The sequence below is a fragment of the Hypanus sabinus genome, chromosome 18, assembly GCF_030144855.1.
Source record: "Hypanus sabinus isolate sHypSab1 chromosome 18, sHypSab1.hap1, whole genome shotgun sequence".
NCBI classification, from domain to species: Eukaryota; Metazoa; Chordata; class Chondrichthyes; order Myliobatiformes; family Dasyatidae; genus Hypanus; species Hypanus sabinus.
The window spans coordinates 23396481-23540659 of NC_082723.1; the positions used below are offsets into that span (position 1 = coordinate 23396481).

General features: G+C 42.8%; 1 protein-coding gene and 2 long non-coding RNA genes across 6 annotated transcripts; 2 read left to right on the forward strand and 1 right to left on the reverse strand.

The window, feature by feature from the left end:
- Window positions 1–4232: 4232 nt before the first annotated feature.
- Window positions 4233–23636, reverse strand: zbtb43 (zinc finger and BTB domain containing 43). Of its 2 annotated transcripts, XM_059993869.1 has the most exons (3): window positions 19438–23636; window positions 18810–18878; window positions 4233–11758 (listed from the first exon to the last, which is right to left on the reverse strand). In XM_059993869.1, exon 3 carries the CDS (start codon window positions 11738–11740, stop codon window positions 10319–10321), a length of 1422 nt encoding a protein of 473 aa, XP_059849852.1. In that variant the 5' UTR covers window positions 11741–11758; window positions 18810–18878; window positions 19438–23636; the 3' UTR covers window positions 4233–10318. The 2 variants fall into 2 exon arrangements, with proteins under 2 accessions (XP_059849852.1, XP_059849850.1); XM_059993867.1 differs by lacking the exon at window positions 18810–18878 and having other exon boundaries at window positions 19438–23634.
- Window positions 20515–114439, forward strand: LOC132407416 (uncharacterized). 2 transcript variants are annotated; one of them, XR_009516474.1, is made up of 3 exons: window positions 20515–20649; window positions 27920–28108; window positions 114314–114439. It is a non-coding gene; the product is annotated as an uncharacterized LOC132407416 (long non-coding RNA). The 2 variants fall into 2 exon arrangements; XR_009516473.1 differs by lacking the exon at window positions 114314–114439 and adding an exon at window positions 29985–30740.
- On the forward strand, window positions 67965–82883 carry LOC132407415 (uncharacterized). Of its 2 annotated transcripts, XR_009516472.1 has the most exons (4): window positions 67965–68095; window positions 71270–71530; window positions 75071–75256; window positions 82383–82883. It is a non-coding gene; the product is annotated as an uncharacterized LOC132407415 (long non-coding RNA). The 2 variants fall into 2 exon arrangements; XR_009516471.1 differs by lacking the exon at window positions 67965–68095 and having other exon boundaries at window positions 70802–71530.
- Window positions 114440–144179: the final 29740 nt, after the last annotated feature.

Sequence of the window (144179 nt, forward strand, 5' to 3'; positions counted from 1 at the left end):
ACTGAGTCACTTGTCGATCTAAATGAAACTTAACTGATACCAGCCTGTCAATTACCACCATGATTTTCAGCAAGATTACACCCAATACAACATAACCTGACATTTAATCCCTCAAACCTATTCCGGCACTGAAGAAATCATGGTGGATCTTCAAACTATTTCCATAAACCTGCTTTTACCCTAAGTCCCTATCCATTGAAACAGTTCTACCTCATAGAGTTATAGAGCACCACAACACAGAACTGGACCCTTCTGGCCATCTACTCTTTGCTGTCTTGTTTTCCTGCCTAGTCCCAATGACCTGGACCATAGCCCTCCACATCCATTCCCATCCCTATACCCTTTCAAACAACCTTAAATGTTGTAATTGAGCCTGCATTTATCACTTCTCCTGGCAGCACATTCCACTCTCTCAGCACTGAGTGAAAAAGTTCCTCCTCAGGTTCCCTTTAAATATTTCACACTAAACCTACGAAATCTAGTTCCAGTCTTACCCAACCTCAGTGGAAATAGCCTGCATGTATCTACCCAATCTACACCACTCATAATTTTGTATACCTTTATCAAATCTACCCTGCAGGGAATAAAGTGCTAACCATTTATGCAGAACAGTAGTGACTAATTCATGGGAAGAGGATTGAGCCTGGTTTCTGCTCACTATTTACCAGAAGGTGGCATGGTAGCATAGCGTTAGGTATCTATTCAAGTAGGACTTTCTGCATTTACATATGGTTTGATGGAAAGTTCACTATACACTTGCAACTTGACAAGGTTTATGGACTCTTTCTGCCCTTACAGTAGGCATGGATTGATTAAGCTACCTCGATTAACTTGCAATCAAGATTCACCCCTGGCCCGTTGTGTTTGCCATGTTTAATAAACGATGCATTTTGGCAATATCACCTCACCTGCAAATTCCACCCTCAGAATGTCAAGGGCGTCAGGTATCTGGGAATGTCATCACCTCAAAATTTCGTGTGTTCTGTCTATCTGCATCATTGTGTGGTACAGAAATTGCAAAGCATCTGACCATGTGGCCCTACAGAGGATAGTGAAAACTGCCGAGAAGATCACCGAGGTCTCCCTCCCCCCCCCCCCATATGTGAAATTTACCAGGAGCGTTGTATACGAAGGGCCCAAAGCATTATTGAGGATCCCTACCGCCCATCCTACAATCTCAATGACCCACTATCATCAGGAAGGAGGTACAGGAGCATCAGGACAAGGATTGCCATTCTGGGTAACAGCTTCTTCCCTCAGGCTGTGAGACTAATGCATACGCTGCCACCACCAAGGTGCTGTCATTAGGGCAGCAAGCTGTTTACTGTTTCCCTGTGCTGTACACTACATACATTTGGAATGATAATTTATTAACTTATTTGTGGTAATATTTTGTTTAATAGTTCGTGTGATACATGTTTTGTGAGGAAATTATGTTCTGGAGGAATGTTGTTTCATTTGTATATATGTACTGTCAGATGACAATAAACTTGAACTTGAAATTTCCCAATATATTGTGTAGATTTGCAGATTAATCTCTGTTCTGTTACAGCTGAAATAAAATTCTTCATATTCCTTTATCAAAGGTTTTGTGGCAGTGACCCTCTTCCTCTATCCCTCACTCTGACCTTTTACTTTTCACCTATTACTTCCCCCAGGTCCCCTCCTCCTATCAGATTCTTTTCTCTCCAGCCTTTGACCTTTCCCACTCATCTGGCTTCACATACCACCTTCCAGCTAGCCTCTTTCCCTTCTCCCTACCTTTTTATTCTAGCATCTTCCCCCTTCCTTCTCATTCCTTAAGAAGCGTCTTGGCCCAAGACATTGACTGTTTATTCTTTTCCACAGAGTTCCTCCAGCATTTTGTGCATGCTGCTTTTGTGGCAATACTTTTATGAAATGTAATAAAATGGTTTAAGACTCTCATCACCACCTTCATGTGTAACCTGGAATGGACGGTAAAAGCTAGACCTATTAGTAACATTAGAGGAACTCAGTGGGTTGAGCAGTATCTGTGGGGTAGGTTAAGGAATTGTCAATATTCCAGGTCCCCCTGGCTGTGCCCTACTCCAGGAATTAATTTTTTAAATAGCACTAGTACTAAACCATAACTTCAGACTGTCTGAGGCAAGCATGGCTCAACACCCAGTCATATCCGGGCAGGATCTTGCAAAAAGACTCGAGTCCCCCATAAGTTTCCTTGCAATATATATCAGAAAACATTACAAAATAATTTACTGGAAGCCTAATTTGCATCATGTACGATTTACCTACATTTCACATACATGAAGTCTGCTGAGTGATGAAAGGAATCAAATCAATGTTATGTTAACCGAGATAAATTGACTTGGAATGGAGGCTACTTATTTGCACCTGTAAACTTTGCATTACCTCCCTTAAGCAGTAAGACTGATCAACACCTCCAGCCACTAACCCACCCCAACACATTATCATTTCTTGTCAGTCACCTTATGTACAGACACACCTGTGCCTAGTGCCACTTTATGGACATACAATCAATTTATGTATATAAACTACCTTATGTATTTATACATAGTGTTTTTTTATTGTTGTGTTCTTTTTTATGCTGCATCAGACTCAGAGTAACAATTTTTAATTTTCCTTTACACTTGGGTACCGGAATTAACATTAAATAATCTTGAATTAATGGCAATAATTTACTTTCTGTGTTTTCCTTGTGGCTGAAGGTTCCTTTTGAACAGAAATTGTTATGTATTATTACACTTGGCTAACGGTAATTTCACGATTTACTTTATTGCACACCACACCATAGATACACAAGTGAAGTTTACAGCATAACAGAGGGCAACATGTCACTTCACATAAAGATATTAATGAAAACAGTGTAACAGTTTGGAAATAACTTTTAGGACACCTCATTAGGGCACCATGTTAGCACAGTGGTTAGCACAACACTACTACAGCTCGAGGTACTGGAGTTCAGAGTACAATTCCGGCCTCCTCTAAGAAATTTTGCATGTTCTCCCCGTGACCATGTGGGTTTACTCCAGGTGCTATGGTTTGCTCCCATGGTCCAAAGATGTACTGGTCAGTAGGTTAATTGGTCATTGTAAATTGTCCTGGATTAGGCTAAGGAAAATAGGTGGTTTGCTGGGTGGTGCAGTTTGTTGGGCCTGTTCTGTGCTGCATCTCTAAATCGATTTAAATACAGTTGAATACAGTTTGATGCACCCATTTTGTATAGTAAGTATACGCCAATGCACAGCATCAGTTAAAGGTGCAGAGGGTTGCAGACTCAGCCAGTCACATCATCACTAGTCTTCTTACCACTGAGTACATCTTCAAAACAGCGATGCCTCAAAAAGGAGGCATCCACCATAAAGGAAACCCTCCATACAGGACATGCCCCCCTTCTTAATACTATCATCACGGAGGTACAGGAGCCTGAAGATACACACTCAACATTTTAGTAACGGCTTACTCCCCTCCACCATCAGGTTTCTGAATGGACAATGAACCAACCCATGAATACTACCTCACTATTTTTGCTCTCTTTTTGGCACTACTTATTTAATTTTAAAATATTGCAATTTATAGAGTATTTATGTATTGCACTGTACTGTTGCCACAATAAACATATTTCACATTATATGTCAGTGATATATGATGTGCCAGGGCACCGCAGTAGCTTAAGGTGTCAGAGTTCGCAGTTCAATTCTGGCACCGTCTGTAAGGAGGCTCTGTGGAATGTGCGTGTGTTTCCCAGGTGCACTAGTTTCCTTCCACAGTCCAAAGATGTACCAGGTAAGCTAACCAGCTGTTGTAAATTGTCCTCTGACTAAGTAAGGTTATATTGGGGTTGTCAGGGGTTGCTGGGGCAGCGTGGCTTGAAGGGCCACAAGGGCCTACTCCATGCTGTACAGTATTGCTAAATAAAATTTAAAAATAATAAACCTGACTCTGATTAAATTCAGGCATTTCATTTCAATAAGCATTACTTAGCATTTGTGCTTTCTATCAATGTTAGCACTCTTAATATTAGCATTACAGCCACCTGAGGACCCACCAATGGACAACCACTTTGGAGAACTTCATACTCAACTTGAGCGACTGCATCATTACTACTACATTAGCACTAATCAATATAACTTTACTTTTGACAAATAGATAAGTTGGGTTGCTTCCATGCTGTAAGACTCTTATGACAAGACGTACTGATCTGGGCAAAACAGACCAAAGAAGCAAACAAATGATTTGAGCCAGCTGACATTTATTTTACGATATGGTACTCATACAGTCACAATTTTCTTCTATGAGAAGAAATTAATTTTCACAGCATTGGCAACTGCAAGTAGCAAGCCAGCCACTGTATGTTCAATAGAATGGGAAACATAGTTTAAACAACAAAAAAAAATCACAAATTCTGACATAACTGGTTAGTTTCAGTGTAAATTCAGTTTGAAAACACTTTTTAAATAACATTGGACAAAACATGAAACACTTGATTTAACAGTTAGTAAACAACTTTGACAACAATTGTTCAGAAAAATGGTAATTATTTAAAATCAACAACCTAAACACATAGGTTAAAGTAACATAGAAAATCAGGTGGACCCACTCGATTTTTGAAATAAGAACACAGTATCAATTTGATATGTCTCTGAAAGTTTTCTGATACACACTGGAAGTAGAGAACTGCAACATTTGAGAAAAATGCAATCTCTGTTCCGCTTGCTACAAAAAAAATCAAATGATAAGACATCCCTGTGTCAAAACTTTCTAAATACATCTTATATACATTTTCACAATTAGCTTAAAATTATATAACTGGAAACTGTTACACATGCCTGGAAGTTTTGTTTCCTAAAGTTCATTAGCTGAACATGTTCTGTACCTCATTTAGTTTAAAGCTGGAAGTAAGAGGGTTAAAGTACTACCTTGACCTTTTTATATACTTATAAATCTCAGTAGCATTATTATTCATTTACAGGCTTTAGAAAATGAACAAGGGAGAAAAAATACATTACTAATTTGACATCACAGAAAGCAAAAAATAAGCTTCTCACTTGAATGTTCCTAATGATAAAATATACAATCCTTCTACTTGACCTCAAACATCAATTATTAATCCATTTAAACGGACTCTATATGCATTTATATTTTGTAACAGCTAAATAATTCACTAGATTAAGAAGGTGCAAAAGTGAACCAAATGCCTAATTTGCCATCTTATATTCATTTTTTACTGCTTGTGATGCAGCTTCACACGATATATAGCACCCAGGCAACAAACGGATAACACAGCATGTTCTGAGCTTACTTCTTAATCAGACATCCTTATACAAAACCAACATACAGCACCTGGCACTGTCGGTGGATATCTGAAATGAACAACATTTAAACTTACTGTGATGACACGGAAATATTGATATTTTAACACAAGGGGAAACCCAAGAAAATAGTTTCTGTGCAACAGAGAAAGTCTGTGAATTTGGCCTAAGGAAAATCGTACAGCAAAAGCCATTTTGCAAAACCTAACACTTTAGCCTTTTATATCTGATATTTGGTAGCAGTATAATTTTAAATGCACCATTGCATAAAGTAGCCTTAAACATCATTATCTGTTGGAAACACTCTGCATTGAGTTACACTGATCACAGAGAAGGTCATATTTCTCTCACAGAAATATTACATGGATATCTAAACAAGATGAGTATGTTAATTATTGCAATGACCACTATAAATTCCTCAAAGCTTATTGTATACATCTTCCCAGTATAAATAAATTCATCTGTCAATGTCCAGTTAGCTTTGACCCTAAAGACAATGCACTGATTTAAATAACATATATACATATATAAAGTCTAATATGAATTTATATTATTCTATGATATATTATCTATTGGATATGAAAATCTGATAAATGTTGTAATTGAATTACAAAGTAATCAGTGCACACTTACTGCTTCTAAAACATTGTATCAATTATTTCAAATAAAGATGAAAACAGATAATGGGTAATGGGACCAGCTATGGATTTAAATAACTGGTTTTAAAGTTTAATTTGAATTATACTTCCATGCCACTTATGGAACTTTCAAAACAGCTTCTTCCACTACTAGTTCATTTTATACCCGAATATTGCTCTATTAATATTTATTTGGCATAAATGCAATGTTTGTTCATAACTGTAGTATTCTGTGACTAGTGACAGAAATGGACATTTCATAAAGAGGGGAAAACGTAGGGGGAGCTCACTCCAGTCCAAAACATTCAAAGTCTAGTGGAAGGTATAAATCCGATGGGGCCTTTCCCTTATGCCTGATAAAATTAGCTTGGTGCAGGCACTTGCTGTATACCTAAACAAAGAGCAAGGTGTTCATTTCAAAACAGACAGTCCAGTTGAACATAATACATGCAAACAGAAGCAATGAAGTTTCATTAGTTCAAGAAGGTCATCTGCGTCATTACAGATATTGGAGCCATTTTAATCTTATGCCCCAGTTGCCCCTTGCCACCAAATAGAGAAGGGTATGGAGCGAAGTGCTGATAAATGGGAACAGCATAAATGGGCACTTCTTAACCAACATAGACATGGAGTGATGAAGGTTCTGTTTCTGTGCTTTGTAACTCGAATGACTCTAAATCTGTTGGGGCTCTGGAGAGAGCTTATTCTAAATTGGAAATACTCTGGACTCCCAAGTAAAATACAAAATGCACAGAATATCATGCCCATATATTCCACCAAATCCAAGTAAAGAAAGTCTCCTGGAAATTAATAGTGAACAAATATTTACTAAAATAGATTTTAATTGGTCAACTGAAAATGCTTAATATAGGGGAAGGGATTCAGTCAAACTATTTTAAACATCATTTAACTCTACGTAATTTTAAGGACTGAATATCTGAATATATTTTTAAACAGTCATCTTTTCAAACACTGTGAGAATAATTTACTATTCACAAATGAATTAAGATATATAAATTAACTGTATTTTACAACAGCAAAGCTTTGCTCTGTAACTTGCTTTCTGATTGTTTGTCTTAAAATAGTGCAATGATTTTTTGGGATTTTTTTCCTCTGGGCTTTTTCTTACATCATACAGGTCGGTTTGATTCTTACAATGGACTACAGCAGTGAGGGTTATTAAGTAAGTAAAGGCGGCAGGACTGCAGCTAACTATGCTGTACACTGCTGTATTCTAGAGTTAGCCAGGAAAGGACGGGCAATGATCAAACAACATTCCAGTTCCTCGTCCACTTTCAAGGCATAAACTGATCACGATTCCCTTCCTTCTTCCAGCTCCCACCAAAAAGGAAACAGCACACTTCATTTTAATAATGTGCTCATTTTCAATAATACTGATGGTATTGGAAATAAGGTTGGCCATTTAAAGTTGTTCAGTAATCCCTTACCTGGTGCTAATGCATTTAATTAACAGAAATCAAGGTACTGAAAAGGTTGTAAGAGACTGTAGCCTTTAAACTGAGCACTACAGAGTAGACATTCATTTGAAGCATATTCATAACAGCACCTGAGGCCAGGTACTGTACTATGATGTCTCGTTCTACAGCACTCCAGTCAGTCCCATTCTTTTGCTGTTTCCCTGTAGCATCAGGTATTACTTTCTATTACATGTCTGTCCACCAAAAGTCCGGATTTTAAATTTACTATACTGGTATTGGAATTCAAAAAGCCTTTCAGAGGAATTATCCCATTGAACTCAGTGGATATGGAGAATTAATGCTGAGTATGATGAGCACCTACTGTATTCCACAACAGTCTATGTACCTTTTAATTATATTAAAATGCTTAGGACGTTAAATTAAACTTAACAAGGATTATACTTTAAAAATCAAAATCAGCTCTTTAATTTGGCATAGGCAGTGTTCAATTGGAAGCTGCTTTCCTCTATAGGAATATACCATTTACCCAAGGTCAGACAGCTAATGATGCAGTAGAGACCTTTAATGAGCACTTAAATGGCCTTGTTTTCCATGCTAACCTCACCCCTGTGCTTCGTTTTCCATATCCTATCAGTACACGAGGCTGTCCGGTACATCATCAACAGTATTTCGAAGTACTTCCGATCTTCCAATTAATGCTATCACATTATCAAATAATTTCAAATTCCTACAGACAGGGGTGTCAGTTTTAGGTAAAGTGATCTCAGCAACTTCACCCTGCAAGATTCAAACCCATTGCACATGTAACATGTTTTTACAGATAGGATTTGCAAACAAGTTTTTTCGATTTGAGTGCTTTATAGTAGTCTTCAGGTCCTATAAGTTGTATTTATCGAATAACTTTGGAGATGTAACTATGTTTAAATTAAAATATCACTAGTTCTGTAAAACATCAACTGCCTATAGATATACTTAAAAAGAGTTGTAGCTTAAAAAGTTTAATTCTCAGGCTCCTTTAGTCCTATTTCTGAAATAGGACTAAAATGCAAAACAGAAATTGAAGTGTCATTTGCTTTCAGTGGAAAATGACTGAACATTTTCAAGAAAGCAATTAACAGTACATAATTTTGAAATCGTCAACTATTTATTGAAGAAGCCAATAAGTTATTCTATCAAATGCTGCACTTTCATCTTTGGAGCTTATTAATTTCCTCTTCTCTCTTTCCACCTTATATCCTTTGATAATTTCATTGTGGTTTCATTGATGTCCATCTGCTGTGAATAATACCTTATCAAATAGAAACTTTTCTCAGTAAATCTTGAACACAAGAGATTCTGCAGATGCTGATGAACACCCAGAGGAACAAACATAAAATGCTGGAGCTTTCATCAGGTCCTGGTAAGAGTCACAGCCCAAAATGTTGACTGTTTGTTCCTTTTCATAGATGCTGCCTGACGTGCTGAGTTCCGTCAGTAAATCTGACTGGTAATTTACTCCTCAGCTGTCATGCATGCTCAACATTTAGTGTCTAGGACACAATACTTCAAATATACACATACACAGAGTATGCAAGTAATACCATTTTGGGAAACGAGCATCAGTCTACTATAGTTGTTATTTTCAGCCTGTCTCACACCTAGTTATTTAAAGCCACTATCAATGCAGACAATTTTTTTTAGAATGCATTGCAAAACTACAACATATCAAATATTCAAAGTTACAGAAAGATTTCTTAAGTTATTCATCAGCCAACATGCCAAATGAAAGGTTTGGTTGAAAGACATCAAACGTCTGAAAGAGTATTTCAATCTGTAAGCCTTTTACAAAATGATCGGCAACCCATTGTTCACAAACAGCGTTGGGCACCGTTCGAACATCGGGCTCGGTACTAATCCTCAAAGTCCAAATATAATTCTGAGGATCAGGCTCCAGAATACAACACTTTAATAGGAATTTCCATTAACATGGCATCTGTAGCCTTGGAATTTAAGATGATTGTAAACTGCTCCAACTTCTGGTTTTGTGCACGTAGTATGTAAACTCCTATCACAATCCTCTCCATTACATAAAACTGCCTTTGTGAAAGGCAGAAAAGGGAAAGAATGAGACTTGGATTAATATAGTCCATTTAACAATCTCAGGACATTCAGAAGTGTTTTACAGCTAAAATAGATCATTTTCTAAAGTATAAACACTGTGGTAATGTAGGATAAGCAGCTGCTAGTTTATGCACAGCAAGATTAAATAATGTTTACTTTACTGCAACTGATGTTGATCGAGAATAAAAGTTATCCAGGACTTTAGGCTACCTCCCCTATTCTTCCTTTGAAATAGTGCCAAGGGATCTTTAACATGTACCTAAGGGCATTAGCAGCTGCGATTTAATATCTCATTGGAAAGATGGTACTCCAATGTATTTCCTCAGTGATGCATGTAAGTGACAGCCTATTCCCCCAGTCGCTTGTGGGGGACTCGAGCCCAAGAAGCTTCAGACTCAGAGGCGAGATGTTCATTTGCGAGCTGACAGCATTTCTACACACAACACTCTCAGTATGGACTTGACATAAAATACACATGTGCAAATGGGGCTAATAACACATTAGCAAAATACAGTTCTACATTTATTCTTAGATTTGCTTTCACTTCTTTCCACATTAAATGTACACAAGGCTCGTCAATTCAGTTGTCTAGCAGTCATGTAATTGTGCAAGATTTAAAGTGTAAAAACTATAGGAGAATGGTTTTGGTTAAATAAATGTCATTGTGGCACCTACAGATTTCTCACAATCCCCTGGCTGTCAGCAAAGAAACCTCTGGTTTTCTACTGTGACTGAACCCACCACTGAATGAGTCGAAAGCACTTAAAACATCTTCACTACATCATGTACCGTATATAATTTAAATGGGCCTCTTGGCCCATAAGTCCTGTCAGCGGACATCAGGGACCTGATACAGTTTTGTGCACGATGTCACATGCCGATGAAAACTATCTCGCCACATGAATTTCTTACCACAGATGTGGCACTCATATGGTTTAATGCCAGTATGGATCTTCATATGGCCAACAAGATGGTGCTTCATTTTAAATTTCTTACCACAAACACCACAGCCATATGGCCGGAGGCCAAGATGCATGCTCATGTGTCGATCTCGCTGACTCTTGTGAGTGAAGTTTTTGCCACACTGACATGGATAAAGTTTGTAAACAACAGCAGTGAAGCCAGAGTGAGAGGTCTTTTCATTAACTGGTGGCCCTAGTTCACCTTCAACCCCATAACCAGGTAGTCGATTCACCTGCATTTCTGCTGCCATCAACGGATCCTGACGGTGTGCACTGATGCTGGCATCTCCCCTGTCAGCTGAAAACTCATCCAGTGATGACCCATAGTAATCGACCTGCTCATCATAAGAACGATTCTCAGGTCCTTCCTCAAACATCTCTGGATTTTTGGCAGTGACGATATTAAAGCTGTCATCAATGCTAGAGGATTGTATTACTGGTTCTGCCTGAGTAAGGTTCTCTGACTCGGAGACTTGGTGATCTTCAACAGCAGGAAGAGAGACTCCATCACCATAATCCTGTTCAAACTTTTCTTGTTTTACATACACCCACCGTTTGTGAGGCATTATGCTAGGCTGACTATACAGCGGTCTGGCAAAAGCATACTCCGCACTGTCACTTGCTCCTTCCTCGCCATCCTGGCTATTCATTTCTGCACTTAGGTGATCCTGCTCTCCCGAGGAATTGCTGGGAAGGTTGTCGTGATCTACAGATTGGGGTGGTGACACGTTACCCTCTTTGGGGCTCTCTTCACCATTTTCATCAACCTTTGAATCTTCAGTTGTACCCTTATTGAGTTCATGTTGTCCTGGCGCACTAAGTTCTGAATGTTCCCCTAAGCCATTAAAATTACTGCTACTGGGTGATTGATGGTCAATCAAATGATTTGCCTTCTGATATGGAACAGTTGGGCACATCTTTAGAAGTTCTGTACACTTATCCACCACATGCCACATCTGAAGGAAGCTCGCTACTGTTAAGTAGCTGACAATGTCAGTGGCTGGTAATACAAGCTTCCCCGTGTAGCAAGATAACAAAACATTTTCAAATGCCTTTGGGTTCATCACGTCTGGCAGAAGAATCCGATTGCTATTCTTCAGTAGTACCTGATCACAAAAATAAGGTGAACTGGCAGCTAATACAGCCCTATGGGCCCTGAATAAATGACCCTGAACTTGAATAGTGATGTCACATAGCTGTCCATCTTGACGCTGCTGGTTTAACCTCTGCAGTAAAGTACTTGTGAAATTTGGGAACTCCACTCGGAAAAAATTGGTTGCTAGTTCCATCGTAGATGAAATCAAATACTGTTTAAAAATACAAGACAATGGATTTGTTAAATGTGATCTGAGAAAATGCTAAATTTGTGTACTGTTGAGACTCAAAGTAGCATTCTTAAAAATTTCTATTAGTTTTAAATACTGAGGTACAATGCTTGTTTACAGCAAAGCAAATGTAATGTTTTTCAAATTACAGTTTAAACTTGGGCATTGAAATGGTTATATTATTTAAATTTGTATTCAAATCTCACAATGGCAGCAAGGTAATTTCATAATCGGTTGTGGTTATTAATAAACTGATGCACTAATATATAAACTTTCATGATTTGCTAATTCCTTTTAGAAAACAACTTCCTGCTTTTACCTGAACTGACCTCTGCGTTACTTCAGACATATAGCAATGTTGTTGAGCATTTTAATGGCTGCATCACTACATGGTATGGGGAGGGGGCAACTGCACAGGATCAAAATAAGCTGCAGAAATTTGTAAACTCAGTCAGCTCCATCATGGGCACTATCCCCCATAATATCCAGGACATCTTCAAGGAGGAATGCCTCAAAAAGGTGGCATCCACCATTAAGGACTCCCATCGCCCAGGTCATGCCTTGTTCTCATAGTTACTATTAGGAAGGAGGTACAGAAGCCTGAAGGCACACATGCAATGATTCATGAACAGTTTCTTCCCCTCTACCATCCAAGTTCTGAACTGATATTGAACACTACCTTTCTACTTTTGTATTTCTATTTTAGCACTACTAATTTAAATATGGCCAGCTGGTGGCGCAGTGACATCAGCGCCGGACTCTGGAGCAAGGGTTCCCGAGTTCAAACCCAGTCAGGCCGCTCCCAGGCATGCTTTCCATCTGTGCCGGGTTGAGTGTTGAGCTCGCAACGCAGCCGAGTTGCGAACACTACTAAAAAAACACTACTGCGGTGTGAAAAGGACGTGGGGGACCAGTCACAGAATCTTTCCTCCAAGACACCCACTTGAAAAAAAAGTGGTCGCCGAAGCTCTGGCAGAGTATGGCACAAAAAAAATTAAATATTATAATATACCTATGTAGTTCACATATTTTCTATTATTATGTATTGCATTCTACAACTGTCACAAAAACAACAAATTTCACAACATATACCAGTGATATTAAATCTGACACCGATTACTGACTCCATGAAATAGCTCGGAAAACTACTCTATTAAAGCAAAATTCTTAAGAATTTGCAAACACTTTCAGCTAAGGGGTTTTGTGGATAGCTCATCTTGGCCTTCTTCTGAGGACCCAACATCACCACGAACTGGACATTTAACTCAAACATTTATTTATTTAGAGATATTGCACAGTAAAAGGCCCTTCAGGCCCTACGAGCCCACACCACCCAACCAGCACCCAAGTGCCCAATTAACCAACTAACCCTTAAGTGTTTGGGATGTAGGAGGAAACTGGAGTACCAGGAGGAAATCCACACAATCACAGGGAGAACGTACAAACTTCTTGTAGACAGTGGTGGGAATTGAACCCCAATCCCTTGTGCTGTAAATTGTTACGCTAATCACTATGCTACCAAGCTGTCCCAAGAGCACGTAACATGTAATGATTGTGAGGAGCTATTGAAAGATTAGCTATCTGAGTGACACCTTCTCCTATCCCGAAGCCATTCCACAAGGCATTGCCAAGTGCCGAGTGGGATTTATTTACCCCCAATATAAGGAGTTTGATATTCTCCAGGGTACCTCAATTTCTCGCTTAAAAACTTCTTCCATCCATGTTCTGTCTATCATGGCTGCTGTGTTTGACATTTTTAACATGCAATGTCAGAACTCAGCAAGGCTTCCTTAAAAACATCTCCCAAACCTGTTATTTCTGACAGCTCGCTGAACAAGGACAGCGGAAACAGAAGACTATTACCATTGTCATTGCTAGGTCATACTGTCGCACACTTTATACAACATGCCATTGCTTCTACATTGCTGGATACAACTTCAGGAACTTCCTGCTTATCAGCTCTGTGACATAGCTCAACCATACAGTACATACTGTAATAGAGCTAGAGGGAGCTCATCATAACCTTTCATTGGACTAATAAGAATGGGAAATAAATACCATTTATCCTGTGAATGAAATAAAATAAAAATCCTGGAGTAGTTCAATTCTTTTCTTTGAATTCTGAGACTCATTTGTGCTGAATCCCTCAGCAAAAACACTTTGTTTTGATGGAAATGATAAAATAGAAACATATTTAAAATGCAATGTTTAACATTCAAAAGGTGATGCCTCAAAAAGGCAGCATCCATCATTAAGGACCCCCATCACCCAAGTCATGCCCTCTTCACATTGCTACCATCTAGGAGAATGTACAGGAGCCTGAAGACACAATACTCAGTGTTTCAGGAACAGCTTCTTCCCCTCTGCCATCAGATTCCTGAATGGACAATGAACCCATGGAAACTATCTCAGTTTCTCCCCCTCTCTTTTTGCAGTATTTATTTTATTAAATTTTCTTTTTTTATATATGCTTATTGAAAATTATAGTATTTTAATGTATTGCACTGTACTGCTGCCACAAAACAAATTTCATGACATATGCTGAAGCAAACTGAAAGTCCGGCTTTCCTGAGCACCATCTAATATCTCTCACCCTATCTTGTTACTGTGACTACACTTACACTAAATCTCAAATTCAGAGTTAAAAATGATAGAAAATAAAACTCTACTTCAAGATTTTCAAAGCAAGAGTTTCTTTTGTATTTATTATGAGTATCCTGTTATAGTTACTATTCTATAGATTTACTGAATATGCCCACAGGAAAATGAACCTCAAGGTTGTATATGGTGACTTTAATAAAAAAAAATTATTTTGAACTTTGATTAAACATGGTTAAATTTTATTTCTTCATACTTAAAAATTAAGTAACATGGAAATTCTGCTGAAGAAATAAACATCAAAAGCAAGTCAGGTAGCATCTATGGAGGAGCAAACAGTTAATATTTTAAATTGATAAGCTATCATCAGAACTAATTCTGATAGACAGTCATCCATCTGTATCATTGGCTCTGTTTCTTTCTCCAAAATGCTGAGCATTTCTTGTTTCTATTCTCAACAGCTGCGGTTTTTGCTCTTCAATGCAAAGCAGCTGAGCTTTTGTTACTTTAATGTGTATTTATTTATTACAGCTCGGGGCATTGGACATTGGAATTCAATTCTGGCATCTTCCGTAAGAAAGTTTGTATGACCTTCCCATGTGCACATGGGTTTCCTCCCGTGCACGTGGGATGCTCCGGTTTCCTCCCACCTTCCAAAGACATACCAGTTAGCACTTTAATTGGTCATTGTAAATTGTCCTGAGATTAGATTAGGGCTACATCAGTGGATTTCTGAGTGGCACAGTTCTGAGGGCCGGAAGCGTCTGTCTGCACTGTATCTCTAATTAAGTAAATAAGTTTAATGTTGCATGATAACATATCAGTCACCAATATAGTGAATCATAATTAAAATATTGTTTGCGTACCTCATTAATCTTTTAGTAAGGATCATACTTTTATCCTCCCGTTTATGTCATAAGAACTATGTTTTTCCATTTCAAGTAAAATCTAAGCACTGACCAGAAACACTGAATTATTATCATACCTTACTGACGTGCCATTTGGCTAACTCTGGTAATATTAGCTCTAAAACAATTTTCAGTGTCTGTGATGAAAGAGGCTGTCTGAATTATTCCAAACATGTTCTTTTTTATGTGAGATTCAAACTTATTTTTAATACAATGGCCAACCACTGATCTTTAAAGAAATGTAATTAAGATACTCCCCTAATCACTGCTGCTGTCCCAAAAAAACCCAGGAAACTCTGGTAGTCCTGCAAGAAAACTAATGCTAAAACCTTTATGGAATCATGGGATTGTTTCCACAATGAAGGCCATTAGGCCCATTGAGTCTATTCAAACTCATAATTAGCTAGCTGGTGGCACAGTGGCATCAGCACTGGATTTCGGAGCGAAGGCTCCTGAGTTCGAATTCAAGTCAGGCCACACCCATCACCCCCCCACCATGGGCACACTTCCCCCCCCCATGCTGGGTTGAGCGACAAGCTAGCTACTTGGCCTCATAAAAAAAAACAAGGGTTGAGTCAGGAACGTTCATACCGTGACCCGGTGAATCCAAAAGGAGACCAATCCTGACACCATGCATCAGACAAGAATGGCTGACTGTCTGGTTGTGACAAGCTATGAATGAATGAACTCCTAATTAATGCTAAATGGCACAGAGCTCTTACGTTTCTTTGTTTCACTCAAGTTTCAAATGAACTGTCCAATGTTCTCTTTTATTCTTATGTGTTTTCTACCTTGTATCCATGTTGTATTTGTTACAAGAATCATTTCAGAGTACTATTTGTACAGTACTGTGTTCAAATATTCCTGTAAAGGGTCTTACAAAGCTGGATGGTGGTATAGTGGCATCAGCGCTGGACTTTGGGGCGAGAGGTCCCTAGTTCAAATTGTAAAACCACTGCTGTAACTTGCCTAGTACGCGATTTCCCAATACGTCAGAGTGACGTGGAAGGAAATCGTCCGCTACCTAGAAATAATTCTGGATGCGACATACCTACCTAAGGGTCTTATATTAGTGCACTACTTCCAATTCTATTCACAGGTTTCAACCTTAGTACTGCACAACATTCTTGGTCTTTAACGCACATAAGATGCTGGAGGAACACAGCAGGTCAGGCAGCATCTATGGTAAGGAATGAACAGTCAAACATTTTGGGTTGTGACCCTTCATTGGGGCTAGTTCTGTCGAAGGATCTCAGCTGGAAACATTGACTCTTTATTCCTGTTCACAGATGCTGCCTGATCTGCTGAGTTCCTCCAGCATTTTGTGTGTGCTGCTTTGGATTTCCAGCATCTGTAGAATCTCTTTGTGTTTAACTTTGACTTTGCCCGTTTTAAAGAAGTTCCAATCAGATTAAAGTTATCAAAATCATAAATAAGCATAGTTTTACATTTTATCTGATCAATTTTCACATTCTAACATTACATTCTGATTTGCTACTCCATGAAGAAATGGATTAGTACATTATATGCAAGTGGTGAATGTTCAGTATAGACCCCCATCAAACTTGAGACAAACAGCTGCAAATATTGCAATGTGCTGCTAAAAGCAAACAGCTGGAAGGACTCATTCAATTGATGAAGTTTGGCATGAGTCCCCAAATCCTAAGGACTTTCTACAGGGGCACATCCTGACATGGCTGTATCACTACGTACAAAAAGCTGGATGAACTGAGCAGGTCGAGCAGCATCCGTTGAAAGAAGCAGTCAACGTTTTGGGCTGAGACCCTTCGTCAGGACTAAAGAAGGAGGGGGCAGGGGCCCTATAAAGAAGGTGGGGGGAGGGTGGAAAACCAATCAGAGGAAAGATCAAGGAGTTGGGGAGGGGAAGCAGGAAGGGGATAGGCAGGAGAGGTGAAGAAGGAATCTAAGGGGAAAGCACTATGGGTAGTAGAAGAAGGCAGAGTCATGAGAGGTGATGGGCAGCTAGAAGAGGAGACAGAGTGAAGGTAGGATGGGGGAAGGGAGAGGGAGGGAATTACCAGGAGTTGGAGAATTCGATGTTCATACCAAGGGGCTAGAGACTACCCTTATATGAGATATATATGAGATGTTGTTCCTTCAACTGGAGTTTGGCCTCATCATGGCAGTAGAGGAGGCCATGTCCCCCATCCCACCTTCACTCTGTCTCCTCTTCTAGCTGCCCATCACCTCTCATGACTCTGCCTTCTTCTACTACCCATAGTGCATTCCCCTTAGATTCCTTCTTCACCTCTCCTGCCTATCCCCTCCCTGCTTCCCCTCCCCATCCTTTGATCTTTCCTCTGATTGGTTTTCCACCCTCTCCCCACCTTCTTTATAGGGCCCCTGCCCCCTCCTTCTTTAGTCCTGACGAAGGATCTCGACCCGAAATGTTGACTGCTTCTTTCAATGGATGCTGCCTGACCTGTTGAGTTCATCCAGCTTTTTTGTACGTCTTGATTTGACCATAGCATCTGCAGTGTACTTTGTGTTGGCTGTATCACTGCCTGGTATGGGAACTATACTTCCCTCAATTGCAGGACTCTGCAGAGGGCGACGTGGACAGCCCAGCACACTTGTAGATGTGAACTTCCCACTATTCAAGACATTTACAGAGACAGGTGCGTAAAAAGGGTCCGAAGGATCATTGGGGACCTGAGTCACCCCAATCACAAACTGTTCCAGCTGCTACCATCTGGGAAATGGTACCACAGCATAAAAGCCAGGACCAACATGTTCCAGGACAGCTCCTTCCACCAGGCCAACAGATTGATTAATTCACGCTGATACAATTGTATTTCTATGCTCTATTGACAGTCCTGTTGTACATACTATTTATTACAAATTACTGTAAATTGCACATTTAAACAGAGATGTAATGTAAATATGTTTACTCCTCATGTAAAAAAATAGGATGTAAGAAATAAAGGCAATTCAATCGAGTTCCTGTCCCAATTAAACATAATTACTTTAGAAGCGAAACTACAGATGCTGGAAATCTGAACTGACAGTGAAAAATACAGGAAGCACTCAGCAGTTTAAGAAAGTGTCAATGAGGAGAGAAACAGATTAAGGAACAGGAACGAGCTATCTTGTTTTATATCATTTCAAGCTTTTTCAATGCAATTTGTACTGCATTCACCAAGGCAAGTTGGGGAATACTGCCAAATCTGGTAAGTTTTATTTATAGTAGAAAGTCAGCTAACTCATGTTGCAGATCCCTTTATTATCCTACTCATTGCAAATATGTTAAACCTTAAGGCTTTGCTGACTTTCATGACAGTAATATCACTGAATATAAAGTAGATGTGGTTAGATTATTGATGGAGATGATTACCGCCTGGCACCTAAAGGCAGCAAGTGATATTCCTAACACACATTAGTTTGAGACCGAGTATTGCCCAAAACTGGCTGTAAGGCAGGGGTTCAGACTGCTTCATGTTCTAACTGAAGAACCTACTTTAGATTTAAAACATGAGATACAAACTGATAAAAAAAAATAAGCCTACCAAATTCAATAAATATCGTAGGTTAGCAAATCTGCGCGTGGAAATGCATTTGTGGGCTCAGGTTTTCATCTGTAATAAACAAGTTATCAGGAGTCAAATAGAAATAATATAAGGGTAATTTATTGTGTATCTTTTATTTAATAAACTTGGACTAATATGAAAATTTAACACTTTTTGAATGGTGCTTTATTAAATAAAACATCTTATTTACCTACAGTGCAAAGCAAGATAGCTACTTTTTTTGCATACGCCCTTGTAGCTCTTCTCAAGCCTACGCTACGAGACCCCGCCCATTTGTCTATCCTAACCTTAAGATGATTAGCCAGCCGCCTGCCAAACATAAAGCCCTGCCCATGATTGGGGGAGAAGCCGTAGATGATAGGGCAGAATTCCTGTCAATCTGCAGGACCGCCAATGACATCATCACACCAGTCCACCCCGCCTGAGACGTCAACAAGTCCTCTCTCGGTGAGGCCTTCGAAACCTCACGTCGAGCGACCGTGGATGAGAACGGACAAAAACGGCGGCTGGGGAAGAAGGATGCCCAGCCCAGCGCGACCTCGTCTCGGCTTGAGTCCGCAAGTGTCAGTGAAGGTCACCGGGCGCTGCCGCCACCATCACCACGTACCTGTGAGACTCCCTTTCACCTGAGAGGCCGCATCGGCAGCTCCCCGACAACCACGCTGACGTCACCGCCAGCTCACGTGACCGCAGAGGCACGCCTGCCGTGTAAACAAACAGGCCGAAGCAGCGCGCAGGCGCTGTCCACTCTCTCTCAACTCTGCTGGAATGCGTCGTCCGTGATAATGTAACAGCCTTTTGCTTTTGTCGCACCTTTTACAACTTTGCAGTCAATGCAGAGTTAATCTTGCTTTTATGTTCAACTCTTAAGCCCCTTATTAACTAACTGCACTGCACTTCTGTAATTGTTGCGCTATAATAGTCATTGAGTCCTACAGCACGGAAAGTGTATCTGCAACTCAACTGGCTCATCCTGTCAGTTTCTTTCAACCCTTTGAAACTGCACTCAGCATTCTGTTATTGCTGAAGACACACACTTAATAATTCAGGAACAACTCCTTCAAAGGATTCAAAGTACAATGCAGTATTCAACCCAGATATTCGTCTTCTACAGACAGACACAGAACAGAAAACCAACATCAACTTCCCCCCCTCCCCCACAAACACAAAACCAAATCGTGCAAACAGCAACAAGAAAGAACAAGTGAAAACACAGAATATGAAACAAGAGTCCATATTCAGTTCAGCTCAGTGTTCACTATCTGCAGGCTGGCCCAATTCAAAGTCAATAGCAACCCAAAATAGCAACAGAAAAAGTAGTGACCAGGAGCTCCAGTCCAGTCCACAACTGCAGACACTATCCTCCGCCAGCATCAAGGGAGAGAGACCATTCGAACACAGGAACCTTCACCTGGGGGCAGTGTGTGGGAGGGAAAGAGACACGTTCCTCCGGCAGCAGTGAGTGAAAAGCTGGTAAAAGCCACCTTCCACTCTTGCCTCTATGCTTTCAATCTTGCTCGATGCTTTAATCGGTGAAATATGGAGTTGATCGTGGGCTCGTTCCCCATCTCTAAGCTTCTTGGCCACAAGCCTCATGGAACCTTCTCTCAGGCAGCAAAGCACTAGATCACTGAATCGGCCCCAAAACACCTAATCAAATTGTAGATCACAGGCTCCAACAGTACCAGTGCCACATGTCAAAGATGAAGATGTAAAAGAACCAGTTTTGTTGACCAGCTGGAGGATGTGGCCTGTGGTAGCACTGTACACCAGTGCCATCTTCCCCTAATTATCGTGAGATTTCCATGAACCCATAAAGGTTATTCTTTTTCTTGCATTATTTATTTGCATTGTAATGTACAGTAATTTTGATGTCTTTGCACTCTATTTGCTGCCACAAAACAACAAATTTCATGTCATGAAGAAGTTGGCACGGTCGTATGAGTATTATAGCGCCAGTGATCCGGGTTCGATTCCCGCTGTTGTCAGGAGTTTGTATATCCTCCCTGTAACCAAATGGGTTTCCCTTGGGTGCTCTGGGTTCCTCTCACATTCGAAAGACTCATGGCACAGTAGGTCAATGCGTGTAATTGGGTGGCATGGGTTTGTTGGGCTGGAAGCACCTGTTACCGTGCTGTATCTCAAAATAATAAAAAGTGAATGCATGCAAGTCAATGAGCAATGGCCCACCGAAGATCAGAAGCATGGGAAGACGTTGCTCACTCAGGTATGCGGATTGAGTAGAAAAGGCATTGACTCACAGCAGTTTGGTGTATTGAGCAGCAGTCAATCAGAGATCAGAAGCATGGGAAGACATAATTCACTCAGGTTCACCAATTAAGTAGAAAAGACAGCCACTCGTGGCAGTTTGGTTTTTTGAACATTCCCCTATCAGCATTCAGGATTGATTTGCAAGAACAAATTAAAATAAGGCAGCAGCGAGCGGAGTGGCTATTGTTGGAGTGGACAGAATTAGACTGCAGATTTTGGGGCTTTAGCTGTTCTGAAGCTTTAGTCAAAGAAAATGGAAAGCTGAAGGTAGATTCACCCCCCCCCCCCACACACACACGCACACAGTTTATTTATTGATTTTCCTTCTTTATATTTGCTCTGTTAGATCAGCAGTGATGCCAGGCAGGGTAGTTGAATGCTAGTTGAGTGCGTCCAACTGCAGCTTCTAATACTGCGCGTTAAGAAATTGGAGCTGGAGCTGTCTGAACTCCAGATCGTTCTGGAGGCTGAGGGGTGATAGGACATTTAGCGAGGTAGTTACACCTAGGGTGCAGGACACAGGAAACTGGGTGACAGTCAGAAAGGAGAAAGAGTGTAGGGTACCCCTGTGGCCATCCTCCCTCAACAATAGGTATACCATTTTGGATACTGTTGGGGGGGATTGACCTAGCAGAGGAAAGTCACAGTGGTAGATCTCTGGCATAATGTCTGGCTCTGTGACTCAGAAAGGAAGGAAGGAGAAGAGGCGAGCAGTGATGATAGGAGATTTTTTAGTTTGGGGAACAGAAAGGAGGTTCTGTGGATGAGAATGAGATTCCTGGATGATATATTGGCTCCTGGGTGCCAGGGTCTGGGACATCTTGGATCGAGTCCTCAGCATTCTTAAAGGGGAGCATGAACAGCTTGAGGTCGCAGTCCATGTAGCTACCAATGACATGGGTAGGGAGAGTTCAGGGAGTTAGGTGCTAAGTTAAAGAGCAGGATCTCCAGGGTTGTGATCTCAGGGTTGTTACCCATGTCCTGTACTATTGAAGCCAGAACTAGGAAGATTATACAGTTTAATATGTGATTAAGGATGTAGGAGGGAGGGTACTAGGTTTTTGGATCATTAGGCTCTCTTCCAGGGAAGGTGGGACTTGTTCAGAAGGGATGGTTTATTCCTGAACTAGAAGGGGATTCATATCCGAGTGGGAAGTTTTGCTAGTGCTGCATGGTGGAGTTTGGGGTGGGGGAAGGTGGATTAAACTGGAGTTAAAGGGAGATGGGAACCAGAGTGCTAGAACAGATAGTGGAGAGGCTGTGGAGACAGATGCTGTTAAGACCTCAGACAAAGTCAGGAATCAAAAGGTTGAGAATGGTGTGACTAGTGTCCTGAGCTGTGTGTATTTCAATGCAAGAAATATTGGAAAGGCAGATGAGTTGAGGGCACGGTGATTTTAACTTTCCACATATTGACCGGGACTAGATGGGATAGAGTTTGTCAAATGTTTTCAGTAAAGTTTCCTTAATCAGTACATAGAAGTACTGATAGAGTGTGCGATACTTGATCTGTTATTAGGGAATGAGGCAGGACAGGTAGCAGAAATTTGTGTAGGGGAACACTTTGCATCTAGTGATCATTATGGGCTACCTGACTGGCAGAGCACAATTTGTGTCAGATCTGGCTATATGCAGCACAGGCTCTCTTCTTGTTTACTCCGGTATACCTCGGGCTTTAGATACAATACTGAATTGTTGTCTGCAGGAATTCTCTGATGACTCAGCAATGGGTGAGTGTATAAAGGGAGGACGGGAGGATGAATACAGGACCCTGGTGGAGGACTTCGTCAAATGGTGCAAGCTGAATCATCTGCAGCTCAACATCAGTAAGACAAAAGAGATGGTGATGGACTTTAGGAAGACTAAGCCTGCACTGCTCCCAGTTACTATTGATGGTGAGGACATACAAGTAGGTCCAGGTCCAGGGAGTGCACCTGGATGACAGGCTTGAGTGGAGCGTGACATGGAAGCTGTGTACAACAAAGGCCAGAGTCGTCGTCTACTTCCTGAGGAAACTGAGGTTCTTTGGATTATGCAGGCCTCTCCTTCTACCAGTCTGTTGTCACCAGTACAATTTTCTGTGCGGTGGTGTGCTGGGGCAATGGCATTAACACGGATGATGCCAACGTGCTCAATAAACTGATTAGAAATGCTGGCCCTGTTATAGGAGTCAAACTGGACACACTGGAGGCTGTGGTAGAACAAAGGACCCTGCAGAAAATCCTAGCAATTTTGGACAATGTTTCTTACCCTCTGCATGCCACCTTGTCTGAACAAAGGAGCAGTTTTAATAATAGACTAAGACAACTGCTGAATATTAGATGATTCTTTTCCATGGCCATTAAATGCATTAAATGAGTAAACCTATAGCCGGCGGTCTTGACCCCCACCCCCAACGTTAGACTGTTTGAGGGAACTTGTTTTTTATTCTTTCTTACTTCTCTTCTAATATTTGTATATCTGCACACTATGACATTGTAATTTCCCTTGGGATCAAAAAAGTGTCTATCTAATGTCATTGTTTCAAAGTAAATATGGAGGAAGATAGGTCTGGTCCGTGGGTTGAGATTCTAAGCCGGAGAAAGGCCAATGCTGATGGTATCAGAAAGGATCTGGCAATTTTGGATTTTGACGGGCTGCTTTCCGGCAAAGGTGTACTTGGTAAGTGGGAGGCCTTCAAAAGTGAAACTTTGAGAGCACAAAGCTTGTATGTACCTGTCAGAATAAAAGAGAAGGACAACAAGTTTAGGGAACCTTAGTTTTCAAGAGATATTGAGGCTCTGGTTAAGAAAAGAAAAGGGGATGCATAGCAGGTATAAGCAGGTAAGAACAAATGAGATGCTGAAGGAGTGTAAGAGATTCAAGGGAACACTTGAGAAAGAAATCAAGAGGGCTAAAAGAAGGCATGAAGTTGCTCTAGCAGACAAGGTAAGGGATTCTACAGATATACTAAAAGGAAAAGGATTGCAAGGGACAAAATTGGTCCTCTGGAAGATCAGAATGGTAATCCATGTGTGAAGCCAAAACAGATGAAGGAGATGTTAAATTATTTTTTTGCATTTGTATTTACTCAGGAGATGAACACAGTGTCTATAGAAGTAAGGCAGAGTGAGTCATGGACCCAATGGAAATTCCAAAGGAGGAGATGTTTCTGTCTTGAGGCAAGCTGGGGTAGATATATCCCCAGGGCCTGACAAGGTGTACCTTCAGACCCTGTGGGAGGCAAGTGCAGGAATTGCCATGACCCTAGCAGAGTACTTAAATCAACCTTAGCGAAAGGTGAGATACTGGAGGATTGGAGGATAGCTAAATTTGTTCCACTGTTTAAGAAAGGCTCTAAAATAAACCAGGAAATTAGAGACTAGTAAGCCTGACATCAGTAGTGAGAAAGTTATTCAAAGGTATTCTGAGGGACTAGATATATCAGTACTTGGATAGACAGGGACTGATTAAGGATAGTCAACATGACTTTGTGCATGGTAAGTTGTGTCTAATGAATCCTATAGAGTTTTTTGAGAAAGCTGATGAAGGCAAGGCAGTTGATATTGTCTACATGGACTTTAGCAAGGCATTTGACAAGGTTCCACATGGGAGTTTGGTCAAGAAGGTTTAGTTGCTCAGCATTCAAGGTGAGGTAGTAGATTAGACATTGGCTTTGTGAGAGAAGCCAGAGAGTGGTCGTAGATGGGTACCTCTCATACTGGAGGCCCTGACTAGTGGAGTGTCATAGGGATCAGTGATGGGTTCATTATTGCTTGTCATCTATATCAATGATCTGAATGATAATGTGGGTAACTGAATCAGCAGATTTGCAGATGACACCAAGATTGATTGTGCAGTGGACAGTAGGGAAGACTTTAATGGCTTGCACAGGATCTGGATCAGCTGGAAAACTGGGCTAAAACGTGGCAAATGGAATTTAATGCAGACTAGGGTGAGGTGTTGCACTTTGGTATGTCTTGCACAGTGAACGCTAGGACACTGAGGTGTGCTGTAGAACAAAGGGATCTGGGAATACAGGTCTGTAATTCATTGGAAGTGATGTCAGAGGTAGATAGGGTCATAAAGATAGGGCCATAAATCGAAGTATTGAATACTGGAGATGGGATGTTATGTTGAAGTTGTATAAGAAGTTGGTGTGGCCTAATTTGGAGTATTGTGTGTGATTTTGGTCACCTACTTATAGGAAAGATGTAAATAAGGTTGAAAGAGTACAGAGAAAATTTACAAGGATGTTGCCAGGTCTGAAGGACCTGACTTATAAGGAAAGATTGAATAGATCAGGCCTTTATTCCTTAGATTGTAGAAGATTGAGAGGAGATTTGATAGAGGTGTTCAAAATTATGAGGGATATAGATAGGGCAAATACAAGCAGGCTTTTTTCAATGAAGTTGTATGAGACTACAACCAAAAATCACAGACTAAGGGTGAAAGCTGAAAAGGTTAAAGGGAAACTTCTTCACTCAGAGGGTCGTGAGAATGTGGAATGAGCTGCCAGCTCAAGTGGTGTATTTGAGCTTGATTTCAATGTTTAAGAGAAGTTTGGATAGGTGCATGGATGGCTGTGGTCCCGGTGCAGGTCAATGGGAGCAGGCAGTTAAAGTGGTTTGGCATGGACTAGATGGGCTGAAGAGCCTGATCTGTGCTGTACTTTTCTATGACTCTAATAATAATAAACCTGATTTTGAATCAAAATCAGAATTTTGATTCTTAGACTACTTCAGGGTACTTAGATGTTGTAATTGTCGCTGTGGATGCCTTGAAAAACTGCATTTTTTCATGGTGTCTTGGTATGTATGATAATTATAATACCAATTAAGAAGATAATGATCATTGTGGAAAGTGGCATCTTTCACAACCTCTGGCTGTTCCACTTTCACTTAGTGGCCACTTTATTTGGTACACCTGTACATTTTGTCAATGTAAGCATTTAAACAGCCAATCATGTAGCAGCAATTCAATGCATAAAAGCATGCAGGCATGGTTAGGAGATTCAGTTGATTTTCTGACCAAACATAAGAATGGGGAAGAAATATAATCGAAATGACTTTGACCATTGAATGATTGTTGGTGTCAGGCAGGGTGGTTGGAGTATCTCAGAAACTACTGATCTCCTGGGGTTTTCATGCACACTAGTCTCTAGAGTTTACAGAGAATGGTGGGGGGGGGGGGGGGAGTAAACAAAAATACATCCAATCAGTGACAGTTCTGTGGTAGAAAATGCCTTGTTAATGAGAGAACATGGGTTACAACAATGGTGTGCAGAACAGCATCTCAGAATGCACATGTCGGACCTTGAAGTGGATGGGCTATAGCAGCAGAAGACCAGAAACATATATTAGGTACTTTCTGTAATACACTGAGTGTATGTTGGCAGCCAATGAAGCACTTTCTGAAGTGTAATATCTCTTGCAGAAAACATTAATTTGTGCATAGCAAGCTCACAAAAACAACAAAGTTATGCCAATCGTGTTATGCAGAATGTTGATAGAATTATGAAGGACATAAATTAGGTGAATGCACACAGTTTTTACCCTATGGTTGAGGAGACAAGTTCTGAAGGACAAAGTTGAAAAAATCTGCAGATGCTGGAAATGCAAAGCAACACACGTAAAATGCTGGAGGGACTCAGCAGGTCAGGCTGCATCGGTGGAAAAGAGTAAACAGTTGATGCTTTGGGTTGAGACCTTTTATCAACACTGGGAAAATGTTGAGAAGTTAGAGAAAGAAGGTGGGTAGGGAGGAAGAACTACAAGGTGGTAGGGAATAGGTGAAACTGGGACAGGGGAGGGGTGAAGTAAAGAGCTGAGATGCTGATAGGTGAAAGAAATAAAGGGCTGGAGAAGGGAGAATCTAACAGAAAAGGGTAGAAGACCATGGAAGATAGAGAGGGGGGGAGGAACACCAGAGACAGGTGATGGGTAGGTAAGGAGATGAGACAAGAGAGAGGAATGGGAATGGTGAAGGGGGGGAGAGGTGCAGTTACCAGAAGTTTGAGAAATTGATGTTCATGCCAGATGGAATATAAGGAGTTGCTCCTCCTACCTGATGTGGTAGTAAAGGAGGCCATAAACTTGACACGTTGGAATGGGAATGGGAAGTAGAATTTAAGTGGCTGGCCACTGGGAGATCCTGCTTTTTCTGGTGGATGGAACATAGGTGCTCAGCGTAGCAGTCTCCCAATCTATGTTGGGTCTCACCGATATACAGTAGGCCACACTGGGATCACTGGATACAGTAGATGACCCCAACAGGCTCACAGGTGAAGTGTTGCCTAAAGGACATACTCTATTGTTGGTTTAGAGTTCAGAGTTCAAAGTGCAAAGTAAATTTATTATCAAGGTACATATATGTCACCATATATGAACATGAGATTTATTTTCTTGTGGGCATTCACAGAAAATACAAAGAAATACAAGAGAATCAATGAAAAACTGCACACAAACAAAGACGGACAAACATTCAATGTGCAAAAGACAACAAATCGTGCAAATACAAAACAGAAAAAATAGTGCAATAAATAAATAGATAATATTGTGAAATCTGTTCATTGTTGGGGTGAATGAATTTGTCCAAGAGCCTGATGGTTGAGGGGTAGTAACTGTTCCTGAACCTGGTGACATGGGACCTAAGGCTCTTGCATCTCCTTCCCGATGGCAGCAGTGAGAAGAGAACATGGCTTGGGTGTTGGGGGTCCTTGATGATGGATTCTGCTTTCCTGTGGCAGCGCTCTTTGGAATGAGCTCAGTGGTGGGGAGTGTTTTATCTGTGATGGCCTAAGCTGTATCCACTACTTATGGTAGATATTTCTGTTCCAGGGCATTGGTGTTTCCATACAAAGCCATGATGTAACTAGTCAGTATACTCTCCACCATACATCGATAGAGGTTTGGTCAAAGTTTTAGATGACTCGCAAACTTGTTAGAAGTGAGAGGAGGTACACTTTGTCAGAGCTTCTTTGACAGATACCTCCCAAACCCAAGCTGTGCACCATCCGGATAGACAAGGTAAGCAGGGTTTCCAATTGTATCACCTAATAAATGACGGTTAATCACTTTCTGGACCATTGCAATGAAGTCTGTTTCTGCTTCGTCAAGCAGCTTGACTCTGTCCACCACAAAAGGTTCAAATTGAACTTCCCATTCCCAGTTTGACATGTCGGCCCATGGCCTCCTCTACTGACATGATGAGATCACACTCAGGTTGGAGAAGAACCATCTCATATTCTGTCTGGATAGCCTCCAATGTGTTTGTATGAACACTGATTTCTCCAACTTTTAGTAATCACTCCTTTCTCACCCTCTTTTCTATTCATTCCCCATTCTAGTTCCCTTCTCACCCTGTCTCCTCACCTGCACGTCCTCTCCCTCCAGTAGCCCTCCTCCTTCCCTTTCTTCCATAGTCCACTGTCCTCTCCTATCAGATTCCTTCTTCAGATCTATTTTGTCTCTTCTACTTATCACCTCCAAGGTTCTTATTTCATCCCTCCTCCACCCACATTCCCCCTCATCTGGCTTCACCTATCACCTGCCAGCTTGCCCTCCTTCCACTCCCCTCACCTTATTATTCTGGCTTCTTCTCCCTTCCTTTCCAGTCTGATGAAATGTCACAGCCATAAAAGTTTTCTGTTCACTCCTCTCCATTGCTGCTGCCTGACCTATGGAGTTCCTCCAGCATTTTGTGTGTGTTGCTTAAGATTCTTCCCAGTCGATCATCTCCTGGTATATAAATGAATCAAATCAAACCAGTGCTCATGGAAATGATTGCAAATTGCATTAAGATGAAATAAAAACATTGAGTAGGTTATAGTGACAAACTCATTGTCAAACTGTATTTTTAACTTGTGTCATAAATGCAAATTATTATTAATTTATTTGTGGTAATATTACTTTATGTGTTAAGCTATATGAACAGCTTGGTCTGGAGAAACATTGTTTTGTTTGGTTGAATGTCAAACTGGAACTTGAAAATCAGACACAATTTTCATACCTCTCCTTGATCAGTGATTGCCCCGTGCGAATGGTTGAATGACAATACACTGAACTTGATGAAGCAAAAATAAATCCATCTGACCACTTGACATTTCAAGTAAAGGAAGATAGATCTTTTAGGTCTATCACAGAACCTGTGGAAGTGTAGTAATGTCAGGATGCTAACTTTAAGAGGAAGCACGGTTGTGCTCTAGAGTTGTTCCTTTCACCTCCAGCAACCTAGCTCAGTCCCAGACTCCCTGCTGTCTTTGTGACCACCTGGGTTTGTCATCGACTATATCTAATGCTCCCATTGCGGCCTCCTATACACCATGGGAGGGGCAGCTTTGTCGAGTACCTTTGTTCCGACTGCTGCAAAAGGCAGGATCTCCTGGTGGCTGCCCATTTCAATTCAACTTCCCATTCCTATCCTGATACGTCTGTCCATAGCCTACTCTACTGCCATGATGATGTCGTACTCATTTTGGAGGAGAAACACCTCTTATTCCATCTGGGTGCCTTCCAACCAGATGGCATGAACATTGACTTCTCCAACTTCTGGTAATTTCTCACCCAGTTTGGCTTCCTTCTCACCACTTCTCTTCTCTTTACCTGCCCATCACTTCCCTCTGGTATCCCTCCTCCTTCCCTTCCTTTCATGGTCCACTGTCCTCTCCTATCAGGTTCCTTTTTCATTAGCCCTTTACCTCTTCCACCTATCACCTCCCAGCTTCTTAATTTATTCCCTTCCCTCACCTACTCACCTTCCCCCTTCACCTGGTCTCACTTATCACCTGCCAGCTTGTAGTCCTTCTGCTTCCCCCACCTTCTTATTCTGGCTTCTTCCCCCTTCCTTTCCAGTCCTGATGAAGGGTCTCGGCCAGAAACATTATCTGTTTGTTCCTCTCCATAGGTGCTGCCTGACAAGTTGAGTCCCTCCAGCATTTTGAGTGTGTTGCTCTGGAATACGCTGCCTTGGAAGGTTGTGGAGGCTCAGTCATTAGTGGTATCTGAAGGGGAAGCGGATTTATTTTTCAAGGATCAGTGAACTGAGGGTTTAAGGGGAACATGAGTTAATGAGGAGATGAGACCTGGGGTAGATCAGCTATGATCATGTTGGACAGGACTGAGGGGCTGAGTGGCTTACTCCTGTTCTGGTTTCCTCCCACATCCAAAAGGTGTTGTGGATGGGTCGTTAAAATGGCTACTGTAAATAATAGGTGATTGGTAGACTCTGTGGGAACTTCGTGGGAATGTGGGAAAAATAAAATGAGATTAGTGTAAATAGGTACTTGCTGGTCAGCCCAGACTCAGTGGATCGACGGGTACGAATGACTCTGTCATCTTCGTAAGACCGTCACCCCATCCGTTCTGAATGCAAGCAAAGGAAGTTTGTGACGGCTGTCAACGACCTATAGAAGACCGTTTTCTGATGCGGGTGAACGATGCTTCCTGGCACGAACATTGCTTGCAATGTACAGTATGTCAACAACCACTCACCAGGAGCTGTTATTTTCAAGACAGAAAACTTTACTGCAAACCTGACTATGAACAGTAAGTCTGTGCACATTTCAAAGATACTGAACTGCAAGGATACTGCACTACTTAGTCTTCAATAGTTTGGTTTGAAGGCCTTGTCTAACATAAAGCCACAACTCATCCCTTTTTTTATGAAAATACATTGCAATGATATCATCATCATTATGTGCCAGGTTATATGATGTGGGCAATCATGAAAATTTACCATGATTGCTCTTGGCAGATTTTTCCACAGAAGTGGTTTGCCATTGCCTTCTTCTGGGCAGTGCCTTTACAAGATGGGTGACCCCAGCCATTATCAGTCCTCTCCAGAGATTGTCTGCCTGGCGTCAGTGGTTGCATAACCAGGTCTTGTGATGTGCACCAGCTGTTCATCTGACCATCCACAACCTGTTCTCGTGGCTTCACGTGACCCTGATCGGGGGCTAAGCAGATGGTACACTGTGCCCAAGGGTGACCTGCAGGCTAGCGGAGGGAAGGAGTAACTTACATCTCCTTTAGTAAAGACGTATCTCCACCCCACCACCCACCTGTGATAATATAGTTTCCGTAGTAACCCTTCACTCTTCATTCAAGGTCATTTTATTCTTTTTAAGTGCAGCACCCCTACTGGGGCCCAGGCCACTGAGAGGAGTTCTCCAGAGCCCTCTTTGGCCAGTCATTCAAATTGTCCCCAGGTGTAGCCCATCTTCATAGATCCTTCCTCTCCCAGGGATGAGGTCTTTGACATTCCTGTTGGGGTTTCTGGATTCTTATGGGATAGGGCTGCCAGCCCAATGCCCAACCCTCCTCCCTTTGCAGCCAGGCTGGATCATCCACAGCGAGGTTTTATGACTCTGTGTCGAACAATAATTCCATTTACTACCTGCACGCCTAGAAAGACAATCACACAGACTGGTCTACAGACACCTGATAGCAATCAGAGTTTTTTTTTAAATATGAAAAAAGAACTCTTTCACACCAGGTTTCCACTGAACATTTGTAACAATAATAATTAGAAACTCCTTATGAAGTTGAAAATATTACATCTGGTCATAAGGGTTGACTATCATCAGGAATTCAGGAAACACTGTATCTGAACTGCGCGAATAATCTATTTTAAATCCTTCTCATTTCCCAGATTCTGAGCTCTCACTCTGAAAACTTTCTCTTTATGTTTGCTTTGAAACAAAATGACACTGTAAGTGTCATAAAGGAGAGAGGTTTCTGCCCTGTTTAAAATTACTCGGTAATGGTGCTGGAAATGCAGGCAAGCAAGTAAGTTTTCCAACAACTTAGAATGAATAAACCAAAGTGCAGCACTATTAATACCTTCCTGTAGTCTCTCCCTTGTTAAAGGGAGCATATCAGCTTTGAACTGGTAGATAAATCTATCATACACAACATTACTAACAGTAAGTCTATTCAGGTCAAAGAACAACACTATGGAAAGCTAAGGAACCAGTATCAAAATAAAAGCAAGCATTGCCTTTCAAAAGAAAACATTCATATCAAAGACACATTTTGGTACAACTTTCGAAGTAAAATTTGTATATTTCTCCATCTAGACATTGTGAAATATTAGCCTGTCAGCAGGTTATAATGCCAAATAGTAAGGAAAATTGTTCTTATAAAGTTTTCCATTGCTTATTTCCTTCCTATCTTTATAGTTATTGATTTTTACAATGAAAGTGTCCCACAAGCTAGTTATTAAAATACATCACTTCTTCTCCCCGTCTTTCTGCCTGTATCTCTATCTGCCAACACCCAGACAAAAAGCAGATTGTTGAAATTATTAAATTGGAGCAAGTGGTAATAGCATATAGTGCTGTGCAAAGGTCTTAGGCACATATATTTAGCTAGGGTGTCTGAGACTTTTGCACAGAACTGCATTTGTCATTGTGGAGCAGAGAACAAGTTTGTAACTATGGCGGGAGGAAAGGATGTTGAGAACAGTGAGGGTGGAGCACCGCGGGAGGGTGTGGGACAGGTGGCAGGGAGGAGGGCCAGGGCGGGGTTTGCGCAGACACAGATACTCACGGTCCTGAAACACCTGGCAAAGTCATTTGATTCCAAACAATTGGTTTATTGATCAGTACAGAATGTCTCTCTGGTGTTGATTCCCCTCTCCCTGCCCCCTTCCCACTCTCAGTCCACAATAGAAACCCATATCAGAATCAGGTTTATCATCACTGACATATTTTTTTGTGGCAACAGTACAGTGCAGTACATTAAAATTACTACAGTACTGTGTAAAAGTCTTAGGCACTCTAGCTATATACATGCGCCTAAGACTTTTGTACAGTACTGAGAGTGACTTCAGAAAGGACAGAACATGTTCAATAGGTCAGGAAGTCAGTGCAAAGTGAGAGAAACACACCTAACACAAAATGCTTGAGGAACTGTCTGCATTTCCAGCTGCTGCAGAATCTCTTTTGTTTATACCATGTTCAATCGATAACTTTTCAGCAGAATCTGGAACTGTTGGATAAGTTACACCCAAGTTGCTTATTTTCATCTCCATGCTAGCTTTAGACATTGATTTCAGATATCTGAGTAAATAAAATGCACAGTTCACATTTCTGAGTTTCTTTATGCTGTAAATTACTACTTGTGGTATATAATCTTGCAGCTATCTTTTACTTTCCACTCTAGAAAATTTCTGGAGCATTTTACCTCCCTGAGTGAGAAGGCAATTGAAATCTACACTCTCAAGTCCCTGCTCATGTCGGAAACTATAAAACTTTTGTAAAAACTCATAAGGGTTGTCAGCCTCTGGCAAGGGGAATCTAGGATCCCTGCCTGAGGTGATGTCTATGTACCTCCAGGCCCATTTTTCTTGCTACCCACCAAATGCCCTAGAAAGCCTTTTAATTGTTTTCAAATCACTACAACAAAGTACTTTTACTGCACAGACTGTTGACAATCGAAGATGGCTGTTCACCTCCACTTTCACACAGGCAAAAAGAGATGGTCACTAAAGGCTACATCCCAAAAATTAACAAAAAAATATACCCAAATCACTCTACCATTACACACCATAAAAATGCAATTAGGAATCCTGTTCAAAGCCTATTTCAATGTTGCTCTCACCAGGTATTGGAAAAAGAAGATAAGAGAGCCATGATTTCTGATAAACTGTTTCCCTAATGTGGGACGGCTGGGTGGCAGTGTGGAGATATATCTCTACCAAAGGAGATGTAAGATGCTCCTTCCCTCCACTAACCTGAAGGTCACCCTTGGGCAAAGCGTAGCACCTGCTTAGCCCCCAATCAGGGTCACGTGAAGCCAAGGGAGCAGCTGGTCGATGGTTGTATGAGCTGCCGGTGCATATCACAAGTCCTGGTTATGCAACCACTGATTGCAGACAGACAATCTCTGAGAAGTATTCATAATGGCTGGGGGTCACCTGCCTTGTAAAGAAACTGCCCAGAAGAAGGCAATGGCAAACCACTTCTTAGAAAACTTTGCCAAGAACAATCATGGTCATTGACCTTGATCACCCATGTCATGTGACACAGCACATAATGATGATGTCATACAACATGGCACATAATGACGATCAGGAATGTGAGATGGTGATGTCACATTGTAGTCAATGCATCACTCTGCAATGCCAGCGATCGAAGTTCAATTCCCAATGCTGCCTGTGAGGAACTTTTACATTTGACCTGTGATCCCATTGATTTCCTTCAAATTTTCAGGTGTCTTCCCACATTCCAAAGATGTTTGGTTAGGGTTAGATTTAGCAAGCTGAGGGCATGCTATGTTGACACTGGAAGCATGGCGGCACTTGTGGGATGCCCCCAGCTCAATCCTTGCTGATTTGTTTTGACACAAACAATGTATTTCACTGTATGTTTCAATGTGCACGTGATAAATAAAATCTATCTTTCTTTATCTGTAATGATGACAAAGAACTGGAACTTGCCTCAAGATGATTAATAGAAATGAATGATGGCTTGTTGACCATGTTGAGGTTTGAGCAATGCTGGATCATCTTCACACAATTATAAATAAAAAATACTCCCAATAAGGCCTTGCATAAAATGTATTCCTCTGTTACCAATAGGCCTAATAAACCAGTGCTCCAGCTACAAAATATGAACTGTGGAGAGGCAGGAGGAGTGATTATTATGGAGAGGTTGCTTTCCTTGAAAATCTTTTGTATCACAATCTTCAGTATCACAGAAAAACCTTAAACCCATTTGATTGTCATAGCAAAAATGAGTTACAATGGATGCTTTTCTCTTAACTGTACTGAGTACTGTAGATGCTAGTTCATGGCATGGGGCAACATAAGAAATCTGCTTTGGAAACTGACAAGGCAATATCTTAAATGGTCAGCAGCTGTGTTTGGAGACACAAGTGATGAGCTCTTTGAGCCTGTTTAGAGGCATTTGGCTTTGAGGTTTTTAAAGCACCTGAATTGGTTAATTGTTGTTTAATAAGTGTCATTAATCATTTAGTGTTCCTTGTGCTTTTCATGAGGAACTTGCTGTTTGTAGTGTGGTATCCTGGTGCCTTCTGTTTGAACTTATTAAGTTTATCATGATAGGCTTGTGGATTCCATGTTACTTGTATTACTTAAGCAGATGCCCGATTAGTGCTAATTATGGGGTCCTAGTTTTGAGTTTGTTACCTCTTGTGGTGTTATTCGATTGAGCCACCAATGTTCTTTAGGAATTATTATGAAGTATAATAATTCTGGTTGCTGTCTTTACATTGGAATCTGTCTTTCCTTTGCACTTGGGTTCTGATATTGCCAGCGCACGGCATGACAACAAATGCTTATCACCTTCCAGCTTTCAGTTTTAAAAAAAGACATACAACAGGTGATTAGAAACATAGAAACATAGAAAACCTACAGCACAATACAGGCCCATTGGCCCACAAAGTTGTGCCGAACATATCCCTACCTTAGAAATTACTAGGTTTACCTATAGCCCTTTATTTTTCTAAGCTCCATGCACCTATCCAAAAGTCTCTTAAAAGATCCTATCTTATCCACCTCCACCAGCGTCGCCGGCAGCCAATTCCATGCACTCACCACTCTCTGAGTAAAAAAAACTTACCCCAACACCTCCTCTGTACCTACTCCCCAGCACCTTAAACCTGTGTCCTTTTGTGGCAACCATTTCAGCCCTGGGAAAAAGCCTCTGATTATCCACACGATCAATGTCTCTTATCTTATACACCTCGATCAGGTCACCTCTCATCCTCCATCGCTCCAAGGAGAAAAGGCCGAGTTCACTCAACCTGTTCTCAAAAGGCATGCTCCCCAATCTAGGCAACGTCCTTGTAAATCTCCACTGCATCTTTTCTATGGTTTCCATATCCTTTCTATAGTGAGGTGACCAGAACTGAGCACAGTACTCCAAGTGGGGTCTGACCAGGGTCCTATATAGCTGCAACATTACCTCTCGGCTCCTAAATTCAATTCCACGATTGATGAAGGCCAATACACCGTACGCCTTCTTAACCATAGAGTCAACTTGTGCAGCAGCTTTGAGCATCCTATAGATCCCTCTGATCCTCCACACTGCCAAGAGTCGTACCATTAATACTATATTCTGCCATCATATCAGTGCGGAGGGTCCAGGAGAGATTGTTGGTGACATGGATGCCAAGGAACTTGAAGCTCTAAACCAGCTCTAAAGAAGTTCCATTGATGAGGGTGGAGTTTGTTCATTTTCCTACTTCGTTAGGTCAGCAATCAGCGTCTTTTTCTTACTGACCTTGATGGCTGGATGGTTGGCTTGATACCATGACTGTTGCTTCTCAATGTCAATATAAAGGTAAGATAGTTTAATGATATAATTTGCAAAAAAAAACAGTGGATATTTTTGTCCTAAAACTTGCTCATACTGTTCAAACATCTTGACGGTAAATGATGCACAAAATTCCTGGAAGAAGATCCTCCAATCAGTAAACTGAGCTTATCGTGCTAAAAAAAAATCCATCATATCATCTGCACATACATCAAGAACTGCAAGTTTAAAAAAATAGGCAAAATGTTGTTACTTTCGCAATTTGGGTTTATTCATTTTGATTTCTCCAAATATAAGTGAGGCCATGTAAGTTTATAGAGAAGGTTCATAGATTAGTCAGGGTATCAAAGGTTACGGGGAGAAAGCAGAAGAATAGGGTCGAGAGGGATAATGAATCAGCCATGATGGAATGGTGGAGCAGACTCGATGGGTTAAATAACCTCATTCCACTCCTATATCTTATCGTTTTATGGCCTCATAAGAGCCACAAGAGGGAATTTTATTCTGTATCTTGGATCTTTGGGTGTGGGCAAATTTCTGTAACCTGGATGGCTATAACACAGGGACCACCTGTTCAAAGTAACACAACTAAGTTCCTCTGCATTACTTGCCCCTTTCTCCTCAGACCCTAAGAGCTCACTGGAAAATGCTTAACACAGGACATCTGCTAACGCCACTGGGATTCCTTCATGAATGTTGAGTTGCTCAAGTTGCTTCAGAACATAAGAACTGGGATCAGGAGCAAGCCATCTGCTCCCACGAAGCCGCTTCTCTGTTTAACATTGCAATGGTTGAACTTTCCATTCCTGTCCACAGTCTTCTGGGCGGAGAATGCCAATAATTTACAGGCCTCTTCAGGGAGAGAATTCTCTCTCATCTCTATCCAAGATCAGTGACCTCTTAAGCTGATTATATGATCTTCTGGTTTCAGATTCCCCAAGGGTTATGCCTTTTAGTATCGTGACTGATGCCTCCAAGAACTGTACACAATTCATCGAGAATCTTGTTTATTTGGTTGTGACATTAGAAAGGGTATTAAATACATAAATGATCTTCCCTCAGTTAATACAGAACAATTATGTATTTAATATAGAATATTTACCTCATCAAATAATCCCAGAAGTACATGAGGTAATGCTCGAGTGTAAGGCCGTTTGGGCTATCCTTCAACAATAAGCAATTTACTTAAGGGAATTTGTCATAGTTTAACACAAGAATACTCTGGTTTGTGTGTGTGTGTGTGTGTGTGTGTGTATGTATAAGATCATAAGATATAGGAACAGCATCAGGCCATTTGGCCCATCATTCTATCCATGGCTGATCCATTTTCCCTCTCAGACCCAATCTCCTGCCTTCTCTCTGTATCCCTTCATGCCCTGACCAATCAAGAACCTATCAATCTCTGCCTTAAGTATACCGAATGACTTGGCCTCCACGGCCGCCTATGGCAAAGAATTCCAAAAATTCACTACTCTCTGGCTAAAGAAATTTCTTCTCATCTCCATTCTAAATGGATGCCGCTCAATTCTGAGGCTGTATCCTCTGGTCTTAGACTCCCCCACCATAGGAAACATCTTCTCCACATCCACTCTATTGAGGGCTTTTAATGTTCATAAGGTTTCAATGAGATCACCTCCCATTCATCTGAATTTCAGGGAGTACTGGCCTAGAGCCACGAAACGCTCTTCATATGGCAAGCCTTTCAATCCTGGAATCAATTTCATAAACCTTCTTTAAACCCTCTCCAAGGTCAGCACATCCTTTCTTAGATAAGGGGCCAAAAACTGCTCACGATTCTCCAAGTGAGGCCTGACCAGTGATTTGTAAAGCTTCAGCTTTACATCCTTGTTATATTCCAGTCCTCTTGAATACTGCACATGCATGTGTGTTAGTGTGCATGCATATCTGTGAGTGTGTGTGTGTGTGCACACACAGTTGTTTAGTTATTTAATGGAAGATGTGCTATTGTAGGGTTCCCATTGTATTTTAGACAACACAATGCTAACTTCACCCACCATAGCTCTGAACTGATTCCACGACCTACAGATCCTGCAAGGACTTTGAAAGACTCTAAAACTCATGTTCTGAGCATTATTTATTTATTTATTTATTTATATTTCTACAATTTGTCTTCTTTTGCACTTTGGTAATTTGTTAGTCTTTGTTCATGTATAGTTTTTCTGGGGGGGGGGGTAAATTCTATTGTATTTCTTTATTTTCCAGCAAATGACTGCAAGAAAATGAGTCCCAAGCTACTGTTTGGTACTTTGACTTTGAATTCAAAGGTAGTGTGAATGATATTTTCTGTCACCGGCCTTGCCCTTGCACACAACTTTTAACAGGAGAGACGGAAGAATCTTTCTGAATCATTAACTCTGTACCTGTAGATGTTGACTGTTCTCAGTATTTTCTGTTCTTTTTTTTAACAGATGATGCTCATTACTTCCAACTGAGAATTTATTTTACTCTAACAAGTGTAAGCCAGCAAACAGATCCCGATCCTGAGCAGACTGAAAATAGCATCTTAAGAGAACTCTGTAATCTTGCTCAGCTTGGCTAGTATGGAGCTTACAGGGATACATTCAACTCCAGCATCAGTGGTAGTGTGCTCAGAATTCCTGTGTGTGTGCATAAATGTGTAAAACATAGACCTGTAGGTTGCAGTATAATCTTCTAGAGCCGTCAAATTTCTTACATTACTGTATGGAGCTAGACCATGGACCACCTACTGTAGGCATCTGAAAGCCCTGGAACAATACTGCCAACTGTTTCTACCACCTATCTTGGCAGAATATTCCAGGTACCTCTTCACTGCCTCACAAATCTCATTTAATCTTTCCTCCTCTCACCTTAAAATTCTCAACAAAATCAAAAAACATTTTGAGGATCAGCTGGAAGAACAGACACATAAACACCAGCCTACTGGAGGGGGGCAACATGAACAGCATCTCCACCGTGACAAAACAGCACCAACATTGATGGATAGGTCATGTCAGTCGAATGCCTAACTCACGTCTCCCAGAATAGGTCCTTTATTTCCACTTGAAGGAAGGTCAGCGAGCCCCTGGTGGGCAAAGGAAGCACTTCAAAGATAACATCACAATCAGCCTGAAGAAATTCAACATGGCGTCTAAAAACTGGGAAGACATTGCACTCAATAGATACACCTGCCCAGAGGAAATCTGATCAGAAGGGAGCTGTATTCCATGAGAACGACTTTCACTGTGCCGCAGAGAACAAGCGGCGTCTGTGAAAGGAGAGACTGAGAATCCAAAAGACCCGAACACTGACCACGTCCACCATTTCCACTTGCCCACACTGCACCAGAATCAGTGGATCCTGGATCGGCCTCTACGGCCACCAGAGGACCCACCAATAGACAACCCCTTAGGAGAACATCATACTCAATTCGAGTGATTGCACTGCTGCTTCTAGAAAATAGAACAGCACATCACAGGAATTGGCTCTTTTACCCACCATGTCCACACCAACCATAATACTAAACTAAACTAGTCCTATCTGCTTCTTCATGGTCTGCATCCCTATGATCCCTGTGTGTACTTGTATCTGTTTAAATGCCTCAAGACAAGTTTGTTCTTATTTAACTATATAGATGTATACTGACAAATGAAAAAGCGCAGTAGTACACATAACACACAATAACTTAGGAAAGTAAGAATTAAATCCACAAATTACGCATAGATAAACAAATTTAAGTGCATAAATTAAATATTGAACAAATTATCCAGTGACACTTTGAATGTGACATGGCAGGGAGTTCAGAAGCCTAATGGCCTGAAAGAAGAAGCTGTTTCCCATCCTGACCGTTCCTGTCTTTATGCATTGGAGTCTCCTGCCTGATGGTAGAGAGTCAAAGAGGATGCTGGATGGATGGGTGGGATCCTTGATGATACTAGTGGCCCTGTGTACACAGGGCTTCTGATAAGTGTCCCCAGTAGATGGTAGGGAGACTCCTATGATTATCCTCACTGTAACTGTTTCTACCACCTGTCTTGGCAGAACATACGAGGTACATCCTGCTTGCCTCACAAATCACCTTTAAACTTTCCCCCCTCACCTTAAAGCTAAGCCCTCTAGTACTTAACATTTCCACTCTGGGAAAAAGACTCCGCCTATCTGCTCCATCCTATCAGGTCACCCCTCAGATTCTCTGGAGAAAATAATCCAGATTTGTCCGACCCCTCCTGATAGCCATCCTGGCATCATCCTAGTAAAACTCTTCTGCACCCTCTCCAAAGCCTTCATTTCCTTCCTGTAATGTACATAACTGCACATAGTACTTTTGCCTAACAAAAGTTTTATATGAATGAGATTCTGCAGGTGCTGGAATCACCAGCCAGTTTGGACTCCTTTCCTTCCCCCCTACCTTCTTGTTTTGGCTTCTTCCCCCCTTTCTCATGCTGATGAAGGGCCTCAGCACAAAATATTGTCTGCTCATTTTCCTCCATAGATGCTTCCTGAGCTGCTGAGTTCCTCCAGTGTTATGTGTGAAAAGTTTTATAGAACTGCAACATGACTTCCCAACTTTTATACTCAATGCCTTTACCACCCTATTCAGTTGTGTTGTCATTTGGACTTGTCCTCCAAGATCCCTGCATACACCAATACCATTTACTGTACAATTTCCTCAGCCAACCCAGAATGCATCACCTCAAACTTGTCTACATTGGCCAGTTCTCTACTTCTCTATCATGCCCTGTTAGAGTCTTCTATGTTCCAGTTAGATCACCTGTCACTCTTCAGAGTGCCAAATACATTAGCTGCTCATGGAAGATTAAAACTTTGATCACAATGTCTGAGCTGTTCCATCATATGACCTAAACTGTGCAACCTTATATTCCATTATCACAGCCAAACAATTTTTGATGCAGCATCTCAAAGCAGGATGTTAACAATTCCTTTCCTCCTCATAGATTCTGCTCAGCCCTTTGAAGGAAGAAATAAGACCATAAGACAGAGGAGCAGAATTAGGCTGTTTGGCCCATCAAGTCTTCGCTGCCTTCTCATCATGGCAGATTTATTATCCCCCCTCATCCACATTCTTCCTGCAACCTTTGACATCCTTACTAATAAATATACTCTGTACCAATAAATTCCACAGGTTCACCACCCTCGGGCTAAATAAATTCCTCCTCATTTCCATTCTAAATGGTTCAGATAGTTCAGTTTATTACCAGAGAATGTAAGCAGTATACTGTGCAACCAAAATACATAGTCTTTGCAGAAATCCATGATAAGCAGAACCCCAAGAGAATGAACGACAGAAGGGCGTTAGACCCCCAAAGCCCTCTCTCCCCCTCCCTCGCACAAGCAGAAAGCATCAACCTCACACCCCCACCCGTTTCATCAAAAAGTGTCAGCACCCATCAGCCACCAAGCACCCAAAGGGAGACCATGATTGGCAGACACCAGAAACAGTTGGCAGGCACCCAACAGTTCAACATGCCACAAGCTTTCTCTGTCTCACTAACAAGGGACAGGGAGATGTCACCCACTTCACAGCAAAAAGGGAGGTAACAGTCACTGTTACGATATTCCAGTCTGCTGCATTCTGAGAATCTCTGACTTGAGAACTGGCAGCAAACTCTCCCCACCATAGAGAGAGAGAGGGAGAGTGGTCACTCAACTACAGAGACCTCTGCAGCATCTGCCGCTGTAAAATCCCGATACTCCCTCTCTTTTGACACATCAGTCAGTGATCCCAGCTTGGGATCAGTCGTCCACAGGGACACTCCCTGGGGGGCACCATCTTCCAAGCCGTGCCTGGAGAAAATGGTCGGCCGATGAGCTCCAGGAGCGGAAACTCACCTGCCATTAAGAAACCGCAGTTTGAGTGCCATTGCAGATCAGTACCTTGACAGAACCACATCCATCTTGAAAAGATAAAAAAGGGACACCCAAGAGAGGAACTTAAGCTGTTTCCACAGATGAACTCAAAGAGGTAGCCACTTGGCACCATCTTGAGCTAAAGGGACATCCTTCTATTCTGAGGCTGGGCCCTTGGGGCCTAGACTCCCCCACTATTGGAAATGTTCCCTCTATGTCCACTCCCTCTAGACCTGTCAATATTCGATAAGTTTCAATGAGATCTGCCTTCATGCTTCTAAACTCCAGAGTGTACAGGCCCAGAGCCATCAAATGTTCCTCATACATGAATAAAATTTCAAACTCAAAGTAAATCAAAACCCTTGAATGAATCACGTTCTGAGTGCATTTGTGGATGCCTTCTAGGTTCTGCATGCAAACACACCACCTTCAGACCAGATGGTTAGTTTAACAGCTCTTCGCTTGGATCCAGAATGTAGAAATAAATAGTTTCTTTAAAAAAAACCTCAATGACTGACAGAATGAATTGCAATAACCAGCTGTGAAACATGCTTTTCCTTTATACCCTGTGAATCTGCTCATAGTTCACCACGAGTCATCACTTGCGAGGCTGTAAATCACATTTCAATGATGGTAGACAATGCATCATTCAGATCTTGCAGTCAAAGGATAATGTTAACAGTGAATTCAAATGTTGATACAAATTTACAACCTGGATATTATGTTCTCCCTCAGAGCGAATTGCTAATGATGTTAACATAGAAAATGTCCTGACAACTTTCCAAATCTCACCTGTTGTTGGTTACGCTTATATCAAGCCAATCTCAGCTCTGGCTGGCATCCACGAGTTCATTATAGATGGATGCATTGACAGAAACCTGGCTGAGGGGAAATAACTCTGGGTAGGACCGAGGACCCGAGTTATAGGGAAAGGTTGAATTGGCGAAGACTTTATTCCCTGGAGCGCAGAAGGATGAGGGGAGATTTGATAGAGGTATACAAAATTATGAGGTGTACAGATAGGGTAAATGTAAGCAGGCTTTTTCCCATCAGATTGGGTGAAATTAGAACTGGAAGTTATAAGTTGAGGGTGTAAGATGAAATATTTAAGGGGATCCTGAAGGGGAATTTCTTTAATCAGAGGGTGGTATGAGTGTGGACGAGCTGCATGTGGTAGATACAGATTTGTTTGCAATATTAGCAGTGTGCCAGGTGCTGAAGGGTGTGAGGGAAGAGAACTGGATGCAATTACTACTACAAAAGAGAAGGTGCTCAAAAAGCTTAAAGACCTAAAGGTGCATAAGTCCCCTGGACCAGATGAATTGCACCCTAGGGTTCTGAAAAAGGTAGCATTAGAGAATGTGGTGGCATAACTAATGTTTTTCATGAATCATTGGACTCTGGCATGGTTCCAGAGGACTGGAAAATTGCAAATATCATTCCACTCTATAAGAAAGGAAGGAGGCAGCAGAAAGGAAATTGTAGACCTGTTAGTCTGACTTCAGTGGTTGGGAAGATGGTTGGAGTCAATTTATGAGGTTGTGGAGTATTTGGTGACGCAGGACAAGATAGGGCAAAGTTGGCATGGTTTCCTTAAGGGAAAATCATGCCTGACAAACCTGTTGGAGTTCTTTGAGGAGATTACAAGTAGGATAGATCAAGGGGATGTAGTGGATGTTGTATATTTGGATTTAAAGAAGGCCTTTGATAAAGTGCCACGCATGAGGCTGTTTTCCAAGTTAAGAGCCCATGGTATTACGGGAGAGTTACTAACATGGTTTGAGCACTGGCTGATTGGTAGGAGGCAGCGAGTGGGAATAAAAGGATCCTTTTCTGGTTCTGGTAGAGTCTAGTGGTGTTCCGCTGGAGTCAGTGTTGAGACCACTTCTTTTTATGTTGTATATTGATGATTTGTATAATGAAATAGATGGCGGTGTTGCAGATGATACAAAGATTGGTTGAGGAACAGGTAGTGTTGAGGAAACAGGAAGGTTGTAGGCAGACAGGCAGATTAGGAGACTGGGCAAGAGAGTGACAAATGAAACACAGTGTTGGAAAATACATGGTCATGCACTTTGGTAGTAGAAATAAATATGCAGACTATTTTCTAAATGGGGAGAAAGTCCAAAAATCTGAGATGCGAAGGGACTTGGGGGTTCTTGTGCAGAACACCCTAAAGGTTAACTTGCAGGTTGAGTTGGTGGTGAGGAAGGCAAATGCCATGTTAGCATTCATTTCAAGAGGTCGAGAATGTAATTGCTGGATGTGATGCTGAGGCTTTATAAGGAACTGGTGAGGCCTCACCTTGAGTTTTGTGAACAATGTTGGGCTCCTTATCTAAGAAAGGATGTGCTGGCAGTGGAGGGGGCTCAGAGGAGATTCACAAAGATGATTTTGGGAATAAAAGGGTTATCATATGAGGAATGTTTGATGGCTCTGGGCCTGTACTCACTGGAATTCAGAAGGATGAGGAGGGATCTCATTGAAACCTTTTGAATGTTGAAAAGCCTGGACAGATTAAATGTGGAAAGGATGTTTCCCATGGTGGAGTAGTCTAGGACAAGAGGGCACAGCCTCAGGATAGAGAGAAATGTAGAGAACCTTCTTTAGCCAGAGGGTGGTAAATTTGTTGAATTTGTTACCACAGGCAGCTACGGAGGCCAGGTCACTGGGTGCAGTTAAGGTAGAGATTGATTGGTCCTTGATTGGACATGGCACCAAAGATTACAGGGAGAAGACCAAAGTGGGGCTGAGGATGGAAAGAAAAACATCAGCCATGATTGAATGGTGAAGCAGATTCAATGAAAGAAATGCCCTAATCCTGCTTCGGTGTCCTGTGGTCTTATTTAAGACAAGTTTGGATAAGTACATGGATGGGAGTGGTATGGAGGGCTATGGTCAACACTGTGGGTTGAAGGTCCTGTGCTGTGCTGTACTGTTCGATGTTCTATGCCCTTGCAGAGTACTGAAATGGACCTGATTAAGATCATCAGTGACATCCTGCTGTCTGTGACCATGATGAAATAACTTCCATTGTTTCTCTCATCATGACTGCAAGCATCAGTGCAGTTGTCCCCGTCAACCTTCTCCATCCTCCCTCTCTCCTCATCCAGAGAGATGGGATCACACTAGTTTGATGTGTTCAGTTATCAACTGATAATCACTTACAATGTCTTCTCCTCCCGTACCTGTCTGACAAATGTTCTCCACACTTACCATCTTAAACTTAAGAAACATCTCTCCCTGAATAGTGTTCCCCTTAGACATCTCCTGTCCGAATAATATTCTCCAAATTTCCTGTCCTTGGTTCCTTCTTAGACACTCTCCTTTGTTTGACATCCAGCAGAGTTTAACGTTAGGAAGATGTAATCACCCACCTCAGAGTCTGCATCCTAGCCAGTGCTTTTATCAGAGACACAAAAGATTGCCAATGACAAAATCTGTTGCAAGCTGAAACAAAGTGCTGGAAGGAGATGGTGGGTCGGGCAGGTTATAGATGCTGTGGAATTCTTCCAGCAGGTTGCTTATTGCTCCAGATTCCAGCATCTGCAGTCTCTTTTTTTGGCAGTGTAGATAGATCTCTACCAAAGGAGTTATAAGTTGCTGCAGGTCACCCCTGGGCAAGATGTAGCACCTGCTTCAACTCCCCCCCCCCACCCTCCACCTTGATCTGGGTGACATGAAGCCATGGGAGCAGGTGGTGGATGGTCGTACTAGCAGCTGGTGCATATCACAAATCTTGGTCATGCGAACACTAATGCCAGGCAGACAATCCCTGAAGATTTTTGATAATGGGCTGACTTCACCCATCTTGTAATGACACTGTCCTGAAGAAGGCAATGGTAAACCACTTCTGTGGAAAAAATTGCCAAGAACAGTCATGGTCATGGAAAGACTGTGATCGGCCATGTCATATAATGAACGAGCAGTTTTTCTTGTCATCATGTTCCATTCTGCAGCCTCTTCAAGGTATGCACACTTTGAAGGTCGGCGCTCTGTTGCTCACCTTGTCCGATGCAGACCAGGTGAAGGGTCTCCAGCCAAAGCATTGACTGTACATTTCACCCCACAGACGCTCCCTGACTCATTCCTCCAGCAATTTGTCTTTTGGCTGCAACTTTATTACATCCCTTGGCGATGATTGTGAAGCTGGACCATTTTGTGGAGGGAAAAGGAAAACAGACAGTTGATGCTTTGGGTCAAGACTATTCAACTGGACTGTGATACAGGGGAAGTGCCTCTGATAGAACTTCCATTGAGGTTTGGAGGAAAAATAGCCATTCCTCGAAGAGACTTCACAGTTTCAAGCTAGACCAGTCTGTTGGAATGTGTGGTATCACATTGGAAACATCTCTGAACTTCTAACCATGTATCTCCTCCATCAACATGGCTGCTCTCTTCCACCTCTGTAGCAATGCTTGTATCCCACCCTTCCTCCTCCAATTGGCTGTTTTACTCTTCACCCTTCTGCCTGAACTCTGTACCTACTGCGGGGTGGAAGCTGTGAGAAGATGGCATGGTCTAGATGGTGGGGACCTCAGGTGATGAATGTAGCCTTCTCGAGGCAGCATCTCCTGTAGATAGGGCTGATGGTGGGGAGGGATGCGCCTGTGATGTATCCACTGCTCCCTGCAGCTTCTTACATTCCTGCGCATTCTAATTGCTGCACTAGACTGTGATGCAAGCAGTCAGGACACTTTCAACAGTACATCTGTAGAAGTTATTGAGAGTGTTGAAGTTTACAGGGAATAATAAGATAAAATTTAGGTTGCTTAGTCAGAAATATTTACTTTTAAATACAAAACGTAAACATTGAGGTATGGAGAAGAATACAAACTGTGCATTAAAGTGTAATAGTACAAAATACAGATGTACAATGAAACCACGTACTTATATACTGAAGGAGGAAGAGTTGTAACGTCTTATAGCCACCAGGAGAAAGGGTCTCCTGTGCTGTTCAGTGGTGAACCTTAGTGGAATCAGTTTGTTACTAAAGGTGCTCCTCAGTTTGTCCGGTACGTCATGGAGGGGGTGAGAGGGATTGTCCATAATGCTCCGCAGCTTCTGCAGCATCCTCCTCTCAGTCACAACCACCAGGGAATCCAGTTCCACCCCCAGAACAGAACCAGCCTTCCTGACGAGCTCATCGACCTTCTTGGCATCAGCTGCTCTCACCCTGCCGCCCCAGCAGACTATAGAATGCTGGCCACACTGAGTCATAGAACGTCTGCGGCATTGCACTTCAGACGCTGAGTGACCGGTGCTCCTCAGGAAGTACAGTCGGCTCTGCCCCTTCATGTACAGAGCCCCTATATTTTTCGCCCAGTCCATGTTATTGCACATTTGACTGTTTAATTATAATGGGCCCTTTTTGCTTTTTTTTCTTTCTTTTTTTTTAACTAATCCTTAAGTTAAGATTCATAAATATAATTCCTTCAATCGTATGCCGTGTGCTGTCTGTTATTTCTTGGCCCTGAGTTGTAACAGGGTGGCAAATTACACAGCATCCTCACAAACTGGAGTGTGGGGTGGGAGAGCTGTCTCAGTCTCAGGTGTTTGGAAGGACCAGAGTGTGTATTCCCTAGAATTATGCAGCCAAGGAAACCAGCGGGGTTTCACTACCTCTGTATAGCAACTCTCTCAACACATTGCGCACCGATGGACTTTGATTAGTTTTGTCCAGTGAAAGCACCTCATAAAGTGACCACTGAGTGTATATTCTTTCTTGTGAAAATTGTGTATTGAGTACCTGTATAATTTATGCGTTTCTTGTGAACGTAGTGTATCTGACGCTATGTGCCTGTGATGCAGCTCTAAGGAAGTTTTTCATTGCACCTGTGCATATCTGTACTTGTGCGTATGTCCATATGTTCAACCTTGACTTTGACTATGAACCTCTGAGATACTCACACACAGCTGTTTGGTCTTTCACACATCCCTGACTTTAATCACTCCACCTCTGCCAGTTGTACCTAGAGCTTTGGGTCTGGAATTCCCTTTGTCTTCCTGCCTCTCTCTTCTTTTATTTCTTTGCAAAGACTACAATAGTGGATGGGTTTATTAACGTCAGGTGTACCGAGGTACTGTGAAAAGCTTCCAGGCTGATCATTCCACATGTAAGTACATCAAGGCAGCACAAAAGGAAAATAAATAACAGAATGCAGTGCAGGAAGACAAATAAAAAGATTAGCTTCATTTGTCACATGGAACATAGAGGGTACAGCACAGGAACAGGCCATTTGGCCCACAATGTTGTGCTGAACCAGCTAAAAAGCAAATCAAAAGCACCCAAACACGAATTCCTCCTCCCTACACAATGTCCATATCCCTCTATCTTTCTTATGTCCATGTGCCTATTCAAACGTCTCTTAAAAGCCTCTAATGTATTTGCCTCTGCCACCATTCCAGGCATCCACCACTCTCTGAGTAAAAAACTTAACTCTCACGTCTCCCTTGAACCTACCCCCCTTCACCTTCAATGCATGCCGTCTGGTATTAGACATTTCAACTCTGGGAAAAAATACTCTCTGTCCACTCTATCTGTGCCTCTCATAATCTTCTGGACCTCTATCAGACCTCCCCTCAGCCTCTGACGCTCCAGAGAAAATAACACAAGTTTGTCCAGCCTCTTGTGATAGCACATGCCCTCCAACCCAGCCAGCACCTGTCGTGGTTTCTCGTGCCCCACAAATGACCAGGAGATGCAGAAGATTCTTCAAGAAGTATTAAACTTTAATTTGCAAATCAAAGCGGAGACAGTCATTGAGCTAGTCGCTGATTGCCCACCGATCCTTGTGCATAGCATTTTTATAGCAATCTCCTGGTTTAGTTGCATTAGCATATCCAATCGGTCTACAGTTGCCGTATCACCAGTACATCAGATCCCGACTTTCCACTATTGTTTCTACCCATTAACTTAATCATGTTCTAATCTACTTTTTGGGCCACGTGTTACCTCATCCCTGGCCACAGTTATCTCTTAGCTACCTCTCATTAACACACCATTATCTTATTATTTGGCTACATTCTTAAGTCACTGATGTGTTCAATAGTACAGAGACAATACAGAGATTTCATTCTCCTACTAAGTTAGATACGTACATAGCAAATAGCAAATACAAAGCTGACTACATAGTTTTGGTTACACAGCAAACAATGCAACTTTATACTCCAATATATCCCCCCTTGAGACCCATAGGGTCTCTCACAGAGAAAGACTAAGAGTCTGCACACAAAAGCCCCAATAAACTCAAACACTTATTCCCAAATCTCGGGTTAAACTATAATTTTCTGCGCCAAGACCTCAAAGTATTCTCTCCCTGTTACCCTGGGCCGCTGAGCCAAAAACCCGTCCCTTTGTACCTGAGACAGGGAAAAAAATCTCAGAAGCCCTTACAATCTATTCCCACACTGTCGTTTTGCTCTTGTTCATCCTGCAGGTGTTGTAGGCTGTAACAATACATCTTCGGTGCTTCTTTCTCCACTAAGCTTGCTTCAGTAATCGCCACGAGCATCGGAAATTGTTTGGTTGCAGCACGCACTACAAGAGACTTGAGACAAGGAAGAAAACAGCACAGCACAAGTGCACAGCTCAACAATACAATACTGACAGTTATTGCTATTTTAGTCAGCCATGCTCCCCATCCTCCGAGTCTACTTTCTAACCAGTCAAATAACTGATGTCCGAACCCTGCATTCTGTTTAACTTCCTTTCTGTCCTGATTCAATACTTGGTTGGCCCCTGGAGTATTTTTCGCATCTCCTCTGGCAATCCCCTCTCAGTAATTTATCTAGCTCTCTCTCTACTTCCGCAAGTCGCTTCCCTACCGTCTCCTTCTGCTCTTCTAGGCTTCTGCTTCCTACCTCTTCCCCACAGATTCTTGCATCCTCTCTCTCTCCACTTAACTCTTGCTCCTCCAATGAGTCACCTTCTCTTTCTTCCTGTCCGTATCTGTACACCTGTGGCAGGGACTCCTCATGATCCTTACTCGTGCTTGATTTCCTTCTCTCTTGTGTTTCTCCAAGACTCTCGTCTCCTATCTTTTTTCCACTTCCTCTTGAATGCCTCATCTCTTCCTGCCCTGACGAGCCACTTTCTTTTCTAGTCTGTTTATTTCTATGGTATAACCGAAACTCCTCATACTCCTTTTCCTCTCTCAAGTATTTCATCCGTTCAATCTCTTCTTTCGTTTCTCTCTTTGCCTGTTCCACCTTTATCCTTTCTGCCTGTATCTCCTTCAATATCGCCGCTTTTTCCTTCTTGTATTGTCTATTTTCCTCCTCGTTATCCCAAACTTGCACTTCTCCCTGCATGTTTACTGTTCCCGTCAGCAGGGGGCACTGCTTAGGGGTTCCTTCCTCATTATAGGGAGGGGGCTTTACTGTTTCTTTCACATCCGGGTACGGAGCTGAAGCCAGTTTCTCACTGTACCTTCCTCTCTAACAGGCTGTTTCTCCAGCACCTTAGTGTCTTCCTCGCTTGTAATCAAAACTCTACCTGTCCTCCTCAGCCTTTCTCCCTCCGTTCTGAAGAGTATTAGCACTTCCATTTCTCGTTCTCTTTTTTGCCCCCTTTTCTTAGATTTATCTTTTGGTTTGTAATTTTTAATTAGTGCCTCCTTTTCTTCGCACAAGCTTACATCAAATGTTCCTTCTCTTGGCTATTTTGTAACCAGGTTTTTGGTTTTCTTTTCCCATTTTTCTGAAGTTTTTGTGATCTCATATTTATTTACCGGGATTTTTTTCTGCTCAGAATCTCTACTGCCGTTCCTTTACCTGTCATGTTGTTCTCTCTTTTTAAGGTATTTCAGAGATTCACAGTTCGTTTACTGGATAATATTATTTACTCTAAATCTATGCCTGGTGTATCGTCTATTTAACAGCGCTTTAAACTATATATTGGACTGTCCTTGTTTCCTATTCTGTTCTGCCCGTACAGACCTCTACTTAGAGCGGTATCCACAGAACTTTCTCTTTGCACCTTGTCTATTCAGACCCTTATCTCTTAAGGCGGTATCCACGCGGATTTTCTCTATTTTCCTTTCCCTGCCCGTTCAGACCTTCGTTTCATACGAAGCGGTATCCACAGGGACTTACCAACACCACGTGGAATTTTTCTTCACTTAACTTCTTATTAGCTTATTTGTACTGACCCTCACTGCAGTGTTAGTGATCAATCCTCTGAGCCTCCTGTTAACCCCCAATTCTGCCAGATTCTTTGGACCGGAGAGACCCTTTGGCAGTGGTTCCACACTTCTGAAACTCCAAGACCTCCCCAAAACCAACAGAATTCTTCGTCCAAATTGTCGCAAAAAGCGCTTATCTTTTGTTTGGGTGCATCCTTAATTCGGTTAGCCCTGTGGGGTTCCCTAGAGGACTGGAAAGCGTCCCCAATCTGCCGTTTCCTTTCAGCGGGTCTCTTTCCGGTCCTGCCGACAACACCAATTTTTGTCGTGGTTTCTTGTGCCTTACAAACGACCAGGAGACGCAGAAGATTCTTCAAGAAGGGTTAAACTTTAATTTGCAAATCAAAGCTGAGACAGTCATTGAGCTAGTCGCTGATTGCCCACTGATCCTTGTACATAGCATTTTTTATGGCAATCTCCTGGTTTAGTTGTATTAGCATATTCAATCGGTCTATAGTTGCATATCACAAGTACATCCGCCACTGTTGTTTCTACCCGTTGATTTAATCATGTTCTAATCTACATCTCTTAGCTAGCCTCTCATTAACACCCCATTGTCTTCTACATTCTTAAGATTTCATTCTCCTACTAAATTGGATAGATGCATAGCAAATAGCAAGCTCAAAACTGACTGCATAGCTTTGGTTGCACAGCAAACAATGCAACTTTTATACTCCAATACACCCCTCTCTGCACCGTCTCCAAAGCCTCCACAACCTTTCTATGGTGGGGGTACCAGAACTGTACGCAATACTCCTAACCAGAGATTTTTAAATATGCAGCATAGGCTCCTGACTTTTGAACTCAATGCCTTGACTAATAAAAACAAGCATTCCATGAGCCTTCTTAACCAGCTTATTGACCTGTGTAGCCACTTTCAAGGAGCTACTACCTTGGATCCCAACATCTCTCTGCTCAGCAACACTGTTAAGGATCTTGCCCTTAAAGGTGTACTCTTTGCATTTGCTCTACCGAGGAGCAATACCTCACATTTATGTGGGTTAAACTCCATCTGCCATTTCTTAGCCTACATCTGCAAATGGTCTATACCGTACTGTATCTTTGCCACTCTTCTATATGATCCACAACTCCTCCAATCTTTGTATCATCTGCAAATTTACTAACCCACTCATCTACATTTTCATCCGGGTTATTTATGTATATCACAAACAGTAGAGGTCCCCGCACAGATCCCTGCAGAACTCCATTAATTACAAACCTCCAGCTCAAATAAGGCCTTTCAATCACTGTCTTCTATGCGCAAGCCAATCCTGAATCCAAACAGCTAACTTGCTGCAGATCTCATGCATCTTAATCTGCTGGATTAGTCTCCCATGAGGGACTTTGTCAAATGACCTACTAAAATCCATGTAGACAACATCCACTGCCCCACCCTAATTGATCTCTCTCATCACATTGTCGAAAAACTCAATCAACCTGTAAGGCATGACCTGCCCTACACAAAGCCATGCTGGCTCTCCCTAATCAGACCATGGGTTTCCAAATGCTCGCATATCCTATCCCTAAGAATTTTCTCCAGCAATTTCCCTACAACTGATGTGAGACTCACCAGTCTATTGATCCCAGGAATTTTCCTTTTTCCTTTCTTAAATAGAGGTGCAACATTAGCCACTCACCAGTTCCCCAGAGCCTCACTTGTCGCCAGAGAGGACACAAAGATACTGGTCAAGGGTCCAGGAATCTCTTCTCTTGCCTCCTTCAATAACCTGGGGTAAATCCCATCAGGCCCTGGGAACTGATTCACCTTAATACTCTTTAGGAGACCCAACACTTCCTCGTTCTTGACCTCTAAACTCCCTAATGTGCTTATACACTCAGCACCCATCTCCTGGTCCTCCATATCCTTTTTCTTGATAAATACTGAAGCAAATTATTCATTAAGTACCTCATTGACATTCTCTGCATCCAAGCAAATCCTTTTTCCTTGAGTGGTCCCACCCTCTCTCTAGTTATCCACTTACTCTTGATGTATGCATAGATTGCCTTGGGATTCACCTTAATCCTACTTGCTAAGGACTTTTTATGGTCCCTCCTGGATTTCCTAATTCCCTTCTTTAATTCTTTTCTGGCTTCTTCATAATCCTCAAGTGCTCCTTTTGAGTAGGAGAGCATGAAATAACAAGATAAAGAATCGTTAAAGAGCTTTTCCTTTTTCATCAAATTCATCACCTCTCTGGACAGATAAGGTTACTTTATCTTTCCATCCCCGTCTTTCCTTCAAACAGGAACAAACCTTTCCTGTACCCTCTGCAATTGATCTTCAAACACCCTCCATATGTCTGATGTGGACTTGCCAGGGAAAAGGTGTTCCCAGTTAATGCTTCCTAACTTGCAGTATGTCAAAATATCAAAATGCACAATGGAATGGTCATTTGCATCAATGACAAACACTGTCCGAGGTGGTGCTGGGGGCAGCCTGCAGGTGTTGCATTCTCCCAGTGCCAACATAGCATGCCCAAAATGTACCAACTTCTTTGGAATGTGGGAGGAAACCAGGGCACCTGGAGGAAACCCATACCATCACGGAGAGGGAGAACATACAAACTCCTTATGGACTGCGGTGCGATTGAACCCGGCTCAGTGGCATTATAACAACACAGTACTGAGTGCTGTTCTACCATAATGGATTGCATCAAAAGCCCATAAGACTTAAAAGAACAATTACTAAAAGTGGAGAGAGAGGAAACTAGTTCTTCTGTTCTGTTCATATTGTGTGCAGTTTTGGTCACCGAATTACAGGAAGGATTTTAATAAGGTTGAAAGAGTGCAGAGAAAGTTTACAAGGATGTTGCCGGGACTTGAGAAATTGAGTTACAGAGAAAGGTTGAATAGGTTAGGACTTTATTCCTTGGAGCGTAGAAGAATGAGGGAAGACTTGATAGAGGTATATAAAATTATGATGGGTATAGATAGAGTGAATGCAAGCAGGCTTTTTCCACTGAGGCTAGGGGAGAAAAAAACCAGAGGACATGGGTTAAGGGTGAAGGGGGAAAAGTTTAAAGTGACAATTAGGGGGGGCTTCTTCACACAGAGAGTGGTGGGAGTGTGGAATGAGCTGCCAGATGAAGTGGTAAATGCCGGCTCACTTTTAACATTGAAGAAAAACTTGGACAGGTACATGGATGAGAGGGGTTTGGAGGCCTTATGGGCCAGGTTCAGGTCAGTGGGACTAGGCAGAAAAATGGTTCGGCACAGCCAAGAGGGGCCAAAAGGCATGTTTCTGTGCTGTAATGTTCTATAGTTCTATAGGAATGAGTGTATGTACAATACATCAGAAATTTGAATTTAATACTGTTGTGGGGGTTGTCCATAAGTCAGAGACAAGGCTGTACTTCATTAACAGAAGAGATTCTTCACGTGCTGGAGACCAATAAACAATCTATATTTCAGGCCGAGACCTTTCACCAGGATCAGGAGTCTTGATGAAGGTTCTCTATCTGAAACGTCCACTGTTTATTTGTCTCAATAGATACCGACAGTACTTGCTATATGCAGCCAGCAGATGGCAGTAAAAGCTAAGTCTTGAAGTTTTAACGCTGTTGTACAATTCAGTCAAACACCGGAGGGAGTCTCCCTCCGCTCAGTTTTTTATAAGTAAAGGAAGAACCTTTTTAAACTAATTGTCAGCTGGTTGACTCAATACTCTAGGTGAGGTGTAATTCTTCTCCACTGAACTAAGTTAAATGGGCAATTTAACATTTTTAGTCAATTTTCAATTTTTCCACTGGAACAGATGAACGGTCTCGGGCCGAAGCATCAACTTTTTATTCCTTTCCATAGATGCTGCCTGACCTGCCAGAACAGACAATATTTATTCTTAGGGAAGCATGGTATTTTAACGCTGTAAGGTCGGAGGTGCAAATCCTGCCGTTGTCAGTCAGGATGTTCTCCCCGTGACCATGTGGATTTCCTCCGAGTGCTCCGGTTCCATCCCACAGGCCGAAGACGTACCAATTAGAGTTACTTGATGTGGGCATGCCACGTTGGTGCCAGAAGCATTTACGACACTTGTGAGATACTCTCAGCACCAGTCTCAATGCAAACAGCGCATCTCACTGTAGGTTTCAGTGTCTTGATGTACACATGACAAATAAAGCTCATTTCTTTTTTACCACACTCCAATTAACCTTGAGTAGATGGTGCTGGGCTGCCTACTGGTGGGAGGTTCTCACACAGAGTTATTCCAGGATTTGGGCCCAGTGATAAAGAACTTTGAATGAAATTAGCGGAGTTTCATTGGCAGACTCACATTGGCATGTGACTACCAGAGTAGTTTGTGTTTTGCCCTTGTCCTTTGGTGATTTTAGCTGCGGCAGGTGTATCAGTGGACCCTTGCCAAGCGTATTGTAGACGATGTGTTAATGGTAGCGTGGATTCCTCTGTCCTGGAAGCTGACATGAATCTGGTCAGACCGTAAGACCATAAACACCAATGCCCTTGAATGGGAAAACCTACAAAGGGTAATGGATACAGCCCAATCCATTCAGGGTAAGACCCTCTCCATCGCTGAACACATCTACATGGAGCGCTGCCCTAGGAGAGTACCATCCATTTGGGCCATGCTCTCTGCTCGCGGCTGCCATCAGGAAGAAGGCACAGGAGCCTCAGGACCCGGACCACCAGGTTCAGGAACAGTTATTACCCCTCAACCATCAAGCTCTTGAACCAGAGAGGGCTAACTTCACTCACCCCCAACATGGAACTCACACTCACCCACCCACAATCCGTGGATTCACTTTCAAGGACTCTTCACCTTAAAGTTCTCAATATTTATTGTTGCAACACCCACAAAATGCTGGTGGAACGCAGCAGGCCAGGCAGCTGGACGGTGGGTCTCGGCCCGAAACGTCGACAGTGCTTCTCCCTATAGATGCTGCCTGGCCTGCTGTGTTCCACCAGCATTTTGTGTGTGTTGCTTGAATTTCCAGCATCTGCAGATCTCCTCGTGTTTGAATATTTATTGCTTAGTTTTTGCTTTTTTTTTACTGTAAATGTCCATTAGAAAATGAATCTCAGGATTCTATATGATGACATATATATACTTTGATAATAAATTTAGTTTGAACTTTGATATAGGAGCAGAATTGGCCATTTGGTCCATTGAATCCCCTCTTTCCATTCAATTGTGGTTGATATTTTTTCATCCCCATTCTCCTACCTTTTCCTCGTACCCTGAACCCCCTTACCAATTAAGAGCCCCTGAGTCTCTGCCTCAAGTAAACCAAGAGATATGGTCTCCACTGCCTTCTGTGGCAAATGATTACAGTGTCTTCCTGAACAAATTAACCATACAACAATTACAGCACGGAAACAGGCCATCTTGGCCCTTCTAGTCCATGCCAAACACTTACTCTCACCTAGTCCCACCGGCCTGCACTCAGCCCATAACCCTCCATTCCTTTCCTGTCCATATACCTATCCAATTTTACTTTAAATGACAAAATCGACCCACCACCACTTCATTCTTCCACATTTCATTTTTAAAGGGTTGTCTCTTTATTCTGAGGCTGTGAGTGTCAGCTGTACACTTATCCAGTGAGGTGGGGTGGTGATATGTATGAGAAACAGGAACTCAATCCTTGCTGGGACATCCTCACCTTTAGACACTATGCTGAGGCTTTACAGGGCATTGGCCTGACTGCAGTTGGAGTATTGTGAGCAGTTTTGGGTCACTTACCTAAGAAAGGCAATGGAGAGGGTCCGATGGAATTTCACAAGAATGATGCTGAGAATGAAAGGGTTAATGTATAAGGGGTGTTTGATAGCTCTGGGCCTGCACTGACTGGAGTTGGGGCAGGGGATCTTCTGGAAACACGTTGAACATTGAACGGCCTAGATAGAGTGGAAGTGGAGATGCTATTTCCAATAGTGGAAGGTTCCAGGACCAGAGATTCCAGACCTGTGCCTCAGAAAAGGAGGATCAGAGATGAGAAGGGATTATTTATTTTTTTGATTGATTGATTAATTGCTTTTTGTATTTGCACTGTTTGTCTTCAGACATTGGTTGTTTGCTGGTCTTTTTGTGTGTGTTTTCATTGATTCCACTATATTTCTTTGTTCTCCTGTGAAAACATGCAAATGTGAATCTCAGAGGCTGTATATGGTGACTTCACATACCTGGATAATACATTTAATTTGAACTTTGAAATGAGATGAGTTTAGATCCTAATGGGAGTGCAATGATAATCCCTTTATCAGCACCATCAGCTTTCCGAATGATCCTTGAACCTTGTTGTTTTTTGGACTATTTATTAATGTTGTAATTTATAATCATTTTATGTGTTCCCATCACACAGCTCCTGCAAAACAACAATTTTCACGCTATATAGTCCGTGATAGTAATCCTGCTTCTGATTCTCATTCTGAGTAGCAGTGGGGCCAGGCGATCAATCTGATTTGGGGGATTAACAACCAAGCATAAATCAAAAACACAAGAAATTCTGCAAATGCTGGAAATCCAGAGTAACACATACAAAATGCTGGAGGAACTCTTTATTTCTTTTTATAAATGCTGGCTGTCCTGCTAAGTTCCTCCAGCATTTTGTGTGTGTTACTCTGGGTTTCCAACATCTGCAGAATCTCCTGTGTTTTTAAGGAGTTCCTTCTTTATAAAAACAGATGTCAACAAACTACCTTACATGTTTCAAAGATATGCAGCTATGATCATTGTAATTATATAGATAAATATTCCAGCTATAGTGTTCCATATTCATATCAATGTTAACATAGTTTAATAGTCAAGGAATAAAGTGCCAAAGGAAGCTGGATACACACAACTCTGTTGTAACAGATGGACCTGACAGACAAACTATTGGCATCCAGGTAATTACATTGTCAGAGAAAGCTCATGTGGTATAGAAATCTCTCAGATCTGATTCCTGCAAGTTCCAGCCACCTGGAGTTGTTATCCAGGTGACAGACTCAAGTGCTGAACAAGGAAATTCATTTGTGCCTGTTGCTCCAGACTTCTACTGATTTTCCCCTGGAGTTTTGGGAGGAGATTAGAATGATCTCTGTGGCATCCTTAATTGTTCAATTAATCACCTTGCTAACAAATGCTAATTATTGGGTACAGAACAATTAGTAGAAAATGTTGTAATCATTTGTGTCTGGGAAGTGTCTGGGCAGCATGGTAGCGTAGTGGTTTGCACAATGCTTTACAGTACAGGCGGCCTGGGTTCAAATTGTATGTTCTCTCTGTGACTTTGTGTGTTTCCTCCTAATTGGTCATTGTAAATCAGGCTAGGGTTAAATCGGGAGTTGCTGGGCGATGGCACAGCTTGAAGCTCAATAATTGAATAAATAAATAAATAAAAGAAGGCGCTGGTATGAGAACGTGTCAGCAACTTGAATTGAATTTACCATCAGGAAGGAGGTAGAGAAGCCTCAGGTCCCACACCACCAGTTACCACCCTACAAACATCACCTCAATTCTGAACTGATTCCACAATCTGCAGACTCACTTTCAACGACTCTACAACTTATGCTCTCAGTATTATTGATTGGTTTATTTATTACTGTATTTTTATTTTTTTCTCAGCTCAAGCAGATAAAACCTGAGGTACAGGCATACCTAAGCACACTCATTTCTCAATTGCTAGAAACTTTTGGACTATTCTAGTGGTGGTTATTATTGTGGCTTTCTGGAGATTTACATAAATATTGCTGCATAGGCCTAATTGTTTAATGCTGTTGTGTAGTGGCTTCAGGATGATACCAGTTGTAGATGTTACTGTTGAGACAATGTTCATGTTCCATAGTCTTTCAATTTCCTCTTTTAATTCAGTGTATTTCTGGTGATTTTCACTTATTGAATTCTGTATGCTGTGTGTGTTTGGAATGGCAATATCTATTAAAGAAGTTGTTCATGCTAGTTTATCCTGTAATATTATCTACAGATGGTTATTATGGAATGTACCACCAGCCATTCTGATTCTAAAACTGAATCAGGCTTGTATTTATTGTAAGGTGTGATTTCTTTTATGAATTTGTAAAAGTGAGATCTTGCTGAATGAAGCTTGCTACTTGATTGTGCTTGTGTAAATAATCAGATTGAGTTAAACTACTACAGTTTCCTGGAATGTGTTGGATTGTTTCTGGTTTCTCTTGGCATTTTCTGATTGTATCGTTAGCGTCTGAGAAGAGATCTCCAACTCTCAGCCAAGCAACTGACACTTCCTCAACAAGATCTAGTCTGTTCAGATCATGGAGATGTCTTCCATGGAGGGCCTTGCTCTTTCACTGGCAACCTTTCTCTTCTGTAGTGATAATGTCTACATTTTTCTGGGTTGTGATTTCATCTATGTTCAGCGGTGTGTACTTCTTATCAGAATTGCACATGCTCATGTGGACTGTTGGATCCTGTTTTCATTGATGAAAATATATCCTTAGAAGTTTTATCTGACTGTTGTGTAATCTTTTATCTCTGTCATTCCTCTTCCTCCTTCTTTCCTAGGTAGTGTTAATCTATATGTGTTCAAGTATACAAAGTGCTTTCTAAATTTTTTCTTTTCAGTTCTTATTTTTCTTTGCAAGTTTCCCAGATAGGTTTTGGACCAAGATATTATGCCAAAAGAAGATGTTTATATGGGCATAGTGAAAGGTTTTATAGCCTTTGTTACATTTTTTATATAGAGCTCTGTTTGGTGATTTTCTTAAGCATTGAAGTAAATTCTGTTGAAGATTTATCCCCTTATGACACTCTGATCTATTTTCTTTGCTTGTTGATATCCCAGGTTCTATTTTTCATATTTATCCATCGGTTGCATTGTATCCTGCTGCAGTGTTTTATATTCTACTAGTTCAATGCACCTTTCTTTATGTTTAACGTTCTGCACTTATCCAGTCCAAAGTTCATGTTTATGTCTTTAGAAAATAGTTCTACTATTTGAATTAATCGCTTTACCTTTACTGATGGAGTGTATTGTCGAAGTATAGAAGGTCTCTCAGGGTATAATTTGTTTGGTTATCTCTGATTTGATATCCTATTTTCATCCCTTCTCACAATAGTTAGTATCTACAGAAGGTGCTACCTCAAAAAGGCACCATCCTTCATCAAAAATTTCCACCATCTGGGCCATGCAGCTACCACAGGACAGGAGATACATGAACCTGAAGTCCCACCCCACCAGGTTCAAGAACAGCTACTCTCTTCCCTTCAAACATTCACTTCTTGAATCAACCTGCGCAAACCTAATCACTGTCCGTTTTTGATTACTTTGCACTAAAATGGACATTTTTTGTTCTAGTCATGTTCTTCTCCGTAAAAATTATATGTAACTTATGTTTAAATTATGCTTTTCTTGTGAATATTGTTCATATGATGCTATGTGCCTTCCCTTAGGCTCAGAATCAGGATCAAGTTTAATATCACCGGCATATGTTGTGAAATTTGTTGTCTTTTCAGCAACAGTACAATGTAATACATAATAATAGGAAAAAAACACACACACATTACAATAAGCATGTGAATATTAAACAGTTAAAATAAATAAGTATTGCAAGAATAGAAACAGAAAAAAGTAGTGAGGTAGTTGTCATGGGTTCAATGTTCATTCAGAAATCGAATGGCAGAGGGAAAGAGGCTGTTCCTGAATTGCTGAGTGTGTGCATTCAGGCTCCATAACCTCCTTCCTGATGGATAACTGGCCACCACTGAAGTCTTGTCACTTGGACTGCAACCTGCCTACTGTTTACTGTTTACCTGTGCTGCACGCTACATGCATTTTGAATTATATTTTGTTAACTTATTGATGGTAACATTTTGTTTTATGTGCTGTGTGTGTTAAGTGTTTTGTGGTTGCATTGTTGTCCGGAGAAAAACATTGTTTCATTTGGTCGTATACATGTACAGTCAGATGACAAGAAACTTGAACCTAAATGTGCCTGTGATGCTGCTGTAAGAGAGTTTTTAGAAAAATTGCACCTGTACGTATATGTACTTGTGCACATAACAATAAACTTGATGTTGACTTTGCCATCCTTAAAGTTAAAGGCAAAATTTCATATCCATTATGCACAGTGTGATTTGCAGATTGAGAACTACAATTCAGAAGAAGAAGTGGAGGATTCCCTTCACTGAAGGATCTGAGCAGTATTTTTACGGCAATCTTGTACTTACCAGGTTAAAATAGCTGATGTATTTTCCAATTGACGTAATGAGCAGTTTAAAGTATTCAGCAGCCCTGCTGGGACTTGAGCTAATTCACTGAATCATTACACCAGTTCTGAGTCACTATACCACCAACACAGCACCCAGAGTACAATATGATGTTGTTCCTCAGGGCACACTGCAATCAAACTTAAATTTCCTTTCTGAACACAGCAGCTTCTGTCTCAGCAGATCAGGCAGCATCCGTGAAGGAGATGCTCTGGGCCAAGGGCCTTCATCAGGACTGGAAAGGAAGGGGGGGAGAAGCTAGAAGAAGTAGGTGGGGGGGGGGGAGAAAAGGTGATAGGTGACACCAGATGAGGTGAGAGTGAGTGGGTGGGGACATGAAGTAAGAAGCTGGGAGGTGATAGGTGGAAGAGGTTTAGGGCTGTAGAAGAAGAAGGAATCTAATAGGGGAGGAGAGTGGACCATGGGAGAAAGGGAGGAAGGAAATGAACCAAAGGTAAGTGATGGGCAGGTGAAAAGAGAAGGTTGAGAGGGTAACCCGAACGGGGAATATAAAAGGGGGGGGGGGAGAAGAAATTACAGGAAGTTGGAGCAATTGATGTTCATGTCATCAAGTTGGAAGCTACGCAGGTGGAATACGACTACCCTGCTTTCTCCATTCAAAATGCCTCTCGATTACTTTAAACCACTTGCTTTCCACTTGTGTAATGAGGACTTGAAAGCAGAGAAGTGATTATGAACCTTATGTCTGTGAGACATAAAGAGAATTAACTTCTCTCAGAAGTATGCTCAGTGGCCTCTTTATTAGGTACACCTGTGCGCCTGTTCATTAATGCAAATATCCAATTAGCCAATCATGTGGCTGCAGCTCAATGCATAGAAGCATGCAGACATGGTTGAGAGGTTCAGTTGTTGTTCAGACCAAACATCAGAATGGGGAAGAAATGTGATCTGAGTGACTTTGACTGTGGAATGATTGTTGGTGCCAGATGGGGTGGTTTGAGTGTCTCAGAAACTGCTGATCTCCTGGGATTTTCATGGAGAACACTCTCTAGAGTTTACAGAGAAAAACAAAAAAAAAAAAATCCAGTGATTGGCATTTCTGTGGGTGAAAATGCTTTGTTAATGAGAGAGGTCAGAGGAGAATGGCCGGACTGGTTCAAGCTGACAGGAAGGTAACAGTAACTCAAATAACCATGAGTCACAAATAGTGGTGTGCAGAAGAGCATCTCTGAACAGACACATTGGACCTTGAAGTGGACGGGCTACAGCAGTAGAAGACCACGAACACACACTCAGAGGCCACTTTATTAGGTACAGGATGTACCTAATAAAGTTGCCACTAAGTGTAAGTTAAAATAAATATCTTGCAGAGAGCAACCATAATATTAATTGTCACTGTGCTCTGTTGTTCCATGACTCTATAAGTGCCTGATCTGTGCGGTCAGCTAGGCTATTAATTAGTTGCTAATATTAACTCCAATACCTTTGGGTGAAGAGAGGTGAAAATTAAACAAGTTTCTTGGTCTGTTACCTTCTGTACCTAAAAAAGTGACACTGAGTGTATTTTTGTGATTTTCTATTTCTGTAGCCCGTCCATTTCAAGATTCGACGTGTTGTGTGCTCAGAGATGATCTTCTGCATACCACTGTTGCAGCATGTGGCTATTTGAGTTACTGTCACCTTTCTGTCAGCTTGAACCTGTCTGGCCATTCTCCTCTGACCTCCCTCATTAACAAGGCGTTTTCACTCATGGAACAGCCACTCACTGGATTTTTTTTTTGGTTTTTCTGTTTCTCGCACCGATCACTTAAACTCTAGAGACTATTGTGCATGAAAATCCCACAGATCAGCAGTTTCTGAGCTACTCAAACCACTCCTCCTAGCACCAACAATTATTCCACTGCCAAGGCCACTTGGATCACATTTCCTCCCCACTCCTTATGTTTGGGGTGGCACAGTAGTGTAGTGGTTAGCACAAAGCTTTACATTGCAGATGACCCAGGTTCAATTCCTGTCACTGCCTGTAAGGAGCTTTGTTGTTTTTCTGTGATGGTTCTGGTTTCCTCCCACAGTCCAAAGACATACTGGTTGCTAGGTTAATTGGTCATTGTAAATTGACCTGTTATTAGGCCAGGGTTAAATCAAGGGATTGCTGGACGGTGAGGCTCGAAGGGCTGGAAGGGCCTGTTTCATGCTGGTTATCAATCAAAATAATAAATAACAACTGAACCTCATGGCCATGTCTGCATGCTTTTATGTGTTGAGATGTTAACACAGGATTGGCTGATTAGATATTTGCATTAATGATCAGATGTACATAATAAAGTGGCCACTGAGTGTATGTACGTGTGGAGTACATGTGCAAGTACGCATGTGGATCTGTGTGCCAAATCGATACAGTACATCTCCATGTGCTTTGCGCTGGCTTGTTATAATTGTCACATAGCAAAATACAGTGAAAAGCTTTTGTTTCCATGGCTTCCAGACAGCATGCCCCATGTAAAACTACTTTGCTGGGGTACTAAAAGCAGGATAAAGCGCCCACCAATGTAAGCAGATTTAAGAGAACCTGGAGAGTATTCTTACAGTCTTAGCATTGAGATTTAAAAAAAATCAGAATGATTATAATAAACCTAACAAACATATCTTCTGGGAGCAGCTCGCAAAGAGTCACCACACTCGTCACCATCGTGTGTTGTGTGTACGTCTATTAGTGTGTGAATTTGTGTGCGTGTGTGTCAGTGTGAGTGTGTATAGTGTGTGTGTGTATGCATGTGTGTGTGGTGTATGTGTGTGTGTGTGTCAGTGTGTGTGTGGGTGTATGTGTGTGTGTCAGTGTGCGTGTATATATAGTGTGTGTGTATGCATGTGGGTGCGTCTGAGTGTGTGGTTGTGTTTGTGTGTATGAGCGTGTGCGTGTGTGTATGAGTGTGTGTGTGTGTGTGTGTGGTTGTGTTTGTGTGTATGAGTGTGAGTGTGTATGTATGAATGTGTGAGCGAGTGTGTATGTGAGTGTTTGTGATGAGCCACTGTTTCTCTGTTCCACACCGGTAAATGGAGTTGGCGAAATACTGGTGTGAGCGTCCGTCCCACCATTCACCAGGGAAAGGCAACAGCATTGCTTCCAACACAGATTCAGCTAGAGGGACAATATTGATTGCCGCAGTTTTCTGCAGATCCTGCAGAGATTCTTTCTATAAACGAGATTGTGGATCGAAATGATTATTAAAATTCACTTTTCTGTTGTGCTTTGGAAATGTTGTCAGAAATGTTATAGCAAATTACAAGTGATGAGTGAAAGCTGACAGTAACGATTTCTCATCACTCGGGGTAATGCTGAGAGCTTTCATCACCCAGCAGGTGAGTGACTTTGCATATTCAGACGTGCTTTAAGTTGGAAAGTGAAAATACAGACAGGGTCACACAAGGGACTGCAGAAGCTGGCATCTGGAGCTGCTGAAGGAGCACGGCAGGTCACGTGGAGCTGACCCGATGGGCTGATTGGCCTAATTCTACTCCTATGTTTTATGTCTTATGGTCATCTATGCAGAAAAATGTTTCAGGGCGAAACCCTTCACCCGGACTGCAAGTTTTGTGTGTAAGGATGGACAGGATCAATTGTCTGGACGAAAGCAGCTTTGTTCAGTTTTGCCCTCACTATCATAGGGAGTACGCCTTAAGCTGGAAAGAGTGTAGAGTAGGTTTACAAGGTTGTTACCGGGGTTGAAATCCTGAGTTACGGAGAGAGGATGAGTGAGGGAGACAGAGGGATGATTTTACAGACATATAAAATCATGCGGCGCTGAGATACACTGAGATGCCACTTAATTTCACACTCCCTGTACCTAATAGAGTGGCCACCAAGTGTATGTTCATGGTCTTCTGCTTCTATAGCCCACCCACTTCAGGTTTCAACGTGTTGTGTGTTCAGAGATGCTCTTTTTCTGGAGTCTGTTTGAATTACTGTCAGCTTGAACCAGTCTGGCTATTCTCCTTTGACCTCTCTCATTAACGAGGTGTTTTCACTCACAGAACTGCTGCTCACTGGATGCATTTTGTTTCTCGCACCATTTTCTGTAAATTCTAGAGACTGTTGTGTGTGAAAACCCCAGGAGATCAGCAGTTTCTGGGATACTCAAACCACCCTGTCTGGCACCAACAATCATTCCATGTTTAGAGTGACTTAGATCACATATCTTCCCCATTCTACTGTTTGGTCTGAACAACAGCTGAACCTCTTGACCATGTCTGCATGCTTCTATGCATTGAGCTGCTGTCATATGATTGGCTGATTAGATATTTGCATTAGTAAGCAGGTACAGGTGTACCTAATAAAGTGCCCCTGCGCATATGGTGAATGCAGACTCTCTGTTTCCCAGAGCTGAGGAATCAAGAATAGAGGTATGGGTCTAAGGTGAGAGGGAAGAGATAAAAAAAGGAATTTGAAGGGCAATTTTTACACTGAGAGGGCAGTCTGTATATGGAATGAGGTGGCGGAGAAAGAGACTGAGGCAGGTCCATTAACAATATTTCAAAGATACTTGGACAAGCCCATAAATAGGGAAGGTTAAAAGCAGGGGTTCCCATCCTGGGATCCATGAGCCCCATGGTTAATGGTAAGGCTTATTGGCAAAAAAATGGTTGGGAATCCCTGCTTTTAACCTTTCCTATTTATGTGCCTGTCCAAGTATCTTTGATATATTGTTTAGATAGATTTGGGCCCGAAGTGGGCAAATGAGAGCTTAGTTGATCAGCATAAGGTAGTTGGGCCAAAGGGCCTGTTTCGGTGCTGTATAACTCTAGGAAAGTCTTATGGGCCTTTACTAATGGTATATCAATGCTGATAGTTTTTGCTGATAAAACTTACAACGACTATGAAGAAAGACCAATATAAGAGGTTATATTTGAAAAAGAATTGCACTTTCAGAGTGCCTTCTTGATCTTTTGCAGTGTACCCGAAGCCTTTGAAGAGTGTTCATTGGAATCATAGCCGTCATTTTGTCCACTGCAACTCCCACACACGGTTATGTAACAATGAGAAACAACTCCATTTGGTGGGATGGAATCTCGCCATTAGACAACTTGCCAGCGCCCACTCTGAAATCGAGAGAAGGATATACCATGGAAGCGGGCCTTTCGGCCCACTATATCAGACTATCGATCACCCATAGGCACCAATCATAGAGCCATTAAGAGTCATGGAGCACAGCAGCACAGAAAGAGGCCTTTGGCCTATCTAGTCTGTGCTGAACTATTGTTCTGCCTAGTCATATTGACTTGCAGCTGGACCGTAGCCCTCCATTCCTCTCCCATCCATGTCATTCATGTCTTTTCCAAACTTCATCTTGTGTCACATCAAATCAAATCAGTGAGGATTGTGCTGATGAGCCCGCAAAGTGACCACACTTATGGTGGCCAACATAGTGAGCTCACAACTTATTAACTCTAGCCTGTATATCTTTGGAGTGTGGGGGGTAACCGGAGCCCCTGGTCACAGGGAGAATGTACAAACTCATACCAGACAGTGGCGGGAATCGAACCTCCATCTTATAGCTGATGCTGTAATGTGTTACACTACACTGCTGTGTTCTATGAAGATCAGGATTGAATCTGAGTCACTGTGCAGTCCTTAAATAGTTTAGGGGATATTTCTAGGAGTGCAGGGTGTGTGGGGAGGGAGGGCACAGAAACTGCTGAAGGAACTGCCGTCCCATTTTAAAAATGGCAAGTCTATCCTCTGTCCTAAGAATAGCTGAATTAGGCTATTCAGCCCATTATGGCTGATTTATTATCCCTCTCAACTCTTTTCTCCAGCCTTCCCCCATAACCTTTGACACCCTTACTAATCAAGAACCTGTCAATGCCTCTACTCACTGGAATCCAGAAAAATGAGGGGTGGCCTAATTGAATCCTATCAAATGTTGAAAGGCCTCGATAGAGAGGATATAGAGAGGATGTTTCTTATGGTGAGAGAGTCTAGGACCAGAGGACACAGCCTGAGAATAGAGGGATATTGAATTAGAACAGATACGAGGAGAAATTTCTTTAGCCAGAGGGTGGTGAGTCTGTGGAATTTGTTGCCACAGGTGGCTGTGGAGGCCAAGTCATTGGGTGTATTTAAAGCAGAGATTGATAGATTCTTGATTAGTCAGGGCATGAAGACGCATGGGGAGAGGACAGGAAATTGGGGCTGAGAGGGAAAATTGATCAACCATGATGAAATGGTAGAACAGACTCGATGGGCCAGATGGCCTAATTCCACTCCTGTGCATTATGGTCTTATGGTCTGCTTAATGTCCTTCACTACAATGCTTGCCTGGAGCTTAGAGCTCAAGCCTCTGTGGTGGGACATGGATCCAGAGGGTTCGGACCCCAGCGAGGGCCATAAGCACAATTATATAGCCTTCTAATATTTCATTCTTATTCCCCAGTCTTGCTCTGTTGATCTTCAAAGCAGTGCGCAAGCGACTATGAAGATAATCAAAACCAAAATCATTGTGCATTGCAGCCCTGAGCACAGCTCTTGGAACCACGGTCTATGCCTGAGATAATTTCAAAGCAGGTAGGTAATGAAGAAAAGTTAGAAGAGCTTTGTCATTGCACATGTTACTGGTAGGTCATGATGTTAAACAATTTCTGTCCTAGGCTGTAATTTCATTTAAGAAGGCGGGGGGCAGAGTGATTAGAAATGGGCTCCTTGATCTCAGAGAGATGATCCAGGTAATGATAAAATTTCAAACAATTTTTCTAATCAAAGGGTTTTCTGTTTTGGTTGTAATCTTCTCTGAAGGTTCCCTTTGTTACCAGTTGTCCTGTTCACTTGAGTCAAAATTCCTTGTGACTGAGCTAATGGGGCCACTTAGGGAAAGGTTGAGATGAGCGGAGCAAGTTTATTGGCGATGGTAGTTAGCGGGGTGCTATATCCACCAAGCTATGCTGCTTCATCTCCCACCAGTCACGTTTAACAATACTGAGTTGTCTGCCGCAACTCATCTTGCAGTGAAAAGGTAGTACCAAAGATTGCAAGGCAAAAAATAGATTCATTGTATACCACAGCACAGAAACAGGTCCTTCGGCCCACTTAGTCCATGCCAAACCGTTATTCTGTCTAGGAAATATAAGTTATTGTTGAATATATTTAGTAGTTTTCAATAATTGTTGTTAGGAATATATAAAACAGTTGTAAAACTGTATTGGGACCAAAGGTGAGGTTTGGGCTGATTCTGCTTGCTCTTCCAAGATATTTGATCCACTTCCTGTGGTTCTGAGGCTGCAACACTACTCTGCCTATTGCAGGCCCCGTGTTCGTGAACCTCAGAGTGACTTGCCCCACTGTGGGTTGTACTGGGACTCAGGCCGTGGGCCTACTCCTGCTGCTCGCGACTTTGTATCTTTGGTTCTGAACGCTGTTGCTTGTTTTTATTGTTTGCAGGTTTTGTGTTTTATTTTCTTTCTCTCTGTCCATTCAGTGTTGGTCTTTTTCTCAATTGGGTTTCTTGCTTTGTGGCTGCCTGTAAGCAGATGAATCTCAAGGTTGTATAATTTATACAGACTTTGATAATAAACTGAATATAGTTATCATTTTATATATCTGGTTTACACTTTCATCATGCACTCACTGAAAAGAGCTCATGAGGACCAGATTTAACCCTGAATTTCCCCTGCTTTAGGGAGTTCCAGACATAGGGAATGAGGAGCAGCTTAGCAGATAATGCATCTGTTTTCAGCAGCACTAATGGCTGACAGGGATTCAATTCCCGCCATTGCCTGTAAGTAGTTTCTCCCTATGACTACACAGGTTTCCTCCAGATGCTCCAGTTTCCACTCCTATTCTGAAAACGGACGGCTAGGGTTAAGCTGTGGGCATTCTACATTGACGCCAGAAGCATGATGACACTTGCCCCAGAACAATCCATGCTGACTTGGTTTGACACAAATGACGCATTTCACTCCGTTTTGCTATTTTGATGGACAAATGACAATAACACTAATCCAATCTAGTTTCAACCCAGTGACAATGAAGTAACAACAACATCTTTTCAACGTGTGATTTGGATAGGAACATGGGTCTTGTTGTTTCCCTTCAAGATGGAGGAGTGCTTAGGTGGTGTTTGAGTTAAAATGCTAGAATTGTTGAAATAGTTTAAGGACAACACCATAGTGTCATTGATAGAGCCACTGCCTCACAGTTCCAGTGCCCTTACCTCTGTGTGGTGTTTGCACCTTCTCCCTGTGACTAAGTGAGTTTCCTTTGAGTTTCCTCTTCCCACTCCTGAAGGGCTGGTGGGTTAATCAACCTCTGTAACTTGTCCGCAGTGTGCTTGTGATTGCTGGCATCTGGGTTTTGGAAAATCCTGAAAGAGATGGTAATGATGCTAGGTGGACACACTGAAATGTCGATTGACTATTTCCCTCCATAGATGTGCCTGAGTTCCTCCAGCATTTTGTCTGCATTGCTCAAGACTCCCAGCATCTACAGAAGCTCTTGTATCTCAGATGTAATCCTTTCCTCCTTTTCTATCCTTGAACTTTGAACATTGTATCTGAGGATGATTCCATCTACTCCACTAGCGGACAATTCTACTTCCATAACCCACAGTGTACAAATCCCAACTGATAAGTGATCAAGAAGCAGACATTACCCTAATCTCAGCAGAAAATGACTTTGATCATAATTTAACTAGAAAAACAGTTGCTTTTGATGGGACAAGAGGGTTACAGGAATGAGATAGATCTGCTGGTAGAATGGCATCAACATTGGAGATGGATAGCAATATCAATCTTGTATTCAACCAAGGAACTGATTGTGGACTTCAGGAAGGGGAAGTTGGGAGAACACATACTAGTCCTCATTGAGGGGTCAACTGTGGAAAGGCTGCAGTTTCAAGTTCCTGGGTATCAAGATCTCTGAAAATCTATTCTGGATCCAACATGTAATGAAGACAGCTTGCCAATGGTTATATTTCATTAGAGGTTTGAGGAGCTTAGTATGTCACCAAAGACTCTAGCAGATTTCTACAGATGTACCATGGAGAGCATTCTGAGTGGTTGTATCACTGTCTGGTGTGGTGGTTCCACTGCACAGGATCTGAAAAGGCTGTAAACTCAGCCAGCTCCATCATGGACGCTAGCCTCCCCACCAGTGAGGACATTTTCAATAGCCAATGTATCGAGAAGGCTGTATCCACCAACAAGTTCCCTCACTATCCGGGACATGCTCTTCTCATTGCAACCATCAGGGAGCAAGTATTCAAGCCTGAAGATATGCACTCAACGTTTTAGGACCAGCTTGTTCCCCCTCTGACACTAGATTTCTGAACAGACCATGAACCTCACTGTTATTTACTCGTTCATTTCTATGGTTGTAACCTACAGTCATTTTTACTCTACTACTGCGGCAAAACAACAAATGTCACAACAACGACAATAAACCTGATTCTGAATCTGTAATTAATTAAACATGGAACAAGGACAAATTCCCACTTTCAACATTGTTTTCACTTGTAATTCTTTCACTCTCCAGCTTTTGATCAGTAGTTACTATTAGAATCCACACCAAGGTGAAGCCGTACCGGAGCTGTGTTCTGTCCACACTCCTGTACAGGTCAGAATGCTGGTGCATGACAGGGGGCCACCTTGCCAAGCCGTCGTCATTCCACACCACGAGCTTCCGGGAGATCCTCCATCATTTCTGGCCAAGAGAGATCTCTAACCAGGCCCTACTCCTTTCCTTCAGGTCACTAAGAGGACATGGCCACAATCATCACGAGGAAACACTGGAGATGGATTGGGCACGTGATGAGGCCAACTCCTTCATCAAGAGAACGCTTCATTGGATACCAGAAGGGTGGAGGAAGCACAGGAGATGAAAGACAACTTGGTGCTACACTGCAGAGGCAGAAATGAGGACCCTGAACCACACCTGGGCACAATAGAGAAGATGGCCGAGGACAAATAGAGATCGAGGACCTTTATTGCATCAGCAGTGTAACAGGCAGTAAGTAAATATCATTAAAATAGTGCTTCTAGTTCAAATAAAAATTGAGAATTACCATTAGGAAAAGAATTCTATTGAAAAATGATGGTGCCTTTTGTTTTGGATCATTTTTGAAATAAAACATTACTGCATCTTCTCAGGAAGTTGCTTTGAACTAAAATCACCGGGACTATAACTCATTTTATATAAGGAGTTTATCAAGGAATGCTCTGTAAATTGTAAAATTTGTAACCCAATTAAAGTGAAATTGCACTTGTGCAGAAGTATTCTAAAAGATTAAGCAACCAAAACTGAACTAATCTGGGAATTAATTGTGAATGAGATTTGTGTTATTATACTTAAGTTATTTGGTTTGTTTAAATTATCTACTACCGTGGCTAGCATGTTCACTGACTGACAATAGGAACTACTGAAATCTCATTAACTAGACGTCCTGACATTTAGTATAGTGTTGTGTAATTGAAGAAGGTGTGAAACTTTAATGCTACAATACTTTATTTTTGCTGACTCTCTAAATAAAACTGACCAATAATTTCATAGTTACCTCTCCACCAATATCATTTGACACCATTTGTACCTGACACCGTGCCTTACGTGAGATCAAGATGAGTGTTATTTCATACAGATAGCCGAGACTCTCAAAGCAAATTGCAACATCTAACCCTGTTTCCATCACAGTTAGGAGTCGAACAGAAGGTTCAGTCTTTACAGATTAATGTTCTACAGTCCAAACCTTCACTGAAACAAAATTGGCTGAGTTATCACTTAAGCTCAGTGGCCATTTTATTAGGTACACTAGTATCCCTGCTTGTTAATTCAAATATCTAATCAACCAATCATATGGCAGCAACTCAATGCATTAAAGCATGCAGACACGGTCAAGAGGTTCAGTTGTTGATTGGACCAAACATCAGAATGGGGGGAGAAATGTGATCTAAGTGAACACAAAGTACACTGCTGACGAAGGGTCTCGGCCCAAAATGTTGACTGCTCGTTTCAACGAATGTTGCCTGACCTGCTGAGTTCATCCAGCTTATGTACATGATCTAAGTGACTTTGACGATGGAATGGTTGTTGGTGCCAGACGGGGTGGTTTGAGTACCTCAGAAACTGCTGATCTCCTGGGATTTTCATGCACAACAGTCCCTAGACTTTATAGAGAAAACTGTGTGAAAATCCAGTGAGCGACACTTCTGTGGGAGTAAACACGGTGGTAACGAGAGGAGTCAGAGGAGAACGGCCCGACTGGTTCAAGCTGACAGGAAGGTGGCTATAACTTATGTGTCACAACAGTGGTGCGCAGAAGAGCATCTCTGAATGCAGAACACATCAAACCTTGAAATGAATGGGCTACTGCAGCAGAAGACCACAAACATAGACTCAGTGGCCACTTTATCAGGTACAGAAGGTACCTAATAAAGTGGCCATTGAGTGTATACTAATGTCATTAAATGACGGATGGAAATTGTTTTACATTGCGGCGTATGACTTCTGATTTATCTGATGTAGTTTTGAAAAGGCTTTAGTTCCCCAATGTAACACACAATGGGTATTCCACAATTTGTTCACCTTAGTGTCTTGTATCTAAACTGAACATGCAGTGTTTATGAACAGCAAAATGCACCCCACCTAAATATTTAATGAAGAAACCAGAATTATATGCAGTTTTAATAAAGGATGGTGCCTGGTACCTGACAGGCACTGCACAAGGTCACGAGGTTGAGTTCCAGGGATCCCTGAAAGTTGTGAACACCTGCTGTGGTTTCATTAGTGAGAGGTCAGGCTGAAGATCTCAGCTCAGAGAGTGGGAGAGGCGAAGGAGGGGATGGAGTTGGTGGGGATGGGAATCAAAAGACCATTGCAGTGGTGACGGTTCAGTAGTTATGGAGAAGGCAGTGGCCCAGAGAGCTTGGCGCTTACGGCAAGGGAAAGAAGATTCAAGACTATTTAATGTCATTTCTTGCACTCAAGTGTAAAAGAGAACAAAATAATCGTTACTCTGGATCTGATACAGCACAAAAAATAACACACACAAAAGCTGAAGAACACTATAATGCTAATAATAATAGTAATAATAATGATTAAAAACACAATAAGTATAAATGCATAAAATGGCTTATATATATAGATTGATTGTGTACATACATAAAGTGACGCTAGGCACAGGCGTGTCTGTACATAAGGTGACTGACAGGAATTGATAAAGTAGTGGAGGTTGAGGGTGTGGAGGGGTTAGTTAGTGGGTGGAGGTGTTGATCAGCCTTATTGCTTGAGGGAAGTAACTGTTTTTTGAGTCTGGTGGTCCTGGCATGGATGCTGCGTAAACTCCTTCCTGATGGGAGTGAGACAACCAGGCCACGAGCAGGGTGGTGGGATCCTTCATGATATTATTGGTCCTTTTCTGGATATATGTCCTTGATGGTGGGTGGAATGGTGCCGGTGATGCACTGGGCAGGTCTTGACTACCTGCTGTGGAGCCTTCCTGTCTGCCGCAGTGCGGTTTCCGTACCGTGCAGTGATGCAGCTTGTCAGGACGCAGCTGTAGAATGACGTGAGTAGGAGGCAGCATCAAAAGATTTCCAAATGTGGAAATGCGGATAACGAGAAAATCTCAAAATGCCTTTTATTTTAGTGGCCAAACTGTTTTTCAAAAAGCTATCACCACTTGAACTTCACAGTAATTTTGAAGGCTAAAAGAATATATCTTCACTAACATTCATGAATAATGCAAATCACATAGAACACAGAATATTATAGCACAATACAGGTCCTTTGGCCCACGATGTTGTGCTGACCTTTCAGTCTACTCTAAGATCAATTGAACCCTTCCCTCCCTCATAGCCCTCCAGTCGTCTATCATCGACGTGCTGAACTACGCATCTTTTAAAATGCCTCTAATGTATTTTATTTTATATATTTATTACCTAGAGACACAGCGTGGACCAGGGCCTTCTGGCCCAATGATCTGCACCACCCAGCAACCCACCTACTTAACTAATCACAGGACAATTTACAATGTCCAATTATCCTACTGGCCGGTGTGTCCTTGGAATGTGGGAGGGAACTTGAGCTTACCCGAAGGAAATGCACGCATTCCTCACGGAGAATGTACAAACTCCTAACCAACAACATCAGAATTGAACTCCGACACTCCGAGGGTAAATGCATCATGCTACCCATTACACGACTGTGATGCCTCACGTATCTGCCTCTATCACTATCCCTGGCACGGGGTTCCCTGCACCCAGCACTCTCTGCATAACAAACACACTTCTGATATCCACCCATACAGTGAATTAAATTGAAACACAGCTGATCGTTTCCTCTAAGAGGACCTCAACCTTGTCGTGGTTTGGAGGCCTCAATGACCTGGAGAGCTGTGTTGGCTGGAGTCAGGGCTTTATGCTTTGGCTCTTGGTTGGGTCACCCATGTCAAACAGGTCAAAGAGTAGAGGCCAGACTAAGGGTGGTACTCCAGAGCCAGGTTCAGGGTTCAGCTCAATATTAAGAATCCTGACTGATGAAAGAAAATTGTTACAGAAACAGCAATGAAGAAACGTTTTACATCTGAGTATGACGGTATTCCTGAGACTCCAGCCGGGATTTGCGTGACTGACTGCAGTGAAAGCCGAGAGGAAGCTACTGACACGAGGAAAGAAGCCCTGAACATTGCCAGAGATGGAAGATCTTCACTGCTGCTCAAAACACCAGAAGGCAAAACAGGCAGTAAGTAAATGCCAGTTATCGTCTGATGTTGTTGAATTTTCATTTGGTGAGGGTGGGAGTCATAGTGACAGCATTTATTGTGCATCCTCTGTTGTTCCCTGACTGATTTGCAGGCCCAGCTCAGACAACTGTAGAGTTGCTGTTGGTTGTGAGTCACATATTGGCATGCCCCAAGTCACATGACCCTAAGGATGATAAGTGAAGCTCGAGGGCCTCCCTTGAGGATAGTTGGGCTGTAAGCAGGGCAAGCCAGCCACTCAAGGAGTTGGCTGAGTTGGACTATGGTCGTTGCGTTCTAGCTGCCTACGTGCATACAAGACAGTACGATATGGAGAGCAAGCTGCTGCCCATGTAGCAGGCTCCCCCTCTCCGCGCAGCCGATGAAACCAAAGGAACAATAGAGACCGATACAGTTTGGCAGCAAAGGCATCCCAAGAGTTGCCAGTCAGTATTGAACTCAATGTACAATGGCCTTAGGGACTCCAGCTCTGGGGTTTTTTTGGAGGGGGTTTACTCCTAAAACCTTCCCCATTTGTGGGTTTGCCCGTAAGGCAGTGGGGGTTTGAGATCAGAGTTTTCCTTCCCCTAGATAATCTGCCAGCCACTGCTGGTGAGCCCCATCTGCCTGAAGCAACTGGTGTTAAGGTGCCAGTAACCTGCCCTTGCCCCTTCTCCTGGTGATAGAAATGGTTTCGCTTGGTTTAGTAGCCAAGCAACATTTGAAGGTCAGGTGTTGGACTTGGTTGTCAGAAGACTATTTGAGACGCACAGCATTGGGAGCATTTAATAGGTAGGGGGAGCTTGTCCCCATTATCACCATTTTATTGCCAGAGTGGAAATGGAGGGCATTCTAACTGGTTGCATCACCGTCTGGTATGGAGGGGCACCGCACAGGGGTGGAAAAGGCTGCAGAAAGTTACAAACTCAGCACACTCCATCATGGGCATCAGACTCCCCAGCACTGAGGAGGCAGTCAAAAGGCGATGCCTCAAAAACAATGCATTATCATTAAGGGCCCCCCATCACCCAGGATATATCCACTTCTCAACACTACCACCAAGGAGCAGATACAAAAGTGAGAAGACACACCCTCAGTGTTTTAGGAAGAGCTTCTTTCCCTCCGTTCGGATTTCAGAACAGACAATAAACCAATGTGTATGATCTTCATATACATAGTATATATACAGAACTGTGCAAAAGTCTTCGGCATATATATTTAATTATGGTTTTGCACAGTACTGTATTTTTCAACATGGAGCAGAGAGCGAGTTTGTAAATCTGGCAGGAGCAAAGAATGTTGGGAATGGCGAGGGTGGGGTGCTGTGGGAGGGGTGTTGGACAGATGGCAGAGAAGGAATGCCGAGGTGAGGGTGGTGCTGGTGCAGACACACCCAGCCCTGAGACACCAGGCAAGGTCATTTGATTCCAAATAATTGGTTTATTGATTACTACAGAATGTCTCTCTGGTGCTTCCCACTCCCTTCCCTCTCCCTTTCTCATTTTCCCAATCATGATTCCCCTCTCGCTGCCCCCTTCCCAATCTGAGTCCCCTAAAGAGACCCATATCAGAATCAAGTTTATTATCACCCACAAATGTCATGAAGTTTATTCTTTTGTGTGGCAGCAGTACAGTTCAATACATAAAATTACTACAGTACTCTGCAAAAGTCTTAGGCACCCTAGCTATATATAAGTATTCCTAGGACATTTGCACAGTCCTCTATGATAGACACACACACACATGTATACACACACACATTCACACACACACACAAACACACATATACACATTCACACACACATATAGACACATACACACACACATATATACATATATATACACACACACCCATACACAAATACACATAATCACACATACACACTCACACACACACATACAAACTCACACTCACACACACACACACATATACAGAATTTTTAATCGTAGTTTATAGTTCGTATTATTATGATTTGCAATGTACTGCTGCTGCAAAACAACAAATTTCTCGAGATATGCAATGAAATTAAACCTGATTCTGATTCTGAAATAGAATAAAAACATAGAGAACAGATAAGTGGTGGTAAAGCGCAGAGAAAATATACCTTGACCAGGCTGCCAGTCAACAGTGTGAGGAATAGATTCTGAGAAGAGAAGATTAACTTGACTACAGAAGGTTCATTCCATGTTGGGATCACCCTTTAGGTGAAAATGTTGTCCCTCAGGCTCTTTTTAACTATCTCACCTACACCCTCTGGTTCTTGATTCCCCATTCTTGTGGGAAGACTGTTTGTGTTCACTCTGTCTCTGCCACTCATGACTTTATACCCCTCAGTCTCCTACGCTTCAGTGACTTGGAGTTGGTTTATTATTGTCACACGTACCGAGGTACAGTGAGAAACCTCTTGCGCACTGTTCATGCAGGATGAATTACTTAGCCCATTGAGAGAGTACAAGATAAAACAATAACTTAACTGAGACAAGTGTAACAGTGCAGTGCAGCTGGTCAATAAGGTGAAAGATCATATTGACGTAGTTTGTGAGGTCAAGAACCTATCTTAATCTACTAAAGAAGATGAAAGATTGACTTTATTTGTCAGATGTACACCAAGATATTGAAGCATACAGTAAAGTGTGTTGTTTGAGTCAACAACCAACACAGTCTGTGGATTGTGCTAGGGGCAGCCTGCGAGTGTCATCATGCTTTCAGGCACCAATGTAGCACGCCCACAACTAACCCTAAGTAGTCGTATAAAAGCTGGCCTTGACCCAGGTGGTAGTTGCTTTCAGGCCCACCCTTCCCACTCTCCTTCCTCCTGTGTTTGGTGTTTTCTGTTTGATGAAGGAGGGTGAGGTTGAAAGGAAAATGTCCGTGGTGGGTGGGGTTGTGAAGAGCTTGCGTGCAGTGTCACTGGCACATAGATACAGACAACAGAGAGAAGTGTGTGTAGCCTCCGTCAGTCATGGTTGACCATAGGTACCGCACCTCTGGTAGTCACCGGGAGTGGCCTATCTAGGGCGCTAGCCAGGTCAGAGTTGATATGGAGATCTGTCTGTTGCCCATGCAGTGGGACTCCCCTCTCCATGCTGATGACAGGTCCAAAGGAACGACGGAAGTCGGTACAGTTTGGTGCCAGCAACACCGCAGGAGTTGCCGTGCCGGTGCTGGGCACAGCAGTCAGCCGCCTTCGGGACTCCGACTCCGGATTTTTCCACCGGGTTTACTCCCAAAGCCTTTCCCATGAGCGAGTATAACTACAAGGCAGTGGAGGTTTGAAATCGGAGTTTTCCCTCTCCTAGATGAGCTACCATCCATGGTTAATGAGCCCCATCTGCTCAGAGCAACTGGTTTTAAGGTGCCAGTGGCCCGCCTTTGCCCCTTCTCCTGTCAGTGGGAACAGCTCCGCCAGGCATAAGAACTATGTCACACGTAAAGGCCAGGAGTTGGACTTGGTTGTCAGAGGCTGTTTGAGACGCATGCCATGAAGAGCATTTGTTTAGCAGTGGGAATTCATCCCCACTACCACCCTTCGGCTATGACTACCCTTGGAGTGAGAGAAAGATATAAGTTATACATAACAATGAAGAAAGAGAAAAAACAGAACTGTGCAAGCATGATCAGAGACAAGCCTATAGTAGTGCAAGAGAAGGTCCGCTGTGTTCCATTGCTGAGTTAGTGATTGTGGTTGTGCAGATCTGCTCAAGAATAGAATGGTTGAAGGGAAGAAGCTGTCCCTGAACCTCGTGGTGTAGGACTTCAGGCTTCTACACATCATGCCCGACAGTAGCAGTGAGAAGAGGGCATGATTGCCACCATCACTGGGGCTTCTGTGATCATATTTCATATCCATCACAGAAGGGCTCAGGCCTATCTAGGGCCTAAGGCACTTATTGCTAACCTCAGCTTGCCAGTACAGTGCCATGACCCTTCCAATGGTCAAAGAGCTGTTTTTGACAAAGTTAAACTTATAACCAATATTCCTTGCTCAGCCTCTTGTCATAAACAAGAGAACAATGAGATTCTTGTTGACCTGTGATTTAACCAAGAGAGAAAATGAGGTTCATGTTGGCCTAATTAAACATTACATTCACTTGGCCTGATGAATGTATTGGCAACATCTCAAGCAGGTGATGTCAACTAGTAACAAAACAATGTAAATGTTAGACAGCAGTCAGGATTTTCAAGAATGACAGAAAGAAAACCAAGAACTTATCCCTCAGCTTTTGGTTTCTATGATGCATGCCTTATTCATCTGCACCTCTTTGGTGTGTCCTTTTAGTTTCTAAGAATTAGTGTTTGTGTTTGGAAATCCTTCATAGTTTAGAAATCTTTAGTAAGTTTGAAATCCTCTGTGAAGTTTAAGACTATATCTGGAATTTATAGATCTAAATTAAACATCTATCATTAAAAATCAAATAAACCGTGTTTAAATGACTTCAGCTGGAGTCATGTCCACCTTGCTGAAGGAGGGTTGAACACATTGTTCAAATAGAGATTATTGACAGCTAGACCCTGCCAAAGGAGATTCACAGGGATGATTCTGGGAATGAAGGGGTTAACTTATGAGGAGCTTTTGGAAGCTTTAGGCCTGTACTCACGGGAATTTAGAAGTAAAAGGGGGGGGGGGCGGGAATCTCATTGAATCCTACCAAATATTGAGAGGACTAGATAAAGTGGATGTGAAGAGGTGGATTATGGAGGGCAATGATCCAGGTACAAGTCGAAGTGACGAGGCAGAATAATAGTTTAGCACAGGCTAGATGGGCTGAAGGACCTGCTTCTGTGCTATAGAGCTCTATGACTATGATAGAGACAGGAATTGGACCTGGGTCACTGACACTGTTATAGTGTTTTGCTAACTGCTATAATATCCATGCTGCCCCCTTTTTAAGGCAGAGTTAGACAAATTCCTCTTAAATAAGGAGGTGTAATATTTCCAGGGTAGATCTGAATGAGGGATTTGAAATCACAGTCAAATGACCTATTGAGTACGATAGAATGGATTCTGGATAATTGGGCCATCAGTTAATTGTGGCAGCTGCTTATTTGGGATAACTCTGAAAAAACAAAATCTAATTAAGAATGCAACCAGGATTCCTTCTGTTTATTTGGGACATATTACTGCTTAATTGGGGCAGGAAACTGTTGCTGAACAGATACTAACTAGCCTCTGACCCGTGACCTAGTGAGGCACAGTATACTGTGCTTACAGCAGACAGTCTTTAAATAGCATCTATTGCATATGTTTGTGTTTAAAAAGCAGTAATTTTGTCGCTGATAGTTGGTGTGAAATAAGCAGTAAAACAATTCAGAACCGTTTGCTCACTGTGGTTTCAAGCATTTAGACCAGAAGATGCCAGAAATGACTGGGAGTAAAAATGCATCTACTTCACTACTTCAACAAGTTAGGAACTATGAAGAATTTGAAGGTATTGACAATCACCTTGAATGTTACAATGAAAATGAAGATTTGGAGGATGAGATTGTTGATAGCGTTGTATGAAGACAGTCCATTATCTATACTTGATGCCTGCGGTGAATTTGTTCATTTACAGTCAATTGAAAGAATGCGGCAGCATTCATGTACACTAGATATATTTCTCCGTTGATGACTATTAGGTCCTAATACACAGTTTTAAAGTGTTGTAGTAGGATTGATGGCATTCTAATTTGTTCTGTATTTCATTTAAATGCATAAATTCTTACTCAATTAAACAGTAGTTTGTCTTTCTATTCCTTTTTAGCTATTTCCATGAAACTTTGGCAATGTGGGTCAAATGTACTGGTCCTGATTAATTGGAATCCGCTGTATATCACATTTCCAGCATTTTTTTTTTTCAAATTTTCACCTCTAAATGCAGATTTATTTAGTTACTTGAAACTAAAATCCCCAGTTCCTATGCTGAGATTCAGACTTACATCTCAGGATACTCTGTGATCTGTATTAGAACTATAACAATGAACTTTATCCAAGAAATACCCTGGGGTGAAAGTTGAGGACTCCACAGATGTTTAGCTCCAAAACTTGGCACCAAAGTCACTAAATTGATGCCCAGAGTGGGTTAATTTTACCTGTGTGGAAGTGAGGCAGTCATTATTTTATTGACACATTTCAGTTCAGACAATGGCATAAGTCCATAATACATAGAATAATATCATTCACCCCACCAAGTTTGCTCTCCCATTCCATCATGGCAGATTTATTAGCCTTTCAACCCCATTCTCCTGCCTTCCCTCTATAACCTTTGATGCCCTGACTAATCAAGAGCCTATCAACCTCAGCTTTAAATACACCCAATGACTCCATAGTCACCTGTGGCAATGAGTTCACTACCCCCTGTTTAAAAAAAAAATCCCTTTTCATCTCTTTTCTCAAGGAACGTCCTTGTATTCTGTGCTCTCTGGTCCCACTATAATAAATATCCTCTCCACGTTCATTCTCTCTGTAGGGACTTGACCTGAAATGCTGACTGTCCATTTCTCTTCTAACCTGCTGTGTTTCTCCACCATTTTGTTTGTTCCTAGAAGTCAAAGTTTAATTGATTTCCAGGGGTCCCATTAAATATATGATCTTACCTGTGGGGAGAGAGGGGCGGTAACCCTTATACCCTCTTTCATGCTCCTTTGAATTGCTTCAAACCAACTCTCTGTTCTGGACATTACAAGTAGCAGGAGCCAGAGTGGTGGGATTTTGGTGTATTCTCTTCTGGGGACTATCTCTCTCGCTCTCTATAGCTAACAAGAATAGATGAGAGGGGGGATGTTCAAAGGAGGTATGAAGCTGGATAAATGGTGACTTGTATGTGTACAAGACGATAGATCGAGTGGATATCCAACTTTTTCTTTCTCCAGATCAGAAATAACTATGCAAATATCTAGTCAGCCAATCATGTGGCAGCAGCTCAATTCATAAAAGCATGCAGACATAGTCAAGATGTTCAGTTGTTGTTCAGACCAGATGTCAGCAAGGGGAAGAAATGTAATCTAAGTGACTTTGACCATGGAATGATTATTGGAGCCAGATGGAGTTAAAATTGGAGTCAAGATGGCACTAAATGGCGACTCCTTTGCGTGCATCTTTGGAAGCAGCTCAATTTCTATCTTTGATATCTCTTTTCCCTTTTCAGGGTTCTTTGGAAGACCCTGACCTGGACATCAGTTCTTTACGGGAATGGGGCCCACTCTCAGGGCCTCACAACTGGCCGCTTTTTGATATCCCAAGGCCACAGCCTGGAAGACTAGCGTGCCTTCAGGGTGCTGGAATTTCCTGGCTCTGGAGACGTACTGATTCTAGGCCGGTGCCCCTGACTGAGGTGTTGCGGGAGAACATGGAAAATCGTGAGCAGCAAGTTAGTTGCCATGGGCTGCGTGTCCAGAGATCTGAGCCTTTCCAGAGCCAACTCTCTGGATGCAGAGCTTGGAAAAAGTGAAACTGCAGAACTTTAACGTTGTAAATCAGTGAGTTGTTTGTTATGTCTCCCCCCTCACTGTGAAGTGGGGACATCTCTTATTAGGGAGTGAGAGAGAGCATGTGGTATGTCAAATTACCAGGTGAATGAGTAGTCATTGGGTTACTGCGAGTCTGTGTCTTTATTGATATTACTGCACGCTTGAGTGCTTGGTGGAGGGTGGGCACTGATGTTGTTTGGCTGGTGGGGGTGGGGGGGTTGTTCATTTGCTGCCGCTTGTGCCTGGGAGGGGAGAGCTGGGGGGGAGCTTTGGGGTTCTAATGTTTAACTGTTTTTCGTTCTTTGGGGCACTCCTCCGTTTTCGTGGATGTTTGTGAAGAAAAAGAATTTCAGAATGTATATTGTATCCATTTCTCTGACATTAAATGTACCTATTGAAACCTATTGAATACTGCTGAGTGTCTTGGAGACTGCTGATCTCCTGGGATTTTCATGCACAACTGTCTCTGGACTTTACAGAGAATGGAGCAAGAAACAAAAATAAAATCCAGTGAGCAGCTGTTTGGTGGGCAAAAATGCCTTGTTAACAAGAGATGTCCACTGAGGAGATGGCCAGACTGGTTCAAGTTGATGGAAGGCGACAGTAACTCTACTAACTACGCATTACAACAGTGGTGTGCAGAAGAGCATCTCTGAATGCACAACACGCCGAATGGATGGGCTACAGCAGTGGAAGACCATGAACATACAGAGATCTGCTCGGGGGCTCATTTGTAATGTAACTCCCTTGCCAAATCAAGTGCATAGTGAGACTATGTCCTATGTTCTATGAACAAGTGAAAGCAGGTCTGCGACTGAAGATGGCAAAGAAATTGCTTCAAGAACATTTTCAAGGCCTCCTTGGAAAAATTGCTGACATCGGCCTGCTTGGCCTGATGAAGAAGGAGCATCCATATAGGCACTGAGCACTTTGGGACTCCTACAACAAGCTACAGCAGGAGTGCAAAACTTGTCAATAAACCACCCACCCATCCCTTCAAGCAACATTTTCTCCAATTATGGTTGGATCTGCACATCCTACAGCAGGACCCCTCAGCCACTTCAGAGACCAAGAACTGAGTCAAGACCCCACAGCTATTTCAGAGACCAAGAAGACAGCTATAGGCGGTAAGGATGTTTGGCTTCATTGGTTGAAGCATTGGGTATAGGAGTTGAACCCATGTTACAGTTGTACGAAATGGTAGTTAGGCCACACTTGGAGTACTATGTGTGGTTCTAATTACCAGGCCTGCTCTGCAGGCACCTCTCAGTTTCCACCTAACTGATAGAATTCACCTCCCTTCCAGACTCATGGCCTGCAGCCTATTTAACCCCAGTTTGCATCCACAGTCCTTGTTCACACATTGAACCAGCCAGCTTCACCCATTTGCTCCGTTTTCACACTCCCTGTCTAAAGTTTACCTTGTTTCTTGTTGTGTTTAGTTTCTGTTCTCTCCTGTTTCTTGGCCCCTCGTGGCTTGTTATTTTGCTGTTGGTTATTAAAGCTATCGTTCACCATTGAATTGTCTCGGCTGCTCTGCTTCTGGGTCAGGCCTCCTCTCCATTTCCTGACACTAATCGCCACACTACAGAGAATGCTGAAAGATTCACAAAGATACTATCTGGACTGGAGGGCATGTTATCAGGGGAGACTCAACAGGCTGGTACTGGTTTCCATGTAGCGAAGGAAGATGAGAGGTATATAAAACTATGATAGGCATAGAAAGGGTAGATAGGAAGCCTGCATCTGTTTCTCATAGAGGTACGTCTAAGACTAGAGGCCATAGGGTGGCATGTAGCATTGTGGTGAGGGTAATGCTTTAGAGCAACAGCGACACCGGTTCAATTCCTGTCACTGCCTGTAAAGCGACTGTGGGGTTTCTTCCTGGTGCTCTGGTTTCCGCCCACAGTCCAAAGACGGATGGTATGGGTAGTAAGTTGAGGGCATGTTATGTTGTCACCTGAAGCTTGGCAACGCTTGCGGAGTGCCCCAGGCTCATTGCTGGACTGTGTTGGTCACTGATGCAAATAGTGCATTTCACAAATAAAGCTAACCTTTATCTTTAAGGTGAGAGGAAGGAGGTTTAAAGCAGTTCTGGTTGTTTGGCATCCTGCTAGTGGAGACAGGAAGAGTAAGAAGGTCCTGGCCGGGTATCTGAATGAGCAGATATGGAATTTTAAACTTTTTATTGAGATAGGGGGCAAAATAGGCTCTTCCGGCCCTTCGAACTGCACTGCCTTGCAATCCCCTGATCCACGGTATCACGGAATAATTTACAATGATAACTAACCTACCAAATGGTAGGCCTTTTGACTGTGGGAGGAAACCGGAGCACCTGAAGGAAACGCATGCGGTCATAGGGAGAACGTACAAACTCCTTACAGAGATAGCAGGAATTGAACCCAGGTCACCAGCACTGTAAAGCGTTGTGCTAACCATTACCCTCCCTTGCAGGCAAATGGAGCTAGGAAAGATATTCATGGATTGATGGGCTGAAGGGCCTGTTTCTATACTGTACAATTCTACAGCTCTTTAACTGAGGTGGAGGCATGTCATTCTCAAACCTGAGGGACTTCTTAAAAAGAAGGGACCCTGATTTCAGTATCTCTAGACCTGATTATTCAGCAGTAGGAAGGTCTGGAGATTGCCAGTGTAAGAAGTAATCAGGGAATGTATTGTTAAAGACACAGAACACCACAACACCGAAACAGACCATTTAACCACTCTCGGTGGTGCCAAACTGTTATTCTGCTTTGTTCCATCGACCTGCAGCCAACCCATACCCGTCCCATCTATGCACTTATCCAAACTTCGATTAAATTGAGCTTGCATCCACCATTTCTGCCGGCTGTTCACTCCACACTCTCACCACCCTCCGAGTGAAGAAGTAACACTTCACTTTTCGCCCTTAACCCTTAACGTCTAGTTCTAGTCTCACCCAATCTCAGGAGAACGTAGTTTGACATTCCTCCATCTTCAATGTTCCTTTCAACTGGTAATGACCAGCGAGCACAAAAATCTTGTGCTGTGCAATTTTTTTGCCCAGTGCCAACAACATGTGTGCACTGGATTTTATATTTAGAGGTATTCATTTTAACAGCCGGCAAAACACCTTCAATAAGAACTTTAATCTCCTCTGGGTTTGATCGTTTTCACTTTCGTCCATCTGCACTCTCAGAAAACATACGTAGCAGGCCTGTAGCAGGTAATGAAGGATTTTCTTGGCAGAGTTTTTGCACACCATCCACATGTGATTTATTTGCTAAATGAAGTTTTTAAAAGTTAATTTCCAAATATCACTTCACTTCTTCCCACTTGCAAATTCTGCAGCAGCTTTTGCATCACAATACACATAGGTAACACCATTTTCTGTGTTGTACAAAAATATTTCTTGTGGCTGCACGTTCCAGACCTCATGAGCTTTCAGTGTAGCAGTTTCTACTGTTTCATTAAGCCATTCCATTTTAAATGAATGAGCAGTTCTTTTATGCTTCATGATCGTTGCTTCTTTGGAATTCAACATAATGAATCAATAAAAATAGTATAAATAAATCAGTTCCAAAATCTGCAGGTGACAACCTTTTGTATGCAGTTTAAATTCCTTTGTGCACTAATAGCAAAAGATGTGTGAATGCGGACAGGCGCACACCTTAGGGGGAACATTGCCCCCTCCCTCATCTGCCTTTGCCCTTCCCATTCATGTGGATTCACCTGTCACCTGCCAGCTCTTGGTCCACTCTTCTCCCCTCCCCAAAGCTTTTTATACTGGCTCTCTCCCCTCTTCCTTTGAGAGGAAGGGTCTTGACCCAATATGTTGACTGTCCATTTCCCTCCATAGCTGCTACCTGACCTGCTGAATTCCTCCAGCTTTTTGTGAATTGCTCTAAACAGTCCTACTCATTTCCATTCTCCCTGAAGCAAAGAGCTGTTATCCTGTGTGAATCATAATCAGCTAGTAAGGAGGGAACACTAGTTTATTAATGGTGTTCAGTGTGGCGATGGACTCTGTACCTGATCTTTCCCTATTGCTTGCATGGTGGGGAGGAGGGTTGGGGGGGGGGGGTCAGTGCTTCTACTGCTACAAGTGAAGGGAGAGGGAGGGGGAGGGTCGATGGTTCTGCTCCTGCTTGTGCATGGGACGGGGAGGGGGCACTGGGGTTCTGATGCCTCTGTCGTTCATTTTTGTTATTTTGTTTTCTGTACGTGTGAAGAGTAAGAATTTCAGGATGCATACTGTACACATTCTCTGATATTAAATTGAACCATTGGAATTCTTCCGATGTAATCATGGTAAGACACATCTTTAATGTTTGATACTTTTAATTTTAATTCTTATTTATTTATTTGGAGATCTCTAATATAATATCTAATGATGATCTTTTTTTAACCACAAGCTGAATTTGGTATTTTAAAGCAACATACTTCACCATTTTACTACTTAACAGAGGAAAATATTATGATGCAGCACAAAATTGAAATCTGATTCAAAATGGGAATCTTCATTGAACGCTATTCTACCAAGTTTTCTCAACAAAAGAATCTTTTGTTTAATTTTAATTAAAAATATATTGTGCCAAATCCCTTGAGCCAAAGTGTAATAATATTCCATGAGTGTGCTATCCCGTTCCCCAAAAATCCAGAACGGTTTATATGTCGCTCACCAACTAACTGCGGAATATAACCACTGCACGCTAACATTTATGGTCCATCCAAAGGACTGGTTTTATTGCACTTATAAAATATACATTGCAATTTATTGAATTGCTTTGTGTTGAAATCTGCTGGAATTTTATTGCCTCTGCTCTGATCAAGAATTCTGAGCTAGCACTTGTAGAATTTGATAAGGTGTAGGATAGCACAATAAATATAATTTAATTTTATTTGATTAGGGTCGACCTGGAGAAAATCTGTGGTAAACAAATAATGCAGTAAGAGTTACAGCAGAAAATGGGGAGAGCATCAGTTCACAGCTCTTAACTAATTTGCAGCTGACAATAATGTACTCACTAGCCAGAATATCTCATTCAAATTCCCTCTTTGCTTGTCCTATTTTTACAGCAAGATGCTCCATTTTTTTTTACGGTTAATACTTTTATTAAAGACTTTGGAGATAATATAGTATCATTGAAGCTTTCTCTACTGAATGCGTCCTTTTGATAACTTCTCCCTATTGCAGGTGTGTTGCAGGACTTGTCAGTGCAGTGTCCTCATCATCACCAGCGTGAACCAAGCGCTGACCTTCCGCAGGTGTGTGCGCGCAGTGTGTCTGCCTTAAGGTTATCGGGTTTCGCCCTCTGAGAAGGAGGCTGACGACACACAGGTCCACAGTTACACACTGATGGATTGAGACAGGCTGTCACAGTTCACTGGGGTACAAAGTTGGAGCCGCAAACAGTTGGTACATATTTTGCCGGAGACAAAGATGAGGTTGTAAACAGCACTTATCTCAGATCTAATAATTATTCCCTTTTAGTTTAAAGATGCAGCACTGAGTGGCACCCATGTGCGCGTTGCTTAAAGAAAGTTCAAAGTAAATTTATTATCAAAGTGCATATATATGTGTCACTATATACAACACTGGGAGTCATTTTCTTGCAGGCATTCACAGTAGAAGAAAGAAATACTACAGAATCAATGAAAAGCTACATACAGACAGTCATGTGCAAAAGAAGCCAAGCCATGCAAATACAAAAAAAATACGCAAGCAAATAAACATATAGGTAACTAAATAAGCAGATAAATAAATAGATAGATGATTAAAAAGTAGATATATAGATAAATAAATATTGAAAACTTGAGTTATAAAGTCCTTGAAAGTGAGTCTGTAGGTTGTGGAATCGGTTCAGTGTTGAGGTGAGTGAAGTTATCCACTCTGGTTCAGGAGCATGATGGTGTAGGGTAATAATTGTTCCTGAACCTGGTGGTGTGGGACCTAAGGCTCATGTACACATTTCTGATGTGAGCAGTGAGAAGAGAGCATGGCCTGGATGATATTGAGTATGGCTACTGCTTTCTCGTGGCAGCTGTACTTGCAGACGTGGTCAATGGTGGGCAGGGCTTTGCCTGTGAAGGACTGGGCTGTATCCACTATTTTTCGGAGTCTTTCCATTCTTGGACATCAGTGTTTCTATAGCAGATAATGATGTAAGCCTGCATACTTAAAAAGTCTTGTTAAAGTGGATGTAATGGTTGGTGATGTACTATCTTGAAGAAGAGGAAGAGTTATTTGCACAGGTTGTCTTCTTTTGCACATTGGTTGTTTTTCAGTCTTTGTGTGTAGTTTTTCATTGATTCTTTGTATTTCTCTGTTCTACTGGGAATGCCTGAAGGAAAATAAATTTCAAGGTAGTATATGTTGACATATATAGTCAATGGCCACTTTATCAGCTACATCTGCTTGTTAAAGCAGATATATAATCAGTCAATCATGTGGCAACAACTCAATACATAAAACCATGCAAACATGGTCAAGAGGTTCAGTTGTTGTTCAGACCAAGCATCAGAATGGGGAAGAATTGTGATCTAAATTACTTTGACTGCAGAATGATTGTTGGTGCCAGATAGGGTGGTTTGAGAATCTCAGAAAGTGCTGATCTCCTGGGATTTTCATGCACAACAGTTTCTGGAGTTTACGGAGAACAGTGCAAAATACAAAAACCCATTGTGTGTAGGTGAGTGGCAGAGAAATGGGAGGTAGACTTAACTGTAGTCTTTGTTGTAATAGAGCAAATGTAACTCTGGCTTGTGCAGATTGTTTTGCATGTTAGAGATATTCAAAACAATGACAGCTGACAAAGCAGGGGTTGATGGCTGACAGCTTTCAGGCTGGGGCATTTCAGGATGTTGCTACTAATCCATGCCTTCTTACTGAGCCTAGGAAGCTTTGGTCCATTTGGACTGACATCTGTTTCCAGTAGATTCGGGGACAGTGTTCACTTGGGCCATTCCTGGGGCTGATTTATTTTAAAAATATTTTGGCTGAGGAAAAAAACATTATAAAGGACATGAAGAGGCAACATACACTGAAAATATTTCTGCATGCTTATGGTCTTCTGTTGCCGCACCCATCCACTTCATGGGTCCTGCACACCTCTGTAGTAACATGTGGTTATTTGAGCTACTGTCGCCTTCCTGTCAGCTTGAACCAATCTAGCCATTCTCTGACCTCCCTCATTAACAGGGCACTTTCACTGACAGAACTGCCACTCACTGGATGTTTTATTTTGTTTTTCCACACTATTCTCCGTAAATTCTAGAGACTGTGCAGATAAAAATTCCAGAAGATCAGCAGTTTCTGAGATACTCAAAGCACCCCATCTGGCACCAACGATCAAGTCACTCAGATCACATTTCTTCCCCAACTCTGAAAATGAGAGGAGAGTGGACTATGATAGAAAGGGAAGGAGGAAGGGCACCAACGGGAGGTGATGTTGGCCTGAACTTCTTGACCATGTCTGCATGCTTTTATGCATTGAATTGCTGCCACATGATCGACTGATTAGTTATTTGTGTTAATGAGCAGGTTACAAGTGTACCTACTGAAGTGGCCACTGAGTGTATGGCTACATACATTCTCCTGAACTTTTCTACAGGAACATCCTCTGAATAGAGGCATCTTCAGCCATTGCAGAACCCACTCAATTATGGACTAGAATGTCTACTGACATTCCTCTGCACAAATCTCAGGAGTGGGACTTGAATCCACAACCTCATAAACTCAATTGTAAGAGCCTTGTGAACTGCACCCCATAAATATGCAACAACAAATGTACCTACATCTATCTAAGAAATTTGGGTTGCAAAGGTGAAACACGCTCAACCTGGGTTCTGACCTATTCTGAATATAAAGATAATCCTATTGAATTTAAATGCATAAGTTCAGTGACAAATTCAGTGCAATCAAAATTGATTGGGTGAACATTGGAGTACTTGATCTTTACAGACTTCAAGTTAGACTCTGGATCCCATATCTTAGTGACTTCATTTTAATGTGACAGAGCCAAAAACCTGTTCATTTCTTTTGTTTCAATACTGATTTGATAACCAAATTCATGTTGTTAAGTTTGATGCTCTTCTATTGACTTCAATGAGAAAGCTAATTTAAGAAAATGCTTACACCGGTTTTTTATAGAATATGATTAATAAGAATAATTGATAAAATGTTTCTATAACTGATCAGTGTAACTGATTTCTCCTTCAAATATGAAAAGCTATGTTGCTGAGCTAAGGACTAATTATCCGAGCTAGTGTAGGAGGTAGCAGCTAACTTCCCTGCTTATTCTGAATTCAATAGCAATCGATATTTTGAACAGTGAGATATCATTTGGTGTTATCTGCTTGCTGTAAAATATCAATTACAAATTGTTCAGTAAAAGTACTCTCACGAATTGACTAGCCCTTGTCATTCAAACACCGGATATTAAAACTAGATATTGCTGTTTATTTGGAGATGGTAGTTACTTCACAATAATGGTGCGCAGAAGAGGCTCTCTGGAGCGGCATAGTAGCATTGTGGTTAGCACAACGCTTTACAGTACCAGTGACCTGGGTTCAATTCCTGACACTTCCTGTAAAGAGTCTGCACCTTCTCCCAACGACCGCATTGGTTTCTTCCAGGTGCTCTGGTTTCCTCCCACAGTCCAAAGAGCTTCCAGTTGGTAGGTTAGTTGGTCATTGTAAATTGCCCCTTGATTAGGCTAGGGTTAAATTGGGGCAATTGCTGGGCAGTGCAGTTCAAAGGGATGACAGGGCCTGTTCTGCGCTATATCTCAATAAATCAAAAATAAATAAATATACTTATATGCCATGAAACTTGTTGTTTTGTGGCAACAGTAATGTAAAAACACTTAAAATTGCAACACATTACAAAAATAAAAAAAAGTTCAAAATAAAACTATCAAAGTAATGATCATGGGCTCAGCTGAACCATTTTTCTGCCTAGTCCCACTGACCTGCACCTGGCTCATATCCCTCCATACACCTCTCATCCATGTACCTGTCCAAATTTTTCTTAAATGTTAAAAGTGAGCCCGCATTTACCACTTCATCTGGCAACTCATTCCACAATCCCACCACTCTCTGTGTGAAGAAGCACCCCCCCCAATGTTCCCTTTAAACTTTTCCCCCTTCACCCTTAACCCATGACCTCTGGTTTTTTTCTCCCCTAGCCACAGTGGAAAAAGCCCACTTGTATTCACTCTATCTATACCCATCATAATTTTATACACCTCTATCTCTCATCCCTCATTCTCCTACACTCCAGGAAATAAAGTCCTAACCTATTCAACCTTTCTTGGTAACACAGTTTCTCAAGTCCCGGCAACATCCTTGTAAACCTTCTCTGCACTCTTTCAATCTTATTAATATCCTTCCTGTAATTCGGTGACCAAAACTGTGCACAATACTCCAAATTCAGCCTCACCAATGCCTTATACAACCTCACCATAACATTCCAACTCTTATACTCAATACTTTGATTTATAAAGGCCAGTGTACCAAAAGCTCGCTTTACTACCCTATCTACCTGTGACGACAACAAAGCTTCTTGCAAATTTCTGTGGAAAGATGGTGGAGAGCATTCTGGCTGGCTGTACCACAGCTGGCTCCACCACTGGCACAACCCTCCCCATCATCAAGGGCATCTTCAAGAGGTGGCATCCATTATTAACGACCCTCACCATCCAGGGCATGCCTTCTCCTCATTACTATCATAGAGGAGGAGTTAAAGGAGCCAGAAAAGCCACACACATCAATTAACGAACAGCTTCTTCCCCTCCACCATCAGATTTCTGAAAGGTCCATGAACACTACCTCACTCTTCTGCTCCGCAAGGTTCACTTGCCGCTGCACTGAGGCTGGGGCCTGTGGAATCATATTCACAACTTTCAGTTCTGAATGCGCTTTACTTCCTTTTGTTGTTTGCACTATTTGTTTTTTTTTGTTTCTGCACATTGGGTGTTGGGCGGTCTTCTTTTGTTTTAATGGGTTCTATTGGGCTGCTTTGTTCTGTGGCTGCCTGTAAGTAGATAAATCTCAAGGTTATCTAACGTATACATACTTTGATAATAGATGTACTTTGAACTTTTCTTTTGCACTGTTCATTTACTTTTCTAGTCTAGAGTGGTATTATGTCTTTGCACTGCATTGCTGCTGCAAGCAACAGATTGTATGTTCTATAAGCCAGTGATAATAAATCTGATTCTGATTCTGACATTAAGTGGAAGGTAAGGTAGAAGGGAACACTCCAGGGTTCAGGATTGAAGAGCTCATGATGTGGTACTATAAGGAGGAGTGATTAGAAGGGAACACTCCAGGGTTCAGGATTGAGGAGCTCATGATGTGGTACTATAAGGAGGAGTGATTAGAAGGGAACACTCCAGGGTTCAGGATTGAGGAGCTCATGATGTGGTACTATAAGGAGGAGTGATTAGAAGGGAACACTCCAGGGTTCAGGATTGAGGAGCTCATGATGTGGTACTATAAGGAGGAGTGATTAGAAGACGTTAATGTGGACTGTCCACAGCACATCCTTGGAACGCATTGGTTGATAACAAGAATGATGCATTTCACTGTATGTTTCAATGTCTTGATGTACATGTGACAAGACTAATCTTTAATCAAGGAATCAGAAACAGAACACAGGTAAAAGATATGAAACATTTAACGTGACTCAGGAGCAACTTCCAGCGTGGAAATGCCATTGGACCAGAAGTGTGAGACATTGTAGCCAGCTTTAAGAGTTATGGGAGGTAGAATCCATGGTGCAGAATTCACTTGGTGGGAGACAGGCTTTATTGTGGTCAGCTGTGGATTGAAGATGTGAATTTTGGGACTTTTTATTGCATGATTGTGATAGCAATTGTGCTTACTATCTTGAGTGTGCTTTGTGCTGTGTGTTGAGACCGTTGGTACTGTGTTTTACATCTTGACCCCGCAGTGACGCTGTCTCGTTTGGCTGTATTCATGTATGGCTGAATGACAACTAAACTTGAATTGAATATATGCAACCAAATGAAGCAACGTTCCTCCGGACCAATGTGCACCCACAAAACATATATCACACACAGCCCAAAAATATCACCATGAAAACGTTAATAAAATATAATTCAAAGCACATGCAATGTGCAGCACAGGTAAGAAGAAAATGCCCCTTTATCACATTTAGGTATTTTCCTGAGCAGTGTGCCTGTCTGGAATGCAGTAATATGCCTCCTGAAACTATACTCAGTCCTCACTTAAAGACCCTGAGTCCAGTAATCGCTGTCAAGTAATTTTAGGAAAGGTAATTTATTGGCTATAGTTACCATAAGTCTGGATTTATGAATGTATTGGAGCTTGAATGTCACGGTGGGGGCAGGGGAGGGGAAAGAAAGACATATTACTAAGACACATTTGAATGTAAGCTTTTGAATCCAAGAGCTTTTCTTTGACCTCTTGATCAGAAGGTGCAGACACCTCACATTAAGATTGTCCAATCTGCACCTGTTTAGTGGCTGAAGATTCAGTGATTGAAAAATAAAAGTGCAGGGTTGGGACATTTTTGGACCAGCTGAAGCAAAACAAAGAGATTAAAAAAAGACCCAATGCTGTCGCTTATTTTAAATGAATCCTATGCTCAGCGATGCAGAGATCAAAATAAAACAACTACTGTTAGTTTGAGAGCCTCACCTGCGGCAGTGTTATTGATAAGTCTGTCAACTCTTCTAATATTGGACAAGTAATGACAGCTGATGATTAGGCTGCTCCTGAGCTATTAAGTACATTTTGAGTCCTTACACAAGAGCTTCTTAATCATGTGGGAACAAAGCCTGCCTTCAGAGTGATTATAACCCAAAGAGTCGAGGGCCTGAATCTCTCGATCTGAAAGACACCAACTGTTACGCTTTCGGGATCCTCCGAAGTTGTCGTAGAGATGGATGTCAAGGGTCACCCTGTGGTGTTATCTGCAATGAATGAGGCTTGGCTCGCTGGGACCGCTGACAGAAGTGCCCGGTGAAATTACAGAAAATTGGGTGTTTTGTCAACATTTCATCAGCAGATTTGCCGCAAACCGGCTCGAGACTCAGACAGTTAAATGCATCAGTCAGGCAGAATTGACTGACAAAAAAAGCCCTATGTTAAGAGTGATATTTTATATCATTTCTTTCAGTGATTGCTAAGTGTCTGGAAAGCCATCTTAACACGAGATATCTCTGGTTTACGTTCACCGTGGTTTCACGGGAACAAATGAATTTAGTAGAAGGAAGACCACTGGAACAAGACGACATTTTAATCAGATTGTTGCTCAGTCTCCTTTTTGCCATTTCAATTTTTATTATTCTTTAAATAATTTAAAAATTATTATTTTTTTTAATGGAGGTTCTTGTGTTCGTACAGGAACAGTTTGTACTGTGTTCCTCCCTCCCTCTCGTTCGATGCTGCCAGAGGATTGTGCTGGAGTCCTGGGACTCGGGCAGAAGTTAACCAACACAGCTTGTGGTTTGGCCTCTGTAGTTCATGTTGTGATGTCTTGCTGGTTCCTGGTTGCTCCTTTACTTGTGGCTATTCGGCCGATCTTGACCAGGGTGGCCTGCAGATAACAAGGATACTGTGCTAGATTTGGCCTGAATTGAAAATTCTTTCAATTTTGTGTTTTATACTCTGCGTTGTTGGCTCATTTTTTTTCCTGTTTGCATGATTTGTTTTTTTTTTGTGTTTTGTTGGGGGGGGGGGGTTGATGTTTTTCTTTGAGTGGGTTCCATGGTTTTCTTTGTTTCGTGGCTTTCTGTGTGAGGATGAACCATTGGGGTTCATACTTTGAATCTTTGAATCTAAATCTTCTTTGCTGAAGGAAACGCATCTTCCCACGGGTGCCATCGGTAATATGCACAGACTGATATCTCAGTCCAGATATTACAGATTGGAGTGAAAAGAAAGGAAATCAAACCCCCACCCAGAAACTAGACACACTTTGGCCTAGCTGAAAATCAAAAATAAACCCGTAGATGCTGGAAATCTGAAATAAAAGCAGAAAATGCTGGAAAAACTCAGCAGGTCGGGCAGCTTCCATGGAAAGAGAATCAGTTAATGTTCTGGGACTGGGGAAGAGAATGATACAAGTTAGCTTTCGGTAGGAGAGAAGATAGGGGTAGGGATGTGTAGAACAAAGGGGATATTTGTGATGGGACGTCAAATGGCTTCATGGACCATTTACTGACACTGCCCAAAAGGAGGCAGTGGCAAACCACTTCTAAAGAAATAAATGTCCAGAACAATCGTGGTCATGGAGAGACCATGATTCACCCATGTCATACAACACAGCACATAATGATGATTATGATTATGATGACGAGGACTTGGGTTTCATGGTCTATGTGATGTGTTGTTCATGGCAAGTTTGTGGAATCTGTCCAACAGTCTAGATTGTACAAGTATGATAACGAGATAGTATCATCACCTGCCTACAGGAAAAATGTAAAGAAGGTTGAAAGAGTACAGAGAAAATTCACAAGGATATTTAAAAAGCAACCACGAGGAAATTGGCAGATGCTTGAGATTCAAACAACACACACAAAATGTTGGTGGAACGCAGCAGGCCAGGCAGCATCTATAGGAAGAAGCACTGTTGACATTTTGGGCCGAGACCCTTCGTCAGGTCCTGGACCCAAAATGTCGACTGTACTTCTATAGATGCTGACTGGCCTGCATTCCACCAGCATTTTGTGTGTGTTGCTCACAAGGATATTGTTGGGTCTGGAGGACCTCAGCTATCAGAAACGATTAAATGGGTTAGGACTTTATTCCTTGAAACATAGAAGACTAAAAGGAGATTTGATAGAAGTATACAAAATTATAAGGGGCATAGATAGGGTGAATGCAAGCAGGCTATTTCCACTGAAGTTGGGCAGAACTGTCTTGGGTTAAGGGTGAAAGGTGAAAAGATTAAAGGGGACATGAAGGCAAACTTCTTCACTCTGAGAGTTGTGAGAGTGTGGGACAAGAAAGCATTCAAAAAGTTTAAGTGATGTACGTGAGTTCGATTTCAACGTTTAAGAGAAGTTCAGATAGGTACATGGATGGTAGGGATATGGAGGGCTCTGGAAACCCATGCAGATCGATGGGAGCAGGCAGTTTAAATGGTTCAGTACTGACTAGATGGGCCAAATGGCCCATTTCTGTGCTGTACTTTTCTGTAACTCTATGACTCTATAGAAAAAACTAAGTACATAGATTATTGAACAGTACAGCACAGTGCAGGCTCTTTGGCCCACAATGTTATGTCGACCTTTTAAGCCACTACAGGATCAATCTAACCTTTCCTTCCCACATTGCCCTCCATTTTACTTACATCTATGTGCCTATCTAAGAGTTTCTTAAATGCCCCTAATGTATCTGCCTCTACCATCATCCTTGCTAGGGTGTTCCACGCACCTACTGCTCTCTGTGTTAAAAATCTACCTCTGAAATTCCCCCTATACTTTCCTCCAATCACCTTAAAAATATGCCTTCTTATATTAGCCATTGCTGTCTTGGGAATAAGTCTCCAATTGTCCTCTCCATCAAAGCCTCTTATCATCTTATACTCCTCTATTAAGTCACATCTCATCCTCCTTTACTTCAAAGAGAAAAGCCCCAGCTCACTTAATCTATCCTCATAAGACATGCTCTCTAATCCAGGCAGCGTCCTGGTAAATCTCCTCTGCACCCTCTCTAAAGCTTCCACATCCTTCCTATAAAGTGGTGACCGGAAATGAACACAAAAGTTTAGCTGAGCTGCAATGTTACCTTGTGGCTCTTAAACTCAATCCCCAACTAATGAAGGCCAACACACCATAGGCCTTCTTAACAACCTATCAATCTGTGCAGCAACTTTGAGGGGTCTATAGACATGGACCCCTGTGCCCCTACATAGCTATGAATCCTACACGACTTCCAGCATCTGCAGAATCTCCTGTGTTTCTGAAACATGCAATTATGAATTTAAGTGAGCTTATTTTTTTATTTTTGTCTCTATATAAATGCTTTTCAATCAAGACCTTTAGAAAGAATGGGAAAGGCATTTGATAACATGGTTGCTACTGCCTTGTGTATGTCTACAGTCACCCCTGGTCCCGAGCCATCGTGAAGAATTTGTTCTCAAGGCCAAGAACAGTAATCTAATATTCTGCTGTCCCTGCCTTGAGGACTCAGGACAGCTGTGAAGACCATAAGATCAGAAAACTTTGGAGTAGTATTAGGCCATTTGGTCCATTACATCTGCTCTGCCATTCCATCATGGCTGATTTAATATCCCTCTCAACCCCATTCTTCTCATCATAACCTTTGACACCCTGACTAATCAAGAACCTGTCAACCTCTGCTTTAAATATACCTAAAGACTTATCCTCCACAGCCAGCTGTGGCAATGAATTCCAAAAATTTATCACCCTCTGGCTAAAGAAATTTTTCCTCATCAGCTTTCTAAAGGGGCACCCTTGCATTCTGAGGCAGGGCCCACTGGTCTTCGGCTTCTCTACTATAGGAAACATCATCTCCACATCCACTGAAACTAGGCCTTTCAATATTGTATAGTTTTCAATGAGATTCCCCTCATTCTTCAAACCTCCAGTGAGTAAATGTTCAGAGTCATCGATTGCTCCTCTTATGTTAACTCTTTCATTCCCAGGATCACTCTTGTGAATCTCTTCTGGATCTGTTCCAATGCCGGCGCATCCTTTCTTAGATAAAGGGCCCAAAACTGCTCATGGTAGTCCAAGTACGGTCTGACCAATGCCTTATAAAGCCTCAGTTTATACATCTGTCTCTCTGAGCCCCAGGTTTCCCTTCATTCGTTCCAGTTCCCAGAATAACAAACACTTCATTATTAAACCACCCCCACACCTTTTGTCCCAAATTAAGAACTTCCCTGCTCGTAAGTGAAGGAGCAGGTGATCTGATGAAAATGAGAGCCACAGGGAATGCCCCTCATCCTGAACAGGCAGAAGCAATGGAACAGCCGTGTTGACGTTCTCAGAAAACACGCTTGAATTAATCTCCCAAACAATGCAGGTCTCTGTCACTTTATGCTTACTCTTAACAACATTCAGGCTTGGCAGTTTGAAATAAATATCCCAAATACTTCAAGTAGTTGCGTTTGTCAGGTTTTTTTTATATTTCTGAAAGAATCATTTTGGCAGGTTCTCCCAGAACAAGTGTCTCCACAAAGAAGTTGAAGTGGCAGAGAGTTACCGAAAACTATGAAACATGATAATGTGGAATCTGAGCCAACACACTGCTAACTATCCAACCGTTTAGGACTAACAGGAATTTCAATTTTTATGTTCAAAACCTTTTCTATTAAAATTATTAAGAATTTACTGTGGGGGATTGAATGAAATTTGTAGCATGTTGGTCCATGTCTCCTGCAATCGGAGTGGTGTGGTTCTGCTTGTGGGGGTGAGGATGGATCAACCTCAATGATAATGGAGCACTCCCCCAAAAGATGGCTTGTCAAACGTTTACTCACATTTTAATCAGGTACAGGAAGGAATCACAAGCAGGTTTAATATCACTGGCATATGTTGTGAAATTTGTTAACTTCATGGCTGCAGTACAATGAAATATATAATAAATAAATCCAGAGAAATAATTGAGTTACATTAAGCATATGTGGATATGTCTCTTAAATAGTTAAGTTAAAATAAATAGTGCAAAATAACAGAATTTTAAAAAAGTGGTGAGGTAGTGTTCATGGATCCAATGTCCATTTAGAAACTGGATGACGGAGGGGAAGAATCAACTCCTGAATCACTGAGAAAGTATCTTCAGGTTTCTGTACCTCCATCCCGATGGTAACCGTGAGAAGAGGACATATCCTGGGCGATGGGATCTGTTCTTTGAAGATGTTGCTTGGTGAGCTTCCAAAGAGGTATAAGAACATGGAAGAGGCAGGGTAGGAAAAATTGACGTTGTCCATAAGAGGGCAGCCCACAAGTGTCGCCACAATTCCTGGCACCAACATAGCATGGCCACAATTCACGAACCTTAACCGACCATCTTTGGAGCGTGGGAGGAAACCAGAGCACCTGGAGGAAACTCAAGTGGTCGGGGAAGGACATACAAATTCCGTAGTAGTTTGCCTGTGTGCTCAGGGCTCGAGCTCCTCCTCTTGCTTTTTGCCACCTAAATTCTTAGATTCAGATTCAGTCTTAGTTATCACATGTACATCAAAACATCCAGTGTTCTGTGTCGATAACATCAACAGCCAAACTGGGGGGCAGCCGGCAACTGTCAACACACATTCCAGCAGCAGTATAACACAGCCACCATGTTCAACACAACAGAACACAGGGAGGCATGGCAGCATCGTGGTTAGCACAAAGCTACCAGTACCAGTGACCCGGGTTCAATTCGCCGTGCTGCCTGTAAGAAGTTTGTACATTGTCCCTGTGGACCACATTGGTTTCCTCTGGGTGCTCCGGTTTCCTCCCACAGTCCAAAAGACATACTGGTTCGTTGGTTAATCGGTTATTGTGAATTGTGCCATGATTAGGGTTAAATTGGGGGTTCCTGGATGGTGCAGCTTGAAGGACCATTGTACTCACTGGAATTTAGAAGAATGCGGGGGATAGGGTGGGTGTGGAGAGGTGTTTCCTATGGTGGAGATATCCAGAACTACAGGGCCCAGCCTCAAAACTGAGGGGTGACCTTTTAGAACAGAGGTAAGGAGAAAATTTTTTAGCCAGAGAGTAGTGAATCTGTGGAATGCTCTGTCACAGACTGCGGTGGAGGCCAAGTCCCTGGGTATATTTAAGGCAGAAGTTGATAGTTTCCTGATCAGTCAGGGCATCAAAGAATATAGCGAGAAGGCAGGTGTATAGGGTGAATGGGATCTGGGATACACCATGATGGAATGGCGGAAAAGACGTGATGGGCTGAATGGCCTAATTCTGCTCCTATGGACCAGAAGGGCCTGATTCATGTTGTACCTCAGTAAATTAGTAAGTAACTAAACAACACAGCGCAACACACAACGCAACACACAACGGAATAACGTAAGAATCAACAACAACAAAACAGAACAAGACATCAACTGTAAAACAAACCCCACTCCCGCCCTCCCACCCCGTCACACACACAGGCCTCCAAACCCAGAGCAAGACACCTGTAGACCTCCAGTCCTTGGCCGCAGACCCTCAGACCCGCAGACATCAGACCTCCAACCCTCCAGTGTCTGGCCCGGGCTCTCTATCCTCCAGTTTCTGGCCCAAACTTGTCCTCTGCCTCTGGAGTGGCTGAGCTCTGGACTTCGGCCTCACAGTGTTAATACTCTGTCCCTTTCTCCCTCAAGCGCTCTCTTTAAAAGCATCCACATCTTCAGCTACAAGCAAGACTGAACCGCGCATCCTCACTCATCTCTAGGAGGCTCAGGTCCTGCAATGTGTGCATCACAGTGCCAGTAACAAGGTAGTGTGACGTTGAATATCTAGCCAGCCTGTCATTGGAGGTCAGTGACTCCAACATCCTGACCTTACCTTTTGATTGGCACAGCCGCCCCCTGCTGCTGCGTCTTCTGTCATCACCGCTCACGGCTGCTGTCAGCCACAGGCTGTTCATTTCCCTGGCCACTTCGAGCTGCCCTTTGCTACGCAAATTGATGTTACTTGTAGCATATTTCCAGAGAATGACACTGGGAGTAATTGGCCAAGTGGATTGTGGAGTGACAGGAATTTTAAAAAGCTGCGCTGCTTCATTGAATTCAGGGGGGAAGAAACATAGACCTATTTTAAACACAAGAGATTCTGCAGATCCTGAGCAAACAAGCTAAAAATATTGGATGAACACAGCAGGTCAGATGACTGTGTTGGTTCCTGATAACGAGTCTTGGCTGTTTATTCCACTCCATAATCGATGCCTGAACTTCCCCCACATTCACAGATCTACATTGAGTGGCCACTTTATTAGGTACTGTACACCTGTACACCTGCTCATTAATGAAATATCTAATCAGCCAATCTCGTGGCAGCATCTCAATGCATAAAAGTATTGTTCAGGCCAAACAGCAGAATGCTGCAATGCGATTTAAATGACTTTGACCGTGGAATGATTGTTAATGCCAGAAGGGTGTCCGAAAGGAGGTTGTATATTCTCTCTGTGAGCACGTGGGTTTCCTCCCACAGTTCGACAAAGTATGAGTGAAGAAGAAGAATAAGATAGCCCTTAACTCTGAGTGGAGTCACCGGGACGCCGTCGTGACAGGGTTTACTTAGGAGGCTTTCTTATTTTTACGAGGCCGAGTTGCTAGCTCGACGCTCAACCCAGCATGGAAAGCGTGCAAGGGAGCTGGCTGGATTTGAACTCGGGAGCCTTCGTTCCGAAGTCCGGCACTGATGCCACTACGCCACCAGCCGGCCAACGTACGAGTAGTGGTTACTGAATTGTGGGCATGCTATGTTGGTGGTGGAAGTGGGGTGACTCTTGCGGGCTACCCCCAGCCCACCCTTGCTGATTTGATTTGACATATACAATATGCCTCAGTGTTCCCTGTATGCTCCAGTGTTGCAATGTACATGTGAGAAATGAAGCTAATCTTTTTTTTAATTTAACAAGTCAGCATCAGTGGCATATACCAGGCACGCGGCGTGTTGGCGGCAGCTCTGCTCTGCCTCTGAAATCTGCCTCGACGCGAGCAAGCTCTGGAAGAGGAGAAGGATGTCTAATTGTGTCTTGCGAATGGAGTTGTGGAGGAATCCTCACCCTAGGCTGATGATCTGAGGGCCATTGACATCTAGGGAGACACACAATACTGCAGATGCTGGAATCTGGAGCAACAAATGGCTGAAGGAACTCAGCGGATTGAACATTTGTGGGGAGGGAAATGAGCTACTGACATTTTGGATGGAGACCATGCCTGGGGACTGAGGAGAGGTAGATGCTGCTTGTAATGTCATCTATGTTCTACATTCTAATAAAACGACCTGGATGAAAATGTAGATGGGTGGGTTGGTAAGTCTGCAGGTGATGTGATACGAAGATTGTTGGTGTTGTGGATAGCGTAGCAGACAGGCAAAGAATACAGTAAGATGTAGAACAGTTGTAGATATGGGTGGAGAAATGGCAGATGGACTTTAACTCAGTCAAATGTGAAGTCAAATGAAAAGAGACAGTACTCTGTTAAGGGGAAGACCCTGAACAGTGTTGATGAGCAGAAGGAACTTGGGGTCTGTGTTTATCACTTCCCAAGAATGGTTTCATAGGTTGATAGGGTGATTAAGAAGGCATATGGCATAGTTCTCTTTGTTAGTTGAGGTATTGTGTTCAAAAGTCACAAAGTTATATTGCAGCTTCATAAAACTCTACTTAGGCCGCATCTGGAGAATTGCATACAGTTCTGGTCGCCCCACTATAGGAGGGACGTTGAGGCTTTGGAGAGGGTGCAGAAGAGGTTTACCAAGATGCTGCCTGGGTTAGAGGGCATGTGTTGTAATGAGAGACCGGAAAAACTTAGGTCATTTTCTCTGGAGCGCCAGAGGCTGAGAGGTGATCTGATAGAGGTTTATAAGGTTATGAGAGGCATAGACAGAGTAGACTGACAGTATCTTTTTCCCAGGGTTGAATTGTCTAACACCAGAGGGCATACATGTAAGGTGAGAAGGGTTAATTTGCAAGGAGGTGTGAGGGGCCAATTTTTCACACAGAGAGGTGGGTGCCTGGAACACCCTGCCTGGGGTGGTGGTAGAGGCAGATACGTTGGGGACTTTTAAGAGATATTTAGACAGATACATGAATGTGAGGAAATTGGAGGGATATGGACATTGTGTAGGTAGAAGGGAGTAGTATAGTTGGCCATTTGAATACTAATCTAATTGGTTCAGCATGACATTGTGGGCTGAAGGGCCTGTTCATGTGCTGGACTGTTCTATGTTCTATAGTCAGTATAAAGAGGAGAGGCGGAGTGATGAGATGGGGCTGGTGGGTGATAGATGGACCAAAGAGGGGTGAGCGTTGATGAGCAGGCCAGGGAGAGGGAGGGATGAGGGCAGGTGGAGGCAGACAAGGAAATAGATAGAAGGGAGGGTGAAGGCAAAGGCAGCGAGGTTGATTAGTGGAAACACAAAGACAGATACTGCTGGAATTAAGTAAGTTAGAAACTTGATAATGGGAACCATTAAGGGGGACTTGATGGAACCAGCTAGGGGAGGGGATCCAGTGGGTGTAAAGTGTGTCAGTGGTAGGTAGATGGAACCAAGAGGGGTGGGGACAAAAATGGGTGGTGGGGTGTCATTACAGGTAAAGAACAAGGAAAAAAATTGCAGGGGCTAACATTTCTTTCTTTAAAAATATTATCTGAAACCTCTCAGCCAATTACGCAATCATTATGTCCAAATACAGAAAGTGAAAAAATGGATCATTCTGGATCTATGTATTTTAGTCAATGGAAAAATATTCTTCGCTGTTCCCATTTGACAGTCTCTGACAGCTTGTAAATAAAAAAAATCTTTAGAAATCTTTCAACCAGGGCTAAATTGTGAGAACAGATACAATTTCTCTGATTAGATCCTGTAACGTGGTAATGTGAAATTGTCCCTATAGAAATGAGCTGATGATCTCTTATGAATGCCTCCAGTATGTGACTCAAATGTGACTCTGTGCAGTCGCTGGCAACCCTATCTGGTTTGTTTCAAATGGATTTTCTGGAATTTTCAGTCTCAGGTATACACAGAACTCACCCCCCCAGGCTATAACATCCAAACGCAGAAGGTCGACAATGGAACAAACCCATTGGCATGTGCACACGGCTTGTTAACTTGAGGCATCACAATCTCTATATTTCAACTGCCGCAATGTGGCTGGCTAATTAAAGTTTATATATCACCAAAATCAACCTTTTTATAATCTAATGAGTGGTGATCTTTGGGGAGGGGTGTAAGTTCAAGGGAATGTGAGGGGTAAGTTTTTTACTCCAAGAGTGGTGGATGCCTGGACTGTGCTGTCTGGTATGGTGGTGGAGGTAAATGCATTCTAGGCTTTTAAGAGAGGCTTGGTTAGGCATATGGATGTGAGGAAGATGGAGGGATCTGGACACTGTATAAGTAGGAAGGTTTAGTGTTTGGGTGTTTTGATTTGCTTTTTCGCTGGTTTGATACAATACTGTGGCCTGAATTCGTTGGTCCTGTGCTGTACCGTTCAATGTTCTTTAAATTTATTGGGGAATGTTAGCACTTCAGTGTGGTCTCTGAGTTGCAACATGTGGAAGAGTTCTCTTAACCTCCACGACTGGGATCTATTCCTCCCTCACCCTCTACTTTTCCCTGATGGCTCCATTCCCAACCCAATGTCACAACTGCACAAACACATGCTCGGAGCTGCTGCTAAACTTTCCAGATGTGCACACTTGGCTGAAAGTCTCAGGCACATCAAAGGTGGGAGTTAGAAACGCAAGGGATTATGCAGATGCTGCATTTTCCAGAGTAACACACACGCACACACCCTCAGTGTCTCGGGGCAAAACGTCGACTCTTTATTCCTCTCCATTGATGCTGCCTGACCTGCTGGGTTCCTTCAGTAGTTTGAGTGAGTTATAAAGGTTAGAGTTTCCAGGCGTGGCTGCTTTTCTAACCGCCCACTTGCTCTGGGATAATGAGTTGATGCCAGGAATTGGCTTGCAACATGCCAAATTCAAATTCAGATTTATTATCACCAATTTATATGGCATAAAAATTGTTGTTTTGTAACAGTAGAATAATGCAAGGCCATAAAAATACTATAAATTACAAACTTAAAGCAAAACAAATGGAATAATAAAGCAACACACACAAAATGCTGGAGGAACTCAGCAGGTCAGGCGGCATCCATGGTAATGAACAAACTGTTAACGTTTCGGGCCGAGACTCTTCCTCAGGACTGGAAAGGAAGGGGAAAAATGCCAGAATAGAAAGGTGGGGGGAGGGGAAGAAGGTGATAGGTGAAGCCAAGTGAGTGGGTTAGAGATGAAGGAATTATGCTAAGTGAGGAGAGTGGAAAATAGGAGAAAGGGAAGGAGGAGGGCTACCGGGGAAGGTGATAGGCTGGTGAGAAGAGGTAAGAGGAAGAGAAGAGTTTCATTGACTATTCAGCAATCTGAGGGTGGAGGGGAAGAAGTTGTTTCTGAATCACTGAGGGCACGTCTTCATTCTTGAATGGACCTCTTGTGTGATCAGTTGGATTCTTGACCTCAGAATCTGCCTCGTTACGATCTTGCACTTTATTGTCTATCTGCACTGCACTTTCTCTGTGGCTGTTACATTTTATTCTGCATTCTTATTGTTTACCTTGCTCTTCCTCAATGCACTGTGTAATGATTCGATCTGTATTAACAGATTTTCGCTGTATCCCGGTACATGTGACAATAATAAACGAACACCAATACCAATAAATAGTGCAAAAGAGGACGTGTCCATGGGTTGAAGGACTGTTCAGAAATCTGACAGCAGAGAGGAGAAAGCTGTTCCAGAGTAACTGAATATGGGTCTTTGTGCTCCTGTGCTCCTCTCTGATAGTAGTCTTGAGAGGAGGGCATGTCCTGAGTGGAGAAGGTCCTTAGTGATGGATGCCACCTTCTGGAGGCACCAATGCCTTGAAGATGTCCTCACTAGTGGGCAGGGTTGTGCCAGTGATGAAGCTGGCTGACTCTACAACTCTTAACAGCCTCTTGTGGCCCTACGCATTAGAACCTCCATTCCAGGCAGCGATGCAACTGGTTAGAATTCTCTTTGCCTAGGAATTTGTAAGAGTCTTTGGTGACATTGTCCATTCAGAAAGCTGTTTCTGAAATATTGAGTGTACGTTCTCAGGCTCCTGCCCCTCCTCTCTGATGGTAGCAAAGAGAAGAGGGTATGCCCTGCGTGGTGGGGGAATTTAATGATGATTGCTGCGTTTTTGCAACTTCACCTTTTGAAGATGTCTTTGATGTCGGGGAGGCTGGTCTCTGTGATGGACCTGGCTAAGTTTACATCTGTCTGCGGGTTTTTCTGATCCTGTGCCGTGGCCCCTCCGTACCAGGCGGTGATGCTACTTGTTAGAATGTTTCTCATGGCACATCTGTAGAAATTTCTGAGTGTCTTTGGTGACATACCAATTCTCCAAATGAAATATTGGCGCTGGCTTGTCCTCTTTATTATGGCTTCAAGATATGTTTGGTCCAGGGAAGATATTCAAGATTCAAGCAGCACACACAAAAATGCTGGAGGAACTCAGTAGTCAGGCAGCATCTACAGAAAAGAGTAAGGGGCCCTTCATCAGTATTGGAGAAAAAGGATGCAAAGTCACAGGAAGAAGCTGAAGAAGTACAAGGTGGCAGATGATAGTTGAAGCCAGGAGAGGGGGAGGGGTGAATTAAAGAGCTGGGAAGTCTATTGGTGAAAGAGATAAAGGGCCGGAGAAGTGGGTATCTGATAAGAGAGGATAGAGGACCAGAAAGGGAAGGGGGAAAGGGAAGAGGACGAAAGGGAAGGGGGAGGTGCACCAGAGGGAGGTGGTGGGCAGGTAAGGAGATAAGGTGAGAAAGGAAAATGGGAATGGGGAATGGTGAAGGATGGGGGTGGCGCATTACTGGAAGTTTGAGAAACCAAGGTTCGTGCCATCAGGTTGAAGGCTACCGAGATGGAATAGAAGATGTTGCTCCTCCAACCTGAATGTGACCTCATCGCACCAACAGGGGTGCCATGGACTGTCATGTTAGAAGGAGAATCAAAATGGGTGGTCACTGGGAGATCCCACATTTTCTGGTGGACAGACCATAGGTACTCGGCAAAGTGGTCTCCCAATCTACATGAGGTCTCACCGATATAGAGAAGGCCGCACCGGATATAGTAGGTGATCCCAGCAGACTCAAAGGTAAAGTGTCGCCTCACCTGGAAGTACTGTTTGCAGCCCTGAATAGTAGTGAGGGAGGAGGTGTAGGGGTGGGTATAGCACTTGTTCCGCTTGCAAGGATAAGTGCCAGGAGGGACGAATGGACAAGGGAGTCACGTAGGGAGTAATCCTTGTGGAAAGCAGAAAGTGGGGTGGGGGGGGGGGGAAGCTGTGATTGGTGGTGGGATCCGCAGGAGATGGCAGAAGTTACAGGGAATTATGTGTTGGATATGGAGGCTAGAGGGGTGGAAGGTGAGGACAGGAGGAACCTTGTCCTTGGTGGTGTGGTTGGAGGATGGGTTGTGGGCAGACGTGTGCGAAATGGAAGAGAAGCGGCTGAGGGCAGTGTTGATGGTGGAGGAAGGGAAGCCGCTTTCTCTGAAGAAGGAGGATGTCTCCTTGATTCCGGAATGAAAAGCCTCATCTTGAGAGCAGGTGCAGTGGAGACAGAACAACTGAGAGAAGGGGATGGGATTTTTATGAGTAACAGGGTGGGAAGATCTCTTGTTTGTGATTGGTCTTCAAGATTCAAGATTGTTTCATGTCTTTTCCAGCACACAAGTGGAAAGGAGAATGAAATAATTGTTACTCCGGATCTGATGCAGCACAAAAAACACGATTAGATAAGAAACACAATAATAATAAAAGCACAATAAATATAAACAAGATAGTTTATATACATAGATTGATTGTATGTCCATAAAGTGACACTAGGCACAGGAGTGTCTGTACATATGGTGACTCTGAGAGGAAATGATGAAGTAGTAAAGTAGTGGTGGCTGGGGCTGTGGAGGGTTAGTGAGTTAGTGAGTCGGGGTGTAGATCAGCCTTGCTGCTTGGGGAAAGTAACTGTTTTTGATTCTGGTGGTCCTGGTGTGGGTGCTATGTAGCCTCCTCCCTGCTGGGAGTGGGACAAACAGTCAATGAGCAGTGTGGGTGGGATCCTTCATGATGTTACTGGCACCTTTCTGTATATACCGTATGTCGCTGATGGTGGGTAAGCTGGTGTACTGCACCATACTGTGATGCAGCTTGTTAGGATGCTCTCCACTGGACATGTGTAGAATGACATGAGTATCGAAGTGTAAAGCCCAGCTCTCGTCAGCCTCCTCTGAATGTAGAGGCATTGCTGAGCTCTCCTAATCATGGAGGATGCATTCTGAGACCATGAGAGATTGTGTGTGATGTACACTCCCAGAAATTTGAAACTGCTTGCAGTTTCCATTTCACTGTTATCGATGTAAAGAGGGATGTGAGTGGTGTGACTTCTCATGAAGACACTAACTGTCTCCTCTGTCTTGTTTACAATGAGGATGAGGTTATTTGGCTGACTTCCTCTCTGTAGGCTGACTCAGAGTCCACAAAAGCCTTCACCTGCCCAAGTGAACCCCACCTTTAGCACAAAACCAGAATCCGTGGGATTGGGAGTAGTGGCTGTTACTGCCACTGACCTCCAGACACTGGGCAGTCTTAGCAGTTTTTCTGATAGTTGCAGCCTAGGACAGGTGACCTGCTTTGCTGCAGTAAAATTGTTTGCCTTTGACTCTAACTCTGGGACCTCCCATTGGTGGAAAGTCTAGTGCAGTCAACCTGCATGGGTTTGCCAGGATCTTGAGCAGGAGAAGGGCTGGCCACAGTCTGAGGCTGGAGAGCGGAACTATGATGCATTGGGACCAGGCTCAGACTGCCCCTCTTCCACCTCATGAAGTTGTCCCACTTTCACTCTGCCAGGCAATTATTGAGACGAATGGACTTGTTGACCAGAACCTCTAAGTGCTCTGCTGGCTCTCCCAGGGTAAAGACATCCTCCAGTTCATCTTGGAGTCTGTGGTGGTACAGAGTGACCAAGGCCTCCTCATTCCAGTCACTCGCTCAGGCCAAGGTCCGAAATTTGATCACATAGTCGCCTGCTGACCGTCCACTCTGTCAAATCTTCAATGGTGGTCCAAGGCTCGGCTGGCTCCAGCGGAGTGATGGAGCACCTTCCTCATGGCAGCCATGAATTCCTCTGAATCCGAGCAAGTCTCTGACCTGCATTCCCAATTCATGAGGGCCTAGGCCAGGGCTTTTCCAATCGGAAGAGAGACAATGAAGGCCACCTTTCCACGCTCCGAAGAGAACCGGGATGGCTGGAGCTCAAACACTAATGAGCTTTGGAAGAAGAAGCCCCGGCAAGAACCCGGGTTACCGTCAAATCTCCCTGAACTTGGAAGATGTACTGGCTCCACAGAGTGACCAACTGGCTCTCCTGAGTGACTCTGACTTCCTTCTTGCAAAAGTTGACAAATGGCTACCTGGAGGTCGTCAATCTCCGTGCTCTGTCTGGAAATCCTCCCACAGTGGTTGGCCACAGTGGACGAAAGACTCTGCTACCCCACTGTGTCCATATTGGTTCAATCATACTGTGACCAGAGTCCTTGATGAGGATAGTTTGGACCCAAATGCTGGAGTATCTGAAGCAAGGATTAAGATACAGTGTCAAACTGGATTGAGAACTGAGCACAAAACACTAGACAATTTCAATAGTGGGGCTTATGACTGAGCACTGAACATCAGTTTAGGTGCTCTTTTAATACTCAATCTTGGTGCCAAAAGCGAGATTGCCAATTACCAGGACTATCCTGAACCTCTAAAGGGGCTATGCCAGATATTCATACACTGGAGAGTTAGAGTGTTTAAGTCCCAGACGCTGGCATGGTTGGGAGCATCTTGTTATAGTTGTTGGTGATGAGCCCCACCACTGTTGTGAACTTGACAATGTGATTACTCAGGTTGGCCGTGCAGTCATGTGTGAGCAGAGCGTACAGTAATGAGTTCAGCACACGGCCCTGGGCGGCACCCGCGTTGAGGGTGATGGGGAAGGAAGAGTGGTTGTGCATCCTGACTTTCTGAAGTCTGTTGGTTCGATTCTTCAGGGACGTTGACACGCAGGAACTTGAAGCTGCTCACCCTATCCCCTGCTGACCCCTCGATGAGGACTTGTGTGTGTTCCCTTGACCTACCCTTCCTGACTCCATAATTCAATTTCTTGGTCTTACTGGCATTGCGAAAAGTTATTGTTGCAAAACCGCTCAACCAGATGATCTATCTCACTCCAGTACACGTCCCCGTCACCATCTGAGATTCTACTGATAACAGTTGTATTACTGGCGAATTTATCGATGACGTTGGCACACAATCATGGGAGTGTAGAGAGAGTAGAGCTGTGGCAATGCAAACATCCTTGAGGTGCACTGGACTTGATTGTTAGTGAGGAGGAGATTATATTTGCATTCTGTATGGACTGTGGTCTTCCGACTTGAGTTGGTCCTAATGGATTATTAGCAGGACTTTTATCTTTTGAAGCCCCCTCATGTTTTCACACAAGCTGCCCTTTGTTCTCTGCTTTCCTGAGACATGAAACAAATTCCTTCAAGCTGCTTATTCTGACAACAGAGTTAAAGTTACTCTACAGCTTTAGATCATTCATTTATAATCAGGAGTTTGATCTTGAGGAAGGGATTATCAGTCAGTATTACGTGACAGTTTCGGGACAGTTTCTGGGAAGACCTGGTGCTTCAGGATGAAATTGATGTTGCTATTATTTGGAGAAAGAGATTTACACCATTGGCCACTTCATATAGTCCGGTTCAAAGCCTGGAGACACCAGCTGAAGGAGGAAAGAAGAGGGCAGATTGTTTCAGGAGAAACATACAAAGCACTGAAGAGCTTCAAACATAAAACTCTGGAGGAATTCAGCAGGAGGCAGCATCAAAGGAAGGGCATCAACTTGAAAAGTTGACTGTTTATTCCTCACTGTAGTTGCTGGCTGACCTTCTGAATTCCTCCTGTGTTTTGTGTGTGTTGCTCTGGATTTCCAGCATCTGCAGAATGTCTTGTGTTAGCTGGAGAAACTTATCATGTCAGGCAGCTTTGATGCAGCTCCAATCATCCTAGTCACTAACTCAGTACAGCAACACTTCAACAACTTTGAACCACAATGGACTTCGTTTCTCTTTTTCTTTCTTGTAAAAATCAAGTATAATTTCCACTTTTTTTTGTGAATGCAAATTTTCCGATGCTATGCAGCTGTGAAGGTGCTGCAAGATTTTCATTTTGCACCTGTGCGTGCATGCACTTCCGCATCTGACAACAAACTTGACTTTGACATTGAAATGGATAATTGGTATTCCGAATCATGATTCTTCATCTGCAGTTCACTTTGAAATGTTGACTGTCCACTTCCCGCCCTAGGTGCTGCCTGACCCATGGAGTTACTCCAGCTCTTTGAGTCTTGCTCCAGATTTCCAGCATTTTGAGATTCAAGATTCAACGCTTAAAGTAAAATTCAAATCAAATTTCATTATCAAAGTACATATATGTCACTATATGTGATATGAGATTTATTTTCTTGCAGGCATACCTAATAAACCCATAGAATAATAATCATAACAGAATCAATGAAAGTCCGTCCAATTAGGACATTCAACCAGAGTGCAGAAGACAACAAACTACAAATACAAAAAGAGGAAATAATGATGATGATGAAGATGATGATAATAATAATAAAAAAAATAAGTAATAAATATTGAGAACATGAAATGAAAAACCCATGAATGTGAGTCCATTGGTTGAGGGAACATTTCAATGATGGGGCAAGTGAAGTTGAGTGAAGTTATCCCCTTTCATTCAAGAGCCTGATGGTTGAGGGGTAATAACTAATCTTGGACCTGGTGGTGTGAGTCCTGAGGCTTTTGCATTTTCTTCTGATGGCAGCAGCAAAAAGTGACCGTGCCCTGGGTGATGGGGGTCCCTGATGATGGAGTCTGGTTTCTTGCAAGAGCATTTCACGTAGATGTGCTCAGTGATGGGGAGGGCTTTACCTGTGATGGACTGAGCTGTATCATTACCTTTCGTGGCATTTTCCATTCAAGATTGTTTAATGTCTTTCCAGTACACAAGTGTAAGGGAGAACAAAATAATTGTTGCTCTGGATGTGATGCAGCACAAAAAAACATGATAAGATAAAGAATAATGGAAAAAATGCACAATCAATGTAAAAACTTAAGACAGCTTATATACATAATTGATTTTATGTACATAACGTGGCACTAGTCTTCTGCAGTCTCTTGTGCTTTTCATGACATCCTCTGCTGGACCATTCTATTTATTCACTGCTGGGAATCAGATGACCTGTGTACATCTTTGTAAGAGTGAGATTTCGAAACCAGTCACGTCTGGTGGTGGAAATATTAATTTAATATTAGTTGCAGATACTGTAGTTCTGGGACATAAGGAAGCAAAAGGACAGAATTTGTGGGTTTTGTGATCTTCTGATCCTAACTAGTGAGATGCCACAATGGCGCACACTCAGTGGTCACTTTATTAGGTACATTTTCTTGTTAATGTAAATATCTAATCTGCCAATCCTGCGACAGCAACTCAAAGCATGCAGACGTGGTCAAGAGGTTCAGTTGTTGTTCTGACCAAACATCAGAAGAGGGAAGAAATGTGATCCAAGTGACTTTGACTGTGGAATGGTCTTAAAAACTGCTGATCTCCTGGGATTTTCACACACAATAGACTCTAGAGTATATAGTTCAGTGCGAAAAGTTAGAAAAAAAACATCTAGTTCTGTGGGCAAAAATGCTTTGTTAATGAGAGAGGTCAGAGGAGAATGGCCAGACTGGTTCAAGCTGACAGGAAGGCGACAGTAACTCAGGTAACCACACGTTACAACAGAGGTGTGCAGAAGAACTCTGAACGCACAACATGTTGAACCTTGAAGTGGATGGGATACAGCAGCAGAAGACCACGAACATACACTCAGTGGCCATAGGATGTACCAAATAAAATGGCTACTGAGCGTATAAGGGTTAATTTATTTACAAGAGCACCATGTGGTGTGACTTTTGATACATTGTTGTAACAGATGATAGTTGGAAGTCAACTGCCTTCAATGAAGACAGAGCAACACACACACAAACACAAAATTCTAGAGGAACTTGGCAGGTCAGGCAGCATCTATGGAGAGAAATAAACAGATGAAATTTCAGGCTGAGATCCTTCATCAGGATTAGAAAGAAGGGGGGCAAAAGCCAGAATAAGAAGGTGGGGGTGGGGGTGGAGTACAAGCTGGAAGGTGGTGGGTGACACCAGGTGAGGGGGGAGGATGAAGTAAGAATCTAGGAGGGGAGAGGTGGAAGAGACCAAGAGTAGGAGAAGAAGGAATCTGATAGGAGAGGAAAGTGGACCATGGAAGTAAAGGAAGGAGGAAGGGCACCAAACGGAAGGGAACCAGAGGAACCTGATGGCTGTAGGGTTTCAACTGTTCCTTGTTTTATTTTATTAGGAGCTATGGCATGGAAGAGGCCCCACTGGCTCAATGAGCAAGCCACCCAGCAATACAGCTACTTAACTCGACCAAATCACAAGACAATTTACAATGACCAATTAACCTGCTAACCTGTACATCTTTGGACTGTGGGAGGAAAGTAGAGCGCCTGGGGGAAACCCACGCAGTTTATGGTGAGAATTTGCAGACTCCTTGCAGAGGACACCAGAACTGAACTCCAAACTCCGGAACTCCCTGAGCTGTAATAGTGTCGCTCTAACCACTACGCTACCGTGGTGCCCCATCCTGAATCTGAAAGGAGAACCTGAGTTCTCCCATGCTAGCACTGGGGTCTATTGATTCGCTGTACTGAAGAAGCAAAAATGATGTGTGGCGCTGCATGTGAAATCTGACTTTGGTGTTCTGACATTCAATCCTTCTTCACAGCCCACTACAGCAGGAAGAATACTTAGGACAAGTGAATTGTTGCTGTGGGACATACAGCCTACGTAAGGGGAAAAGAACATGTTCGCTTCCAGCACCTCATCATTCTGGGATGTCCCGAAACACTTCGCAGCCAATTAATAATCTCCTTGCTGTTGCTAGGTAAGTGGAGCAGCCAATGATTATGAAGGAAGGTCACAGGAGCAGCCAACCAGATGAAAGCAGATATATTTTGTGTGGCTTCAGGTGAGAGGGGCTGGACAAGCCATAGCACCGTGGGTAACCCCAGCTCTTTTTCTTTGGCAAGTGTTTGGGATGTTTAACGTCCTCCTGAGCAGGATTAAATCACAATGTTGCTCCAAAATGTCAGCCTAAATGATCTGAGTAATGCAAATTTACATCAAAATAGCCCAAGGGGATGAACAATAAAAATTCAAAGGGTTGAGCAGCCTGTGTCAACTGGGCACTTGGAACCTTCAGGTGACTTAAAGAATTTTACCGCAAAGTACGACTACAGCTGTAAGAATGCGAAAATGGTTTAGATTATCATTGCAATCAAATACGAACAACCATTTACATTAAAGTTTAAATAAGGTTGGATTTAGGAATTCACCACAAAATGAAGAAGGAGGATTCCATCGACAACTGAGGTCTCTAAAGAACCATGAAGAGCTGTGGCCCAAGAGGCTTCCTCAATAATTTAAATACCACGTAGAACAGTACAGCACAGAACTGACCCTTCAGTCCACTATGTTGTGTTGAACTAGTTAACTAGTAATTAAATGCTAAACTAATCCCTTTTGCCTACACAAGGTCTATATCCCTCCATTCTCGGCAGATCCATGTGTCTATCCAAGAGGCTCTTAGATACCTCTATTGTATTTGCCCCCACTACTACCCTTGGCAGCATATTCCAGGCACCCTCCACTCTCTGTGTAAAATATTTGTCCTGCACATCTCCTTTGAATTTACCCCTTCTCACCTTAAGTTCAAACCTAGGATAAAGATACCCACTGTCTATGCCTCTAATATTCTTACTGTCTTCTATCAGATCTCCATCACTCCAGAGAAAACAACCCACGTTTGTCTAATCTCTTTATGGTGTATGCCCTCTAATCCAGGCAGTATACTAGAAAAACTTTTAAAATATTTTAATCATTCAATGGACAATGGCTTCAAGCTTCAAATTGTAACTTAGAAAAATGGTAATCGTTATAAACACGGGATTCTGCAGATGTTGGATATGCAGAGTAACACACACAAAATGCTGGAGGAACTCAGCAGGTCAGGCAGCGTCTATGGAGAGGAACAAATAGTCAATGTTTCAGACCGAGACTCTTCATCAGGACTGGAAAGGAAGGGGGAGGTTGCCAGAATCTTTATAATGCAATTCGAAGTGCTGTATTAGATTCAAAGCAACACACACAAAATGCTGGAGGAACTCAGCAGGTCAGGCAGCACCTACGGAAATGAATAGACAGTTGACGTTTTGGGCAGAGACCCTTCTTCAGGACTGAGAAGGAAGGGGGAAAGATGCCAGAATAAGAAGGAAGAGGGAGGGGGAAGGAGGATAGCTAGAAGGTGATAGCTAAAGTCAGGTGGGTGGGAAAGGTAAAGGAGAAGAAGAGATCTGATCGGAGAGGAGAGTGGACCATAGAAGAAAGGGAAGGAGGAGGGATCCCAGGGAGAAGTGATAGGCAGATGAGAAGAAGTAAAAGGTCAGAGTGGGGAATAGAGGAAGCGGGGGAGGGGGAATTGTTTACCGGAAGGAGAAATCGATATTCATGCCATATCCTTATTAAATTGGTGATTACCATGTAACCATTATTTGATTTAGCAATATGAAGCAGTTAATGGCTACCCTTATTAACAGTACAATGAGGTTATAGGTTGTTGAAGGCATCTCACTCATTATCCTGAGCATCATGTTAACAGCATCTTACTGATTGTGAGAGGACATGTAGAAATAAAACCGGGGTGTTAAAGTCTCTTTGCTGTGCTGCTACATCACTTGCTGGAAAGTATTGTTAAAGAGAGCATCAGTGATTTCATTGAACTTTCATTCATTACGTCCTCTAACAGTATTTTGTTATGTTCTGTATCTCTCCTTACTCTGTCAAAAAAAAAGGCACGGAGTCACAGAACACTACAGCCCAGAAACAGACCCTTTGGCCCATCAAGCCCATGCTGAGCTTTTAATCTGCCTAGTTCCATCGACCAGCCCTCCAAAGTCCTACCATCAATGTACCTGCAAACAGTGAAAGCAAACTCACATCCAGCATCTCCACTGCCAGCTTGTTCTCCACCCTCACCAGCATCTGAGTGTAACAGTTCCCGCTCATGTTGCCTTTAAACATTTCGCCTTTTACCTTTAACACATGATCTTTAATTCTAGACTCACCCAACCTTATTGTAAATAGCCTGCTTGTACTTACCCTAACTATACAGCTCATAATTTGTCTACCTCTGACAAATCTCCCCTCATTCTCCTACGTTCTAGGGAATAAAGTCCTAACCATAAGGCCAGTGATGTTGTTGGGGTAGAACTGGACTCTCTGACGGTGGTGTCTGAAAAGAGGATGCTGTCCAAGTTGCATGCCATCTTGGACAATGTCTCCCATCCACTCCATAATGTACTGGTTAGGCACAGGAGTACATTCAACCAGAGACTCATTCCACCGAGATGTAACACTGAGTGTCATAGAAAGTCATTCCTGCCTGTGGCCATCAAACTACAACTCCTCCCTCAGAGTGGCAGACACCCTGAGCCAATAGGCTAGTCCTGGACTTACTTCCACTTGGCATGATCAACTTATTATTATTTAATTATTTATGGTTTTATATTGCTATATTTCTATACTATTCTTGGTTTGTGCGGCTGTAACGAAACCCAATTTCCCTCGGGATCAATAAAGTCTGTCTGTCTGTATTGAACTTTTCCCTATAACTCAGGTCCTCAAGTCCTGGCAACATGCTTGACCATTTTTTCGTACTCCTTCAATCTTATTTACATCATTTCTGCAGGTAGCTGACCAGAACTGTATATAATACTCAAAAGTGGGCCTCACCAATGTCTTATACATCTTCAGCATAACATCCCAACTCCCGTACTGAACAATTTATGAAGGCCAATGTGCCAAAAACTTTCTTTATGACCCTATCAACCTGTGATGCCACTTTCAATGAATTATAGATTTGTATTCCCAGATCCCTTTGTTCTACTGCATCCCTCAGTGCCCTACTATTCACTGCATAAGTCTTACCCTGGGCTTGTCCTCCCAAAGTGCAACGCCTCACACTAAATTCCATCTGTTATTTTTCAGCCCATTTTTTTCCGGCTGATCCAGATCCCATTGCAAGCTTTGATCCACTTCTTTACTACCCACTACATCCCCAATCTTGGGTTCTGATCCAATTTACCACATTATTCTCTAGATTATTAATGTAGATGACAAACAACAACGGACTCAGTGCCAATCCTTGCGCACATCTCTTGTCCAATCAGAGAAACAACCGTCTACTACCACACTCTGGCTTCTCCTGTTAAGCCAATGCCTGATCCAATTTACAACCTCATCTTGAGTGCCAAATGACCAAACTTTCTTGACCAACCTCCCATGTGGAGCCTGCCCAAATTCCATGTAGACAACATCACTGCCTTGCCTTCGTCAGCTTTCCTGGTAACTTCCTCAAAAAACTCCATAAGATTTGTTAGACATAACCTATCATGCACAAAGCCATGCTGACTATCCCTAATCAGTCCCTGTCCATCCAAATGCTTTTGTATCTGGCCCCATAGAATACCTTCCAATAACTTTCCCACTACTGATGTCAGGCTTACCAGCCTATAATTTCCTGGTTTATTCTTAGGACCTTTCTTAGAGAATGGAACAACATTAGTTATCACAAACACCAGAAAATCTGCAGATGCTGGAAGTCCATGCAACTCTCACAAAATTCTGGAGGAGCTCAGCAGGCCAAGCAGCAGCTGTGGAAAAATGTACAGTTGACATTTTGGGCTGAGACCTTTCAGCAGGACGGGAGAAAGAAAAGATGAGGAGCAGAGTTAAAAGGTGGGGGGAGGGAAAGGTGATCGAAGAAACTGGGAGGGGGAGGGGTGGTGAAGAGCTGGGAGGTTGATTGGTGGAAGAGATACAGGGCTGGAGAAAGGGGAATCAAATAGGAGAGGACAGAAGGCCATTGAAGAAATAAAAGAGGGAGGTTATATTCTGTGTCCGGTGCTCCCGGTGTGGCCTCCTGTATATCAGTGAGACCCAACATAGATTGGGAGACCGCTTCGCCAAGCACCTACGCTCCATCCACCAGAAAAAGCAGGATCTCCCAGTGGCCATTCATTCTAATCCCACTTCCCATTCCCATTCCGATATGTCAATAGACAATAGACAGTAGGTGCAGGAGTAGGCCATTCGGCTCTTCTAGCCATTCACTGTGATCATGGCTGATCATACACAATCAGTACCCCCTTCCTGCCCTCTCCTCATATCCCTTGACCCTGCTATCTATAAGAGCTCTATCTAACTCTCTCTTGAAAGCATCCAGAGACTTGGCCTCCACTGCCTTCTGGGGCAGGGCATTCCACATATCCACCACTCTCTGGGTGAAAAGGTTTTTTCACATCTCTGTTCAAAATGGCCTACCCCTTATTCTTAAACTATGGCCTCTAGTTCTGGACTCACCCATCAGCGGGAACATGCTTCCTGCCTCCAGCGTGTCCAATCCCTTAATAATCTTATATGTTTCAATCAGATCCCCTCTCATTCTTCTAAATTCCAGTGTTTACAAGTCCAGTCGCTCCAATCTTTCAACATATGACAGTCCTGCCATTTTGGGAATTAACCTTGTGAACCTACGCTGCACTCCCTCAATAGCAAGAATGTCCTTCCTCAAATTTGGAGACCAAAACTGCACACAATACTCCAGGTGGGTCTCACCAGGGCCCTGTACAGCTGCAGAAGGACCTCTTTACTCCTATACTCAATTCCTCTTGTTATAAAGGCCAGCATGCCATTAGCTTTCTTAGATGTCCATCTATGGCCTCCTCCACTGTCACAGTAAGGCTACACTCAGGTTGGAGGAACAACACCTTATATTCCGTCTGGGTAACCTCCAACCTGATGGCATGAGCATCAATTTCTCAAACTTCCAGTAATGCCTCTCAACCCCCCCCCCCCCCACCATTCCCCATTCCCTTTTCCCTCTCTCAGCTTATCTCCTTGCCCACCCATCACCTCCTTCTGGTGCTCCCCCCCCTTTTCTTCCTTCCATGGCCTTCTGTCCTCTCCCATCAGACTCTCCCTTCTACGGCCTTCTACCTCCTTCACCAGTCAACTTCCTAGCTTTCTACTTCACTCTTCCCCCTCCTTGTCTGACCTATTACCTTGTGTTTCTCCCTCCCTTCCCCCCCACCTTTTAACTCTACTCCTCATTTTTTTTCTCTCTGGTCCTGCAGAAGGATCTCAGCCCAAATTGTCGACTGTTTACTCTTTTCCACGGAGGCTGCCTGGCCTGTTGACTTCCTCCAGCATTTTGTATGTGCTGCCAACATTAGCTTTCCTCCAATTTTCTGGCTCCACATTCCTGGCTAAGGATATTTAAAATATCTCTGCTAGGGCCCCTGTAATTATGACACATGCCTCCCACTGAGCCTGAGGAAACACCTCGGAAGGCCCTGGGGATTTATCCACGCTAATTTGTCTCTAGTCAGCAAACACCTCCTCCTTTGTAATCTGTATGGGGTCCAGGGCCTCGATGCTGCTGTGCCTCAGATCTATAGACTCTGTTTCCATCTCCCAAGTGAATAAAGATCCATTCCAGATATCCTCCATCTCTTTTGGCTCCGTGCATAAATGACCACTCTGATCTTCCAACAAAGCAATTTTATCCCTTGCTACCCTTTTTTTGCTCAATATGTCTGGAATCTCCTTCTCCATGTCCACAAGAGCAACCTCGTGTCTCCTTTTAGCCACCTAACTTTATCCTTGTGTTCTCTCGCATTTCTCAAGCACCTCGTGTTCCTTCCTGCCTATACCTGCTATGCTCCTCCTCCTTTTTCTTAACCATGGCCTCAATATCTCTCAAAAGCTAAGGTTCCCTTAACCTGTTATCCTTGCCTTTTATTCTGACAGGAACATCTGAGGGAAATCTTTTTAATTCACTAAACTCTCACTGCAGAAATGAGACATGAGTTTCCTCAGAGAAGAAAACTTATTAAAATTTCCAGGGAACATTTTTTTTTCCCCCTGCAAAGTTTCTTCATCACCTCTTTAAATTTTAAAGCCTTTTTTTTTGTCTGCAGCATGGAGTGGGTTCTCAAGAGGAATTGGTTTAGCAATCTGGGTCAGAGCAAACTATAAATTTGAAGCATTTCATTTTAAACTTTTAATGTTCAGAATCCAGCCATATGGACTGTTTAACCCTTTGTGTTCTGATTATTTGCGGTCTCTTTTACAGAACATAAATTTCAGGGCTATATATCTATCAGTGTGGATAATGCACAAAGAGGGATTATTATGGAGTGGAATATCTGATCGCACAGAGCCACTGCTAAAAATATATCAGTGAGAAGTAATGTGAAGGGGCAGGAGCAATGGATGGTGTGAAAGAATTAATGAGGTGGTTTAAAAGAAATCCTTTCCTTTCACCTATCATAACCATAATTTTGGAAACCAGATTTAAACATAATTCCTCACCATACTGTGTGTTGGCCAATATATGTTCCCCAACTAGTATTAAGAAATTTAAATTGCTTTAGCTCGTTTATTTATTTAAAGAAATAATGTGGAATTGGCCCTTCCAGTCCAATGAGCTGCGGCACCCTACAACCTGTCTATTTAATACTAACCTAATCACAGCACTATTTATAATGACTGGTATGTCATTGGGCTGTGAAGAGATCAGAGCTTCCGGACAAAACACATGCGGTTTATGGGGTGAACATGCAAATTCCCAACAGACGGGCGCCAGAATCGAACTCCAACTCCAGCTCCCTGGGCTTTAATAGTTTCGCGTTAAGACCATCAGACCGTAAGATATAGGAGCAGAACTAGGCCATTTGGCCCATCAAGACTGCTCTGACATTTCATCATGGCAGATCCATTTCCGTCTCAGCTCCAATCTCCTGCCTTCTCCCTGTATCCCTTCATGTCCTGACCAATCAAGAATCTATCAGCCTCTGACTTAAATATGCATAAAGACTTGGCCTCCACAGCTGCCTGTGGCAAAGAATTCCACAGATTTGCCACACTCTGGGAAATAAATACCCCCTCATCTCCATTCTAAAAGTTAATGGCTATGCTACTATGGCATTGGGATATGGGCATCACCCTCACGGTCAGTATTTATGATCCATCTTAGATACCAACAAGAAGATCAAAGGAAGCAATAGTTTAGGAATACCACCACCTGGAGGTTGTCATCCAAGCCACTCACCATTCTGATTGGGAATATATCGCCATTCCTTCACTGTCACTGTGACAAAATCATAACATCATAAGACAATAAGACATACAATACTGAGCAGAAGTCTTAGGTATATATATATAAAACTGTATTTCTAAGAGCCTGTCATTTACATTTTGATAATGTATTTTTGGGCCAACCGAGTGATTTGGTGCCTTTGTGGTCTCTGAGGGAACTTGGCATGTTTGAGTGTGAGGTTGGGAATTTAGTGTGTGGCCTAATGGCGGAGCGTGAACCTAGAATCAGCTCCAATTCTCGACCAACTTGCCATTTAAAGCTTTGAGCAAGGTTGAAATCTATGAGGGCGAGTGGGTCTTCAGTGCAGTCTACCTGTCCCCCTCTCCCTCCTGCTCACTGCCGCCAGAGGAAGGTGCTGGAATCTTGGGACTTGGGCAAGGTTTGATTTGTGTGGTTTGTGAATTGGACTCATTTTTAGAGGAATATATAGTTCATGTTAGATGTGTTTCTGGTTTTTTTATGACTATTTTGCATGATTTTGTTTGGGGCAGATTGGCTCTGCGGCCTGCAGTCAATGACTGACACAGCTCTGAATTGACCTAAACTGAACCATCCTAGACATTTCAAGGACTCTGCAGTTTGATGTTTAATATTCTGTGCGTTATTCACTCGTACTTTGCCGTTTGCATGATTTGTTCCTTTTTTGCACATTGCATGTTGGATGTTTTCTTTGAATGCATTCCATGATGTTTATTTCCTAGCTGCCTGTGGCAAGATGAACCTCAGAGTTGCATACTGCTACATACTTTGATAATAAATTTACTTTGAAAGTCTTATGGTCTTATCAGAATCATGCTAATGAAAACTAATGGGTTTGAGATGGAGGAACCCACATTGAAGGGGTTTGCTGTTTGAGATTCCAATGGGGCTTAAAATGGTAGAGACTGGAAACTCAGAACCAGTGGTCACCTATTTAAGATGGAGTATAGAAGGAATTTCTTCCCTCACAGGATAGTTCCCTTTTGGAACTTACTACCGGTCCTATCAGATCCATCACGATCTTAAACCAAGAGATTCTGCTGATGCCGGAATTCCAGAGCAACACACACAAAGTGCTGGATGTCTTAGCCTGAGATGTCCATGGTTTATTCCTCTCTATAATTTTTGCTTGACCCGCTGAGTTCCTCTAGCATTTTATGTTCATTGCTCCACCACAATCTTGTTGACTTGTGGAGCTGGTTCTAGGGGCTCCTGCTGTTACTTTTATGTTAGATTCTATCATTCATTCTATGGGGCCTCTTGTGTGGATGTCTGTGAGGAGTACAAATTTCAGGTTGTATACTTTATATATTCTCTGATATTAAAGGAACCTAAATCTAATCTAGATCTATTTTAGTGGTGTAGTGGCACCTCCACAGGAGATCAACTACTCAAAAGAAAACTCTTGTGTAAACTTGTGTGGTAAAGGAAGCCCTGCTATTGTATATGACCATTCACATCCCTTGCTGTGGTTTATGGTAAATACTGTATTTTACTGGAGTGTTGTAATGTAGGAAGAACAGCAGGCAAAATATCTACAGCAAGCTTCCACAGACATCGATGTGCTTATCACCAGACTGTCTGCTTTTCATTTACGTTGAATTATGTTGAATGTGTTCAGTTCTGGTCACCTTATTATAGAAAAGATGTGGAAGCTTTAGAGAGTGTTCAAAGGAGATTTACCAGGATGCTGCCTGGATTAGAGAGCACGTCTCATGAAGATAGGTTGAGTGAGCTAGGGCTTTTCTCTTCGGAGCGAAGGAGAATGAGAGGTGACTTGATAGAGGTACATAAGATGATATGAGGCATTGATAGAGTAGTCAGCCAGAGATTTTCTCCAAGGGTGGACATGGCTAATCCAGAGGGCATCATTTTAAGGTGACTGGAGGAAGGGATAGAAGGGATGTCAGAAGTACGGTTTTTACACAGAGAGTGGTAGGTGAATGGAACATACTGCTGAGGTGGTGGTAGAGGGAGAACCATTAGAGGCTTTTAAGGAACTCTTAGATAGGCACATGTCTGATAGAAAATGGAGGGCTATGTGGAAGGGAAGGGTAGGATTCATCTTAGAGTAGCTTAAAAGGTTGTCAAAACTTCATGGGCCGAAGGACCTGTACTGTGTTGTACTGTCCTTCTTTTCTTCTTGAGAATGACTTGTCCTTGTCTATGTTCTTTTTTTATTAATTTTTTTATAAGTTCCTATAATGCAACAACAAAAAAACCCAGTAAAATAAAAGAGGTTTATACAGTGCAAAACAAATGTATCAAATGTACAGTTCATAACAATGTTAAAATTGTACAAGGCATTGGTAAGGTCGAATTTGGAGTATTGGGTACAGTTCTGGTCACTGAATTATAAGAAAGATGTCAACAAAATAGAGAGAGTACAGAGAAGATTTACTAGAATGTTACCTGGGTTTCAGCACCTAAGTTACAGAGAAAGATTGAACAAGTTAGGTCTTTATTCTTTGGAGCGTAGAAGGTTGAGGGGGGACTTGATAGAGGTATTTAAAATTATGAGGGGGATAGATAGAGTTGATGTGGCTTTTTCCATTGAGAATAGGGGAGATTCAAACAAGAGGACATGAATTGAGACTTAGGGGGCAAAAGTTTAAGGGTAACATGAGGGGGAATTTCTGTAGCTGTGTGGAATGAGCTTCCAGTAGAAGTGGTAGAGGCAGGTTCGGTATTGTTATTTAAAGTAAACTTGGATAGGTATATGGACAGGAAAGGAATGGAGGGTTATGGCCTGAGTGTGGGTCAGTGGGACTAGGTGAGAGTAAGTGTTCAGCACAGACTAGAAGGGCCAAGATGGCCTGTTTCTGTGCTGTAATTGTTATTTGGTTATATGGTTAAGGAAAAGCACCCATAGTAGAATGGTATAAAGTTAGTCACCACCCCACCCTCCCACTACCCAACTCCAAGCCAACCTTATGATATATATAAAAGTTAATCAGAACTTTTATCACCACAGAGCTGGATTTATAAAATGAAGGTATATTGCCTACTACCTGAGCTATAATATGTTTACACATAAAAAACCCATAAATCTTAACTGAAAGAAGCTGGAAGTAAGAGATGTAAATGCAAAAAAAGGAGAGATGAACCCTTAATCTAAACGGGAATTATGGAAGTGTTCAAGAAAAGGACCTTTTGGAACTTTATGTCTGAATTAAGAAGTGAATAATGAATCTTTTCTATGTTTTATATTCCAACATTGGCCAGAACACAATGATAGCTGCCTTGCTCTCCCTTAAAGCAGTTTTATATCCACCAAACAGGCAAGGAAGATCCAGTTTCTATGTTTATTTGGACTGTCATTCATCTCGCAGTGCAGCTTTCCTTAAGTACCAGCCTGGACCTTTGGCACCACTCTCCTGCATGGAGCCAGGAGGTTCTGGGTTCAAGTTGACAGAAGATCAAGAAAAGTTCAAGTTCAAATATAATTATTATCCAACCGTACACTAATACCCATCAGCATAGCCAAATGAAACTGTTCCTCCAGTGGCAAGGTGAAAAACACATTACCAACAGTCATACACAGCACAGCACAGCACATATAGCACACATAAGATAGGAGTAAACATACAGTCACACTAAAAATATATAGCACAAACCCTGAGTGACATGTCCTGTAATTAGATAGTGCATGGGTGTTATCGGCAAGAACAAGCAGTTCGCACAAAGAAAAGGAAGGAATGTGTGCTTACAGGTAACAGGGTGGAGATAGATCTCTTCTAAAGGATGTGCAAGGTACTTGTTCATTCCCCTAGCCTGCAGGTCACCCTTGGGCAAGGTGTAGCACCTGCTTAGCCCTTCCACCCCCAATCAGGATCATATGAAGCCATGGGAGCAGGTGGTGGATGGTCATATGAGCAGTTGGTGCAGATCACAAGTCCTGGTTATGCGACCACTGATGCCAGGCAGACAATCTCTGAAGAGTATCGATAATGGCTGGGGTCACCCGTCTTGTAAAGACACTGCCCAGAAGAAGGCAATGGCAAACCACTTCTGTAGAAAACTTTGCCAAGAGCAATTATGGTCCAGGACAGAGAAAAGAGTAAGTTCAGATTATAGACAGATAAAGATCCATGATCCCCCAACATCATAGATCAAGGCACATAATGATGGTGATGATGTGAGCTCAAAGCTGTTAATGATAGAGTGAGAAACAATAAAATGAGTGAGATCTTATGAAGTTTGAGCCAATTTGTCTGAAATGTCTGCTGTAAATTCCATATATTGTTTACCTTCTCAGCACTCTCTCTGTAACTTTTACACTTTATTCTGCATTGTTATGATGCACGAACAGTATGAGAGGCAAGCTTTCCACAGCATCTTGGTACATGTGACAATAATATACCAAACACCAATACCAATACCACGTTACAAAGTCAAAGTCAAGTTTATTTCCACCTGTCCAAGTAAAGGTGTAATGGAAAACGTAACCTGCAGGAGCATCACAGGCACATTAGCATCAGATACACAACATTCACAAGAGAAATATCAGTTAAACATATAATATATACACACACATGTCAGTATATGTACGTGAGTGTGTGTATAAATGTAGAATAATGGATGGGTATAGCACAGAGGTATCTAAGGAGGGGTAGCACCTCTGGGGAAGGGGTTTGTTGTGTCCATTCCAGGGCTGCTCCCTCACCTCAGTGCTCACCTGTGGCTCCAAGTAGCTGTTTACATGCGACAGCGGCCACACCCCCTTACACTGCTTTGAAACACGGGCTAAACCAGGTGAGGATAGTTGGCAGGCCTCAAGGCCCTGGTGTGACAGGGACATGCTTGTCCCAGCAAGCAAACCCAGCTCCGGTGGACTGGGCGGATGAGCTCGACGGTGGGATCCAATGGCCAGGAAAGCAGTTCAGCAACGCTCCATGGAGAGCGACGGGGCCTGATGAGGCGCAACCAATGTCATGGCCACCCACTGCAACCAAGGAAACTGTGATGATTACATGCCCCACTGGACCTGGACTACTGAAACTGAGAGAATGGAACTGTCTCAGCGCAATGATTTTTCCGCTTTAAAACATTTCCCACACAGGTGTCCTGTTATTGTCAGATTTGATGGACAACCAGCATTGAAGCATGGAGACAGAATCTTCTGGCCCACCTTGTCCACGCTGACATATTCACATTAATCTCATTAGCCTGCTTCAGCCCCGTATCCTGCAATACTGAGGGTTTAGATCGAAGGGTCAATCGGAAATCTGGAAGTCAGCGTCCGTTGGCCAGAGCCCATGTCTGTCAATCTCTGCAAGTCTGCTGGGGAAGTTAAAAGCCCTGTGTCTGCAAGTTTGAGAACTGGAGACTGGAGGCCAAAGGTGGCCTGTCCTGAGGTTGGAGGACTCTATATCTAGATGTGTGGATGTATGGGAGGGAGGAACGGATTTTGTTTTGACGTTGTTTGGTTGTGTTTTCTGTTGTTCTGCCGAGCATTGTAGGGATTCTATGTTGGTGCCAGAATGTGTGGCAATGCATGTTGCCCCAAGCACACTCCCTGTTGTGTTGGTTGTGAGCAAAAACAGAACATTTCACTATGTATTTTGATGTCATCATTAGCATTATGTGCTGTGCCATATGGTGTAGGTGATCATGGTCTTCTGTAGCAAATTTTTCTACAGAAGTGGTTTGCCATTGCCTTCTACTGGGCAGTGTCTTTACAAGTTGGGTGACCCCAGCCGTTATCAATACTCTTCAGAGATTGTCTGCCTGGTGTCAGTGGTTGCATAACCAGGACTTGTGATATGTACCAGTTGCTCATACAACCATCCACCCCTGCTCCCATGTCTTGAAATGACCCTGACTGGGGATCGAAGCAGGTGCTGCACCTTGCCCAAGGGTGACCTGCAGGCTAGTGGAGGGAAGGAGTGCTTTACACCTCCTTTGGTAGAGGTGCTTCTCCACCTCGCCACCCAATGTACAGTTGTGGGCGTGGTATGTTAACACTGGAAGTGCGGTGACAATCGCAGGCTGCCCCAGCACATTCATCCCTGATTTGATTTGATCCAAAATGATGCATTTCACTGTATTGCTTTAATCTCCATGTGACAAATGAGACTAATCTTCAAATCTTCCTCTCCTGTCTGTTTAAAAAAAAATAAGGTTGAACCATCGATATTAGGAGCGCAAAAGGCCTGCAGTGTTGCTTCATCATCTCTGAACATCCATATTCCTCTGGGGACACAGGAGATGGCAGGTCTCGGTTTCTCCCCTCAGCTGTTAACCTTCTCTCTCCTTTGCTGTTAGGACTGTACCGAACTCCTTCTTGAAGATACACGCAGCGGCTAAACCAGACCAAAACAGTGGCCACTGACGACAAACCCTACGGATTTGTTATACTTGCATGACGCACCCCCAGCTCCAGTAATGACCACTCCACATTCTTTATTAGTAATTACCAAACATATAATCTTGAAGCGATGAAACTTAAGCATACCCAAGTGTAAGCTAAGCATGATTAAGTGTTATTGAATAATATTCCGCCATCAGCAAAAGATATAACCTCTGCTGCTCCCCAGCTACTGCAGGCTGCAATGACCCAAGCACGAATACGTGACTTACTCCCTCTGCTTTTGTCATGTCTCCACTCATGAGGCTAGTCACCATATTAAACACAATAAACCCCGCAACACAGAATACAATGAAGAGAACAGATGCATGGCTCTGACAAGATTTACTGACTTAAAGAGGTGAAGAAGATTAGCTTTATTTGTCAAATATACACTGAAACGTACAGTGAAATGTAATTCTGGCGTCAAATCAAATCAGTGAGGATTGTGCTGTGGGCGCCCATCATGCTTCTGGTGCCAATGTAACATGCTCCCAGCTTACTAACCCTAAATCATACATTTTAGGAATGTAGGAGAAGCCCAGAGCACCCTAATGAAACCCATGCAGTCCTGGGGGAGATTCTGTAAAGTCCTTACAGGCAGCAGCGGGAATTGAACATGTGTTGTTGACACTGTAACGTGCAACTTACTTGGCCTCCGATGTGGTAAAGGGTCCCATCACCTCTCCTCATCTCAGACCCAGATGGTTTTCCCCATACCCCTAGGTTGTGGTTCCTAGTTCTGAAGTTCTTCTCCTGCATCCAGAATGATTAGACCCCTTGTAGTTTTAATGAGGTCTAAATTCTAGGTCTAAGTGTATACCCAGTGGCCATTTTATTAGGTACACCTGTGCACCTGCTCATTAATGCAAATATCTAATCAGCCAATCATATGCAGAAACTCAGTATATAAAAGCATGCAGACATGGTCAAGAAGTTCAATTGTTGTTCAGACCAAACATCAGAATGGGGAAGAAATGTGATCTAGGTGACTTTGACTGTGGAATGATTGTTGGTGCCAGATGGGGTGGTTTGAGTGTCTCAGAAACTGCTGATCTCCTGGGATTTTCACCCACAGCCTCTGGAGTTTACAGAGAGTGGTGCGAGAAACAGAAAACATCCAGTGAGCGGCAGTTCTGTGGACAAAAATGTCTTGTTAATGAGAGAGATCAGAGGAGAATGACCATTCTGGTTCATGCTGACAGGAAGGCAACAGTAACTCAAATAACCACACGTTACAACCGTGGTGTACCAGAAGAGCATCTTTGAACATACAACACATCGAACCATGAAGTGGACGGGCTACAGCAGCAGAAGACCATGAACGTAGACTCAGTGGCCGCTTTATTAGGTACAGGAGGTACTGAGTCTAACTCCAGTTATTCCAATTTCTCCCTTTGCTGCAATTCTTAAGGATCTGCCACCAGGTTTTCATATCATTTGTTTATGTAGAAACTAATTGAAGACTTGCAATATGCTTTAAAGCTGTACTGTGCTCATGGGAGTTGCTGGGCCTCCTTCGAACCCTCAGGACGGTGCTCTTTGCATGGTCATTTCCCTTTTCAGTTTTTTTTTGTAAATTATTTTTTTATAGAAGTTCATCATCAAACAAACATTTCCATAAGATGTATTTCAGACATTGTGGAGATTTGTGATACATATATATGTACGAAGTATTTATCTGAGGTATACACTTATAGAAAATAGTGGAAAGAAAAAACAAGCATAAGGAAAGAACTATGTACAAGTAGGGAGTGATCTTTTCTTTACAACAGATTCATTGATTTGTGAGAATAAAATCAGGCCTATGAGGCATTATGTAGTTAAACCATTTTTCCCATTTCTGTTTCTAATGAGTAACACACCTACTCTTCCATTAATGAGCTGGCCTTTTGATCTTCTTTTGCTAGTGAACTATATACCTTATGTTACTGCTGGTGTATTTTCCCCACTTTTCCATTAGCCCTTAACACCGTCAAGGAGGCCTCCCATCCATTTCACATTCTCTTTCATGCAGGAGTATTGTTGCAGTGGTAAAAGACCAGGCCATGAGACTCTCCGATGCTACCCAAGTTTCATCAGGTATGAGGTGCCAGTAGCATTATACCATTCACGCTTTAACTTGTGTTGTAAATGCACCTTATGCTAAATGTTAATCTTCTGGAATATGTTTTATTATTTGCTAATTTATTTTGTGGTAATGTTACTTTGCGTTAGTGTATGGGTGACACCTGCTGAGTGTCTTTGCGGACTGTGGGTTTGCGAAGAGGTGTGGGAAAAGATGCAATGGCCTGTGTCTCGCTTCACCCCGGCAGCTGTTTGGCAGTGGGCTCTATCATCTATGGGCTGTTCTCCATGTGGAAATACATGTATGTGGTTGAATGACTATGAACTGGTGCTCCCAGCAATCTGTTGAGTTTTTCAGTGTTGCGTTGTGGAAGGGAAGCAACATTTCATTGAACACAGTTAGGCCAGAATTGTGGTCTTCATAGACATGGAAAAATAGGTGGGAAACGGGAGTCTACGTACACAACGCTGGAAGAGCTCAGCAGGTCAGGCAGCATCCGTGAGAAAAGAGTAGCCAACGTTTCGGGCCGAGACCCTTCATCAGGAATGGGGGGGGGGGGAAGAGAGGGCTGAAGCCCAGTAATAGAGATAGGGGAGGGGGTAGAGCCTAGAGGCGCCAGGTGGAAAACCTTCCTCTGATTGGTGAAAGGCGAATGTAGGGTAGGTAGTCTGAGTCTTTCTACCAGGGTGGAGTTGTTAAATACTAGATGGGATGGGTTTAAGGTGAAAGAGGGAAAATTTAAAGGAGACTTATGAGGTATATTGTTCAAAAACATTCCAAGGGAAGTGGCAGGGAAAGTGACTTGATGGACGTAGTGGGGTTGTTCTGTCAGCGTGCTGTCCAGGTCAGTGGGAAGAATGCCTCATCGCTAGATCTCACCAACAGGCACCAAGACCTTGCCTGGCTGGTGGAGGGAAGGACCCTCCCAGTTGGACACCACCTGCATGCCAGAATCATCACCTTCACCTCGTGTTGCCCACCTGTTGACTGTAATGGGGGATGAGATGCTTGCTCACCTCACTGCGAGCGTGGAGAAAAGTGCAGGAGCCTGTGTCAAGGCTCATCCCGAACAGATGTCTGACCGGGGTCTCTCTGATCTGTGGGCTGATTAGATAACACACACTCACTCACTCTCACTCACTCACTCTTCTGCTGGATGGTCGTCGACTCGGTGAAAGTTGGCCTACTTGAAATTTGTTAGTCTGCCAGAACATTGAGCTGTCAGTGGAGGAATGCTGCAGGTATATAGGACACTGGTCAGACCCCACTTGGAGTACTGTGCTCAGTTCTGGTCGTCTCACTATAGGAAGGAAGTGGAAACCATAGCAAGGGTGCAGAGGAGATCTACAAGGATGTTGCCTGGATTGGGGAGCATGCCTTATGAGAATAGGTTGAGTGAACTCGGCCTTTTCTCCTTGGAGCGAAGGAGGATGAGAAGTGACCTGATAGAGATGTTTAAGATGATGAGAGGCATTGATTGTGTGGATAGTCAGAGGCTTTTACCCAGGGCTGAAATGGTTGCCACAAGAGGACACAGGTTTAAGGTGCTGGGGAGTAGGTACAGAGGAGATATCAGAGGTAAGTTTTTTACACAGTGGTGAGTGCGTGGAATGGGCTGCCGCCAATGATGGTGGAGGCAGATAGGAAAGAGTCTTTTAAGAGACTTTTGGATAGGTACATGGAGCTTAGAAAAATAGAGGGCTATGGGTAAGCCTAGTAATTTCTAAGGTAGGGACATGTTTGGCACAACTTTGTGGGCTGAAGGGCCTGTATTGTGCTGTACGTTTTCTATGTTTCTACCCGCTGAGGGATGGCCTGAAGCTTGGTGCAGCCACCGCAAGGCCTCAGTGGGGAAGGACCACAGCGTGGGGTTCCTACGCCACTGGAGAGGGTGTGGCAGGGTTGTGTGAGGAAACCTCTTGGTTATTGTACCACCAAAGCAGGTCACATGAGTGGCAGCAGTGCTACTGGTGTGCAGGAGATAATAGAACACACCAGCATTAGTGACTATGAACGTAAAGAATGAAAAGATGCTGCATGGTTTATTCTTGCAAATAATTTTTTTATTATGAATAAAGTTTATTTTCATTTGAAATGTTGCATTGCTTATTTTAAATAGAAACATTAAAAAATTAATTGTTGGTCATTGCCTGTTCCTTTTCCTACAAAAGGTGAGCTGGAATTTACAACTGACAATAATCTCTTGTTTTAGTACAACATCGTTAACATAATTGAATATGCAGTCAGTGGCCACTTTATTAGGTACACCTGTACACTGCTCGTTAATGCAATTATCTAATCAGCCAACCAGGGCATCTCTGAACGCACAACACGCTGAACCTTGAAATGGATAGGCGACGGAGGCAGAAGACCGCGAACGTAAGTTTAGTGGGCATTTTATTAGCTACGGGAGTTCCTAATAAAGTGGCCTCTGAGTGTAAGTAGCACACTTACCATGAAAAAAATAGTTATTGTTTGTTTATTGCCTGTTCCTTTCTCTTCAAATGGTGAGATAACTTTCAACTGACAATAATCTCGTGTTTTAGTATAATCTCGAAGACATAATTAAATATGCCAAGGTATTTCATGCAGATATGACCAATCCTCATTGCTAGGCCACAGAGGATGATTTTGCAACAATATACCTTGCGAGGTCCTGCCGAAGGGTTCCAGCCCAAAGTGTCGACTGGACTTTTTCCCATGGATGCTGCCTGGCCTGCTGAGCTGCCCCAGCATTTTGTGTGTGCTGCTCGGAATTCCAGCATCTGCAGACTTTCTCTTGTTTGTGATGCCTTGTGAGGATGGTTAAAGGAGTGTAGAGAGATAGAGAGGCTCAGGAGAGGGAAGGAGTATGGGATTTAGTTCTCATCACCGCTTTACATGTAGGATGTGAAGGATCTGGAGAGGATGCAGCAGAGGTTTACCAGGATATTGCCTGGATTAGCGGGTTATGTGCTATAAAAAGAGGTTGGACAAACTTGGGTTATTTTCTCTGGAGGCTGAAAGGAGATCTGATTGAAATGTATAAAATGATGAAAAGCATTAAGAGCGTAGACAGCCGGTATCTTTTTTCCCCAGTGTTGAGAAGAACAATACCAGAGGGCAAGCATTTAAGGTGAGAGGAGGGAAGTTCAAAGGAGATGCTCTGGTCAAGGAGACGTCCAGGTGCCCGTACTGCATTGCCGGGGTGGTAGTGGAGGCAAATACAGTAGAGATACCTAAATGGGTAATCAGAAACAGAATCAGGTTTATTTTCACTGACTTGAGGAACAGCTTCTTCCCCTCTGCCATCAGATTTCTGAACGGACATTGAACCTCATACTTTTTTTTTCTGTTTGTTTCACTAGTTTAATTTAACTTTTTAAATACACATATGCTTCTTACTGCAATTTACAGATACATATTCAATGTTTCAGGAACAGCTTCTTCCCCTCCATTATTAGATTTTCTCAGTATTATGCTTTACACTATTTTATTTTTTATATTTGTTATAGTAACTCATAGTAACTATTATGTGCTGCACAGTACTGCTGCCACATAACAGCAAATTTCATGACATTTGCCAGTGATACTAAACCTGATTCTGATTCTGACATGTGCGATGAAATTTGTTGTTTTACAGCAGCAGTATAGGACAATACATAAAAAGTTGCTTTACAATAAGAAATATATATTAAAGATAAATAGGCAGTGCAAAAAAGAGAGCAAAATAGAGAGGCGTCATCCTGGGTTCATGGACTGTTCAAAAATCTGATGGAGGAGGGGATGAAGCAGTTCCTAAAACTTTGATTGTGTGTCTTCAGGCTTCTGTACCTCGTCCTTGATGGTAGCAATGAGAAGAGGGCATGTGTTGAACAGTCAGCATCATCATCATTACATGCCCTATCGTATGATGTGAGCGGTCATAGTTTTTCTGTGACCATGACTGTTACTGGCAATGTTTTCTACACAAGTGGTTTGGCATTGCGTTCCTCTGGGCAGTGTCTTTACAAGACAGGTGACCACAGACATTATCAATACTCGTCAGTGGTCGCAGTACCAGGACTGGTGATCTGCACCAGCTGCTCATACGACCATCCACCACCTGTTCCCATGGCTTCACGCGACCCTGATTGGGGTGGTGGGTGGGGGGGGGGGTCTAAGAAGGTGTTACACCCAGCCTAAGGGTGACCTGCTGGCTAGCAGAGGGAAGGAGTGCCTAACACCTCCTTTAGCAGAGATGCATCACCACTCCGCGACCAGTGCTGAGGGTCCTAAATGATGGACCCTCATGAGTGTGCAGAGAATGGACGGGTATGAATTGGGTATTATTAGCTTAATTATTCTGGCAAAACATTGCAGGCTGAGTGAGGTCTTTTCCCTTGCTGTGCTGTGTATGTCCTATGGAATACCAGTGCAAATGAGGCACTATTGTGGAACAGTGAATATTGTGGATGGGAAAAAGGACTGAGTTGGAAAGGGCAAAGTTGGAGGAGACCATATCTGCCTTTAGACATTTGTAGTCAAGGACCATAAGACCACAAGATATAGGAGCAGAATTAGACCATTTGGCCCATCGAGTCTGCTCTGCCATTTCATCATGGCTGATCCAATTTTCCTCTCCGCCCCAGTCTCTTGCCTTCTCCCCACATCCCTTCGTTCCCTGACCAATCAAGAATCTATCAACCTCTGCCTTAAATATACATAAAGACCCGGCCTCCACAGCCGCCTGTGGCAATGAATTCCACAGATACACCACTCTCTGGCTAAAGGTCATCAAAATATCAACTGGCTGGTAAGAATGGTCACAAATCCTAAAAGAATCTGGCTGACAAATTTGGCCTTTCCAAGGGGCTTAGAATCTTCCTTGATTGATAGAAATGAGTGTATCTGTAATCTCTTAATACTTGTATAGGAAGAGTACTGCTAAGCTCCTTACTGGGCTTGCAATGACACAGCGCCTGTTCCCACGTTGTTCACCTGGGTTACTGCATTTTTACTGTGGATTGCAAAAGTGAAGATGTGCAGATGTAAAGAAGATCAAATTGATAATTAACAACCATTTATTTATGTGGTGAGTGCCCTTACAATAAATATGTATTTTTCACTGGTGATATGTTCTTTGACATTTCTGTCTGCTCTCACTTCATAGAAAGAGAAGAAATATCTAATAGCACATATATTATGCACCCATTGCCCTGACAGCGGATCTCTCCCAAAGCAGAAATCACGCCCTGACAGAACCTTGAACCAAGCTGAAAGAAAATCCACAGCAGGAATGCAATGAGACACGTGGGACACTGGCCTGGTAGGAGAATCAATAAATCATTTGCCTCCCATTTCGTCACATACCTGTAGGATAAGTTCTTAGAGCTGTGTCCTTGGTAACAATATTCTCCTGTATATACAGATGTAGCTAGGGTGCCTAAGACTTTTGCACAGTATTCTATTTGTCAATATGGAACGGAAAGCGAGTTTGTAAGTGTGGCAGGAGCAAAGGATTTTGAGAATTGTGAGGGCGGAATGCCGCAGGAGAAGGAATGCCAGGGGCAGGGGCTGACATGGGTGTGCATACACCCAGCCCTGAGACACCAGGCAAGGTCATTTGATTCCAATTTATTGATGAATTGATCATTACAGAATGTCTCTTTGGTGCTTCCCACGCCCTTCCCCTTTTCCCAACCATGATTCCCCTCTACCTGCCTCCTTCCCACTCTCAGTCCACAACAGAGACCCATATCAGAATCATGTTTATCATCACTCACGTATGTCGTGAAATTTGTTTTTGTTTTGCAGCCGCAGTATGGTGCAATACATAAAATTTCTACAGTACTGTGCGAAAGTGTTAGTCACAGTAGTTACATACATATGTGCTTAAGACTCTCACATGGTACCGTAAGTTGGTGAGGCAATGGTTACTTTACAAATGTTTGACTGCACCCAAGGTAGAGTAATGACTGGAATGATAAAGACAAAGATTTTCAGGTTATAGAGTCATAGAGTATAGAAAACAGGTCCTTCGGCCCAACTCATCCATTCTAACCAATTTGCTAACCTGACATGGTCCATTTGCCACTTTTGGCCCAGATTCTTTAAGCATTTCCTCTCCATGTATTTATCCAAATTTCATCTTAATTTTGTAATTGTACCTGCTCCTGCCACTTTCTCTGAGAGCTCATTCCATATACGCACCACCCTCTGTTGCCCCTTAGGTTCCTTTTAAATCTTCCCCCTCACACCTTCACTATACTTGGTACTCTCTTGCCGTAGATAATGTGAAAAGACTAGGCTATTCATCTTATTGCACTGAATGAAGAGTGTTTGATGGCTCTGGGCCTGTACTCGCTGGAATTTAGAAGAATGAAGGGGGATCTCATTGAAACTTACTGAATACAGTATTGAAAGGGCTCAAAGGAGTGGATGTGGAGTGCATGTTTCCTGTAGTGGAGTAGCACAGGATCAGAGGGCACAGACGGCTGTGGGGGGGGGGGGGTGCAAGTCACTGGGTATATTTAGAGCAGGGGTTGACAGGTTCTTAGTCAGGGTGTCAAAGGTTACAGGGAGAAGGCAGGAGAATGGGGTAGAGAGGGTTGGTAAGTCAGCCATGATGGAATGTGATGGGCTGAATGGACTAATTCTGCTCCTATGTCTTATGCTCTTATCTATGCCCCTCATGATTTTATAAATGTTTGTAAGATCATCTCCAAGCCTCCTGTGCTACAGGGAGAAAAGTCCCAGCCTATCCAAACCTTCCTTATAACCCTAACCCTCCAGTCCCAGTAACATTCTCATAAAGTTATTCTGCACTCTTTCTTTCCTATAGCAGGGCCAGCAGGGCTGTATGCAGTAATTTAAATGTGTCCCTGCCCCATTTCGGGTTGGCGTGTCAGCCAAACCTTTGAAAAACGTCTATAGATCCACAGCGAAGAGCATCGTTATCAGTTGCGTCACAGCCTGATACGGAAACGCCAACACCCAGAGTGGAAAAGTCAACAGAAACTGATGGATACTACTCGGTGCATCACAGGCAAAGCCCCCTCCCCGCCAGTGAATACATTCACATAGTGTATAGTGGCTAGTGCGATGTTATTACAGCTCAGGGTGCCAGAGTTTGGAGTTCAATCCCTGCGCCCTTTGTAAGAGTCTCTGTCCGTCCTCCCTGTGCAGCGCGTGGGTTTCCTCAGGTGTACTGGGTGGGTTAATTAGAAAATGTAACTTGTCCCGTGATTGGGTTGGGGTTAAATCGGGTTTGTCATCGGGGTTGCTGGCTGGCGTGACACGCAGGAGCCAGTCGGGCCTATTCCGCACTGCATCTCTAAATAAAACTAAATTTAAAAAAGCGAGGAAGCAGCATCCATCATCAAGGAACCCAGCAAGCCACCACCATCTGGACTGTGCTCTCGTTTTGTGACTACCGTCAGGCAGAAGGCATAGGAGCCTTAGATCCCACCCCACCATGTTGACCATCAGGCTGCTGAGCCAGGGTGAACAACTTCACTCACCTCGCATCTGAAATGATTCCACAACCTACGGACTCACTTTCAAGGTCTCTACAACTCAAGTTCTCAGTATTATCTATTTGCACAATGTGTGGTCTTCTTTTGCACATTAGTTGTTCATCAGTCTTTGCTTGTGTATTGTTCTTTCATAATTCTGTTGTATTTCTTCATTTTCCTGTAAATACTTGTAAGAAAATGTATCTCAAGGTAGTATATGGTAACATATTCATAGTGTTAACAAATTTACTTTGATTTAACTTTGACCTTGACCATATTATATACTGCTGTAACCCAAGGATCTTTAAGACTACCTCAAGATGTGGCACAAGTGGTGTACTTTGAACTGTAGTTGTTGTCATATAAGCAATTAGTAGATAACTCAAGATATTCAGAATAGTGGATTAATATACGACTAATCTAAAGAGATGGTTGATTATTGGTGTGGCACCAGTAGATCAAAGAGCTTGTTTTTGTAGAGTCTGACTGCTTCAGGCCTCCATTGGTCAGAGATGACCATGGATACTGCACCCTAGCTGTCTAGGTATACAAGCCATGGCCGTACGACATGGGGCTCAAGCTGTTGCCCATGTAGCAAGCTTCTTCTCTCCACACATCTGATGAACCCCGAGACCAATACAGTTTGGTTCCAGCAGCGTCGCATGAGTTGCCAGTCAAAATGGAACTCAATATCAGTCTGCCTTAGGGACTTCATCTCCGAAGTTTTCCCTCAGGGTTTACTCCCGAAGCCTTCCCCATGAGTGGGTATTGCCACAAGGCAGTGGGGGTTTGAGATCAGAGTTTTCCTTCTCCTGAATGAGCTGTCAACCATGGCTGACGAGTCTCATCTGCCTGAAGTGACTGGTTTTAAGGTGCCAGTAACCCACCTTTGCCCCTTCTCCTGTAGTTAGAAACGGTTCCATTGGGCTTAGTAGCTAAGCCACACGTGAAGGCCAGGAGCTGGACTTGGTTGTCAGAGGCTATTTGAGGCACACGCCATTGAGAGCATTTAATAGGTAGTGGGAGCTTGTCCCCATTACTACCCCTGGCTATATCAACTTTAAGGAATCTGTAGAATTTATCTCTGTAATCTATAATTTGACTCTATTGTATATCTGTGCTGTATCTCTGTGAATCTATAACATCATACTACAGAGAGCATCCCGTCCTTTCTGGGAGCATAAAAGCTTGGGGTGGCAACTGCTCTGCACGTGACCACAAGGGACTGCAGAGACTCAGGAGATTCTGCAGATGCTGGAAAACTGGAGCAACACACACAGAGTGCTGGAGGATCTCGGCAAGTCAGGCAGCATCAATGGAAGTGAATAAACAGTTGATGTTTTGGGCCAGAACTCTTTATCGGTTCTGGAAAGGAAGTGCACAGAAGCCAGAAACTGTAGAGAGTTGTGGACACAGCTCAGCACGTCCCGGAAGCCAGCTTCTCCTCCATGGACTCTGTTTACGCTTCTTGCTGCCTCGGTAAAGAAACCAGCATAATCACTTCTCCACCCTCCCATCAGGCAGAAGGTACAAAAGCTTGAAAACATTTACCGCCAGGCTCAAGGACAGCTTCTACTCCACTGTCATAATACCATTAAATGGTTCCTTAGTACAATAAGATGGATACCTGACCTCACAATCTACCTCATTATGGTCTTGCACCTTATTGTTTATCTGAACTACACTTTCTTTGTGGCTGTTACACTTTATTCTGCATTGTTATTGTTCTACCTCAATGCACCGTGTAATGATTTGATCTGTACGGACAGCATGCAAGACAAGCTTTTTATTGTATCTTGGTACACGAGACAATAATAAATCTGCTCCGGTGACCCTGGTTTGATCCCATCCTTGGATACCATCTTGTGTGGAGTTTGCACGTTCTCCCCCCACCCCCTCCAGATGTTCCCGTTTTCTCCCACGTCCACAAGCTTGTAGGTTAATTGAACACTGTAAATTACCCCTCATGTGCAGATGAATGAATAGGAACGAGAGGAGAATAAAAATCGCATTAGCATAGTCAATGTAGGTGGGTATCTGAAGAGACTGAAGCTTAGTTTTATATGTCCCATGTACATTGAAGTATCAAAACATACAGTGAAAGTGTTGTTCGTGTCAACAGCCAAGGGTGTGCTGGGGGCAGCCTGTGAGTGGTGCCGCACTCCCAGGGGTAACATAGCATGCTCACAACCTACCCTAATATGTACACCTTTGGGATGTGGGTGGAAGCCAGGAGCACCCACTGAGGAGACCCACGCAGTAACGGAGAGTATGTACAAATGCCTTACAGACAGCAGTGAGAATCCTATCACTCTCTGTGAGCAAAACTTGCCCCACACATCTCCTCTGAACTTACCCCAGCTCACCTTAAATGCATGCCTTCTAGTATTAGATATTTCAACTCCGAGAATAGAATACCGGCTGCCTGCTCTATCTATGCCTCGTCATCGTGTAAACCTCTGTCAGATCTTTTCTTAGCCTCCAGAGAAAATGATTCCAGTTTGTTCAACCTCTCCTCTAATCCAGGCAGCATCCTGGAAAACCTCTTCTACACTCTCTGCAAAGCCCCCACCCTGTCTTATAATGGGGCAACCAGACTTGAATGCACTCCAGATGTGATCTAACCAGAGTATTATAAAGCTGAAATATGTAATTTCTTCACTCTTGAACTTGGAGTTTTGAATAACAAAGGAATTGTACTAAATGCCTTTCTTTGCTTCCTTCTTTAATCCATTTTCAGGGAGTAATGGACCCAGACCCTTAAATCCTTCAGCCAGAGTAAGTTACATCAAACACAATCCTCTATCTTCTTTGAACAAGCCAACTCTGAATCCAGTTTGAGTCTAAACTAGGGAGATAGTCATCTATCCCACTTGTCAGGAGTCCAGGACCTGAAACATAAGCTCTCCATTTCTCTCCACCAATTCACCTGGTCTGCTGTTCCTCTTGTATCTTCAACTGAGGTCCTTCCAAAGGGTTTCAGCCCAAAACGTCAACCATACTTCTTTCTATAGATGCTGCCTGGCCTATTGAGTTCCTCCAGCATTTTGTGTGTGTTGCTCGGATTTCCAGCGTCTGCAGACTTTCTCTTGTCTCGTGTCTCCATGTTGCTCCAGATTTCAGCATGTACCATTTCTTCTGCCATGAACTTGCTTGCTGTCTTCATTGATCATCTGTTCCAGTCCAGCAAGAAGCATTAGTCACATAATGACTCTGACCACAGCCAGAGGTAGGGTAGTGGATATGGTGGATAGGGATTTTGGTAAGGTTTCCCATGTTAGGCTCATTCAGAAAGTCAGGAGGTGTGAGGCCTGGAATAGAGAACATACAAGGTTTGTACAAGCTAGAGCTTTTTACTTAGGACTGAAGGAGGATGAGAGGAAACTTGATAGAGGTGTATCAGATGATAAAAGGCATGGACAGAGAGGACGGTCAGCACCTTTTCCCGAGGGTGGCAATACCAATACCAGAGGACACCCGTTTAGGATGAGCAGAAGAATGCTCAGGAGGATGTCAGAGGTACATTTTTCCACAGAGAGTGGTGGGTGCATAGGGTTGGTGATAAAGGCAGATACATTAGGGACGTTTAAGAAACTCTTAGATAGGCACATGGATGAAAGAAAAATAGAGGGCAATGTGGAAGGGAAGTGTTAGATTGATCTTACAGTAGGTTAAATGGACAGAACAACTTCACGAGCCAAAGGGCCTGTACTGTTCTGCAGTGTTCCATAAGCGCTATGTTCTGTATTCTATGTGTTATGTACTTCACACGTCCCTTTCCTCACCGTGAACCTACCAACATACAGCTGGATTCACCTCTCACTCTCCCATTAACTCGACATCATTCAAAACTCTGTGGCCCTTTTCACTCAGCGTCTCTCCACCTCCTAACTCCACAGGTTCCCAGTTAGGCTATATATCCATTTCAAGATTCACAGCCTTGTTTTTAAATTCCTCCATGGTCTTGCCTGTCCCTGCCTGGGTAGTCTCCACCAGCCCTACAACAGTCCCACAGTATGGGCTGATGAATGGTCTTTAGACTATAACATTAACCTTGTTTCTCTTCCCATGGATGTGGTCTGACCTTTTAGCATTTTCTTTCTTTTTATTTTAGATATCCAACCACAGCAGATTTATGATTTCCCTGGTATGTGCCAAGTGATTGTTTGCAGATTTCTGATCTGAATCACCACAAATTGCTGAGCTGTGAAATCGCCTCTCTAAATCTCTCCCTCACTTTTTAAGACACCCTAATCTCTTTGAACTCTATTCGTTTCTCCAAGTTACATAACTCAGTGTCATTGTCAACCTGCCCCACTGAGAAACAGCATGTATTGCCACACCAAAGGTGTAATGTACACGGAGACACGAGAGACAGCAGATGCTGGAAGCTGGTGCAACAAACAACCTGCAGGAGGAATTCAACAGGTCAGGCAGCATCTGTGGGGAGTGGAAGGAATTGTCAGGGTTTTTAGTCCTGATGCAGCATTTCAATCCAAAATATTGACAATTCCGATTCCGGATCAGATTCAGATTTATTTATCGTGTGCATCTAGAAATGTACAGTGAAAACAACCAATAAAATTTAAAGGATAAATATGAGAAAGTCTGCAGATGCTGGAAATCCAGAGCAACACACACAATGCTGGAGGAAGTCAGCAGGTCAGGCAGCATCGATGGGAATGAATAAACAATCAACGTTTCGGGCCCAGACCCCTCTTCAAACCTGAAAAGGAAGGGGGAAGATGCCAGAATAAAAAAGTGGGGGGAGGAGGAAGGAGATGAGCTGGATGGTGATAGGTGAAGCCAGGTGGGTTGGTAAGGTCAAAGGCTGGAGAAGAAAGGATCTGGTAGGAGAGGAGAGGGGTCCATGGGAGAAAGGGGTGATGAAACAGGTGAGAAGAGGTAAAACAACAGAATTGGGAATAGTGGAGGTGGGTTGGGGATATTTTTACTGGAAGGAGATATAGATCTGCTGGAGACAACTCAAATGTTCAGGCACCAACATAGCATGCTCATAATGCTTGGCATAATGTCACAGAACACAGCAAGTAGCAAAAGAAGCCCTTTCCCTGCCTGCCACCCCCCCACACACACAGACAGTGTTCAACTCCAGGACAGGCCTCCGGCCTCCTGTCTCCAGGTTTCGGCCATCAAGCTTTGACCTGCAGGCCACCGATCAACCGTCCCTCTCTGATCTTTGGTATCAATCGCTGGACTAGCTGATTCCATGCCCTCCACAGATATTGCTTGTCACGCCAACTTACTTCAGCATATTGTTACTGTAACATTACAAGTTGGCTCACATTAATTGCTTTTGAGGAGAGGACAGCCGATGCCTATTTCCCTGTTCTCTTCCAAAAATTACAATGAGACCAGAGGCTTTACAGGGCATTGGTCTGACTGCACGTGGGGTATTGTGAGCAGCTATGTGCTCCTTATTTATTTATTTACTGAGATACAGCAGGAATAGGCCCTTCGAGCCATTGGGACAATTTACAATGACCAATTAACTTACCAACCAGAACGTCTTTAGACTGTGGGAGGAAATCCATGCAGTCACGGGTAGAAGGTGCAAACTACTTACAGACAGCAGCAGGAATAGAATGTGGGTTGCTTGTACTGTAAAGTGTTGCGCTAACCACTACCCTACTGTGCCATCCATATAAGCAATCAAAGAAAGGACGTGCTGGCATTGGAGAGATTCCAGAGAATGATCCTGGGAATGAGAGGGTTAATAATGAGGAGCATTTAATGGCTCTGGGCCAGTACTCACTGGAGTTTTGAAGAAGGAGGGGGGATCCCATTCAAACCCACCAAATATTGAAAGGGGTAGATAAAGCCAACATGGAGAGGATATGTCCTATTATGGGGGGGGGGGGGTCTAGGACCAGAGGGCAGAGCTTCAGAATAGAAGGACATCCCTTTAGAACAGAGGTAAGGAGAAATTTCTTTAACCAGAGGGTGGTGAATCTGTGGATATTATTGGCACAGAGACTGTGGAAGCCAAGTCAATGGGTATATTTGAAATGGAAGTTGATAAGTACTTTATTGATAAGAGTATAAAAGGTTATGGGTAGACGGCAGGAGAATGGGCTTGAGAAGGAATATGTATCAGTCATAATGAAAAGGCAGAACAGACTCAAAGGGCTGAATAGCATATTTCTGTTCCTCTGTTTTATGCCCTTTTACATCATGAGTGGTCATGTTTAACATTTGATGACAGTCTGTATTACGACTGATCTGTTATTACAGATAAGGCAACTCATAGTAATCACCTGGATAAAATAATACAGCGTAAACAAGTAAGAACAACGTACTTAATAGATATCGCCATTCCAAAAGCAGATAACTTACAGAAATCAGTAAGTGAAAAGCACCAGGAATATGCTGAATTAAAAGAGGAAATTGACAGACTATGGAATATCTACAACTGGTCAAATCAAGTCAATTTTTATTGTCATTTTGACCATAACTGCTGGTACAGTACACAGTAAAAAC

Excerpts from the sequence above, each read along its gene's own strand:
- zbtb43 (XM_059993869.1), bottom strand. The coding sequence starts at position 11,740 with ATGGAACTAGCAACCAATTTTTTCCGAGTGGAGTTCCCAAATTTCACA.